The sequence below is a fragment of the Salvia splendens genome, chromosome 15 (genome assembly GCF_004379255.2).
Source record: "Salvia splendens isolate huo1 chromosome 15, SspV2, whole genome shotgun sequence".
Taxonomy (NCBI): Eukaryota; Viridiplantae; Streptophyta; class Magnoliopsida; order Lamiales; family Lamiaceae; genus Salvia; species Salvia splendens.
In genome coordinates this window covers 13376790-13520968 of record NC_056046.1, presented here as the reverse complement: position 1 = coordinate 13520968, position 144179 = coordinate 13376790, and the positions used below count along the sequence as shown (strand labels likewise).

General features: G+C 37.1%; 10 protein-coding genes across 13 annotated transcripts; 2 read left to right on the top strand and 8 right to left on the bottom strand.

The window, feature by feature from the left end:
- The first annotated feature begins 5339 nt into the window (after positions 1 to 5339).
- On the top strand, positions 5340 to 9055 carry LOC121767442 (U4/U6 small nuclear ribonucleoprotein PRP4-like protein). The gene is made up of 6 exons (XM_042163705.1): positions 5340 to 5478; positions 6312 to 7237; positions 7716 to 8169; positions 8263 to 8460; positions 8538 to 8619; positions 8721 to 9055. Exons 2-6 carry the CDS (start codon positions 6348 to 6350, stop codon positions 8816 to 8818), a joined length of 1722 nt encoding a protein of 573 aa, XP_042019639.1. The 5' UTR covers positions 5340 to 5478; positions 6312 to 6347; the 3' UTR covers positions 8819 to 9055.
- On the bottom strand, positions 9056 to 10242 carry LOC121767443 (expansin-like B1). The gene is made up of 3 exons (XM_042163707.1): positions 10015 to 10242; positions 9822 to 9928; positions 9056 to 9726 (listed from the first exon to the last, which is right to left on the bottom strand). Exons 1-3 carry the CDS (start codon positions 10166 to 10168, stop codon positions 9211 to 9213), a joined length of 777 nt encoding a protein of 258 aa, XP_042019641.1. The 5' UTR covers positions 10169 to 10242; the 3' UTR covers positions 9056 to 9210.
- A 2794-nt stretch (positions 10243 to 13036) lies between these two features.
- LOC121768780 (DNA repair endonuclease UVH1-like) lies at positions 13037 to 21143 on the bottom strand. 3 transcript variants are annotated; one of them, XM_042165329.1, is made up of 12 exons: positions 20573 to 21141; positions 19860 to 20164; positions 18657 to 18877; positions 18330 to 18394; positions 17634 to 17798; positions 16744 to 16890; positions 16144 to 16359; positions 14685 to 14795; positions 14355 to 14615; positions 14053 to 14276; positions 13560 to 13788; positions 13037 to 13474 (listed from the first exon to the last, which is right to left on the bottom strand). In XM_042165329.1, the coding sequence occupies exons 1-11, from the start codon at positions 21104 to 21106 to the stop codon at positions 13578 to 13580; spliced, it is 2460 nt and encodes an 819-aa protein (XP_042021263.1). In that variant the 5' UTR covers positions 21107 to 21141; the 3' UTR covers positions 13037 to 13474; positions 13560 to 13577. The 3 variants fall into 3 exon arrangements, with proteins under 3 accessions (XP_042021263.1, XP_042021262.1, XP_042021264.1); XM_042165328.1 differs by having other exon boundaries at positions 16144 to 16890; XM_042165330.1 differs by lacking the exons at positions 13037 to 13474; positions 13560 to 13788 and having other exon boundaries at positions 14134 to 14354; positions 14433 to 14615; positions 16144 to 16890; positions 20573 to 21143.
- Positions 21144 to 26602: 5459 nt separating this feature from the next.
- Positions 26603 to 31593, bottom strand: LOC121767645 (calcineurin B-like protein 1). Its single transcript, XM_042163971.1, has 9 exons — positions 31387 to 31593; positions 30712 to 30814; positions 29995 to 30077; positions 29377 to 29436; positions 28603 to 28711; positions 28437 to 28489; positions 27325 to 27405; positions 27082 to 27194; positions 26603 to 27001 (listed from the first exon to the last, which is right to left on the bottom strand). The coding sequence occupies exons 2-9, from the start codon at positions 30788 to 30790 to the stop codon at positions 26938 to 26940; spliced, it is 642 nt and encodes a 213-aa protein (XP_042019905.1). The 5' UTR covers positions 30791 to 30814; positions 31387 to 31593; the 3' UTR covers positions 26603 to 26937.
- Positions 31594 to 47931: 16338 nt separating this feature from the next.
- Positions 47932 to 57107, top strand: LOC121768468 (NAD-capped RNA hydrolase DXO1-like). Its single transcript, XM_042164992.1, has 13 exons — positions 47932 to 48516; positions 49987 to 50219; positions 51050 to 51115; positions 51206 to 51284; positions 51410 to 51489; positions 51590 to 51613; positions 53681 to 53805; positions 54378 to 54594; positions 54697 to 54750; positions 56129 to 56175; positions 56307 to 56391; positions 56550 to 56613; positions 56783 to 57107. Exons 1-13 carry the CDS (start codon positions 48084 to 48086, stop codon positions 56884 to 56886), a joined length of 1611 nt encoding a protein of 536 aa, XP_042020926.1. The 5' UTR covers positions 47932 to 48083; the 3' UTR covers positions 56887 to 57107.
- A 744-nt stretch (positions 57108 to 57851) lies between these two features.
- LOC121766397 (coiled-coil domain-containing protein 97-like) lies at positions 57852 to 60934 on the bottom strand. The gene is made up of 4 exons (XM_042162689.1): positions 60797 to 60934; positions 60384 to 60602; positions 59579 to 60144; positions 57852 to 58369 (listed from the first exon to the last, which is right to left on the bottom strand). The coding sequence occupies exons 2-4, from the start codon at positions 60568 to 60570 to the stop codon at positions 58145 to 58147; spliced, it is 978 nt and encodes a 325-aa protein (XP_042018623.1). The 5' UTR covers positions 60571 to 60602; positions 60797 to 60934; the 3' UTR covers positions 57852 to 58144.
- A 1517-nt stretch (positions 60935 to 62451) lies between these two features.
- Positions 62452 to 70938, bottom strand: LOC121766396 (beta-amylase 3, chloroplastic-like). Of its 2 annotated transcripts, none has more exons than XM_042162687.1 (5): positions 70372 to 70938; positions 70013 to 70223; positions 69040 to 69150; positions 68248 to 68950; positions 62452 to 62893 (listed from the first exon to the last, which is right to left on the bottom strand). In XM_042162687.1, the coding sequence occupies exons 1-5, from the start codon at positions 70911 to 70913 to the stop codon at positions 62805 to 62807; spliced, it is 1656 nt and encodes a 551-aa protein (XP_042018621.1). In that variant the 5' UTR covers positions 70914 to 70938; the 3' UTR covers positions 62452 to 62804. The 2 variants fall into 2 exon arrangements, with proteins under 2 accessions (XP_042018621.1, XP_042018622.1); XM_042162688.1 differs by lacking the exon at positions 62452 to 62893 and adding an exon at positions 63175 to 63313 and having other exon boundaries at positions 68234 to 68950.
- A 5221-nt stretch (positions 70939 to 76159) lies between these two features.
- On the bottom strand, positions 76160 to 79852 carry LOC121767297 (poly(U)-specific endoribonuclease-B-like). Its single transcript, XM_042163539.1, has 7 exons — positions 79648 to 79852; positions 79520 to 79585; positions 79351 to 79443; positions 78741 to 78809; positions 77805 to 78413; positions 77358 to 77429; positions 76160 to 76561 (listed from the first exon to the last, which is right to left on the bottom strand). The coding sequence occupies exons 1-7, from the start codon at positions 79756 to 79758 to the stop codon at positions 76328 to 76330; spliced, it is 1254 nt and encodes a 417-aa protein (XP_042019473.1). The 5' UTR covers positions 79759 to 79852; the 3' UTR covers positions 76160 to 76327.
- Positions 79853 to 83645: 3793 nt separating this feature from the next.
- On the bottom strand, positions 83646 to 131266 carry LOC121768221. The gene is given in 64 exon segments (XM_042164648.1): positions 83646 to 84205; positions 84715 to 84823; positions 85130 to 85182; positions 85278 to 85493; positions 85571 to 85843; positions 85934 to 86092; positions 86419 to 86778; positions 86848 to 87069; positions 87440 to 87566; positions 88238 to 88374; positions 88455 to 88632; positions 89006 to 89518; positions 92054 to 92235; positions 92579 to 92734; positions 92800 to 92898; positions 92971 to 93316; positions 93398 to 93471; positions 93575 to 94348; positions 94940 to 95398; positions 95564 to 95682; positions 96174 to 96216; positions 97944 to 98141; positions 99551 to 99820; positions 99996 to 100152; positions 100670 to 100833; positions 101276 to 101765; positions 101855 to 102211; positions 102628 to 102960; positions 103051 to 103135; positions 103240 to 103529; positions 105192 to 105292; positions 108470 to 108712; positions 108714 to 109412; positions 110081 to 110371; positions 110510 to 110653; positions 111993 to 112101; positions 112204 to 112388; positions 112486 to 112599; positions 113145 to 113276; positions 113359 to 113706; positions 114462 to 114932; positions 115018 to 115092; positions 115182 to 115337; positions 115919 to 116017; positions 116130 to 116226; positions 117355 to 117464; positions 117841 to 118044; positions 118146 to 118352; positions 118432 to 118552; positions 119935 to 120002; positions 121632 to 121727; positions 121852 to 121956; positions 122046 to 122361; positions 122455 to 122547; positions 123054 to 123224; positions 123976 to 124136; positions 124221 to 124409; positions 124488 to 124589; positions 126221 to 126338; positions 126450 to 126544; positions 127036 to 127086; positions 127168 to 127302; positions 128412 to 128515; positions 130929 to 131266. Coding segments are annotated over 64 exon segments (13098 nt in total). The 5' UTR covers positions 131026 to 131266; the 3' UTR covers positions 83646 to 83857.
- Positions 131267 to 133710: 2444 nt separating this feature from the next.
- On the bottom strand, positions 133711 to 140719 carry LOC121769419. Its single transcript, XM_042166220.1, has 5 exons — positions 140458 to 140719; positions 136750 to 136811; positions 135873 to 135963; positions 134573 to 134666; positions 133711 to 134501 (listed from the first exon to the last, which is right to left on the bottom strand). Exons 1-5 carry the CDS (start codon positions 140583 to 140585, stop codon positions 133845 to 133847), a joined length of 1032 nt encoding a protein of 343 aa, XP_042022154.1. The 5' UTR covers positions 140586 to 140719; the 3' UTR covers positions 133711 to 133844.
- Between the last annotated feature and the right edge of the window lie 3460 nt (positions 140720 to 144179).

Sequence of the window (144179 nt, the reverse complement as noted above, 5' to 3'; positions counted from 1 at the left end):
TTTCTGTTCGGCAATGACAGGGATTGCTTGATCGAACTTGGCCTCTGCAAGAAAATCTGCCAAGGCTTGTCCCTTGATGGCTTTCCGAGGTAGGTACTCGATTGAGTGTTCTCCCAGCTCTATGGCCCATTTGGCGATTCTGCCTGATGCTTCTGGCTTGGTCAAAACTTGCCGAAGAGGCAGATCGGTTAAGACGCATACCTTGTGAGCATAGAAGTATGGCCGCAGTCTCCTTGCTGCATTTACTAACGCCAGAGCAATTTTTTCCAGAGGTTGATACCTTGTTTCTGGACCTCTTAATGCTCGGCTTGTAAAGTAGATGAGAAACTGCTTTAGGCCTTCTTCTCGTACAAGCACCGCGCTAATGGTTTGATCGGATGCCGCTAAGTATAAGAAAATCACTTCGGCATCTGTTGGAGCAGAGAGAATTGGAAGCTCGGCTAAATAACTTTTGAGCTCGTCGAAAGCCTTTTTCTGCTCGGCTCCCCACTCAAACTTTGGTGCCTTTTTTAACACTTTGAAGAACGGTAGTTGCTTTTCGGCTGCTTGGGAAAGGAATCTATTCAATGCGGCTAGACATCCAGTTAGTCTTTGCACATCGTGTATGGACTTCGGCATCGCCATGTTCTGAATAACTTGAACTTTTGAGGGATTTGCCTTGAGTCCGTCCTTTGAAACCCAACAACCCAGAAATTTTCCCGAATCTACCAAAAGGTACATTTTTGGGGGTTGAGTTTGAGGTTGGCTTTTCGGAGCACGTCGAGAGTGGATTTGAGGTTGTCTTCGTACTCCGAAGTGCTTTTGCTTTTGACAACTATGTCGTCGACATACACTTCAACCTGTTTTCCGATTAGGTGCCGAAAAAGCTTGTCTACCATCCTTTGATAAGTGGCTCCGGCATTCTTTAAACCGAATGGCATCTTTTTATAAGCGAAAATGCCGAAATCGGTAATGAAAGCTGTTTTCGGAGCGTCACTCTCATCCATCAACACTTGGTGATATCCTTTGTATAAATCAAGAAAACAGAAAATTTCGAAGCCGATCAAAGCTTCTACTTTTTTATCTATATTTGGAAGGGGATAGCAATCTTTAGGACAGTGCTTGTTTAGATCGGTAAAATCTATGCACATCCGCCATCCTCCTTCTTTTTTCTTGATCATCACAGGATTGGCCACCCAAGAAGGATATTTCACCTCGAATAGTACATCCGCTTTTAGTAATTGGCGGACTTCGTCATGGATGACTTGGCTTCTTTCTGCCGCAAAGAGTCTTTGCTTCTGTTTTACTGGCCGGATTGAAGGATCAATATTTAACCGATGAGTGATTACCTCGGGGGGCACTCCGGTCATGTCCAATGGAGACCATGCAAAGACATCTTTGTACTCCATGAGGAGCTGAATGGTCTTTTCCCGGAGTAGAGGCGTTCCTGCGAAGCCGATCTTGACCGTTCTGGATGGATCATCTTCGTATAACTGAACGGTCATTGAGTTCGGCTCTGAAGTGACTTCGGTCATCTCGCTTGCCTCTGACTCCGGTTGCTGTGATTGCTATGCTTGATGGTGCCGAACTGATTGCTCGGCACTTTTAAGCGCAATATGCAGACATTCTTTTGCTCTCTTTTGATCACCTCGGATGACCGCTATCCCACCTTTAGTGGGGATCTTGATGGTGAGGTGATAAGTAGAGCAAACGGCCCGAACTGTGTTGAGCCAGTCTCTCCCCAGGATGATGTTGTACGGGGACCGAGCTTTCACCACAAAGAACTCGATCATCGTATTGGAGCTTGTAGGCGCTTTTCCCACCGTGATCGGAAGGCTGATAATACCTTCAGGGCGGGTGTCCTCCTGGGCGAAACTTTTCAGAGGAAGTGGAGCCGGACTGAGCCGAGCTGGATCCACTTCCATTTTATCGAAACATTCTTTAAAAAGAATGCTGACTGACGCTCCTGTATCCACAAATACTCTGTGGATCAGTTTGTTTGCCACTCCGGCTTGAATGACAATAGCGTCTTGGTGAGGAGAGATGGCTGGGACGGGATCGGCATCTGAAAATGTAATCACTTCGTCTTTCTTCAGCCTTTTATGTGTTGGCTCCTCTTGATTGGAACCTCTGCGTTCTGCTTTTAGGGACGACTTAGTCTTCCCGGCAGGGAGAGCATCAATAGTCTGGATTACTCCATCATATTGCGGCTCGTCGTCGTCTTCGGGATCCTCATGCCTTTTCGGATCCTGAGGATTGCAGTTCGCACCTCTCTGCCTTTTGTTCTTTTTCGGCTGCTTGCTTTGGTATTTTTTTAACGTTCCTGTTTTCACAAGAACATCAATACCTGCAGCCAAATTTCGGCACTCCTCGGTATCGTGACCGTGGGCTTGATGGAAGGAGCAATATTGATCCTGAGGTCGCCGCGCGGCTGATTTCGTCATCCGCTTTGGTTTTTCGAACATATCGGAATGTAGTTCGAAATTTCCGCTCTTGACTTGTTTAATGGTACGAACTGAGCAGGCGGCTTCTCAGGATTGAGACGTGGCCCCAATCTGCCTTGTACCGGTGCCCTTTGAATTCTTTCAAAAGGAGTTCGGCGAGGAAGCACCTGGCCGCTTTGATCGGGCTTCTTTTTCTCTTCTCGGGATGAGCTGTCTAAAGACCGTTTTCGACGGTCTGCCTCATCCGCACGGGAAAACTGGTCCGCAATGTCCCACATTTCTTGAGCTGTTTGCGGACCGCACTCCACGAGCTTTCTGTAGAGAGCTCCGGGCAGGATTCCATTTTGGAATGCCGAAATGACAAGTAGATCATTGAGATTATCTACTTGTAGGCATTCCTTATGGAATCTCGTCAGGAAGTCGCTGATCTTTTCGTCGCGACCTTGACGTATAGAAAGCAGCTGAGCCGAAGTAATTCGGGTTTCCGCTTTCTGAAAGAACCTCCTGTGGAAAGCATCCATTAGATCTCGGTAGGATCTAATGCTGCCTTGAGGAAGGCTGTCGAACCACCTTCTGGCGTTCCCGATGAGCAGCTCGGGGAACAGCTTGCACATATGGACCTCATTGAGACCCTGGTTCGCCATATTATATTGATAGCATCCCAAGAAGTCATGAGGATCCACTAGCCCGTCATAAGTCATTGACGGTGTCCGGTAGTTCCGCGGCAAAGGAGTTCGGGTGATATCGTCCGAGAACGGAGTCTTTAATGCTCCGTACATGGCGAACCCGACATCTCTTCGGTACGGAGGAGATGGAGTTCTCCTGTGGTTCCGGTACCGAGGAGGAACAGGAACATGTCGGGGTTGAGGATTCTTTCTCCTGGAAGACACGTCACTACTGCGGTAGTGACTTTCATGTCTGGATGAGGAGGGAGAATCCGCCGTTGTCTTCTCCGGCTGTTGGCTCTTCTGCAGGAAGGTTAAGAACTCCTCCTGCTTCTCGGCCAAGAACAGCTTGACAGCTTCATTTAAATCGGGCTGCTGGGAAGACTCGGTGCGATGACTCCTGGAGTGGCTTGTTCCTTCTTCGTGAGAACCGGAGGTAGATGTCTCCCGAGGCCGTTTTTCAGACCTGCGAGCTGGACTAGCTTCCTCACGGTTATCACGAACGGTATTATGGGTGTTATGTGATCTGGTATGCATTTTTTTGGGGTGGAAAAAGGGTCAAAAATTCGCTTTATCACAAATTTGGTTCTCTGTTTCCCACAGACGGCGCCAGTGATGAATCCGCGAATTTCTGATGTTAGTAAATGCTGGTAGAGAATAAAGATCACGACACAATGAATTTACGTGGTTCGATTTACTGAGGTAAATCTACGTCCACGGGAAGAAAAAAGGGCAGAGTTGTATTGCTTGATCTGTTTTCTACAGCTTACAATACAGACTTGCTATTTGATATTTTATCTCTAGAGAGCTTCTTTTGAACTTAACCTTATCTATCTGATCTAGGTTCTATTTATACATTGAACCAAGATCGTGGCATGCAGCACCATTTACTAGGTAGTGGATGTCGTGGAGATCGTGGCGATCTTGCATGGGTCCACTATCCTGCATGAGTTAATGACTGCTTGACACCACTAAATAGATCGTGGGTGTAGTGGAGGTGGAAATCCTGCATGAGTCCACTATCTCCTAGTTCGGTCGAATACTGAGACCGAACTGCTGAATTATTGCCGAGCAGCTTTTGCCGATCTGAGAGTAGAGCTTGATGCCGACCTGAGAGCAGAGTTTGATTGGTTGGCTTTTACCGAGCTGTAGGCTGGGGCCGAACTCTTTGGTTGTGCCGAACTGAACTCTTTAGTCATGCCGGATTGATACTCTTTAGTCATGCCGAACTGATACTCTTTCTTGGGCTTTAGGCTGATGGGCTTTACTGCTGTTGGGCTTGTTTAGTACGTACTCCATCAAGGCTGCATTTATTTGAGAACGTATTTCAGGATTAAGTACTGTAAATCCAATTCAAACTACTCTTTATTTGTAGTTAGGGTTTTGGAATTGTTTAATCGCAGTGGCGCCTCCAATCTTCACTCTCTCAATTTCAATTTCTCCCACCTCCGGCAGCCCCAATCGCCGCGCGCCTCCTCTCCCCGGCTCGCCTCCAGCACCACACATCGCCGCCGCGCATTTGAAGGTTGGTCAGCCTCCTGTGGCGGATCCAGTGCTTCGAAACGGAGGGGGCGGAATTTATTAGTAATATATAAAAATTAAATATAATATTTTAATAATAAAATAATACTTTCCCTTCACATTAAAAATAAAAACCTTTTCTAAAATGCAAACAACCTCTTTCTACATTTTCATCTCTATTACTCTACTCTTTATTCATTAACTCAAAAAAAACACTACATAAAATCCCAAAATTCAAATATTTCATATTTATTGGGTGGAGGGAGTATATTAATATTCAAGTATCACTCCACGAAATTAATTTCAACAAATACCCATATCTTAAAAATATTTTAAAATTCTTTTATTATAAATAATTGAAGAATAAATTTTCTTGAGGTCACAAAATTATACTATGAATATCAAAGGCCAAATTATATATAAAAAATGAATAAAAAAATATAGTAAGGATATTTATAAAAGATATGAGTAAGTAATATGGGTAGTACAATTGGATTGAATGTATAATTTGAGGTATTACTATTCATTTTTAAATAAAATCTATAGTATAATTGAGTATAATTTTCTAAAATATAGTATATGCAATTGTCTAATTAGAAAAAATGTGCATTCCATATTCTATATTAACTTAATATATATAAGAAATATTTGGGCCCTTTTATAGATTTCAATAAAACCCAACAAAAGATCTATTTATTAAACCTTATCTTTCCCCAAATAAGCCCAATAAGCCCAATATGGTCGTCTTCTTCCCAAGCTTCCTTCCCCAATTCACTGAACGAACCCCAATCTCCATTTCCGCCGGCGTCGTCTATTCAAATCACCTTCTCATCTTGGAAGGTTCTCCACCGCCACTCGCTTCATCACAGGTTTTCTTCTTCCTCAATTTTTTTTTGCGGAGGGGGCGGTTTTGCCCTTTAACGGTCTAACCCTTAGGAAAATTCGACGCTGGATCCGCCACTGTCAGCCTCCATTTTATGTGTTTTACTGTTTTTTTTGGTCAGTCATCGCACCGCACATCGCCTCCCCGCTTTCGTTTTTGTTCAATTTTTTTCAGTAAGGCTAAATATATTGTTTAAGTTATTATTTTAGAATTTAGACAGTTAGTTCTATAAGTTATTTATGGAGCTTTTTAAGTGCAATTTCTGTTTAATAACTTGGTATAAAGAGATGGGAGAGAATGGTGCTGCAGCTCAGTTTTTTGGCACTCTTGGCAATTTTTTGTTCATTAATAACTTGTAATTTTAACAAATAGTAGTAATGCATTTCGTCTTTGTCAAACATTGAAGTAGTAATGTGTTGTAGAAGAGGAGCAACAGTAGCTTGAATGCAAGGCTTGGTTAATACAAATGCACTATTATCACATATCAATCTCTCGCCTTCAATCTCACTGATAGTTTACATAATTAAAGGAAATCGAAAAGTTTATTAGTATTAACTTTTGATTACAATACAAGAATTTTGTTAATGACCCATCGAAAAGTTTATTTCAACTTATTTGTAACTTTAGACATATTGGCATTTCATGTCATTAACAGTCACAACATATGTATGATAATACGTATGCTTATTATACACTCCGGTTGAACCGTGAACTGATAGCTGTGCCGGTTTGTTTACCAGTCCGGTTTTTAAAACACTGTTAATTGCTGATTCTGATTTATTGTTATTTTTTTGTTCATGACACCTGTTTACGTTTCAGTGTAGGAATACAAGTAGGTTTTCTCATTAATCAATCATGGACATAGATGAGGAGAATACTGTCCCTACCTCAGCTGCAGATTCCACCTCCCCTGCTGGGGACGAACCCATGGATTCTGCTATTGATGCAATGTCACTTCAAGCGGTTCAGCCTGTAAATGCACCCACTGCTCCAACCACTGTTATACCTCCTATTGCCCCAATACCTACTGTACCTCACTCGGTTCCAAGACCATTGGCTCCAATACCTATCCGCCCTCCAGTTCATAGGCCTCCTGTACCAAAGGGAGAGTCAAGAACTAGTGATTCGGATTCTGATGAGGAAGGGTCAGGTGTGAATCAGACTGCTGCTGGTCAGAAATACGAGATCTCAGAAGAAAGCAAACTGGCCAGGGAGAGACAGGAGAAAGCAGTACAGGAACTTCTGATGAAGCGTCGCACTGCTGCCTTGGCAGTGCCCACTAATGATAATGCTGTCCGAGCTCGGCTTCGTCGACTTGGTGAACCTATAACTCTCTTTGGAGAGAGGGAGATGGAGAGGCGTGATCGTCTACGGGCACTTATGGCAAAACTCGATTCTGAAGGCCAGTTGGAAAAGCTGATGAAAGCTCATGAGGATGAAGAAGCTGGAAGCACTGCGGCACCTTCTGGACCTGAAGAAGATATTCAGTATCCCTTTTTCACTGAAGGTACTCAATCACTATTAGAAGCTCGGCGAGAGATTACAAAGTATTCTATTGTGAAGTCAGCACTGCGCCTCCATCGTGCAAGGATAAAAAGGGATGACCCTGATGAAGATTTGGATGCTGAGGTAGATTGGTCTTTGAAGCAGGCGGCAAATCTAGAACTAAAAAGCAGTGAGATGGGTGATGTTCGACCTCTTTCAGGATGCTCAATTTCACATGACGGGCAGATGCTTGCCACCTGGTAAATTTCTACTTTCACTCAGCCAATTCCTGTTGAGTTGCTTTAACATGTTTTCTTTATTAAATCATGCTTCATGACTTTGCCCACTGCTACGCAAGTTCTCCTGGTTGTTAGCAGTTGCTAAAGTGATCATTTATTGTGTTATGTCTTTTTATTATATTTTATATTATGCACACTTTTTTACTGAATAGTAAAGCTAAACAAAAAAACGGCATATATGGTTTTTGTTTATTCTTCTCCACTTACCATGAAGTTGCTGCAGCCTGCAGTGTATTATCCTTTTCTGACCATCTTGAAAATATCCTTTTTATAGACTTTCAGTTTAGTTTTATGTAGCTGAAAATGCATTGATAGTTTAACTTTGTCGAATTATGTACTCTATTTGCATCTCGTGGTTGCATGCTGTGATTTATCTTCTCCCAACTTGGTCTCTTATGACAAGATCACTGATTTGTTCCTTCCCCGTTATCTTTCATAGTTCTCTAAGTGGAGTTGCAAAGGTCTGGAGCATGCCAGAAGTAAATAAGGTTTCAGCTCTAAAAGGGCATACCGAACGAGCTACTGATGTTGCATTCTCTCCAATCAACTACCAATTGGCTACTGCCTCTGCTGACAGGACTGCTAGACTATGGAATCTGGACGGGACTGCCCTGAGAACATTTGAGGGCCATTTAGATCGCCTTGCTAGGATAGCCTTCCATCCATCAGGAAAGTATTTGGGTACTGCTAGCTTTGACAAGACTTGGAGATTATGGGATGTAGAGACCGGTGAAGAGTTGCTTCTCCAAGAAGGTCATAGTAGGAGTGTTTATGGATTATCTTTCCACCATGATGGCTCCTTAGTAGCTTCTTGTGGACTGGATTCTCTTGCTCGTGTGTGGGACCTGAGATCTGGACGAAGTATTCTTGCTTTGGAAGGCCATGTCAAACCTGTAAGACTTGCTATGTTTTGACATTACTTTCCTTTGCCCTTTACGTGGCTAGCCTAATTGTGTGTAGAACTTTTTAAATGTTTCTCTTTTCAGGTTCTTGGTGCCAGTTTTTCTCCCAATGGGTATCATCTGGCTACTGGCGGTGAAGACAACACTTGCAGAATCTGGGATTTGAGGAAGAGAAAATCTTTGTATATAATACCTGCTCACTCCAACCTGCTTTCTCAAGTCAAATTTGAACCCCAGGAAGGATACTTTTTAGTTACAGCTTCATATGATACGACTGCTAAGGTTCGCTCATAGATGCCTCATATTATTTGATTACTTTTTTTACTTATCCCATCCTTATCTCGGATCTTTCTTGTTAGGTTTGGTCGTCGAGAGATTTCCGGCCTGTTAAGACATTATCAGGCCATGAATCAAAGATTACGTCGCTGGATGTTGTTGCAGGTCAGTTTTATTCCGGAGGACTGTTGTTTGTAATTAGTTTTATCTGGTTCTCAAACAGTTAAATATAAGGCATTTACTGAGTTGTGGTTATGCCTTGGCAGATGGACAATACATTACAACCGTCTCACACGATCGAACAATTAAGCTATGGTCGACTAAAGACTCTGAGAGAGAGAGGAAGGAAATGGAAGTTGACTGACCCCTACTTTCTGGTGTGTGGTCAAGGATGAGAATGCAGTCAGTCAGGATTAAAATGTCACGTGTTAAATTTTGTACACACTTTTTCTTATCTCTGGCAATATGATGTTGCATTTGCTTGTATGCTACTGCCATTTAATCAACTTGAGTTTTGAGCTTCTGTAAACATAAAAAAATTGCACAAAGCTAACTCAACAAAGTGGTATTAAAGGCTGCCTATCTTTTTGAGTGTTTTCTATTTAATTTGCACAGAGAAATAGCCTTCTTATTCAAAGACGACGCACATATAAATATATATTCACACACAGAGATTGCAGAGTAGAGGTAAACACCAAGTAGTAGTTACAATATCAATATATATTGTGTATTATATAGAGAGAGGTTGCAGTAGGATCAGTTGAGTTGAATGGCAGCGTCGTATGTGAGGCCAGCCTTCCAATCGGCAGCGATCACACTCGAAAGCTGCACCCACTTGGCCTCTGCATTCGCAGTGGCCACAATCTGGAGTCGTAAGCTTATCGCGGCTCCCAACGGTGGGCTCTGCGTGTCCCAGACTGCTCCATATACCCTTCGCATTTCCCTCCATTCCTTGCAGTCGTCCTGCCATATTTGGAGCGCAGTGATATCGGTGGTTCCCGATTGGTAGATAGGTACGACGGCCAAGTAGTGAGGGTAGCTGCTGCGCTCGTGAACTTTGATCACCAGGTTGGAGGAGTAACGGCACGGGACCCGCCGGTACTCCACGTCCACCACGCCGTATGCGAATAGCTCTGCGGCCATGTTCGGCTTCGCCAGGTTAGCATAGGCGCTTGTGCTCAATATGAAGTCTGTGTAGTGCCCCTCGCCGTAATCCGTCGCCACCACCTCCGTTCCTTCGTCGGTGCAATGTGCTGCAATTTTGCATCTAACCTGGAAGCAAGCCGTAAGCTAAGCGTCTTATCAACTGAGATACGCTTTGTCATAAACTAAATATTTTTATTTGAGAGAGAGAGAGAGAGAAATACCTGATAGCAGGCACCACAGCCAGTGCCATTCCTGTAAAGCCTTGAGACTCCACTGACCTGCCCATTGTATACTGTTCTCCCATATTCTCCATATCCACATGCTCCACCTTCAAATTTTTTTTTTCATTTCAGCATATAATTTAAATAATATTTAAACTTCTATAATAAAAGTTGACGAACAGTAGATAGATACTCGGATTTCCGTAGCATTCAGGGCTTCCGTAGTAGGTTGCTCTAGTGCAAATAAAAGGATCATCAGCCAAACAGAGACAGAGGGAGGCAGCAGCTACTACCAAAACAGCTGAAAACATAAAGTAGTAATGGTGTGATGAACCCATTGCATGCATCTAATGCCTATCAAATTTAGAAGCAAAATTAACTCTTTTTTGTTTGATAAATTATTAATGTGGGTGGATAAAATCCTTGGAGAGGATCCTATATTTATAGCTCAAATCAAGGTAGGGAGGACTGAGGAGAAGACACTTGGAAATTCAATTTGCAGCAATTGTTTATCCAAGTAGTGGAAGTGAACCAAAGTGTGGCCCCTTGATTGGAGAACAGTTCATAAACATAAACACCTTTTTGTAATGAGGTATTTAGTGCATTCACTAATCATGCTTGTATATGTATTATATATCTAAGGAGAATTGATATTTGATGTAAAAGTAATGCTTCTAGGCCACTTTGTGTCCCTATGTAGGGATAGTTTATTCCCCAATTGTTCTTCTAAATACTCCCCATGTCCATGAAATATTGCCCAAGTTTGACTTGACTCAGGTTTTAAGAAATATGAAGAAAAATGAGTTGAAAAAGTTAGTGAAATGAGAGTCTCATATTTATATATTAGTTTTATAATAGAATGTGAATGTAAAGAGTTGGTGGAAAGTGAGGTCCATTTACCAAAAATAGTAAAAAAGCTAAGTTGACAACTTTTCATGGACGAGCTAAAATAGAAAAACTGGACAACATTTTACGGACGGATAGAGTACTTGTTAAACAAGGATCCAATAAAATAGAGGATAAAAGTACCAGAAACCATTAATATGAACTTAGTGAAATACTAGTTCCATCATTAATTTGTATATCCAGCCTGTGGCAGCAAAGTTTAATTATTTTATGTGATTTTCCTATAAAAGCTATGGGTCAGTCCATAAAAGAGTGCTTATGAATCTAAACAAAGAATGGTAGCTTATGGCTTTTTTATAATGGGATTGGTGAAAATCATTAAAGTGGATGAAGTTTGGAAGTCATAGGGGATTGCCAAATCATAGTTGAATTGCTCAGTCGGCTTTAACTATTGTAGATATATATGGTGGAAATAGTTAAGTGGATGAAGTTGTCAAATCATTCTTTAATTGTACTTGCTAGGAAGAATATAGGAGAAAGTGCAAAACTGTGGGCAGTCCATCTCAATCCTAATCAGATTTCCCAATTGTAAGCATAATGTAAGTAAGATGATTAGTGAATCAGCCTACAAAACTTGGGATCCGTTTACCTAAAGATGCTAATTACTAGTGGAACACAACCCTCTCACTCTCACATATACCTATGCCAACTTGATCCACCAAGAAATAATAGCAATATTGATTTTTGGTTATTTTATGTAGTCGCTATAAATAGAACAACCTTAACATACTAAACTAGTATACTCCCCAACTATACGTACCATGATATAATTAACTTTTCAGCAGTTTTTATATAGTAGTACTTCTATAGAAAAAATAATTATTTTGCGGAGGAAATATAAAGAACAAAATATCTAAAGAAAGATGTCCCCCTTTTGTAAAAAACCCAGGACCTTTGGAAAAGTTGTACCTTTTGTTGCTTGACATATTATGTGATGAAACGATGAGTCAGTTTGTCGGATTCTTAAATACGAAGTACTATATTTTATAGTTTAATTAGTAAGGTGATTTTTTATTTTGGGGGGGGGGGGGGTTAGTATTTTGTATCTCCAGTTTTCACAACTTCTCCTTTCAAAAACCCAATTTTAAGAATATTTTGATACTATGTCTCGTTTGTCGAGAACATTTTTGGAGAATCCAATCAATCTAGAGACTAACTAATATTCCGGCAAACTGACTTATTGTTTTGTTATATAAAGGGAACATAAATCAAACTTTCCATAAAATTGTGGTAAAATTACTAGTTAGAATTTCCCAATCAAATTTAATTTGTCCGAAACTGCAAATTTTGGTAAAAATTAGTCCGAACAATAAGTTGGTAGGAGTACTATTTATTTTGAAACTACTCCCTCCTTCCCATTAAAATAGGGAGTAGAAAATGATCTCTTTCAATTTTTAAGGTTTCACGTTCCAAGCATTTCACTCATATTTTATTAAAAATCGGTCTCACATTTCTTTTCTTTATATTTCTTAAAAGGTCGATCGGAATTTAGAATGCGAGACGGAGTTAGGATATAATTTGCAATCATGAGTATATTTTTAATACTACTAGTTTCTTCTCCTCCACAATAGGAATGTAGATGTGGGTATGTAATAATAAGATTAATAATTGAGCAGTGCACTGCAGTAGTGGGCAAGTGCTGAAAGAGGAAGACACGTTTAGGAAAGCTAGAACACAAAAACAGGGAAAGCGATCTTTCTTTGCGCGTCTACGTGTGTCTCTGCTCTTAAACGTCAGTTCCATTATCCATATAAGGAAGGAGGAGAAGAAGCTGTATTGTGGTTCACGGTTGGTCACTTCCTTTTCTGGCCATCCATTTGTTACCATCTTAAATCTTTCTACTTACCTATACTTTCTTTTCTAATCCACATTCGATTTTTTTAATCCATCCAACTGGAGTTTATAAAATTTGCAAAATTAATCATGTATCACAAATTTTAGCAAGCACACTTATTCTAGTACTAAGGCGCTCGCAAAGCAGCAAGCACTGAAAAACACGTTGCGAAGTGCAACAAGATTCGCGAGGAACTGCTGAGCAGCGATGCTCGTAAATTTTAGTTGAGACATATTTGTAGACACGAAATTCAAGAAATTAACGTTTAAAGGTTAGAGAGTAGAGAGATAATAAAGTATGAGAGAAAAAATAATTTTTTTATCTAATACTATTAATTTCCCTCCAACAGAGGATCCGCACGATACTATTAATTTCCCTCCAACAGACGACACTATTATTTTAATTTTAATTCAACTCATACAACATACACATACACTAAAAGTATAAACAAAATACCATAATAATGAACTGCAACTTAGTCAATAAAACACTTCCCCGTGTGATTGTAAGTCAAGAAACATGCGCTGTACACATTGTAATACAATCAAGTACATAGGTAACTATTTTTCACTAATTAACCAAGGAGACATTATCTAAATGTTAGTTTCTATGTTGATTATCAATAATATCCGATCAAGAACTCTTTAGTAACGAGGAATGTAAACTCTCATTGAAGAAGAATGAATGGAACAGAAAACGTGCTCTATCTAACTAACAACCGAGCTCTTCACTCTTAACTATTGAGCTATGAACTAACTACTTAACTACAATGATTGAGTGCATGAGCTTTGCACTTAATCAGTTACAACAAACTTCTTCTAACGGCTAGTTCACTAACTAACTCCTCGGCTCAAGCCTTGATCTCATATGCCGCAACTCCACCTTGCTCCCATGCACACACGGCTGCTACTGGCTGACCATATTCATAACATTCTAAATAAATTATGAAAGAATGAAATATATATGAAAACTGAGACATGTGAGAAATAGTGCATTACCTAAAAATCAAAAGAGCTCTAAAGCAAGGTGGGAAACTTGGCATCAAGAAAATCTCTCAAGGTTTTGGCAGCTTTGTGACCTCCCGTCAACACCGCTAGCTCCTCCATTGGAAGTAGGGCAACTTCTGCCAAGCTTTTACATTTATCCATTATCAACCGATAATTGGAATCTGTGACCCCAGGAAGCCGTCTAAGGAACTCAACCGCTGATGTATTAAAATTTTCAGCTCTGACAAACAAAATCATACCCCATAATCATAAATACATCCCAAATAATAATATTAGAGTTTTATCAATTACTATATCCCTATTTTCACATTTATTAACTCTATCCAAACCTTTATCAATTGTATTAATTCTATCTCAAATTTTCTAACTTGTACTATCAATTTATCAATAGTTTTTGAGATCATTGTTTCTTCCAAAAAAAATTTAAGCGAGAATGATGCTTAGGGTAGGAAACTCAACAATAAAAAGAATATAAGAACCTTACCTGATATCATCCTCGATAATACCATCTTCTGATGGGACACCAATTCTAATTGCCTTAGCCTCATCAGGTTCATCTTGATTCGCTTTAAGAGTAGAGAAAATTTCAGCAGTGGCATGCAAGCTGCGCGACCAAACAATGCGCAGACGAGGAAAATGGAGAACGAGCAACGACAACTTGGATATAATGCTTGTTGGTGTAACATCATCACTTATCTCATTTGCAGACTGCACATGTAAACCCACTGTACTTGGTAAACAAGTTTAAGCACTCTCGAAATGATAAGAGCAATCTTTACTAAAAACCTGAAAGGAAAAGCTTTTATCCTGTGAGAACTCGATCAGGAGGACAGGTATACGATAGTAGCGCGACATCATTTCCACCTGGTTATACAAACGGCCTGATGAAAAACTCATAAAGAGATCTTGAATACTCTTACGCTCAACACATATCAGTGGGGACAGAATGTAATCTCCAACTTCCAGAGTCACTGGTACAATACGCATGCCTTTCTGGTGGAGTACATTTGGAAGGCTGCTCATAAATTCCCTCATGTCCACTATGATCTAGAAGAAATTGCAGAAAGTTATGGACTTCAACATTGGTTTAGTGAAAAAAAATACAAATGCACCTACCTGCATTTCTTTTTCTACTCCTTTCTTTCCACCAGCTTTTCTGGTAATCATGTTTTGGGCAGTGACTGACTGGGGCTCCAGGGAAGAATTTATCCCCAAAAATTGGTCATCCTGAATTGTTATCAAAGAAATAATCAATTAACGTAAAAACCAACAACTATCTCCATTTGCTAAGAGATCCATTTGTAATTATTAAAATAATTTTTGTAATCATTGAACTATATGACAACTATGTTGTCTATACACATATATAGTATACTTATAATATTATAGGTTTCTTACGGTTCTTTTGCTATAGCAAAGTTGCATTAACCCTACAATCTCTTGTGTCAGTGTAATAGGGAAGTTCAATGATCATATATGTAAACGGAAGGATTACGGGGGTCTCATGGGGAAAGGTGGTGAAACCCTAAGTTCCTATAAAAGGTACAGAGAGGTAAGTCTACTCTAAGCAACAAGTGCGATGCAGGGATTATTGGAAGATAGGCCAAACACCTTAGTGTGCTACAATTGTTGTTTAGCTACTACTTTTTGTTGCATGCACAAACTATCTGCTCCAACCACTCCTGAGTGTAGGAACTAGGAAGGAATGGATTAAGGAGCTACAAATTAAACAAAGAGTTGAGTTCCTGCTACAAAATGGATTAAGGAGCTACAAATTAAGCCAAGAGTTGAGTTCCTGCTACTACCATTCGGAAGTAATAGTGTTAAGATCAACCTTCTAGGCAATACAACACTTTTCAGTATCACTCAAGAATTTTTTTAAATATACTCCCTCTGTCCCATAAAGATTGTCCCATTTTTCCATTTCCGTCCGTCCCACAGAATTTGTCCCATTTCACTTTTTACCATTTTTGGTAGTGGACCCATATTCCACTAACTCATTCCTACTCACATTTTATTATAAAACTAATATATAAAAGTAGGACCCACATTCCACTAACTTTTTCAACTCACGTTTCATTATATTTCTTAAAATCCTACTCACATTTTATTATAAAACTAATATATAAAAGTAGGACCCACATTCCACTAACTTTTTCAACTCACTTTTCATTATATTTCTTAAAACCCGTGCTCGGTCAAAGTGGGACAATCTTTGTGGGACGGAGGGAGTATAATTCTAAGCTATAGTCCATCATTCATAATGGCCCCTAAGGTGAGCTAGCAAAGGTAACTTCTCAATGTTTGATAAATACTCAGACCTAAGATATAAGCACCCGACTTAGCTAAGAAGATAATGCACTCTATATATAGAATTATTATATGACATGCATGCAAATTTTCCTAGCAACAATTAACAAAAGTATCCTCAGTTTGCAAATGTAGGGAATAGAAACTTTGGATCCTGAAAGGCACAGCAGATCAAAGCATTTAACAGAATTAAACAATGAAGCACAAGTAAGACATTTTACTGTTAATGGATCAGGGAGGAAATTAAGGAGTGCATATATCAAACCTGACTAACAGATACCATCATTAGAGACTTCTGTCTGATCAGTGATTCAAATGCTCCATTTTCCCTACGTATACTTGCCTCAAATTTCTGAACTTCAGTAGAATTTTCATAAAATAGAAAATAAACTTTCAACCTCTTCGAGGGATTCTCAGATTTGTAGACTTCAATTTCTCTAACAAAAGCAATGTCAGGGTGGTAAAGAATTATGATAGAGGGCTGCAAAATATCAAGTATATTCTTATCATTCTCCAGGGCATGAAAAAACACTGATGACAGCAGGACATTTTCTGGTTCTTGAGCATGCTTTCGTAGAATTCTTCTGTCCAAACACTCACTCTCAGATGCATTTTTAAGAACATGACCAGCAATAGGATTTTGCACTTTATCATGTTTTAGGGTTGGAATCTTAGGTTGAACACCAGTATCAGATTCAGGGTCAGGTTCGCTAAACACAGGTTTTTTCTTTTTTCCTTCACTTTTCCCATGTTCTTTATTGGTTCCACGTCCACCTTCTCTGTCACTATTCACTTTTGCCAATTTACTTATTTCATGTGCTGCAGCCATCAGTGCATCATTTTCTAGCTTGTTTATGCTACTTACGTCAGCTTTCTGTCCAGAAACAGAGGGAACGACTCCGTCAAGAAGTCCAATACCTTTGGGTGCTTTTGGTTTCTTTTTTTTGAATTTTGGTAAAGCCTGTAGCTCCACTTTACTCAGCAAATATTTTTCCCATTCCTCTCGAATTACCTTCAAAAGAAGCAAACAAAAAAATATGGTTATTGTAATCAAATGCTGCACAGTAAAATAACAACACATGGTAACACACATAATATAGTTCCCCAAAGGCTTGTCAAATGACTCAAATCAGGCTAATCGACTCACTAAAGCAGATGACTTAACACAGAAAACTATGCCTGCCTACTACGTAATTTTCTTCGATAAGCAGAACTTGTTCAGACAATGTTTTTTTTTTGTGTGTGTGTGTGGGGGGGGGGGGGGGGTAGTGGTTCATGAATGAAGAACTAACTCCCATAGTTCTCTATTGCAAAAATTAGAACTGTGAAGAACCTTGTAAAATCCAATGAGGATATTTCTTGGCTTGAAAGTTATATGCACCAATTTACAGTTTTTAGATTGAAGCCTATGGAAGAATACAATTTCAGGCCATGTTTGACAGTCCCAACAAACATGAACATGTTTTTAGAGTCAGTTGAACCAAAAAGCTGCGGACAATCTTTATGATGTTCTTGACCACAGCATGCAGTGAAAAAAGTAAATTTACAAGATGGCATCCGTTAAGCTGGAAAATGAGCTCAAAAGTATTCTGAAGATAAATCAATAACTTTTTTAGGGGAAAATAACACCAGTAACTTTTTTAGACACTTGACAATAGACACAATCACCAATCAAGTCAAGGATTGCCAGCAGGAAAAATGATTAGGGAGAGGCAAAAGATAACTAGACACCGAATACAAATAATGTTTGAAAACCTTATGCCTGCCTTTTGTGATGCAATCTTGAAGCTGAATGCATGAATGCTCATCTTTGCAAGCCACAAGTATATTTCCATTTTCATCATCTTCATTCCCAACTACTGATTCTTGTCCGGAAATTTCTTGCTTCTGTCTCTCTTCTTGTATTTCCAAGAGAATATCCTGAGAAGGAAGCCAATTTTCAAAATTCAATCCGACCACAATACCACAAAAACTAGAAATTAGCCTAATTAATTTATGCCACACTTTGTTGCATTTTCCATACAAACTATTTCCCACAAATTGCTAAATAGAGCATGCAACTTTTGTTATTTTCCATCTGCATATACACATGTGGAATTTCAAGAAATTCCTAGAATATTCCCATGCAAATAATGGAATGTCCCAAGAGTCATGTGGTGAGCTCAGGACGTCAAAAATGGACTCTGATGGAAACTGACAAGGGGGTTATAAATATAACTTAGAGGCTTAGTGAAGAACACATTCTGATGGAAAAACACTATTCAGCTCAAAATATGTAAAGTTTGATTAACATGTCAACCTTTGATCACCAGATCCAATAACTTCAGATAATTTCCCTTGCAAAATAGTGAAATCACAAAGATTGGAAAAACACATTTCTGAGATCATTTATTCATAAACAAAAAAAAACAAATCAAGGATTTCCATGATAAATGGAAGTCTCTCACTCACTTGTAACACCTTCCACTTTGGTGGTTCCTCCAAGATTTCCTCCAGCACTAAACCAGTAGTTGCAGCTGTTGGATAGTAAACTCATTCAGGTGAAGTATATAAACACAAATCAGTTAAAATCCTTACTGTTTATTTATTGACAGCTTAAAATTATCCAATAATGCCCATACTTGATAGTTTTGGAGGACAAGGAAATGGAATATTTCCTTATCTAATCCAAATCCAAATATAAAAAACATCATACACCATGTGATGAAAACGAAATCAAGCAACAATATTAGGAAATTCAACCGATAAATAGCTACTGCGTGAAGCAAAAAAAATCACCATCTTCATCCTTGTTCCTTTCGTCTAGTTTTCTCTTCTTGGTTGATCCAACCTTACCCAATCCAATCGGTTTCCCACTACCTGACCTACCAAAATGATAAACCCGCTTCTTTGCATACTCAAAAATCTTGTAACTAGACTCAGCAAAGATCCAAACAGATCGAAAACTCTCAGAGGCTCTAAGGGAATCCAGATACTTCAGGTAAGTAACTGCATCATACCTATTAAAATGCAATGAGACATAAAACTTAGAAAGCCATGCCTATAAGCATTCAGGAACAAATTTACTAGAACTGGACTTTAGTTTTACTTAATCATAGTTATGAACACAAACTCGTTCAGCAGGAGAGAAACATATAGAGGCATACGGAGTTATTCAACGGTTTTACATGCTCTAAGTAGATCATAAACAAACAAAACAAATATTATATCAATATCCAGGGTTTATTGATGGAAGAAAACCTGCTGTCTTCTACATCAAGCATAAGAGCAGTTAACTAAGTATTAAGAGTACTCCAACTATTCAAACGACTAATATCAATTTTCCAATTCAAGAGGTTGGACAAATGACAAGTTTTACCCATGCATTTGGAGTGTAGGTGACTAAATTTGGTACGATTGAGCTTGAGTCCAGTTGAACTTCTAGTCATTAACAAAGTAGGGATAAACATACTTCATGGATGATAAATATTGTCTCAGATTTCCTTGCATTCGGAAACCCAGCATATGACCTAAAACTTGTTTCCTATTAAACTCTGGCACCCCATATACTTTCCAATATATATCTATTTTTCATCTTTCTCCCGAATCTAAAACTAATTTCAAGATTTAGTGATTTGCTAGGAGTAAGGACCCAAATTCCTCTTCCACAAAATGTGTTTATCACAACTACATTGTTAGTGCAGCTTTTAGGAGTGAGAAAATTGTCAGAGGAATGAGATAAGAAATCATCTAACTCCAATGAGGCATTCATCTCTTAAGATTTATTTTTTACATGCATCATTGTAGATTAACACCCTCTCAGTCATCTTAACAACAATTGAAAGGACACTGCCATGAATAAAAAAAATTCTCAGACTTCCACAGCAGCTCAACTAACAGTCACGGAAATGAATACATCAAACAATATAAATAATTCTAGTATCTTTCTGTAAAAAAGAATGTAATTAAATCCTGTAGAACATGGATATCAGCACAAAGTACCTTGCGAGATAATCCAACAACTTCCGCAATGACTTTAAATCTGAGACTAGCTGTTTTGTTCTCTTTCCTAATGTATGCCATATAGGCTCCAACTGCCTCCTCACAATTTCATCAAAAGACTTGAACAACCCGTTCTCCACAGTCAAATCCTCCACATCAACCTTGTTAGTGTTCCTCATCTCCTTTAAACAAGCATCCATCACTTCTATCACTGCCTTTTGAATCCCAATCATGTAAGTCGACATAGGGACACGAATGTCAATAACCTCTGGAGGGTCCCTTTCCAAATGCTGTGAAACATAAACCTAAATCCACCCCCAATAATTTTTAGAAACGCTGAGCAACAACGAACTGTATATAGAATTTAGAAGGAAGTTTCATTTTGTACATGCTAGATCACGAATTAGTAATTGCACCTAATTTACTAAGTGATTATTATAATGAAAATGATCGAAATAACTCTATGCTGATGTGAAGAAACAACATTTGGATATAGAAACATCATTTGGATATGCTACACGCATAAATGAACAACGACAGACCTATTTAAAGGCATAACCCTTTCATTTATATTACAGAGACTATTATCAATAAGAAAACTTAGCTGACGAAAAAAGTCCAGCAACAATTTAGGTTGATAATAATATGAAAGCAAGTTGCTGTGTAGTCACGTCAATTAACATATTCATTAGCAGAAATAAGAAGCCTATCACCTGAAACCTAGGCCAGAGATGGAGTTTGCGGAGATGAAGGCACTTAAGGATGCGCTCAGCTTTGGCGAAGCCGGAAACCATGGCCTGAGGGCAGTCGGAGAAGGCTCGAACGTAGAGAGAGCGATTCAAGGAGCGCAGAATCCGAACGATGAAAGCCTCCGTTGAAGTATCGGAAAGTGAATGGGCATTGAGGAGGAGAATTCCGGCGAGGGCAGTGGTGGGGAAGCGGCGAGTGAGCAAATCGACGATGAGAATCCGAGCGGTGATGAAGAAGATGCCTCCGGAGGTGTAGATAGAGAGGCGGTGGGGGAGGGAGAGGTCAGCGGTGATGGAGGGTAAGTGAGAATCGGCGTCGATGGAAGCCTTCTGGGAAGGAGAGGCGTTGAGGATGAGGACGGAGCCCTGGGAGGCGTCATGGAGGGTGAGGAGTGTAGAGACGAGTTTGGGGAGGCCGAGGCCGGCGGAGAGGACGACTACGCCGCCGCTGGGCTCTTCCAGGAGATCGCTGATTATATGTTGGTGGAACTGCACCATTGTTGGCGATTACTCGCTCCAATTTTTTAAGTCAGTTTTTGGTTTTTGAAGGTAAATTTAAACAGTAATTTCAGAATATGGGTTTAAATTCGTTGACCTTTCGAGATAAGGGATTCAATTCGCTTACCTTTCGAAATATGGGTCCGAGACATGCGAATTTTTCGGAATAAGGGTTTTACACCTTTTTATATTTATTCTCTTCATTTTTCTTATTATTTCTCTTCCAATAATTATAGATTTACTAAACTATCCTTTAACCCATCTCTCAAAAATTCCATTTTACCTCCATCCAAACGATTTGCACTCCACTCTTTAAAGTCAATCTTCTCTCAAATTCTCACGTTCACTCCGCCTCCGCTGATACAAAAATAAGGAATGAATGATTCTTAAAATGTCCATAACAATATATATAAAAGTTAAGAATTGCAGAAAAAATGAACTAATTTCATCCTATTAATTCTATTAATCATGCGCTTCAAATTTGATATTAAACCTCTGAATTTCTCATACTTCTCATTGGAAAATTGCAGATCATTCTTCCTAATTGGTTTCGCTGCCTCTGTTTTATTAGAATTACACAAACAGATCAATTACAAGAACTAATAAAATTACACGAACATATCAAATACATCAAAATTAGAAAATGAAAAAAAGACTTCAAATACAAAACCGCATAATTTGAGAGGGAAGATTGACTTTAAAGAGTGGAGCGCAAATTGTTTGGAGGGAGGTAAAATGAAATTTTTGAGAGATGAGTTAAATGATAGTTTAGTAAATCTATAATTATTGGAAGGGAAATAATAGGAAAATGAAGAGAATAAATATAAAAAGGTGTAAAACCCTTATTCCGAAAAATTCACATGTCTTAGACCCATATTTCGAAAGGTAAGCGAATTGAATCTCTTATCTCGAAAGGTCAGCGAATTTAAACCCATATTCCGAAATTTCTCAATTTAAACCCCTAAGGGATACTAAAAAAATTTAAAAATAAATAAATAAATACATTGCGAGACGAGACCCCTTGATGTTGCATGCTTTGTTATTCCCCAGCAAAACTGATCCATCACATTCGGCTAGATCATTAAACCAGTCCACATTTGGACATATATGGAATGAGCAGCCTGAGTCCATTATCCATGAGCCATTTTCAATTTTGTCCATCACATTCATCACTTCAACGGCATCTTCACCATCACTGCTGATCACATTCGTGTGAGACTTGCTTTCTGAGGCCAACTTCTTTTTTCCAGACAAAACAATCCTTTTTCAAATGCCCTGGTTTCTTACACCAGTGGCAAGACCTCGTTTCTTTCATCCCATAGCCTTCATGCTTTGTCTCATCAGCTTTCTTCTTGAACTTCTTTTTGTTCCACCTCTTGATGTTGAGTGATTCAGGCTGAGAATCAGGGTTTCTAAAACTGCCTTTCTGTAATTCTTTTGCCATGAGTGCATCATGAACCTCATTGTAGGTGATAGTCTTATCTCTCCCATAAAGAATGGCATCTGTCAACTGATCATAGGAGCTAGGCAAGGCATTGAAAACCAAGATAGCCTTGTCTTCATCATTGATCTTGACATCAACAGCCTCAAGATCATCAACTGATTTGTAAAAGTCCTCCAATTGCTCCACAATCGACTTATCTTCAGCAAAATTATATGAATAAAGCCTTCTTTTCATATATAGGCGGTTAGCCAAAGACTTGGCCAAGTAAACATCATCAAGCCTCTTCAAGATGCCAGATGCAGTTGTCTCTCCTTGAACTTCTCGCAGCACTTTGTCTCCAAGACATAAAATGACAGCACTGTGAGCTTTTAACTGCATCTCATCGAACTTTGCTTGAGCTTTTCTCATCTAGTGCAGGAGCCTTTCCCTTCCCATCTGATTCAGTCGAAGTCAGAACTGCAGCTAGGCCTTGCTGCACCAGAACCGCCATCATCTTCATTTTCCATAAGCCATAATCATTCCTTTCTGAAAACTTCTCTGCCTCGAGCCTTGCTGCCATTGTAACAGTTACTTTGATCGATCAATCGCTTTCCCACACACGGCGCCAATTGTTGGATTATCAATATGAATCGATCAAACGAATAACAAGAACGAGTGTTGAATGAAGTAGTGAAGAATGAAAGAGATATTGAGAGAGTTGAAACCGAAATCTTATTCAATGAAATCAAGAAGTGATTACAATGTGTGTCAGTCTCAACAATGAGTTAACTACTCTATTTATACAAACAAAGAACTAAAATGAGTGAATGAGAGCTTCACTCAATTGTGCGGTTACAACCGCAAGCTCCAACGGCTACTAGCCGTTAGTTCAACCACTATTTGAACTATACTTCTTGTTCTTGTATTATGTTCCTCATGCTAAGCTTCCATGCATCCGCATTGATGTGATCAGCCACCTCTCAACAATGCTGAGCCAAACGCGAACTCGGCGATCGTCGAACCCAGTTCAGCAGTCCCCCAAGATTGCCCCAACAGCTCCTTCCTGAGTCACGCGATATCTCAATGTATCATTACTAGTATAATGTTCTCACGTCCTTACCGACTATTCAAACTTATTCTTAACGTAGTTTTGAATAAGTTTGGGGGATGAAATAGTGGACCCAAAGTCTATCTAGGTTGTAGAAATATTTTTCTTCAGCAAGGGCTGACTGAGTCACAAACTGCGATGACCTGATCAACAACTCAGCCTATACAAGGGCAGGTTGATTCTCATACTGTGAATGACATGGACAACATTATGTTGTTCACACGATCAGCCACTCATACCGGGCTCATTCTTGATTTCACTACAACCATGGAGTGCAGATGAATCGGCATAAAATTGTGACCATGAGAACAAATAGTAATTTTAATTGTATTTCAGTTAATATTCTAAATATTTAGATTGATGAGTAAATATTGCAATGGTTTTGTATTCAAGTAAACTTTGTTTTATTGAATAAAGATGGTGTATTGTATTCTTCATTTCACAAACAAAGTTTACTAATAATTGTGTGCGCCAACAAAGTTTACTAATAATTGAGGTTGGAGAAATGGAGGTATATAACATGAGGAAGTGAAACCTCAAAGCTTCTTTAAAAATGATTTATTTATCTAAAATTAAATTTATAATAGAAAATAATTCAAATCAAATTAAATGTAGAAACAACTTTTTTGTAGATTTAGTTTAGATTGATGAATATGATTTGAGGGCCGGAACCTTTACTACAACTCTGGAACTTATATACAGAAAATGTATCTCGATAAAACATTTCGGAATAAATTCCTATGATCTTATCTGTCCGCAAAAGCCATCTTTGTGTGTAGGAGTAGATAAGGCTACCCGCAACGCATTATGCGGGTGGCCCGTATTTCGTTCCTGCGTGACGGAACCGGGGCGGGACGCGTTGCAGCGTCTCGTCCCGTCACCAGCCCACCCCCAACCCGTCACCAGTCCCGTTCCGCCGTGACGAAACGCGAGACGGCTCGCCACGCGCCGAGTCGATGTGGCGCGCTCCCAGGCCATGTGTGACGCCCACTCGCCGGCCAGCGAGTGGGATTCGTCACGCTGGCGTAATAAATTATTTTTTTTAAAATTTGAATTAAAATAAAAATAAAAAATTGGCAAACGGTAATGTTACCGTTTTTATAGCCGTTTCCATTTTTTTTATTTTTTATTTTTTACTCTATAAATACTCCTAATTCATCCTCATTTCACATACAACTACACATCTATTCTTCCCAAATCATCTTCATTTCCTCTCCAATTTTAATCTCAAATCATCTCTCTTTTATTCTTCCATCAAATTTAATCGATCTCATGGATCCGTATAAGCAAATGCGTCGAATAATGGAAAAATCACTTGAAGAAGATCGACGTCGGGAGGCGGAGGAAGCCGCGCCGCCCCAAAGACGCTCCCGGACTTATATCCATCATAACCGGGAGGAAGCCGCCGCAAGGTTAGTCCCCGACTACTTCTGCGATAACCAGGTGTGGGGAGATACCTACTTCCGTCGTTGTTTCCGCATGCGGCAACCGCTATTTCTCCACATCGCAAATACATTGGCGGCCAGGAAGAGTTCTTCCAAGAAAGGTTCGACGCTGTCGGCCGTCCCAGCCACACGACGCTGCAGAAATGTACTGCAGCAATCCGTCAGCCTGCGACTGGACAAACTGCGGACGAATACCTCCACATTGGAGACAACACTGGGAGAATGTGCTTGCTCCAATTCTGCAAAGGCGTCTGGGCAGCCTTCACCGACGAATTTCTCCGGAAGCCAAGCACGACAGATTGTCAGTTCCTGTTCCGCCTTCACGAAGAAGTGCATGGATTCCCCGGGATGCTTGACAGCGTCGATTGCATGCACTGGCAAGGGAAGAATTGCCCGGTGGCGTGGAGGGGGTCGTACACGAGCGGCAACAAAGGCACCCACCCCACCATTATACTCGAGGCCGTCGCCGACTACCGGTTATGGATCTGGCATGCGTACTTCGGGTCCCCACTCGAACAACGACATAAACGTGCTCCACCAATCCGACCTCTTCGCCGAAGTTTTGGATGGTAAAGCGCTGACCATCAACTTCATCGCTAACAACCGGCGCTATAAAATGGGGTACTATCTTGCTGACGACATCTACCCGAAGTGGCCAACCTTCGTCAAGACATGCGCTAGGCCTATGAACGCAAAGCAGACGCTTTTTTGCGCAGAAGCAGGAGGCTGCTCGGAAGGATTTGGAGCGGGCGTTCGGGGTTCTCCAAGCGCGCTTCAACATTATCAAAGCCCCGGCTCGTACGTGGTTCATGGAGAGCATGGTCGACATCATGTATACGTGGATAATCTTGCACAACATGATTGTCCAAGACGAAGGACCCGAGGCGGGAAATTGGTTTGACCCTGAAGCCCCCGGAAGCTCAACCGCAAGTAGTCCGCCTCGAAGTGGAGTGCATCCGTCTATACAAGAACGGTTGCCTATTTGGGCAAGGACATGTGACTCTTCCGCCCACGCCCAACTCCAAGATGATCTAATGAAGCACATTTGGGCAAACTTTGGCGGAGGAAATTAAATTATGTATTTTTAATTTTTTTTGGATTTTTAATTATGTTTTTTTTTTAAATTTTATGTTGTAATTTTATTTTATTTTTAATGAAGTGTGTTTTTTTAATTGAATTTGGTTGGAAATAAAAATAAAAAATGAAATTGAATGAATAGTAATTTAAGGGACGGAGAGTTGCAGGTTCCATCCCTTAGTTAATGGATGGAGTAAAAAATTATAATGGGGCCCGCAAATAGTAATTTAAGGGACGGTATAATGACAGGATTAAAGATGGCCTATGAGCGTTATCGTACCATATTTGTCAGCCGAATTCCACTTTTACCCTTTATTAAATGTCCGAAATTTCCGAATTTCGTTCATATTCTTGCGCGCAATAACAAACAATAGACTTTCACCAAGCACTTGCAAGTGAATTTGTAAGAGTGAAATAACAATAGAAGAAATTAGGCGAGGACATTATAAGTAAATAAATATAAATATAAAGCCACTCGAGAATAAGAAAATTGTTATTATGGTTAAGACAGGAAACAAGACCACTACATTCTACAGCCTCTCTTGTAATACACTCAGGTCTTCTAGTCTAAGGTCAATCGTTAAGACAAACATTCCAATCTAGCTGAGTTCTATTGTTGCGCGGGGACAGGAGAAAGGTAAATTCCACGCAGCCACAACCCCATCAAAAATCACAAGGCAGCAATATCCGCCTAGGCCATTGATCGATGAGTGCTGTAATTACAACTTAATATATCCTCTAAACTAATGGTTCACAAACGGGTAGGTCGCATCAATAATTATGTGGCAACTTCATCGACCTCTGAGTTGAAAACAAAGCTAGGAAAAGTCGTAGTTATATCCCTGCAGACCATGAATCACATTAATTGTCCGCCTAGATAGTTAGGGAGATTGTGGATAGATGGCAGGTAATAAAATATTACCTCAGATATGGGAGTGTCATGATCTTCAACAACGAAGGGTTTCGAGTCACAAAGTTGTGCCATTCTGACTTGTCTATTTTTCCATCCTGGTCGATGTCAGCTTCCACAAATGTCTGTCAAGGATTGCATTAAAACAAGCATGACAACCTAGAGATCTCGATGTGGAAGAGGGCAGTGCAGTAGTAGGAAGCACAAGAATGTCACAGCAATGAACTTATGTAAATTATGTGATACTCCACTTACTTTATCTAATATCATCTCAATAGTTTCATCAGCAAGCTTCATCTCTGACTCACATAGAAGTGCAATCAACATTTGTTTAACCTAAAAAAAACAGGAAATATGAAGAATCCTGGGATTGATTTCAAGAGAAAATAAATTGACAGAACAAACCTAATTACCTCAGTCTACACTTTATAACAGATAATCACACTACACACAGGAATCAAAACCCCAATAATGATAGTTGTCTAATCCCTTGTAGTGAATGAATTATCAAGAACTTAAACAAGGGAATAAGAAAAAGTTTAGATTTTGCAGAAGAATCAAGATTCAAAATGCACATGCTAAAATATAAAAAGAATAAAGAATGACGCAAAGGAGCAATTATGTTGTATGAGTATATCAAAGTTCCACGCACAACAGCTATCAGTTTACCACTTTAGCAGCAACGTTAGTGTTATTTATAATAGGATAAAGAGATAACACTATGTAGGCCAAGGGCCACCAACTGCAACAGCAGTCCATGCAACAATGCTGTGATCACCTAAAATTGGTTCTCCAGACAGGTGTAAAAATGTATGATTTCATCCAGAATCCAGAACTTAAATATACTCACACATGGTAAGCGAAATCCAGTTACATTACATTATATAATAAAAGGGTCGAGATGGTTCGTACGAAGAAGATTGGTTAGTATGACTAGATAACAAAAGATGGGAAAGCAATGTATTTGCCAAACAAAATTTGTTTTAGACCAGGGTCTCTTACCTAATACACACATGTTCCCTAGTACTATATATAATGCAGTGCTTCAAAAAATGTAGAATTCGAAGATCTCTTATTAGACGGAAAGAAAAGGGAAAAAAACTAAGCACTGAATTGACAATTGAGCCTCTCAAGTTAGGGGGAACCAATTATGTAGATCTGGTATTCATAATACAAAGACTTAGGCCTTTGATGACGGTAAGCCAAAATGGAAAGATAATAGTAGTATACAAAGAAAAACAGATCCAACTTCAGTCCAGAACTATGAATCATCCGTCACTTTTGACTCCATTTTAGCATGAGGAATATCAATAAAGCTGATCATATGTAGGAAAGTACAAAAGATGCAAATAGTTACAAATAATTACCTCTTGGCGTTCGATATATCCAGTCCCATCCATATCATATAGCTTAAATGAAACTGCAATGCCCGACCCAAAAAGGAAGAAAAGAAACCAGTTAGAGCTACTTATTGATTGAAAATGGAAAAAAGAACAAAGAGGGGAAACTATGTCAAAAGAAGTGTCACCATACAATTGATTTTGTCCTCTTGTGGAGCATTTGGATGGAAAACATTGAGTGATCTAACAAAGTCCCCAAAATCAATTACACCTTTTTGCTTCACATCGAATAGATCAAAAATCTGCAAGTAAGAGAAGGAGATTAAGAAAATAAAATAGCATCAAAGAGAAGCATGCAGCAGATGATACCATCTTAAAGGCATATTGAAAGTAGTATCCGCGAGGGTATTACAAAATTTTGTCAAAGATCCGCCAACTTCATAGTTTGTGCTTTCTATATCTAAATATTAGAGGCTCGTTACGTCAATTTTATCTATATTAAAAAAATCAACTTCCTTACAGCTTTTACATTTGAATGTTTAAAAGATCATGCATCATAAATGTAAAAGTATAAATTTCAGGGCATGTCAATAAGTTTTTACGAACCAGAGATTATTTAAAAAAACATTTATTTCTTCGTTGATCCCGTAGTTTATCCTAATTCCTCATTGTCATCCTGATCCTTTGCTGCCAATTTTATAATTTTAACAAAATACTATCACCATGAACTGACTACTCAAAAGAACCTACTTAATCAACATAGCCTCTAAATATTACGATAAGTCCAAGCAATTCAACCTAAGAATCATAAAGCTCAGTTTTTCTCAAAATTCCTCTGTAAAGATCCTTTCCTGGACCTATAGGAGCAAGCATCCAAGTATTGATCTAATCATATGTTACAATCTAAAATATTCAATTAGTGCCCACTGGCCAAAATATTGTGAAATAACCAGCCTCGGTCACCTACCCGATTTGCGAAGAGATTCTCCTTTTTCCTATTCTTGAACAAAGCCAATTGAAGTTCTTCCTGCATATATACACATAAATGAAATGGGGTGTGTTCATATCCGCAGAAGGGAGGACAAAAGGTTCTGATATGCACATTAGTTATGCATTATATCTTGACTGACAAAGACGTGAAATTATAAGTGACAAGGCACTGATATTACAAACAGAAAAGAAAGCAAGAAAAGTAGAAGGAATACTTTTTGTCACATGAGCAATTGAGTTCATTAAATAGGGAAACATATTATAGCACAAATATTACATACATAATGCCAGCATATCACAAAAGGATCACCTTTTTTAGAACTACATAACATGATCGTGACAATTTTACTATTAGCTGATCGACTCACAAATAAGAGATAGAACGGAAATGATAGATACATTAACTCCCAGAGGACTAAAACTTTTTTCCATTTAATAATGATTTTTATATTATTATATTCTGCTAATCTATGACCAGTAGAAATCATATTACTCTCCTATTAGGTAATTACTATGAATGGCGCAGTCTAAAAATTAAGACATAAAACAAATACAGAAAAGAAAGTTGGCAAGGTAAACATCTGTTGGAACTTACCTTATTAATAAGCCCGTCATCAATAACAGAACTGCTGATGCTCTTAAACAGCTCAAATAATGCTTCAACCTCACTCACACTAACTGCAAAGCAAGAACAACACGTAAAATTTTCCTTTCTAACTACAGAGAAACGAAAATACCAACTGAACTGGAGGAACTAGTGAGTTTTTCATGCACAAAAAGATAAAAGCATGTGAACAAAAGAAATGTGAAGCTCAAAATCAAGCAACTAAACAAGCATCAGTAATTTAGAGATGAATCATGAAACAAATCCAAAAGATGACACGTTTCCGTAGTTTCAGACTTTCAGGCTTTCAGGCCATAATGAGGAAAAAGGAACAGAAACACTGAAAGAGAGAGAGAGATTAATGCTTTTAGAAGAAATTGTGTATTCATCACTACTCGAACACCCAGTAATGGAGCAAGCAAGAGAGGAACAATATGAGTATTAGCTGACTCCCTTAATGAGATATTTAATGAGACTCCTATACACATATATGGTACTTTTTTGGTGGAAGATATATAATATATTTTACGCGACCGGTAAGTAATAATTGTGCATAATTTTTTGGCAATGATTATCAAATTAGTATATTTGCCATAATGACAGAAATATCACATGCCTTAGCCACAAAGCCATTCTCATTTATAACGGAATAAATTAAGATTAACAACCTAAAGCAATCTAAAGACATGGGAACGAGAAGTTACTTACAAGCCGTTAGGGAAGCAAGTAGAACAGGGTCTTCATGTCCAGGAAACTGCTTTCTTGTTTTAGAAAGAAAACAGCCCATCTGAGGGAATAAATCCCCACAATGCTACAACACATTATCAAAATTCACTTAACCGTGCAAAATACCGAGCCAATAAAAAAAAATTAAAATGAACTACTCAATGAGTGATCCAATATAAACAAACTCATGGTTACTGTAACAACAGAACAAGAAGATGTTTGGTTAAACAGTTTCAAAACACCTAAAATATGAATTAGTTTGGGAGAAAAAAAATGAATTGTAGATCAACGGGAGAAGAAACCATGCTAGCAGAGAATCTGCAAACTTTAAATTAACAACCAAAGATTTCTCCCAAGAAAGCAAAAACCAACAGGCTAAGTTAAGCTCCCAACACAGATTTCAGAATACCGCACTTCCTTTTAAGAATAAGCTACCAAACTTGGCAACAAAGGGAAAACGATTCGCATTGCAACATAAAACCTAATCTAAGGATTCCAAGCAACAAAACCCTTGATTATATACACCTTCGGCAAATCACACCAAAAAAATATATACATGAATATAAGAAGCGATGCATAATTCCTCGATAAACAGTTAAATCGAAACATTCGATCGACGTTGGACCAGTTAAGCAACAGACAAAACTGATCACTCACCGACTAAATGGAAATGAATCGGCAACGGGATCGAGTCCTAAAAGTGAAAGCTCTCGAGAGGCGATATGCACATCAATTTGTAGGTATTGAGAAGTTCATTGCCTTGAGATGTAAGGCGACACTATTGGATTTGTTGGTGAGGGAACCAAAAACGGAAAAGCAGTAGAAGAAAGTATACATGAACAGAAAAGGTGGGGTGAGTGGAGTGGACGCGCGAGCAGAGGAGCGTGGCGAGGGCATATGCAAATAAAGGATGTCGAATATTCTTATTTGAAAATTGGTCAATTATGACATCGGATCATTATTATACCATAACCATTCACATCTTTTCCAAATAGGAGTATTTAATAAAAAAATTCAATATACAGGTATGCTTATTAAAAAGATTCCCTAGACTAGAGATAAAAATATAGGTAATTCTACCGAAAATACGATTAATCACCACGGTTATATAATTCTATTATTAATTTTTTTTTAAATGAGGTTTTTGGTTCGGTTTCAAAAAAAAACTTGCGACTAATAAAATGGATTTGGTAGTCATCTAGTGGCGGTCCGGGATTCAAAAATTAAATGGCGGACATGGATTTTTTTTTGTCTTCATGGCAACGTCGGAGCAAACAGAATGGACGGATATGAAAATTTTACGCTGGCATAACGAAAAATTAGTCGCATGAAGGGGTGGTCGACACCCCTGTATCCCAAAGGAATTACCGCATACTTCATCCGTCCCGCAATAAGAGTCCTTAATTATAGCACGAGTTTTAAGAAATGTAAATAAAAGTAGGTTGAATAAGTTAGTGAAATATGTGTCTCACTTATATGTATTAGTTTTATAATAAAATGCGAGTAGAATAAGTTGGTGGAATGTGGGGCCTACTTACCATTTATGGTAAAAGTGAAATATGACTCTTATTATGGGATGGACCAAAATAACAAAATATGACTTTTATTGTGGGACGGAGCGAGTATATTACATACTCCTACATTTCCTATTACACAACTAAAAAATTGACAAGTGAATTTCATTTTATGGAAATAAGTTATTTTCAATATAACCTCTTTTCTCATGTAAAGAAATACATAAACTACACCAAATATCAAAATCGTACTCCTTCCGTCCCAGCCTAGGTGAGACTTATTCTTTTTTGGTACATCTCAATCTAAGTCATATGTTGCCTTTTTTGGATATAATTATCCAACTCATTTCTTCTACTTTTATCCTCTTATCTTTCCTATTTTGTTCCTTATCTTACTTTATTTTATCTCTTTCTTACTTTGTTTACTCTCTTAGCTTACTTTACTATTAAAAATTTAATTAAATAAAACTACTTCCTAAATTCTTATGGCAAAATAGAAGTCGGGATAAAGGGAGTACTTTATTCAAATCAATTCAGTAGAATGTGGGTCTCACTTATATTTGAGATATCTATCCTATCATACAAATCACTACTCCTCCTGATTCCTATTAAATATTTCATATTTTCTTATTTGGATGGTTCCCAATAAATATCTCATTTCACTTTTATTACTTTTAGTAAGTGGACCACAATTTCATAAACTCATTATAATTACAATTATTATAAAATAATATATAAAAGTAGGACTCACTTTCCATCTACTTTATTCAACTCACTTTTTTCGCAAAGTCAAATAAGTTCTTAAAACTCGCACCGATCAAATATAGGCACTGGCGAAGCCATGTTGGGGCTGGGGCCTGGTCCCCCCCCCCCCCCCCTAATTTTATTATTGCCTATATATTTTATATTCAAGCAATGTTGAATATGTAATAATCATGGCTCAGTTGGTTGTAAATGGCGTCTACCAACCTGAAGGTCGGATGTTCAAATCTTGTGGCTCATATTTCATTTCTTTGTTTCTTTTCTTTCTATTGTTTATGGTACACGTTTTTTTTTCTCTTTTCTTACCATATATTCCAATTCTATTAGCTTTTCTATTTGTTCCTCTTTTCTTTCTATTTATACAATATAATGTGTATATTTCAATTCTAATAGCTTTTCTATTTCGTTCTTTTTTACACCAATAATTAGCTTAATCTTTGTCACTTCATAATTGAAAATTGTTTCCACCTATATTAAACTTAAATAAAATTTGAAAATATATTACATATAAATTATTTCGAGCCTTCCGACGTCACCATCATCGAATGAACCCTATAATTATTAATAGTAACTTAGGTCCTCCATCAAAATAATCCTGGCTTCGCCACTGAATATAGGACCTTGAATGAAATCGGATGGAGGACTACTCATAGAAGCAAGAATTTTTAATGTAGATAGAAAGTTTAAACACAAAAGCAAGATTTTTTATTATGAGAGTAAATGTTGTCAATTTGACCATGTTAAACCTGGTACAAACAGACACTGTTCACTCGAGCATCCCGACAAAAATAGTATGCATTTAATTGTGTAAGTTTAAGTGTAGACATTTAAGTCACGGTCAAAGATTACAATACATTGAAATTCAATTATCCAATTTTCAGTATCCATTGTGCATATTTCTAACAATTCTCTCATTAGGCACAATCAATTAGACAATCGTTTATAACTCCTATACAAGGTGAGTCACTGGATCAACATTCCGTAACCATTGCATAGAAAGTGGATCAGTCAAAAACAAACTAAATAAAGTAACAGTAGTAGTAGTAAATTTTGAAGATGAAACCACCATTACTAATTATCTAATGGAACCAATGGATAAACTTGATGTTATCTCCATCCATGGAATGACAGGCCTTGGCAAGACAACAACATGCATGGGCGGACACACATGTCATTAAGGAGGGGCTTAAGCCCTTCCCCAACTATTTTTTTTTCATTATTTTAGTTATATAATATTATGATTTTGTTGGTATTTTTTATAAAATGAAGTACAAATTCCTCTACCAAAACAACAAAATATAGACAAATTATTATCTCATACAAAATTTGAATATATAGCCCCTATTGTAACATGTTTCTCTGTCCGTCCCTGTCAACATGGAGGAAGATTTTTCAGGGGTAACAATCTGTAAAAAATTCTCACCATGCATCTAGATTTCCATTACTCATAAGTTTGATAGCATAAGAAAAATTGGAGAGTGGTATAGGTATTGAACTGTGAGTGAATATAGATGTATTGAATTTTGACTGAATATAGATGTATTGAATTTTGACTGAAATGGAGAAGAAGAGAGAATGAAGCGATAAATTAAATATTTTAACGAAGAAGAGAGAATATATTTTTTGAGTTGTCCTTCATGGCCTTGTGATACGCTCGGATTTTGCACTATTTTAATGCCATTATTTGGTCCATTTTGAGTGTCAAAGTTGCATTACATGTCCATTATTTACATGTTTTTATCTATTTTGGTATTTTGACGTGTTTTGTGAGAAATGTGCAAAATAGAGCTGAAAATGACATAAAATGTTAAAATTTGGAAGCTGGAGCAGAAGCGCAATCCAGCGGTCGGTGAAAGCTGTCTAGAGAACTCGGAAACTTTCCCTGCGGCGCGCCAGGCCTGTTCGCGTGCAGCAGTTTCCGTTCAAACCCATTTTCTTGTGATTCTGATGTCCGATCAGAGCGTTCTATATACCATTCTCTTCGTATTCAAAAGAGCTTTGTAATGGTACCTTGAAGATCTTAATATAAGCTATGTGAAAAAAGTTATGGTCTTTCTATGAACGTCGCGCAATGCTGTCAAATGCTGGATTTAGGCAGAAATTCAAGGAAGGGAATAAACTATTATCTTGTGAAGCCAAATCTTTTTCTTAACCTATGGAGCACGAAATTTTCAACTTCGAGGACACTTTTTTTTATCAAGTTTAAACCCTTTTCAAGCCTATATATACCACATAACCTAATTCATAATAGACCCATTGATAGCCCCCGTTGGGAGCCTCCAAGGCTCCTCCATCTCTACCCATAACCTAATTCTTCCATCATTTTTGGAGACTGAAGCAAAGCAAGAGGAGCATGAAGACTTCAAGATTCAACCTTGAGTTTTGTTTGTTTATTTCATGTCTCGTACTTTAATTATTGTTTTAGTTAATTTGTCTATGAATTGCTAAACAATAGAATTTTGATGTTTCATAGTAATTGACTTTTGTGTAGTTCTTTTTATGTTTAATGTTCAGAACTCGTTGCACTTGATTATTCTTGAGCTTTTGTTTGACTAATTGGTTGTTACCTTGATTATTATCAATCTCTGATCGGTGATAACTTTGATTCTATCTTATTTGTTTTTATGCTTTTACTTTATTTTATTTTTGTTTAGTTTCATAGTTAAAAAACCCAAAACTTTGTTTCTCTTGATAGTATATGACGCCTAGTATATGATAGTCAGCTGCAATTCTGTTCCCTAAGTTCGATATCATGGTACTGACCATTAGTTATACTATTTATGCCTTGTATACTTGTAAGTAGTCGCAGTGCTAAAAAATAGTGCATCACCTTGAGAATATTATCGCCCCAAAAAAAATCCAAAATGATAAATACTCAAATGATATTAAACAGAAGGTTATGGATCTCAGATAATTACGGACCAAAAATGATATATTAACAAAGTTTACGGACTAAAAAGAATACGCCCTCTGTATTTTATTGTAGATATGTGGAATCAACATCTTTTGTATTCTCCTTTTCTTCTCTTCTTACTGGTGGCTTTTTTTGCACGCATCAGATTCTATAATTAATAACATGAATAAGTAAGCTACTAATTCTCTCCGTCCCACAATAAGAGTCTTATTTTGCTATTTCCGTCCATTCCACGATAAGAGTACTATTTCACTCTTAACATAAATGGTAGGTAGACCCTATATTTCACCAACTTATTACACTCACATTTTATTATAAAACTAATATATATAGGTGAGACTTACATTCAACTAACTTATTCAACTCATTTTTATTTACAATTCTTAAAACTCGTGCCCAAATGAAATAGGACTCCTATTGTGGGGCGGAGGGGGTAGTTCACAAAAGTGCCCATTCAATCAAACAATGAAAACTTATACTCCCTTAGTCTCACCACAAGTGATCAACTCCATTTTGGGTTGTCCCACTACAAGTGATCAATTTCATTTTTTAAGAAAAATAAAACTTTAACTCTATTATTTTATTTCTCTCTCTTACTTTATTATCTCCTTCTTACTTTTTTCTCTTTCATACTTTATTCTCTCCACTTTAACCCAATACATACCATTTGCTCATTCAATCAAACAATGAAAAATTACAATCTTTTGGCTCAAGCTCTGAATCCGTTGAGTGTTTCCCAATAAGTTATCGGCGCGCAAGATCTATATGATGCATATATATAATGATACGCGTTGGAAGGTCTATAAGCGGGGAGTTCGAGAAGTCGTTTGGCCCAACAACTCGGCTGAATAGAAGGAGTCCACGTATGAAAAGTTGGTAGTAGTTAGTTGTTATTTCCAGATTCGTTTGTTGCCCTTATTTCTCATTACTTGTTATTGTAAGCCTATATATTGTGCATTCCACAGACGACAAAATCATATGGGAATTTCAGCAGGGACGGAACCAGAAATATAAATTAGCTGGTGCTAAAATTTAATAAAAAATAATATTATTTAAAATAATAATAATAGTAAAAAATTAATTTATTGATATACTATACAATTTGAGTTATTGTTTCATTTAATTTCTTTTTTAAAATAAAAAATATGCAATCAAATTTAGAAAACCTAATATTTTATTTGAAATCTGAAAACAAGTGATCATGTAGTAAAAAGAAAGTTAAGTTAAAATATGTATTACAATCAAAATATATCTATAAAGGAATATTAGAATAAAAACTAATGTATCTGTACAAAAGAAATATTAAAATAAAAAGTTAAGTTAAATATGTTTTAATTGGATTTTATGTTTTTTCAAATAACTAAAATAATTCAAATTACAAAGTCTATGAAATTGATGATTAGATCATGTTTGTACTCAAAATATTTTATCTATGAAATTTTAAATTAAAGGTAAGGATATATTATATTAAGAATTAAAATTTGGACAATTCGGTGACAAGTGTCCCGCTCATGATTAAAAAGAAAAATAAAATGGGAAGAAAAAAAAGTAAATTAAAAGAAGAAATCAAAATTGTGAAAAAGAATTTATGCTCTGCTGCATAGCATGTGGGATTTAATTGTTGGGTTTTTTTGTTTATGTGTTTAATTGTTTAAACTTGGACTTGTTTTATTATCATAATATTCAATAAAAACAACCCAATAAATATTACATAAAATTTAAGGCCCAATAGAAAATTAATACTCCAACACGAGTTCAAGCCAATTTTCCTTCATCTTCTTCCCCAAATCTGGCGACGCAGCTTCTCAACTTTGAACACATTTTGCATTCGGTGTAATGGCGCTGGGGTGCCGGGGCGGAGGGCGACCATGGGTAAGGAGGTTCCGGGATCGGCCAAGCCCCCGCTGGAGCGGTGGCTTGGCCGCTGGTAGTTCCGTCCCTAAATTTCAGTATATTTGGGAGTTTAGCGCAGGCCTCCTTGTGAGGATTTATCTTTTGTGGTTCTCTTCCAGATTGTTTATTTCAATCAATAAAGTTGAGTCCTTTCCATTCATATATCAGTTGTGGTGTCTTGTTTATCAAATACTCCATCCGTTTCTAAAGAATATACACGTTGGGTTCGACACGAGTTTTAATGTAAAATTTGTAAAGTAAGAGAGAGGTAGAGAGAAAAAGTAATTAAAGTATTGTTAGTGGGGAATGAGTCCCACCTCATTAGATAGAAAAAAGTTTCCAAAGTTGGAAAATACATATTCTTGTGAGATGGTTAAAAAGGAAAGAATGCATATTCTTATGAGACGGAAGGAATAGTTTGCATATGATTAATTTCTTGGGGTATTCTACTGAGCACTCCTTGTGCTCAAGACGTCCGTCGGCCTTTAAACATATAAGCTATAAAATTTTTCATTATGTTTCTCGCCAAAAATGTGTCAGAATGGCATTTTTGTGATTTTCTTCGTACATGTCAAGTGATTTGTTCAGAGCACCCACAACCATGCTCTTGCTAACGAGCACGGTTGTGGACCCAACCCCACCTTTTCTGTCTGCTCTTAGGCAAGAGCACAACACCCACAACTGTGCTATTCCACAAGGACGAGCACAAGGGTCCCACCATTCTATTATTCAATTTAAATAAAAATATTTTCATAATATTAAAATTCATTAAAAAAACTGAAATAATATTACAAATTACAAATAATACAAAAAAGACATAATTAAAATCCTAAAAATTAAAAATTACATAATTAAAATCCTAAAAATTAAAAATTACATAATTAAAGCTAAAAATATCCTCGTGGAAAACTATTCATCATGCGGCACTACCCCCAATTGTTTTTGGAGGCCCAATATCATGGCCTCGTGCGATCGAAGTTGCGCGGGGGTCATAGTTGACCTATCGACCATATTGTGTTGGGCAAAAATCCCCCACAACAAGTTGGTGGGGGTGGAGGTGGCGCATAGGGCACGGGAATGGGAGCGGGTTCTGGAGCATAACCGGATGGAGTCGCGGCGCGACGACGGTTGGCCGCCGCCTTCTTCCTTCCTTGCGGTTGGCGTTGGGAACCGCTCGGGCCGGTGTCGGGGCTACCCAAGTTAGCTCTAGAGAGTTGGCTAACCACGTCTTCGGAGCCGACGTCGGATATGGATACCGACCTTGACCGTTTGGAGGAGCCGCTAGAGGAGGATGTTACGCCTCCCCTGTACTTCGGATGCGACCGCGTCTCCTGCCAAATGTTGAGGTACTTGAACGGCTTGTAGTTCATGGATTGGTAGGTGTTCATCGCGGCAGTGATGACGTCGACCTCGCTCCGGCTGCTCCCCGCCGATCGCTCTTCCTGGAGGTAATACCCCTGGAACTTTTGGATTTCTTCATTGGCTCGGTAGATGGCGTTGTGCACTATACTCTCGTTGCGCTCGATTGTTCCCGCCGACCAGTTTTCATTGTACCGGCGATAGATGCACCACCAATAGTTATCGCCGAATTGGTTCGTGCCAACCTCCGGATCTTCGGAGATTGACAAAAACGCCTTGAACAATTGCTCCATCTCCGCCGGAGTGTACGGTGTGCGGACACCGCGAGTAGGAGGAGTCAGAGTTTGGGAGAGGGCGGTCGACCTCGCTCTAGGCTCAGATGTCCACTCGTATAGCCCTTCGGGGGCATCTTGGTCGTCGATCGGGTAAGGCCGGTAGCCACCCGGAACTCCCGAACTTTTGGTTTGAGGAGGGGCCGAAAATTTCATTTCCGGACTAGGAAACGGTTGTGAACCGAACCACTCGGGGTTCCAACCGTGGGAGCCCGGGGGTGATCGTCGTCGCCGGACATTGTTATGTTGTAGGAGTGGAAGAAATATTGCGAATGGAGATGAGAGAATGTAGATGAGAATGGAAATGAGAGAATGTAGATGAGAATTGTATAGTGTGGTGTGAATTTTTTGGTGTGAAAGTGAGGATATTTATAGATGAAAATGTGTATTTTTTTTGGGGGAGGGGGAATTTAAAAAAAATTAAAAGTGGGTAAAAAATGGTAGAAAACGAATATATTTTTTTGGAAAGTGGGAAAATATTTTGTCACGACCGCCCTTACTAAGGATAGTGAAGACGGGGAAAACGCGACGAGGGGAGGGACTAAGGAGCGGGGAAGAAAAGGGGGACGCAATGAAAGACAACAATAAAGGACGAGATTGAATATGAAAACCCAATTAACTTCAAAAAGAAATATTTTGGTCTATCGAATAGTTAAACAACGAATTAATGTCTCAAGGTAAATAATGTCATAACGTAGTGTGGGAAAAAATGAAAGACTTTATCAAGAACGATTCGAAACAAGGCAGCGGATAAACAAGTATCAAAGGAGAGTCATAGGATGACGCCCATGTATGAAGACACGACGTATCCTGGAATTCCTAAAGCTCACTCAACATCCATCGCAACATCCCGCTCAACCTGCAAAATTTTAAAAAGAAATGCAGGGCTGAGTACTTGTTGTACTCAATTGGCTCATGCCGAAAACATTTTATAACAGTTATGTCATCCATACCAGTGAACTCGAGTTTTACATGTAGTTAAGAAATATCATCGAGAACATAAAAATATTTTCATAGTCTGGCCAGACAAAACAATCTCCCCACTTTCTCATCAATCAATTAATCAATCACATCATCTTACCATAGTGCGACGAAAGTGTGGCCACACTATTCGTCCACGAGACCGGCCGACTAGCAAGGACGGCTCACGATCCCCTCTGTGTACACAGCCTGATAGGGTTTGCGGCCCTACTCAGACCCGAATTCGTTTATCATAGCCCTATAGCCTAATGGAGCGAACTCACAAACTAGGCATCAAGCACAATCTCAACATAGCCCTATAGCCTAACTGAGCAAGCTCAAACGAACTAGGCATCAGGCAACAATCTCAACATCAAAACAATCATGGCATGACATAGCACTTTAAACCACCCTTATAGCTCCACAATCATATTTCGAAACATAAAAGAATTGTAAAAGAAAGCCCACATCAATTGCTTACAAACACGGTTCACAACTATATTGAAATCCATGCTCTTCGTACCCACGTATGCACAACAACCCTTATCAACATCATAACCACATAATACAACACAATCAGCCTTCCATTAATACAATTTATCATGCATGTCCTATCGTTCCTTTCATCATTTTCTTAAATTACACATCCCAAACGTTCACCAACATAAGGAAACACCCCATAGTATACCTCAACGTATAACACATAACCACACCATAAGATACGTTCCTTAATCACACATGTATCATTTATTCACTCAAAACTTGACAACAAGTATTATTTTAACATGACAGAAATCTGGCAGAATTGCGCGGTCATTTTGTAAAAATCATTAAAAATCCATCCGACCTCCGTTGGGGCTGAAATTTTACCACAATACAGTAGACACATCAAAATCCAATTAAAATTTCACATCAAAATCACATCTTTAGGTCGGTCAAATCAAAAAACGAAACTCACTGGATGAGAATACAATTTCTGACAGAACTGCGCAGTTAACTTTAAAAATTCATTTAAAATTCATCTTTCGTCAAAGAGACTGAAATTTATACACAATACAGAAGACATCTCAAAATTTTCTCAGTTAAAAATTCGTGCCAAAATAAGATCGTTTGGTTGGTCAAACACACGTCGGGATCTACTGTCCGAACACCACAGTTTTCATGCTTCACAAATTCGAATTAGGGTTTGTCTATCATTCATCCAAACACATATATTCATGCTTCCAACACATAATCATGCTTTAAAAAGATCTCACCACCATGTTCTCATATATTCACATATCATTCACCAACGAATCATCCACAAGTTCATTCATCCACATCAATAAACGCATACACATATATTATCTATGTAACCCTCAATTCCAACCGATTAACTTTGAGATCTATGATCTCTACACTCACTATATGCATGAGAGGTTCAAAATTTATGGATTCAATGATAAGAATGAGAAGGATGATTCAAAGTATACATTTCTCTTAAAAAACAATCGGTAGAAACGACGAGTGGTTCGATTCCTCAACGAATCTTGAGTTTCAAACTCCAAATCGAAGCAAGAATGAAGAATTGATTTGGAGCACTTGAGAGAGATGGGAGGGGAGGAGAAAAACGTGTGGGGGAGGAGAGGAAGAGTGGGAGGCGTGTGAATGAGGGATTAGGGTTAGGGTTTTCTATTTATATTCAAGGATTTATTCCCCCACTTAAATAAAACAATAAAAAATTGTGGAAGAAAAATAGGGAAGGTAGGCGTGTATTTTAGAGAGAAAAAAAGGGGTTGTGGGATTTTTGACTAATTAAATGGAGATATGGTTCAAATCAAATTTATTTGAAGAGAAAGAATCCCACAAAATAGGAACAAAATATTAATCCCTTTAGAAAATATGGATGGGTCGAAATTTTGAGGATTATTTCCACAAGGAAATAATTTAAATCCTAATTTAAATAGGATAAGAAAAGATTTGGCAAGGTATGGTAGGATTTAATTTGGATAAATATCCAAAAACAATTAATTAAATCCAAGAAAGAGAATATTTCTTCCAATAAATAGAAATGGCCGAAAATTTCAAATAAAATGGCTATAATGATTATGCATTATCCCATTTAATTTAATTCACACACTGGAAGGTTAATAACATTAACTCACATAACTCACAACAACTAATTTCACATAATTAACTCAAACACATAGAGACTCAATTTCCACAAAAGAAATTCTCATTCAACATCCACACTAATTAAAATAAAATAAGCCATCAAATAACAAAAATAATAATAAAAAAAGTCATAATTTTCCGGGGTGCTACATATATTTTTTATTTTTAATCGGTTTTTTAATTAAAAACGGATTTTTTAAAAAAAATTTCAAATGCAACGGCTATGTGATGCGAATCAAATTGTACGCTTTTATTCCCATAACTTTACATGATTTATATAGTTTGATGCTTGCAAAAGTATGTTTTATGGTGTAGGAATGAAGCTCGGATGGTGAAAAAGTTGTGCAAAAATTCGCCAAACTGCCCAGAAAGCTCTCAAAGGGAGGCACCCTGTCGGGTGTATTTTTATGCCTGTTAATTCCACCCGACCGGGTGCAATTTTTATTATACGCGGAGTCCAGAGCACGCCACCCGACCGGGTGAGTTGTGCGCCAAAAATTCACCCGGTCGGGTGAGATTCGCGAAGCATAGAGAGTCCAGAGGCATGCCACCCGACCGGGTGATGTTTTCAGTTGCAAAAATCCACCCGGCCGGGTGGATCAATTTCAACTGCATTTCAGCAGTTTTCTCGGCAGTTTTGTGGGAAGAAAGAGGAAAAAGGGAGAATTAGACAGAGAAGGAGGGGCTTTTTGGGATATACGAAATTGGAGAGAAGGATGGGTTTTTTGGGATATATGAAATTGGAGAGAAATCAGAGGAGAAGAAGGAAGAAGAAGAAGGGAGGAGGACCCCGGAATCCAATCTTCATCATCTCGGAGACGGACTACCATCGACTACCGGAGAACACCATTAATCTTTCAGTTTTTCTTCTTTAGCATGTGTGGCTAGTTTGTCTTCATTGCTCCTAACACTAGTAGGATGAATTGATTGTAGAGATTCTATATTTAATCATTCGCTTTGGTTTTCGTCTATGGTTCGGATTTTATTTATGCTATGTTTTGATGCATCAAATGTAGTATATTAATTGCCTCTTTCCAACATCTCTTTAACTTGGAAATTGGATGAAAACTTAGATGAAAAACTTGTTAATTTTATCTTGTTCAGAGATAAATGTACAAGTGAATTTTGATGTAAAAAAGCCTTCAAAGTTGAATTAATACTTACTATGCATCCGTAGGAGTTTAGTTTGATGAGAAGATGTTTATGTGTTAAGTGTTTAGCTAACCATAATATTTGTTAGTCTTGAGAAGTTAGTCTAGTATTACCGCGCTTCCGCAGGAATATTAGTCTAATGAGTATGTACTTTTGGCTATGTGTTAAGCTAGCATTAGTACTATAATTCTTTAAGTATGTTCAATACTTTTAGAGTGTAAAATTGATCATCGTTCTCAATGGCTTATGAACTTGAATATAGAATCAATACAATAGTGATTCATCCGAATGTTGTTAGGAGCAATCGTTCTTTATCACTTGAGTAACTCCATTTTCATACTTTAGTTCTTAAATTTAGTTTATTAATCTTGTCAATTCTTGTTAAATAATCAAACGCCTCCCTGTGGTTCGACACTCGAAGTACTACATTCGACGCTGTATTCTTGCAGTATCGTTGTAATATTAGAGTTATTTTTATTAAACTTGTGTGATCCTACACTTGATTCTTGAACTCGAAAATTACACATCACTATGTCGTTGCCCAATCAGCGCCGGCCACGTCACCTGCTCGCTGGCACGGACGTGCTCGATGCATCGAGCAGCGCCGTGCCAGCGGCGGACGACGTCTCCGTTCCGCTGGCACGGACGGACGGACGTCGTCCTGCTCACCGTTGCAGATGCTCTCATATTGTCAAAAAATTAAATTTATGAATTAAATACTGAAATAAATTATTCACGGTCAGTATATTTATTTTGCCAAATATATATTCAACACATGATTTTATATATATATATATATATATATATATATATATATATATATATATAGAGGTGTGATCAAATACAAACTCTCTAAAATACAAACTATACAAACTATGTCACCGGAGTGTACAAATTCTGTCATCGGAGTGTATAAATTATGTCAACGGACTGTACAAATTCTGTCACCGGGGGTCGATGTCAACGGAATGTACAAATTATGTCACCGGGGGATGTACGGAGTGTACAAATTCTGTCGACGGGGGTGTCCAAATTCTGATTTTTCGATGTCAAAATGTTGACATTAGAAAAATCTCTTATATTAAACGTTGATTAATTGTATTAAGTGAGTATGATTAAAGTTTGTATAGTTTGTATTTTAGAGAGTTTGTATTTTATCACACCCCTATATATATATATATATATATATATATAGTCCCTTTATATGCACAACACCTCCTTAGTGTAGAACTAGAGACCAAATATTAGCCATTGGATCTAATTTTTGATGGATGAGATGAGGTATTGTACAAATAATTTCCGTCATTCATCCTAAGAGCAATTTACTTCATACCAGGGGCTATTCAGTCATAATACATTATTATAAGTTATTTTCATTTCTCGGGTGAAGTTATTTGATTATAAGATGAAGCAATGTAATTATAAGATGGAGAAATTATATCATAAGATGAAGTTATTTATTTTGGATTGTTCAAATTTTGGCTCATTTTAACCAAAATGTTTCCATTTCTCTTGTGAAGTTATTTCGTTATAAGATGAAGTGATTGAACGACGGTAGTGTAGCAGCGGCGGTGGTGGCACATTACATCGGGTCCGAGTTGCAGGTGAAATTCAACCCAAGACTGACCTCGAGTCGGTGCCTGAACAACAACGTTGTACCGCGAGTAGAGAGAGCCGAGGCGCGGCATTAGGAGCAGAGTTATGGCGGTTACCGACACCGGATGTCACAAATCAAGGGTGACCTCGTGTTGATGAAGAGGATTTTTTGGATGGCTAGGGTTCGAAATTGGAGATGGGGATGAGAGTGAGCGAGTTTGAGCAAGAGCAGATAGTGAGAGAGAGGCCAGACGTGAGTGAGAGGGGGAATGACGGGTGGCGTGCCGCCACTCGTCGGCGAATGCAGAGGCACTGGACAGAGATGCCGTGAGCGAGATGTAGAAGATGGATGAGGGAGGTTTTAACCGAAATGTTTCCATTTCTCTTGTGAAGTTATTTCATTATAAGATGAAGTACAGTTATTATAAGATGAAGTGATTGAACGACGACAGTGTAGCAGCGGCAGCGGTGGCACACTACATTGGTTCATTTTGAGCGATAGCAAATAGTGAGAGAGAGAGCGAGAGAGAGAGAGAGAGAGAGGTGAGTGAGAGAGGGAATGACCGGTGGCCTGCCGCCACTCGCCGGCGAAGGCAGAGGCACGAGAGAGAGGCAGTGAGCGAGAGGTAGGAGATGGAGGATGGAGGTAGAACAATTTTTGGGGTGAATCAGGTATAGAAATAACCAATCTTGTATGTTGATTTCCATTAATATCTTTAAGCAATTATTTTGTGAATAAAATAATGAAATTATGGTAAATTATATTTGACCACAAGATTATATCAGTCAAGATCAGATTATAAAAATGGGTGTACATGATTTGTTCTCTAGTTCGACATTTAAAATTAGTTCGACATTGAATACAATCCTATTTCAATATTTTGAGAAGCACAAAAAAAAGAAATACTATCAGTCTTGAACAACAAGTGAACAAAATATTATTGCCTCCGTCCCGGAACAAGAGTCCTATTTAGTTATGGCACAAGTTTTAAGAAATGTAAGAAAAGTAAGTTGAATAAGTTAGTGGAATATGAATCCGACTTATATATATTAGTTTTATAACAAAATATGAGTGGAATAAGTTGGTGGAATGTGAGCCTACTTACCATTTATTTAAAAGTGAAATATTACTCTTATTTTTAAAAGTGAAATATTACTCTTATTTTTAAAAGTGAAATATTACTCTTATTGTAGGACAAACCGAAATGGTAAAATAGAACTCTTATTGTGGGACGGATCGAGTAGATCTCATACAAGCAATTAAAATCAACTCAATTCTAACTATGCATACTACATATACTAATTTAAATATAAACATGTTAATAAATTATAACTAGAATATTAACTATAAATAATTTAATTTATTTAAAAAATATAATCCTTAAATAATTTAATATATCAAAAATAGTAAAAAGTACTACTCCCTCTGTCCCTAAAGAATATGCACTTTAGATGCAACACGAGTTTTAATGTAAAATTGGTAAAGTAAGAGAGAGGTAGAGAAAAAAATAATTAAAGTATTGTTAGTGGAAAATGAGTCTCACCTCATTAGAGAGAAAATACTTTTTAAAATTTGAAAGTGCATATTCATGTGAGACGAACTAAAAAGGAAAGAGTGCATATTGTTGTGGGATGGAGGTGAGGTGCGTTATATTGCTAACACACCTCTAAATTGCTAACTACAACTAAATGATAGATGATATGCATTGGATCATGAAATTAAGGCATAAGATCATTCATCAATGAGTATAAATACAATTGCTAACCCCTAAGTCAATTAGGAATATTAATCTTAATTGACCAAAAGTTAGTTATAACTAACTTTAAAAAAATATATCAAAACTTTAAATGATTATAACTGTCTCAATTTAAATTAATTTTTTACACAAAATATATCAAATTAAAGATAATTTTATAAGGATTCTAACGAGATCTTACTTGCATATATTCCGATGTCAAATTTTTAAAAAAAATCTTGAATTTTCATATTTTTCAAGAAACAGCTTAATATCAATGTAGTATCAACATAGCTATTATAATATGTCAATATAATATATATATATACAATATCAATACTAAATTGTGTTGACATATTCTACGAATTGTATTGATATGTTTAATACACTATGTTAATATTTTTATCCAAAATCCTAAATTTAGTAGTTTTCTTATCTTTTTAAATTTAAATAATAATAAAATGATATTATACATGACAATTTATAGACCACTATATCTCTAGAATTCTTATGGTTTTAAATGAGTTATAATTAGCAATTAAAGATTGAGTTAGCAATTGATCCTACCCCTAATAAACTTAGTACTAAATGATTTACTTAGATAAAAAATAATTTAATTTTAAAAATATGTATACTAATATTATAGAAAATCCAACATATTAAAATTCAAAATTAGAACCTAGCGAAGACATATATAAGCCCAACACATAAGTCTAAATTTTGATGTAGTATACACTATACATATAGTCATATACCATACCAATACGCACAAAAGCCCAAAAGTGAAAGTGGCGCACCATATATCCTTCTCTTTCTCATAACGGTGAAACCCGATCCGGCTACCCCACCCCCGCCCCGCCCCGCCCCTGCCTCGCTGCTCCTGAGAAGGTCAGTGAGATGCACACATCTTTTAAGTAATGGTATTGCACAGTGCAGTATTCATAAATTGAGACGCCAACGCAGCCCTTTTCCCCAACCCAAAATGGACTTCGCTGAGCAAGCCATGAATTTATTCGGCGATTCCGAGGAAGACGAAGACGAAGACGAAGACAACACCACCACTACCAACGCCAACAGCAATTACTCCAACGACGACCAAGACAAAGACCAGCAGCGGAGCTCCTCCTCTTCCTCCGGCGCCTCCTCCTCATCATCCGGCGCCTCCTCTGCTGCATCTTCGTCTTCCTCTTCCTCCTCGTCCAATCGAAGCAGCAGCGCCGACGAAGAAGAGGAAAACGACCCCAATCGCAGCGAAGTCAGGTCTTCCTCCTACAATAGCCACGATTACGTCAGCAACAACGATACTAACAGTCACTATTACGAGCATGATGAAGAGGTCGAGGACAAGGATCTCTTTGGCTCTGATAATGAGGATTATGTCAAAACTCCCGCCAACAGTGTTCACCCGGTGCCAGGTATTTATCTCTCTTCGTCGTCTCTCCTTCTTTTGATGTTTCGATTGTTATTTTGATCTTGAAGATATTTCCAGTACTGAGGTTTATTAGCAGTCTAGTTGGAATTTTGAAACTCAGGAGGGCCTTTTTCTCTATTCTGTATACATTTGTCTGATTTTCTAGTGGTTTACTTGCTTAGTGTTTGTTCTCAAGATCCGGTTTTTGGTATTATCTATTTATCTTTCTCACTAGCTACTAAGCAGGTTCGTAGCTCTCCACATTGGTTTGGATATGTTTTGGTGTATTTTTACCATTGAAGAACTTAATTTTTCTAGTTCATTCTTAGATTTTTGTTTGTGGGGGTTTCCGGTGGCTGTAACATTTTTGTTTTTAGAGTAAATGCCAAAACTGGTCCTGAACATATGCCAATTTCATGATTTTGGTCTTATACTTTATCTTTTGAATTTTTGCCTCTTGAACATTTCAACTCGAATCACAATTGGTCCTACACTAACAATTCCGCCAATTTTTAAACGGGTTTAACCCGATTTGACCGATTTTGATGGTTTTAACAGTTCCATTCGGGTTAAAACCGTTTAAAAATTGTTCAAAATCGGGTTAAAACCGTTTAAAAATTGACGGAATTGTTAGTGTAGGACCAGTTGTGATCCGAGTTGAAATGTTCAGGATGCAAAAATTTAAAAGATAAAGCATAGGACCAAAATCGTAAAATGGGCATATGTTCAGGACCAGTTTTGGCCTTTACTCTTGTTTTTATGCATATATTATACCCCATCTACTACTATCAACTCGTAGTCTCGTATGAAGCTTAATATATGTCTATTGTCGACTAAGAAGTATGGAAAAACTTTTATTTTTCTATAATCTCTGCGTGGAACAGCTGGGCCACGAGATCAATTTTGTAAAGAAAAAGTTGCTATTTGAACATATAGCTGGATCAGACTACAGTTCAATAACTTTCTTGAGATATTTCATATTAACTTCAACTAAAACTTGGAGCTCAGGAATATGTATGCTGAATCTAATTACCAATATGCATGCTGATTCAAAATGGTAGTGTAAGTCCTTCCATCACATTTCAATAGGCCATCTCACCTTATTTGGATGTGCCATTTCAATACGCCACTACCTAAAATGAAAGTTCAAATTTTAATGCATAACAAAGACTTCAACGTAACTCATTATTTACACTACCATCGTGAGGCCCACTTGTTCTGGCTCTCCAACTTTATTAAATAAAGTTAATTTTCCTATCTCCTACTTTTTGGATGGATAAACTCCCGACCAAAGTTACATTTTATTCCATATTTAATTATGAACTACTCAATTTCTTAACATCTGCGCCGGACCTTGAGGCATGTTCTAATGGGACAGAGGGAGTATGCATTAATATTATGTTATATCTCAAGTTATGTTAGAATAATTTCCTACTTGTTACTCTTCCATAACTAATTTATGCGACTCGCCTAGTTTTACCGCCCATACGCGTCATGAATAACCAGCCAAGAGGAGGTTTTGGACGTGGCCGATGGCAGAATGATAGAGGACCTGGTCTCCTCCCCCGTCCCGGGCCTTATCCACAAAGGCAAAACTTTGGTTATGGTCCAAAGTTTTTCAACGGTCCTCGTGATGAACGATTTGTTTCTGAGTTGAAATTCAAAAGTGAAGAAACATTATCCAGAAAGGCCACCGTTTTTCAGGAGGTAATACTTACACTATTCTTTTCCAGTGACATCTAATCTTCACACACTCAAATGTTTAAGACATGGATTGTGCCTATTTAATACTTTTTATGGTATTCAAAAGGTTATTCACAATCTTATTGTTCAGTATCTTTGTGATCATGTATGTAGACTGCGAGCCCACTTGGGGATTGGGTTTCATGATTTGTTGGTGAATGTACAACATTTTTTGGCCTGCTACTGTCAGATGCTTCAATATTGTATACATCACTGCATGATGTGGCAGTAATTTTGTTTGCTAGCTAAGATTATATAGGCCAAAAATGTGTGAGAAGTGGAGTTAGTGAATTGCAGATAGCCATGTGAAAAGGGCATTAGTTGATGAGGGTTGTATTTGGCTTTTTCATATTGCTACCAATAATATGAAGCCACCCAAAAATGTAAAAAGTTAAGCTACTGGAAGAGGCCAACTCTATGGATTTCAGAATTTAATGGAGTATGTAATTATAACTCATAACATTTGAACTGGTGCCCTGTTGGGTGTTACAACGTCGTGCTTATTCTAGTTTATCTGTGAAGCACGTTGGTGTAGATCTCTTGTTCTAGTGAGTAGTAAATTTGAAATGCACATTTCCATGCCTTCATAATGGATTGTCTCTAGTTGTTCAATGCTGGCCTCTTTGATATCCTACTCACACCCAACTGAATCTAGGAAAGACATATGATTTGTAACTGACCGGGAAAAAACTTTGTTGTACAGTAGTTACTATACGTTCACATGCATGTATATTGTGAAAAGTGTATTTACTTATATTTTCTTATCCAAGTTAGCTTGTTTATTTTGAAACTAGCCATGTGAACTTGCTTGCTACAGTCGTGTAGAAGGTGGGGATGTCTACTTTGATGATCGCAGTTTGGTGAGCCTTCCCTTTTCCTTTCCTCAGATTTATACTACATGTTGTTTGTTGGTTATCTGCTTATCTGGGATCGATTTTTCATATTTCTAGAGGCTTTTTAAGAGGCTTATTACCGAAGATATTGGAACCGATCTTAATGAAGGTTTTGATACTTTTATCCCAAAGAAAGGTATGCTATATTAGAAGAGACATTTGAAATCACATCCTTCTTAAGTGAAGCTTTTATTGCTTCTGACCCCGGTTGCATATATTATTATTAACTTTTAAAAGTGGTCAATTGCTTGTTTGTCACAGACCTGGGCTCTCAAGGCTTTGGTGACTTTCTTTCTACAATAAGAAACAAAAATATACCTCTTCAGAACATGCACTTTGTGGTAATAGTTTTCAACATACCCAGCTTTCGTGTATCAGTTAGCTTAACAATGTGCCCAGGTAATTAACATTTTATCTTTCTTTGGCTTCTTCCCTTTGCAGACGTATCGTAACAATCTGAACAAGGTAATTTATGGTTCTTTTGGCTGCTTATGTGCTTGTCTTGTTTGGATTTATGGTAGGCTCCAAGTGACTATCCTAAATGTTTTGAATAGTTGAATTTATGTGTTAATGAAACTATTGAAGAAATCTTGTAGTGTATTTTTCTTCTTCTCAAAGGGAATTAAGAATAGTTATAATGGCCATCTTTTTCTATCCTGTGTAGAGATTGAAGCCTCTTTTTTATAAAGTTATAAAGCAATGGTTAAAGTGTAGGGCCTCAATAAAAATTTATGTGCAGAAAACAAACAACAATACACTGAAGAAGACATTTTTTTCAGATGCCATGGATGTTGTTGAATGCATAATATTCATACATAAATTTCTCTTGCAAATCTTTGGAGCATCTGAAAATCAAATAGTTACATGTCTATCTCAGTGAACTTATTGTTCCCCAATGTTATGTCACACTGAAGCTTGTTCAGTCAAATAGAAAGAAATAGAAAAAGGGATGTGCAATGTCACCAGACTAAGAGTAAGGCACTCTTAGTTTTTTGCTAACTCACGGTCGTTTAAGTGACATGTAATTCCATACTGCAAGAAATTTGCGTCTTCCCAAGATTTTTTAGGCAGAGGACTGCGTATAAATAGTGTTTTGCAGGAAATTACTTCTTTGGAGCATTTGATTACAAAACAAATAACTTTTTTTTGCAGCTCTTTCTTTTATGGACAGATGCTTAGTACTCCCTCCATCTTATTTTTCATGGCCCAAAATCCATTTTGGATTGTCCCATTTATCATGGCCCAAACCCCAAAAAGTGTCATGCCAAGTGGGGTCCCTATAATTTATAGCCAGAAAACTGCATTCCTTAAATATGCATGCCTAGAAGTTTCTGGCCATGTTATGTGGGATGAAGAAAGTACTTAACTTTTCACTCTACTCATGCCCCCTTTCTTGTGAAAAGAATTGGAGAGAAGGAAATAAAATAGTGAATGCTATCTAGGAATTTTATCATGGAAAAGGATTCCTTCTTACTAAGCTTGGTTGTGACGAGGACTCAAGCATCTAATCGTTCGAGTTATGTATATTTTGCTTGATAATAACATCACAGTTTATCCACTACCCATTGTTAGAAAAACTTACTTTTTGTTAAATTTAAGACAATTCTAGTATTCTTTGCGCATGTTTAGTTAGCCATTCCCTCCATAGTTCTGGTTCAGCCGATTCTTAAAAGTTTCACTAATCGATATTATAGTCAAACAAATTGTATTCATGCAGTTTCTATAAACAAGATGTCAACAAAATTCACATACAAGATGATCCAATTGTAGGAACATGCAACTCTTAATGGACTAGGTAGCTGGTGCTTTTCCCAATTTCCAATTTTGACCTTTCCTTTTTTCTATCATATTTCTTTGTCCCTCCCCCATTTTTTTGGTACGCTGAGATTGTCATAGTGAAGATTGTGTTGGATTGTTGGTTTATAATACTCCCACTGTCCCATTTTTTAATGAAACGTTTCCCTTTTTTGGTTGTCCCATTAAAAATGAAACGTTTCCTAAAATGGAAACAACTCTATATCTACTTTTTCATCTCTCTTACTTTACCCTCTCTTCATTAACTCACAAACCAAAACTACATAAAATCCCGTGCCGATTCCCAAATGTTTCATTTTAAGTGGAACGGAGGGAGTACTAATTTGGTGAGTCACCAAAGTGAACGGGGAGAATAGAGAGTCTGAGAAGGTTGTGGTCAATTTAGAATTTGATACAAGTTTGTAGAAATTATAAGGAAAAAGGCATTTTCATCTGTAAATTATACAGTAGAATTTAAAAAAGGCGTTTTTAAAAACAGTAAATCTATATAATTCTAATTATCAATTAATTTTGATTTATGTTCAAATATTTTCTTTGAGTTCCACTGCAATTAAAATAGAAAATCTTCCTCTAGTATGTTACTTCTGCCAGTTTCTGTGTGGCAAAAGAAAGCTGTTTAGTTGTTGTATATTACTTTCCTTTGCATAGCTTGACATCTTATTTAAGCTGATTATCAAGCTCTTTAAGCTACATATACTAACAGTGATCTATTTCCAGATTTTGGGGACTGCTTATATGAGGCACGAGCCCTGGGAAATGGGGGTACATAAAAGGAATGGAGTAGTCTATCTTGATGTGCACAAATTGCCAGAAAGACCACAAAGCGAACTGGATCGCCGAAGGTAAACTATTAGGTTCCATTTATATCTATGTAAAATTTTTTCCTACTCGGAAAAGTATTAGCTATCTGTCTTTGCTCTGAAAATGTTTATGCAAAGCATATCAATATATCATAGTAATAGGAAAATTGCTGAGAATCAGGTTTGATGTTGTTTCTACATATGTTCTTAGCTTCTTTCTATATCATTATATATAGATATTTGTGAAGAGATGGTCTTGTAGCTACCATTAAGTTACATTTGCTTTAAGGAAAAGTGATCTAGGGAAGCATAAAGTATTTACATTTGGTTTGAAGCTAGTGTCTAAGGTCGAAGGCTGTCAATGGTTCAGGGCTTCAGGCTTTTGAGAATTTTCAGGATTGGGTTCAATCTCAATTTTAAAAGTTTAAGCTTATGCCTTAAGTTCATTATCCTTCTTGTTTACCTCCTGCTCAATTTGGTTATAGCTTGACTGTACTTTAGGCTTTCTTGTTTTGGAAACATTTTCAGAAGTTTTCCTGTCCGGTTCCTTTGCCTAATTTCACCAGTGAATGTTATTTAATATCTTATATATTATCCGGACCCTTTTGAGATAGATGTTACTGGGGCTATTGTTTTGAGACTCTTGCCACTGAAGATCCAAGAAGAGCTGATGGAGAAGCAATACATCATGTTGATGCCAATGTTGAATACTGCTCTGTAATTAAAACAAAATTAGGAGCTCATCGAATACTTATGGGTGCTGAAATGGACTGTTGTGATTCAACTGATGAGGGTAGAAGATTCTATGTAGAACTAAAAACAAGTCGCGAGGTTGGTATTTCTTGATCCGTATTTTTTATGTTTTTATGACCTTGCTCTAGTTTGCCTACCCTGGCTTTATGACTTAAGAGTCTTTCACTTGTGCTTCTACAGTTAGATTATCACACTGAGGAAAGATTTGAGAGGGAGAAATTGCTCAAATTCTGGGTAAATGCCTTGCCAATTCTGCTCATTTTTTCTGTTTCTGTATTGACCGGAGTGCTTTTGAGCTATTTGGATGGTATCTGAATAATATGGAATGCTTGTGCCGTAAGCACATATTTTTACTATTTATTTGTTTTTGGCACGTTATATTCTTGATTTATAGGCTTGAATTTGTAATCTGCTTCAAATTTCTAGACCCATCCCATGAAATAGATGACCATTTATGAGATAAAAGTTGATTCTTGATTCTAGACCACATCCCCATTCCCCAGAAGTGATTTGTATCAGAGAATTGTCCCATGGGCAATAACTTTCTGGTGGATGAAATTGGTTCTTGCATTTAATAAGCCCTGAAAACTAAACTACTATCATGTTATCCTAGGACTTCAAAATTATATCGTGAAGTGTGATCACTGATCAAACTTACTAAACCAAATTTTTGTACATTCTCTGTATAAACAATTGCATTTCATGTTAGATGCACGTTTTTTTCTTATGCGTCCGATCAAATGGCTACATTCACATTTAAATAGTTAATGTATATCTGTATAAGTGATTAATGTAACAATAAAGTAAACATTAAATTATATACAAGACAATGACTCACATTATGTTTTGCTGATTGACTTTATTGCGCTGAAAGTACCTATTATTTGGCTTAGGATTATATGTTAATTGAATTGAAGATGCACTTGGATGAATTCATGTGTAACTGCTTCTACATTTCTATTAATAATTGCTGCAGATCTTTGGCTTATGATCATCTCCAAAGTATTAATTACATTCTCCTTTCTAAATCAGTATGAGATGCTTCTACAGCTATTAATTGATGAAGATTTACTCTAACTGCTCAGAAGAGTACTATAAGCTAGAAGTGCTTATTGCTTAATGTAATATGCAAGCATGATATCATGGCGCTATTCTCTGTCCCACTATCAAAATGGAGCACACTCATTTTGTTGTCGGGACAGTTGGAACTTGAAGCAGAACTTTCTCCCGTGTACTGAATGATATTCTCTAGGTGTTTTGTTATTGCAACTTAGTATGGTCAATGTTCCTTTGTGTGAATCTGTCAGGCTGTCTTTCTATAAAATACATTATGGGTTCGTTGCCATGTTTAGTTGTGGCTAAAGACCATGTCTAATTTTATCTCTTATTTGGTTGCCTTTTACTCAAAAGCTCAGCCCGTGAAAATGTATCTTGGCCTGTCTCGACAATATCAAGATTACATTGTATCTCATGATTAACTATCTCACCCCCACCCCTATAACTTATTTAATCCTAGACAAAACCCATTTTAGCTTATATGTTGATCTATGAGTTCTTTGCGTGTATGTTGATCTTGATATTCTTTATTTTTCCATTATGCTGTTACTTGCAGATTCAGTCATTCCTCGCTGGTGTACCATATATTGTGGTTGGGTTCAGGTATTGCCTTAATCTTTTTGGATGTTTCTTGTTTCCACTTTTTCTTTCATACATGGAGAGTGATAAATGAAATGGGACTTTTCTGTATTTTAAAGTTTTTGTGCGATTCTTATCGGTCTTTTGTGTTGCAGGGATGATGGCGGTCGGCTTGTTCGTACAGAACGACTTAGGACCAAAGATGTAACACACAGAGTAAAGATGAAAAATTACTGGCAGGTATGTTAGTAACTGCCATTGTCTTATATAGGCTTGCAAATAGGCGTATTTCCCTTTCTTCGGCAAGTGATGGGCATGTATTTGCCTATGCATATATGCAGTATATAACAATTTTACTTATTCGTGCACCAATACTACTGTCTGGGGATCTGTGGCAGGGAGGAGTGTGCTTAGCATTTGCTGATGAGGTGTTATGCTGGCTTTATGGGACAGTGAAAGAAAGTAAGAATCCCAATGATACACTGTTTGACAACAGGAATTTGATAAATTGTTGGAAAGTAGTACATGGATCGTCTTAGTGTGTCTATGATTTCAACCTTCTCTCTTCATGGTCACACTGATCATATCCTTTGATAGTCTACTTGCATGTAATTTCATTGCCCCCGTGCAGATGAGGACTATATATTGCAGTTTGCCCATCCGTTCACGCGATTGGAGCTTCTTCAAGCTCAAACATGCCCCAATTCCATCACAGAGCATGTTCAACAATTGTAGCTTCGCAAAGCTCAGTCACTCTGCCTAACCGGAATCATCTACTATTATACAATTTCGAACATTGTATCATATGTGAACCTTTTGGGAATCAAGACTTTCCAACTGGGAGGGTCCCCTTTAAATTAAATTATCATCCTCATAATCTCTTATGCTGTCCCAGCTTCCAGAGAGATCGAATCATCTCTGAGTTTACTACATATAATAATTATTTTATCGAGGAATATCTGGCTCTATTTAGTTCTTGATTCTCCAAATTTTCTACCACTGTCGTTTCTCTGGAATCTTAGCTAGCTTATAAATTGGCTACTTTTTTCCCGCTCCAAATTCAAATGCAAAATATACTTGGAATAGACCTAGCTTTGCTCAAAATCCATATATTCACGAGTAATAGATGGCATAATGAAAGATAGTTATCTAACAGAGGCAAACCGTCAAGTTCCGTTCCAATTTCCATGGCCAATTGTGTGAAGAAAGCAAACATTTAGGGGTGTTTATTTCGAAGGTAAATGGTCGATTTTGTTCCATTGTTTGGAGCGTTTATTTAAAAGTATCTTACCATTTAGGAATTTTTTTTATTTGATATACGTTGTTTCATTTTTTGAATAAAATGTCTGCAAAAAATTTCCAATGATTAGGACCATGATAGCGAAAAATACACATTTTATTGATTTATTTGATTTTTTAAATATAATTTAAAATCATATTAGTACATCATACACTTAACTAGAATACCTTTGACCTAAGCATTGAAATGTCTCCTCTATTGGCTGCTTTCCGACCAAAGTATTTCTCAAGCTCAACTCTATAATATTTTATTTGGTAACATAAGAAAATAAAATTGGTGACAAAAAAAATAGTTTTTTTGTCAAAGGAGTATTATAGAGTTGAGTATGGAACAGTGTGATACTAATGTTCATGATAAATTGGAAGGAAGATGGAAATTGATTTTCAATGAAAGAGTTGGAGATTGAAACCTGTTTCAAAGTAGAGCTGGAAATTGTCATTGATTAACAAGATTTGCAATTGCAAAGTCCGTTTCTAATGGAGAAGTGATGCTAACTAGTTAAGGCCGGAATCTGATGATGATAAGTCTTGCTCCAAAAATCTGGTCGTAGAGTAGACAGAATTATCTTTAAAGTGACTAGATAACTGCATATCCCATGACAAAAAAAAATGAAGGCAAAAAGGGAAACTATATACTGATATAGCTGAAACCGGTGATTCACTGTCCAGATATAAAACTATCATCTTCACGCTCTCAAACATCATCAAAATATTTTTCTTCAGCTTCTTGATTGGCTTCTTTCATCCAATGATCGTCTAATGTCACATCCTCATCGATATTTGAGTAGTCAAGATGCTGATGGTCTTCCCCTGACAAGAACTTCTGCTGCATTACATACATGAATTGCTCCATCCGATCTTGCATTTCCTCAACTGACAAACTGTCCATCACCGCAGCTCTCATCTCAGCGTTGTGATTCTGTTCCGCCAAGAAGCGATGGAACAAACGCATTTAGATAACATATACAAGATCAATGATATATCTATCTAGACTGGTGACTGAGTTGGAATAGGATGAAAAAATGAACCAGTTTCAACTATCTTCGGGAAAGCTAAAGAATAAACTATATGGTTTGCACTTTGCATCAAAGGAGAAGTAAGAAATCTAACAATTTCAAGAAGATTTTATTAGGGAGAACATGTAAAAGCACATCAATTATAACACCACAACAAAACTAGCCAGCTAGAAGTAGAATTTTGTTGGTAACATATTTACTCAGAAAAGTTCACTCCATTGCCCGCCAACCAAATCTAATGCAGCCATAACCCCAACCTAATGAGATACTGGATGACATGGGAAAAGGCCAGGCCAAAACCTACTAACTGAGGCAGGTACAAAGCCTAATCAGACAGGTCCTAGGTTTGGTTATTGTAATCCGTGTAGTAATTACATTGTCCGCATGCACTGAACATGGAACATTTTTCAAGGTGTTTTGGAATATTTACAGTCTTTTTCACAATGTTTTCACTCTTAACACTATCTTTCTCCAGAAAAATCTGGATTGTACTTTTTAGTGTGCATTAGAAAATCCACAGAACATCTTATTCATGTATCACTACAGTTTTCTGGTCCCAGTAAAACCCAGGCTATAATATGCATGCTGGGAAAACTTTGACGGTTCTGAGTGCAACACACTTTAAGAATCAATTAAGATGGTAGTATTTGGCTACGCTCCTAAGCTCTTGAAAAGTGTTTGGAAAAATAGCCTAACGACTTATAAACTCCAAAAAATATATGTTCCTCAACTCCATCTTATTCTTTTCACAATCTATTAAGCAACAAAATAACCCTACCATGTTTTTTGTTATTTCCAACATGAAACCTTCCACTTTCATATCTCGTCATCTTCTCTCTCAAATTCACAATTCACCCTCTAACTTATAAGTTCCATTATCCAAACATTTTGACAACTTATAAGCTCTTGAAATGTCATCTTATAGGCTGGTGGAGCTTATAAGCTGTCTCAATTAAGCTTAGTGAAACAGCGAAATACCCTCTAAATCTCGGCTCTCAACAAGAAGGAAGAAAAGCATAGCAATAATTATCAATAACAGCAATAGAGTAGAAAAATATAGTGCTGCAACATAAACAGTTAAGTATGAAGCGCTGAAAAATAAAATATTTTACCTCAGTTGTCTGCGAGCTTCTAGAAGGGTGGTCTAATGCCATGCATTCCACTTCCTTCTCTACTATAACTTCTCTTTCACTTCCATCATCTTCTTCTTCTTCTTCCTCCTCCTCCTCCTCCTGCTCTTCATCTTCCTCTTCTTCTTGCTTTTCTCTTTCATTTCCAACCCAATCACTCTGAGCCACACCCAACCTCTGTTGCTCTCCTCTAATCTTCTCCACCAATATTGCCTCTTCTGATCGCCTCATAAGTGTCTCCGACCACCGCTCACCAGGCCTCGCCATGCTCCTACCACTTGGATCCTGAAACTTCCCCACATACTCATGATGCAGATAAGGTTCTCTTTCCCTCATAGCATCTTCTGAAAAATAATGTCCATCCACCATCAACCTATCCATATATGCCAGCCTCCGATTCTTGATCTTAGCTGACCTCGACTTCTTCTCCTTATCTGTCGGGCTCAAAATGCTCCGAAGATTTTTAAGGTGCCAATTGATTTCATAATCATCCCTCAACACGTCAAAGTGATTAAGCTCCTCCATCGATAATTTCGACCCATACCGCTCTGAATTCATCAGTTTTTGGCAAGCTCAAATTAGTTTTTGTTTTTTTTTGCAAAGAAGAACATACAATTAAGGGAAACATAAATGACCTAATCCCTTCCCCTACATAAAAACAGTCACAGCAACACATAATTAAATCAGATATAATATCCAAAACCGTAATTCGAGGGAGAATCAGAGTTAAAAAGTGATGAAATGAAGGAGTAGAAGCATGCAAGATGCAGTGGGGAAAAGAACACACCGAGGAAGACGGGGGCGTCGGTGGAGAGAAGGTCGAGGAGGAGGGACTTGCGCCGAGATAGGTCAGCTGCATCATCAGGTTGTACCTTGCGGGGAAAGTACAAGTCCTCGATGAGAGACAATCTGCCTGATAGACTCTCCTTGGCTTCACTGCCGATTGCAGTTGCATCACTACTGGATTTCGCCATCTCCAAACTTACTTTCTCCTTCAAATTCACTTCTATTCAAGATTAAAATGGAATAAGTACTAAATATTTAAATTGATGAATTAATCCTATATAATCAATTGATTAATTTTAAATCTATAAAATTAATTATATATTGTATTAATATTCACTAGGTACATAGAGTGATATTTTTTCCTCAACAAGCAAAGCTGAAAATGCAGAAGCGCAGCTTCAGTCTCGTACAGACCGTTGCTACAGCCGGTATCTTCTCCGCCGTCTCCTTTTGGTAATTCTTTAATCGCTTATCAACTCTTATATCTCTCTCTCTCTTCATTTTAAAACAACTATAAATGGGGGAAAAAGAGAAGAAGTTTGTGTTTTTTTTGTAATGTGCTTCGTGTTTAATGGCAGGTATGGGTTCATGTTTGGCAGAGAATCAGCGCGCAAGGAGCTCGGTGATCTGATTGAAAGCCTCCGCGGCACTGGCTCCGGTCCTTCTCCGCCGTCGCCGGAAAACTCCTAGAATGGTTACCAATTGCAACTCAACTTCCAGAATACTAATTTTCTACCAATAACAATGTTTGTATTTAGTATCATTTTCGTATGTATCTCATGAATTAAATGGTTTCGCCTCTCTGAGAGTTAGAATTCGATCCTGGAAGTAGCTTTTAGATTGATTTAACCAACATTTTACACAAGGGTTTGGTTTCTCAATCTGGAGTGTCTTTGCAATTTTCCGTTGTATCTGCTGCTAAACGTAGTCTTTATACTCTATGCGTTCCTTGTTAGTTGAGTCACTTCTTTTCGGCATGAATATTAAGTAAAAGATGTTTAGTGTGTTAAGTAGACGTAGAATAAAGTAGGAGAGAATGAAGTAAGGGAGATGAAAATAGAATAAAGTAGGAGAGAGTATTACTCTTTCCCAAAAATAGAAATGATTCAGTTATCTTGGAACTTCCCTAAATGGAAAATTGACTCAATTAACAAGGCACGGTGAGTATTTTATTAGAATTCGACGAGGTGACACTGAAAATTTTGGCTTAGCTCAAAGCATCAGAATCAATTTTCCAAAACACAATTGTAGAAAGCTTCATTTAAAGTGTTCTATTTTCACTGTTTTGTGATGGAGGCTAATGCAGACACGCCCTCACGATGGAGCTGTGTTCAACATCATGTTAAAGTAAAATGATTTGAAAGTGATGTAAGTTTCAGATCTCCTTGTTTGGAGTAAATATTTCTTTTTAATTCATGGAGGAATATTTTATTTAAAAGATGGGACTGATTGTGGCCTGATATATTTGAACTAAGTTTTCTGAAAGGTGTTTTAACTTCTGTTCCGATCGTCCAACACATTCTATACATGCCATGTTATAAAATAATATCATTGGTATACATTTGGTTGCATTTGTACAACTGGAATATGAGGTACCGTAAAACACTGTTCACAACTTCCCTATTTCATGGTAAACGACCTTGCTGTAACAGTGAAATTTACAAGTAGTGCCTGTTTTGGATATTTTTATGGTAGACCATATATGATTTTTGGAAACATTGGTCTTAGTATGCCCCTGCACTGTAAATGTACCATGTTTTTGACTGACTTAAAGGAGTAGACTCTACCCTTTGCTTTACTTATAGTAATAAATACCATCCTTAGGTACAAGTTCAATGCAGTTAGGTTGCATTTGGTTTCAGATCACTTGAGGACTTGAACCATCTTCAACGCCATATCTTGTACTAGTGCAATCATGAGAATAATGTCCAAGTCCATGCATGTTACTCTTTTGGCTCAATTAATCCTATAATTCATCTCTTTTGTGTTTGATTATTTTTATCAAATAACTTTCCAGGTATTTGGTTGTTTGCATTGCAGAATAATACTGAACACTATGATCACTGTTATGCGGATAATACCAAAATAGTACACATTTAACAAAATTCTACGAGCATCAAGAAAGAACAATTAGAAAAGCTTTATGCAGGAAATAAATAGCCATGCCCTCCTGGAACAAGATATAAATTGGTTAGCCGTTGAACACTTCTGGTAGTTACCTTTAGCTCTAACCTTTGTACGAGAGTTATGTATTGCTTTGAGCACTAACAACTCTTTCCCAAATTTTAACCGAGATAGGCATGTAACCATTTTCAGTGTGACTTATGCTTGATCTACATAGATCTGTATATTCTTGTAATATTTGTTTCTGTATGGCTTCTATTTGCCGTACTCATGCACCTATACATATAATCATGTGCAATTATACAAGGGCTGCTTCACTTTCCTTCCTCACATTGTTTTGCTTGATAAATCCCACATACAGGTCAGTCCCGACCCTATCACTGTCTGGAAGTGATACGCGCTGGAGAGTCTACAAGCGGGGAAGCAGGGAGGTAGTTTGGCCCAACCAAACGGCTGAGTAAAAGAAGGAGTCAAAGCTGGAAAATCTCGGCAGTAGTTAGATGATATTTCCTGATTTATTTCCTGATTTATTGTTGCATCTTTTTAGCATTATCAGTTATTTGTAAGCCTTTAAATATTGAGGAACCGAGAGAGGAAAAAGGCATCTTGGGAAATCAGTATTTTGGGCGTTTAGACGCAGGCCTCCTTGGTGAGGATTGTTCTCTCAATTCATTTCAATTCCAGTTAGTTTATCAATAAAGCCGGGTTCTTATTTCCTTTACACGCTGATTCTATCTGTGTCAACAATTAGTGTGTCCCGTAAAGTGACAGACTTGAGTACTCCCTGTGCTCGCATACTCCGGTGGCCTTAACTCTAACAAATTGGTGCGGTGACGATGGTGGTTGGTACTCGAAACACGGACTCCAGGTTGGACGGATTAGAGAGGGCGACCGGTGAATTGGAGAAAGGTGTGGATTCACTGCGGGAGTCAGTGGGCGTGCTGGACGCCCGGTCCCAAAAAACGGACGACCGGATCGCGGAGGTGGCTTCTCAACTCGAGATGCTCGTCGCTGAGTTGCGGAAATCCAGTGGCAAAACGGGATCAAATGCTGAGGAATCTTCGGACAACGTGGATTCTAATTCCACGGACAAGACCGCTGCGACACTTACTATGCCTCCCTTTGACGGTTCCGAGGCCGTCGGATGGCTGGCCAGGGCCGAGCAATACTTCTTGGTTTCGAATACCCCAGCTGCCAATCGAGTAAAGGTGGCGATGGTCGCGTTGGCAGGCCGAGCCCTACCTTGGTATCAGCTCTTGATCAAACGAACCCCTACTCTCTCTTGGGATCATTTTGTGCAAGAACTAATGAAACGCTTCGGAAACAACGGTGCTCTGGATGAATATGAAGCGTTCGCGGCTGTCCGCCATACCGGAACCCTTGCGGACTATGTAGCGGTTTTTGAATCGCGCCTCGCCTTGGTACCAGATTTGGCCTACCACCAATATCTGGGTTTCTTCTTGGCTGGCCTTCGTCCTGAAGTTCGGTTGCAAATGAGGGCAGCCAAAATCACGAACTATTCAGATGCGGTCCAGTTTGCTCTAGACAGTGATCAGACCCCCGGGTCTCAACCGCCGGCCTCCAGTCCCTCACTAAGCTCCAACCAGGCTGGCAGTTCGGTCTCTGCCCCTGGCCGGCCGGTCTCCAAAGGGTACTCCCATCTTTTTTCTTCTCAATCGGTCGGGGTACCTAACCGGAACCCATCGCGCCGGTTTCGGAACATGACGACGGAGGAATACCAGAAGCATCTCGCAGCAGGCACGTGCTTTCGTTGTGGCCTGAAGTTCGGCCCTACGCATCGTTGCCCCCCTAAGACACTCAACGTGTTGGTGTTTGACGAGGAGGAGGCCGACCCATCCGAAGGTTTGGAAGAGGAAGATGTTCCAGGAGAGTTGCAGCTATCAGAAATGTCCTCACACGGTTTGGATTCATCTCAAACCATGAAGCTTTGTGGATGTATTGGGCATCATAAGGTGCTGATTATGGTGGATAGTGGTGCTAGCCACTGCTTCATTTCGGACCACCTCGCAACCTCGCTGGCTTTGCGGGTGACTCCGACAATTCCTTACTCTGTCACACTAGGAGATGGGTCTAAGGTTCGGGCGACCGGAATATGCTGCGATGTCGCTCTAACCTTGGAATCTGAGGTGTTTACAGTTTCTTGCTACGTGTTTCCCCTGCGAAACATCGATGTCATCCTCGGTGTATCATGGTTGGCTTCTCTGGGGGATGTCACAGCAAACTGGAGTGATCTATCTATGAAGTTCTCGGTGCAAGGTCGATTGGTGTTGCTTCGGGGCGACCCCTCCCTGACTCGGCGGGCGTGCTCGGCCCGCGACATCCAGGCCCTCGACGTGGGCGATTCGTGCTGGGTTCTGCGCTCGATGATCAGTACCGTTTCATCCGACCAGTTTGGGCTCAGTGGAGCCTTATCAGCGAAAGAACAAGAGCAGCTGAGTAGGTTGACGGAACGGTTTCCGGCAGTCGTCAACACTCCCGTGTCACTCCCTCCGGCTCGGAAATCTGATCATCGCATCACCCTACAACCGGGGTCGTCGCCCGTGTCAGTCAGACCCTACAGATACAACCACCTGCAAAAAGATGAAATGGAGAAATTGGTGGCTGAAATGCTAGCATCCGGCGTTATCCAGCCTAGCACAAGCCCGTACTCAAGCCCGGTTCTCCTCGTGCGGAAGAAAGATGGATCGTGGAGGTTCTGTGTGGATTATCGCGAATTAAATAAGCGGACCGTGCCAGATAAGTACCCGATTCCGATTATCCAGGAATTACTCGATGAGTTACACGGCGCGCGGTGGTTTAGTAAGATCGATCTTCGGGCCGGTTATCATCAGATCCGCGTCGCAGCCTCGGATGTCCCAAAAACTGCATTTCGCACGCACTCGGGACACTATGAGTTTTTGGTAATGCCATTCGGCCTCACCAATGCTCCCGCCACGTTCCAAGGCCTCATGAATGACATCTTCCGCCCTTTTTTGCGGCGACACGTCCTGGTCTTCTTCGACGATATATTAATATACAGTAGCTCATGGGAAGCACATCTTCGACATCTGGAACAGGTTTTCCAGCTTCTCCAAACCCATTCGTTGGTGGTTAACCCGAAGAAGTGCGTGTTAGGCCGAACGGAGGTGGAGTACCTCGGCCATATTGTATCCTTCGCAGGGGTTAGAATGGATCCCTCCAAAGTCTCCGCTGTTATGCGCTGGCCGACCCCCTCCACCCTCAAGGGGATTCGCGGATTCCTGGGCCTCACCGGGTATTACCGCCGATTTATAAAAGATTATGGGAAAATTGCAGCCCCTCTCACTGCCTTGTTGAAGAAGGCAGAACCGACCCCACTTCGACGCACTTGGAGTTGGCCAGCCGAGGCGGACAAAGCCTTTCACGACTTGAAACACGCTCTCACGACAGCCCCCCTTCTCCGCACCCCAGATTTCTCTAAGGAATTTGTCGTCGAGTGCGATGCTTCCGGTCGTGGCCTCGGCGCGGTCCTAATGCAAGACCGCCAACCCGTCGCATACTTCAGCAAGATGTTGTCATCTCGTTGGCTCGCTAAATCAGCCTACGAAAAGGAACTTATGGCATTGGTACTCGCCATCCAGCATTGGCGCCCCTATCTCTTGGGCCGACGTTTTGTCGTCTACACAGATCAACGAAGCCTGCGGCAATTATTGGCGCACCCCTTGTCTACTCCGGCACAACAAAACTGGGCAGCCAAATTATTGGGGTATGACTTCTCAATTGTGTATAAGGAAGGACGGCTCAACCGGGCTGCTGATGCTCTCTCACGCCGGGACTCCGAGCAGCTGGAGTTGGCGGTTCTCTCTCGACCGGTTTGGGCAGACTGGTCTGCTGCGCAGTCTTCATTGGCAGCAGACGAACCGCTCCAGAGGATCAAATCGGAGCTGGAGGCCGGGCGACCGGCTGCACCACATTATGAGCTGGTTCACGGCATCCTTTTCTACAAGGGCCGTTTCGTTGTTCCTTCCAACTCTTCTTGGATCCCTAAACTGCTGGCAGAATTTCACATCACCCCAAGTGGGGGTCACGCAGGAGCCTACCGGACATATAGGCGCATTGCTTCAAACGTCTACTGGCCCGGCATGGTCAAGCATGTGACAAATTTCGTTGCGGCTTGCGCAACCTGTCAACGAAGCAAAACCGAGACCAAGGCCCCAGCGGGTCTCTTGACGCCATTACCCATTCCAGAGCGCATATGGGAGGATGTGAGTATGGATTTCTTATCAGGCCTGCCGAAGGCTGGGGGCGTGGACTGTGTGTTCGTGGTGGTCGACCGTTTATCTAAGTATGGCCACTTCATGGCCCTTCGCCACCCATTCTCCGCCAAGCAGGTAGCCGAGGTGTTTACTAAGGAGGTGGTCCGTCTACATGGGATTCCCCGGTCCATCGTCTCTGACCGTGATCCCATTTTTCTCAGCTCGTTTTGGCGCGAACTGTTTCGGGCAACAGGCACTCAACTCAAAATGAGCTCGGCTTACCACCCGGAGACGGATGGCCAAACGGAGGTGCTGAATCGCTCCCTTCAAACTTACTTGCGGTGCTTCTCTTCTGACCAGCCCAAACAATGGAATAAGTGGTTGGCATGGGCTGAATATTGTTACAACACCAGCACCCATTCCGCCTCCGGCATGTCCCCTTTCGAGGTAGTGTATGGTCGCCCTCCTCCCACAATCCATGACTTCCTACCTGGAGAAGTCCGCTCCCAAGCGGTCCTGGACAGCCTTCGCTCCAGGGACGAAATGTTGGTCCTACTAAAGGCTCATTTGGAACGGGCCCAGCAGCGGATGGTCGCCTCCGCCAACAAGCACCGAAGGGAGGTAGAGTTCGCCGTGGGCGACATGGTGTTTCTTAAGTTCCGCCCTCACAGGCAGACCACTCTTTTTTCGGCGCAGAATAGGAAGCTGGCCCCTCGATTTTTCGGGCCTTTTCGGGTGGGAGCGCGGATTGGCAGTACGGCCTATCGCTTGGAGCTACCAGCAGACTCTCGAATCCACCCGGTTTTCCACGTCTCCTTACTTAAACGAGCGATAGGTTCAGAGGTGCCCGTCCACAATTTACCTGCTTCACTGTGGGCCACAGATCCCCCGGTGCTTCCCGAGCAGGTACTGGATCGGCGTTCGGTGACTCGGGATGGGGAGTCGCATGACCAGGTCCTGATTCAGTGGCTCGGTCAGGAGGTTGACGATGCCACTTGGGTCGATGTGGCGGATATGCAAGGTCAATTTCCTCATTTCCGCCTTGAGGACAAGGCTTCTTCGACGGCGGGGGCAATTGATACGCGCTGGAGAGTCTACAAGCGGGGAAGCAGGGAGGTAGTTTGGCCCAACCAAACGGCTGAGTAAAAGAAGGAGTCAAAGCTGGAAAATCTCGGCAGTAGTTAGATGATATTTCCTGATTTATTTCCTGATTTATTGTTGCATCTTTTTAGCATTATCAGTTATTTGTAAGCCTTTAAATATTGAGGAACCGAGAGAGGAAAAAGGCATCTTGGGAAATCAGTATTTTGGGCGTTTAGACGCAGGCCTCCTTGGTGAGGATTGTTCTCTCAATTCATTTCAATTCCAGTTAGTTTATCAATAAAGCCGGGTTCTTATTTCCTTTACACGCTGATTCTATCTGTGTCAACAATTAGTGTGTCCCGTAAAGTGACAGACTTGAGTACTCCCTGTGCTCGCATACTCCGGTGGCCTTAACTCTAACAGGAAGTCTCGTGCTTCTACCACCTTCAGACATGCTTTTGACAAATTCAACCAAATTTCTCCAGTTCTCAGCTTCAAATAATCTCTTATTCATCCTTAAATAAGTAAATGCACTCAATGCGTTTCCTGAATCTGATCTACTTGTCGCCAACACTTGCGAAAATGCTCCTCCATCATACCTCTCCAGTGCATTCTCTCCTGCAAGTTCTGTTCCTGCAAGTTTAGTTGCCATCTTGACTTGCCTGACTAGACCTTCTGGCGAGCAGTTAGCTTCGTTCGGCTGCTCTCCATCCCTCATCTCCATACAAGTGAAGTTCAAGACAACACCATGTTTTGCCATCATTCTTGCTATCGGTAGGTAGCCATCTCTATGCCTTGTATTGTAGTATCCCGCTGTTAGCTCTGCTGCATGAGATCTTGTTTTGTAATGCCAATGAATTCCCGCCACTTTTCCAGATAGTTTGGCTCCAGTCCCTTGAAATATTTTATTTGCTGCGTTGAGCATCTTTTCTCCATGGTCAAGTAGCTTACCGGAGTACCACTCCATGAAAAACTGTCCATACTCACTATTCCACGTACCATCCCTCCGAAAAAAGCCAGTATCTTCAGGAAACTGGTTGTATTGTCCAGCATCATGAGGCCCTTGCTGTCCCCAGTCATCTTTCCCGATTGCCTCTGCTGCCGCTGCCAGCGAAGCTCTCATATACTGTTTTGGATAAACATGTCAGTAAACTAATGATACATGAACAAATTGAATTAATTTTATGTGGTAACTGGTAACCATTAAGGAATTACCTTGTCATAGCACTGGAATTCTCCTATTCCTGGAAATCTCCAGGTGCCATTGCTTTCTGGATAGGATGGATATCTTAGCTCTCCGCAGGGTCCCATCCCCACTTGGACCTCCTGATTATAAAAAAGAAATTTGGAGTTGTTTCAGTAGGTGAAAGCTATTGTCTGTTCTCTGTATTATGTAACATTAATATGTTATGAGACCTTAATACTCCCTCCGTCCACCAAAATTAGTCCCATGGGTGGACGACATGAGTTTCAATGAGAAATTGATAAAGTAAGAGAGAGAATGAGAAAAAAGTGGGTAAAGTATGAGAGAGGAGAAAAGGTGAGTAGAATAGTGTTAATAATTTGAAAGAAACTTTCCATTTTCGGATGAGACTATTTTTGTGGACACCCCAAAATGGAAATATGAGACTATTTAATTGACTTTAAGGATTTTCATAAGCCTAGAATGATCTACTAGTCAATTACATAGACATTATCTTAAGCATAGCACATGAACTATTCGAGCTCATAAGCAAGACAGTTCTTCTTTAAAGATCTTTCTTGTTGGGCTTGGCTTAGTTCTTTTCAAGCAGAATTGTAGCTTCATAACATATAGAGGCATAGAGCTTTAATAAAACATACAGAACTATTAAATCACTGAAAAGTAAAAAAAGCAGTTGAATATCTTGATCTTGATATTATTAGAAAATGTCTCATATAAAGACCTGTGAATTCAATCTAGTCCCAACATTTTTCATTCTGTATAGTGTAGTGGAACTCAGGTACCTTTAAAATCCTATTCATGCTACTCCTACTCTTACAGGAGTATATGTCAAATACACTCTTGTCTCTTATTTCATTTTGCACTACCATTGGAAATCTTAATCTTTTCAATTAGCTTTACTAATGCAATAAGCTAAGTAATACGGAATACTAACTAATACTCCTAAGTGATAAGGAACAGCTAGAATAGATTTAGAAGCCTTACCACAACAACGTCTCCAATGTAGTCCTTGAATCTCTTTCTGAAACTCCTCATGAAGTCAGAATAGACTTGGATTGGTGTTCTTCCTCTAAGGACAGCTAGTGAATCACAACCCAAGGATATATACTCTGGGTTGCGGCGACCTGATTTATCCGTGTAGACAAGGTCTGGATTTTTGCTAATCTCTTCAAGTACCCATGGTGGTAGAGGAATACTGCAATGACAATGCCACAAGATAAGTTATGCTATTAGTGAAGATTCTAGAGCAGGCTTCTTGTTTCATTTGAAATTTATGCCTTAATAAGAAGACCAGAAGAGGCATATTAACTGTTAGAGAGGGAAAGAGGTCATATGATACTTACGTGCAAGAATCTCCAACATTTCCTCCACACTGATGAAAAGACATGACGACTTGAAGCTTCAAGCCGATCTTCTTGACCATCTTTATGAGTTCAGTATAGCCTTCCCAATTGTATTTCAGAGGTCCATCCTTTTCTACCAGACCCCACCACACATCAACCATAACTCCTTCAACTCCTGCGCTTTTCAAGGCCATCAAACTAGCTAACATTGCTCTAGGTTTGTTAAGAGCCCCCCCTAGAGATATTGTGTCAAGTGGTAGCATGACGAAAACAGGCACCCTCAAATTGTCATGGCTATGACTGTGAGGAACTGTCATTCCATGAAGTTTCTCCCCCAGCTCATTCATTCCTTCTGAATATGAAGAGATTCCTTCTGCCGGAGAAAGTTGGGCTTCATGCGTTGAATTCTTTGCTCGCTGCTGGCTTGATGGTTGTTTCATCTGAGAAAAACTAATTGCACTAGTGAAATCATCAGAAGTTCTACAACTCCTGTTATCTTTAGATTTGATAAAAGAGGTGGAAGAATGAAGTGTTAAAGCCATTGTTCTCTTTTGCTGAGTAAAGAGATATGGAAAGAATGGAGGCTGCTGGTGTTTATATATAAAGATAACCAATTGCTGACACTAACAAGACAATTTTGGTGGGCTCTAGTTTGAAAAGGTAAAAGTGCAAAAGATCAAACCAGTCGCTTTACCTTTTCAGAGGACGCGCTTACACTTTTCACATCTCAAAACCCTTATTGGGTGAAAGAATATGCTGTGATTTCAAGATTTTCCTAAATAAGATGCAGGATTCCTAAGATGCATCATTTTAAAATGTGATGATCCTACTTTATTATTGATAATCTAACTAGAACTCGCATGGAAGATTTGGTAATCTCATCTTTGCAGGTCCACTCAGATTAAAGTCACATTGTTATATTACGATACATTCTACCCTAGAAACTATCATACATACACCGTTGATGCATACTTGTTGCTGCTCACAGATTTGCATGAACAGGAAGAAAGGTTAACTCTCTTAAGTGTCTCGAATTAGTCGAATATAGATGTTGTTAATCAGTATGCTTTCACTATTGTTATATCACCAGTAGCTAGCAATGGCGTTTAATGTGCAGTCATGTGTGTTTACTTCTTCAAATGATATGAAGAAAGATATTTATGAGTACCCCCAGATATTTGTTAGCATAGCATTATTTATGGTTTTGGTTGAGGGATGGTGGTCGCATATTCTAATTTTTGATATTTTTTAATGGAATCTACTTGGAAAGAGGTTAAATCAAAGTGTTGGGGTTAAATTAGCAAATGTAGCTGTTTTGAGTGTCAGCCACATCTGTTTAATATGTGGCTTTCTTTGTTTGTGCCCCACCGACTTTTCTAATTTGGCCTTTGTTAAAGAAGACACAATGCATATGAGTGGATGTGGATAATCTGCAATTTTGTAATTTCTTTTGTTAGTATGTTAAATTGTGTGTTATTTGTTAAGATAAGCATGAAAAAATGATCTTCTTTTGAGCTGGAATTTGTGGTTGTATGCAAAGTCTATGGTTGGATAATTATCAGAATTCCTTTCTTTGTTATTAGAGATAACTACTCCACTTGAGCATCGATCTATATGTCTACGTGGTTTGATTGATGGTTCTAATTGAGTTAGGACACCACTTATTCCGCATTTAACAGAGCTCATAGGTGTAATAGGACTGAGTTGAGCTGAGCTGAATATTGTCATGCTCAACCCTGGTTCGTTTAGTTAGCGAGATTTATGGAACGCGCTTAGAGCTTGTATCGAACCAAACTTCAAATAACTCTTGTGACGGCTTGGTTCATTTACTACTCAAACATCTTATCCTTCAAATATTCGATACTCCCCCGCTCCACAAAGGACAATAGTTCTATGAGTGAGTGATATGAGTTTTTAAAAAGTGAGTTGGACTGTTTCTTGTAGACTGATGTAGTATTGAATATTTGAGGATAAGATGATCAAACAAGTTTATTACTGCATATGGTTTGAATAAGGGTGTGATTAAATACAAAACATGACAACTGATTCTCTTTCATTTACAAATTTATAGTTGAATTTATTAATTAATTGACCCAAAAATTAGATCTTCGCACACATTTGGCATGGTGCTAGAACCTAGGACATATACCACTTAGTTTAACAATTTTTTTAGTTTACTTACCATTACTGTGGCAGCAGGTTTCTCCACATAAATACACATTGTGTTCCATTATTTTCATGTCTTACAAGGTTGACATTTCTTTTCTTTTTCTGAGGAATTTGATTCATTGATAGGTTTTGATTGAAATAGATTCATATAGACCAACGTCAAAACATACTAATTAACCAGTCCTCTATTTGTAGTGGCTTATGCTGTAAATGATTTCCAAATGTGAAAGAAAAGGAAACAATGTCAATTATGTGCAGACATTGTTGGTCATAGTTAAGGCAATTTGATTGTACAAAATAAACGATGGCCAGCTGCCTAAACATCGACAGTTTTGGATGTTAGCACTTAGCAATGGTGTGAGAATGTTTTGTGGTTGGAGTGAATCTTATCTTAAATTTTGAATTTCACCCAACTTGCTTTTATAGAAAATTTGCCCCACCTCATAATTGTTAATTTTAAATGAATCATTTTCTCGTTAATAGAAAGTGACTAATAATCTTTTCTAGTATTGCGACTGTGATGATAAAGCGCAAAAATTTGCTATATTTTGTGGATAAGAAATTGTCAAAATTTGACATTTGGGAGTATGGTTGATTAGTATAAATTTTTTATTTCTTTAAAATATTCTCACACTTTCCAGAAGAAAATGAAATAAACATTTTTCCTCCTCGGTCATTGTTGTTTTAGAAGGCGCGTTCTCTCTCGTTGAATTACAATTTTGCAACATGAATTTATCAACTAATAATAAGAGAATTATAATTTTATTCATAAAATTTGTAATTAGTTGCAAATTAGACTCAAGTTCTTTAGAGCATATCATTATTTTTTGTTAGGATCGTCAACTGCAACATTAGTTAGATATTGTCCGCTTTGGGTCATGCCCGCACGGATTTGTTTTTGGGTCACTCCCAAAAGACCTCAAACTAATTGGGGTTGGACAGGAATTATATACACCTACCAACTTCCCATACTCATCCGATGTGGAATGAGAGTGTACCCCAACATTTTTTAACCTCCTGATTAGTTTAAAACCATCCATTCTAAATTTCTAATATATAATCTGAGTTCGAAGTTGAGATTTATACATTTTACTTCAACATCAGAATTCACAAATAATTGATGGCTTTTGAAGTAATTTGTTCTCCCTTGTTGACAGTTTTATTATCGGATATACAAGTTTGAGGTAGAGTTCGAGCTTTTGGTTCGTTGAAATTGCAATTTCAAATCAGAATAATTTGGGATTTAAAGTATAAATAATGCTTATTCCTGTAGGATAGTTAAGTTCTTTTGAACAAAAATTTTAGCTCAAGCATTTAAGCAATAGTGGCTAGAGATGATTAATTTTAATTGTATAGCCATGTGGTCATTTATCAAAAGTTACATTTACGCAATTAGGTCAAATTCCAACGCCTATTTAAAAAAAGGCCCACGTTAAGAGTAAATTAAAATTCTAAAATTTATTAAGGGCCAAAATCACATTATTTTAGTTCTTTTAAACATTTTGTTTTGTTTGTAGCCACTAAATTATGGAGTGGGTCCTTTTTTTAATTTTCCCGCCCATTCATCACATTTTGTACAAAAGTAAAATCAGAAGAGTAACAAAAAATGAGTACTCACCGCAAAAAATTGATTTACTATTAAAGTTAAAGAGAAATACGATGAAAATATGGGTGATGCATTTGAAATGCAGACTTTTGTCTGTTTCTTTTATTTTGCCCTTTCTTTCTTTCTTTCTTTCTTCCAAATATGTGTCGGCTCTAATGAAGATGTTATTTATCTTGAACTTAATTTGGCTATTAAATGGATAAAATAGTAATCTATATTATTTTATCGTATGGTGAGTACAAAATGAGTGAATCATGGTGAAATGTAAAGCAAGAAATACAAATAATGCCTTCTTTGTGAAACATGTTTTTCTTTGCGAAAATACTGCATTCAGAAAAATGAAATTTTCGGTTATGGGATCCGAACCCCAAAACCAGAAATTGATGAATACAGAAATTGAAATTGAAATTGAAATTGAATTTGCGACTAATAAATAACGATGAAAACGTGTGTAGGAGGAGTTAATTGCACCGTCGAAATTGAGTATTCGTGCCTAACTTTTGACTTTGAGATTTCAAACGTTCTCAATTAGTACTAATATTCTAATAATAAGTCGTCAAATAATAAAATACCCATAATTAAAAATACTCCTGATAAAAGTTATTAGCACAATGATAGTCCTTCTCCCGTCCCATAACAATATGTACTTTCTAACTCTTTGATGAGGTGAGACACATTCTTCATTAACAATACTTTAATTACTTTTTCTCTTTACTTTTCTCTTACTTTATCATATTCTTTTGAGACGAATGGAATATTATTTTGACTAAACTCTAAAATTGGTCATATATATTTGTGCAAAATTTTTTGATCCTACACATTTGTTAGCTTATGATCCTAAAGAATATAATTTGGTGTATATTTAATGACTCCGTAAAAAAAATTAACGATCAACTATATTTTGACTTGATTGATGGCTTAAATATGGATCAAAACTTATTCTTTAGGACCCAAAGCTAACACACTTAAAATGTATAGGACTACAAAGATTTTGTGCAAATGTAAGGGACCAACTTTAAACTTTAAACGTTGTTGATTTTTACGAAATTATTAAATATGAACCAAAATATATTATTTAGGACCAAAAGCTAACACACTTAATAGGATATAAGACAACCTAATTTTTTTGTTGAATAAATGTTAGGATTCAATTTTGGACTTTATTTTTAAAATTTATACACTTATATCTTTTTGGATATAAAAAGTACTGATTATTTTTTAATGTGTATAGTTTTCAGTACAAAAACTACAACAATTTTATTTTAAGTAATCTACGAATTTGTCTATAGATCTGTATTTTGGGTTTGAATTAGATACAGACATTGTTAAAGATTACAAAATCTTTAAGTATAGAATACGTTTCAAATTTTCAATATGGATTATAAGTAGAGATGGATTCAAGAGATTTAAACATGCAAAATCAAGTTGTAAAGAAAAATTTAACATATGCCCCAGAAATAAGAAGAAAATAAGGTGGTACAATGGGTTCAACGAAAATAGGCGGTACAACCATATTTTTTGTAGATGGAATGAGTATTGCTAAGATCAAATATGTTAGGTTCGAGTCTCACAAATATTCTATTGGTCTGGCTCCATCACACTGAATTTTCTAAATATGGTTTGTAGACTATTGCACGAGGACATGCAACCAATATATAATGACATTGACTGCCAATTTCCATAAACACAATAAAATGGCAAACTGAAAGCAGTCGTTCTGTTCAAACTCAGCTGTAAGATAGTTAGGTTTGATGTATTGCAATGACAGCAACTCAAATATCTTGGTACATTCATAAGATATTTTCAGGTAGCACTACGTGTTGTTGTTGTCATTCATAAGATATTTTCACAAGACATGTGATCCAACTACGCTCTGATATTTTATGCAACAATTATAGCTTTTGCAGTTGATATTTTTATTTATGAAACAATGATATAGCATTAGCATCTGTGGTTGTCATTTCCTTGAACTTGAGGGAGAGAGAGAGAGAGATCACATACATGCACTGCAAGTTTGTTGGCTGAATACATATTCCAATAGCATACTGTTTGGTTTGAAGAAAATAGTCTAATAATACATCATTAGATCCTCACTTATTCCGACACACTAATATAAGATACATTACATAACATTAAATGGTAACGATAAGCAGCCCCAAGTAGAAGCACTTTGATGTGAATTTAAGAATCTGCGACAGGAAAAGCAGAGCCAATTCTGTTGCCGAGACGATAGCACTTGATATTCACAGGGTATGGACCAAGTTCAACATGGTTTTCTTCCTGTCCCAGATAGAAGCATAGAGTGTAGATTGCAAACTCAAATTCAGGGCTCACTCCCACCAATGTGCTCGACACTGACTTCAGAACACCATTCCATTCGAACTGAATGGTAAGCAGATGCGATTCAGAGTCCGGCTGCAACAAATGGGAAAGAAATTACAATTTTTGAAATAGACAAAAAGGGCAACAGTTCGTCTCAGTTATACAGTTGAAGATTTCTTACACAGAAACATGTGAATGTTAAACACCTGTCTGTATAATCAACCAATGCGGCACTCTCAGAATCTAGAAATGTTAGTCGATTCTACCCTCAATGCATATATAACCATATAACTTCTACAGATAAAAATAATTTCCATCTACTATGCCCTATATATACTTAGTATTAATGATCAAGCTAGCAGTTTGTTGTTGATAAAGACATCCAACTTTAATATAGTTGGAGAAGCTTCTGGTTAATGTTTAGAAAAGCAGCATCCAACACTTCATCCACAACTTGAGAGATAAATAACACAATCGTAAAAATGAAGGATAGAAAAGGATCAAAATGGCGAGAGAGCAGAAACATCCAACACTTCAGCCACAGCTTATGCATGATTGTCTTAGTCATCTAGATTGGAAAACATTATTCGTGATGAGCTGAGAGCTTTAGGGAAATGGATATGGGGAATTAGACAGCTGATGGATATTCACATCCAAACATATATTTCATGGTAGACGGGGATTTGGGCTATGCAGTTTTTCATAGAAGGGAACTTACAGCAATATTTATCCACATTCCATAAACACAATTCAAGATAGTATTACAAGATTTTATCAGTAGAGGAGGTTAGTGAAGTAAAAATCAACAGGACATTCCATAAGGAATGGTTTCATATTGCACGACCTGCTCAAGACACAAAAGTTGGCTGATTGAAAGTAAATTACTTACTGTGTTCCCACGCCTTCGAGGAAAAATATAGCCCTGATAGTTAACTCTCCCCTTAGCCTCTTCTAAGTAGAACTGAAGGGAAAAATGCAGTAGAGTTAGAAGAAGATACTAAGTTAAGAGTATGAGCATAAGGACATGACTGGAATTCGAAGAACTGGAGCTAATGCAAGCAATGTGGTTACAATATTCATGTGCATGGATTTAATGGTAGCAGTACAAGAGAGAGGTCATGTTTTATTTTTTTGAAATTCTCAATCAATGGTGGAAAATCAAAGAGTTAGTACTCTTTCCATTCTTTTGATTCACTAACTAAAACTAGAGTATCCGCCTCAAATTACTCGGTAGTCACAGAAAATAATCTTCTACAAAGAAATTGTCATAGTACACAAATGCGTTCGCATCATCCAAGTAAAAGATTTAGTAGACCAGATAACTGTAGATTGTTACCTGAATCCAGTTATGAAATCCTGAGACTTCTTGCTCTCCCCGTTGTTTGATTTCTCCAACAAAAACATGCTCAAAAGCCGATGAACTACCAGATGTACCTCCTCGGCCATAAAGATCAAACCAAAAACTTGCAAGCATTCTCTTAAAATCCTCATAGTTCTCTGATATAACCCCCTTTGCTGACAGATACTTGTGAAGGTATTTAATTACAGCAGTTCGGCTTATCTCTTCTATGAATGCCTTTTGCTCTTGCTTCTCTTCAGAAGTCACAACTTCTTTGCACCCCTGCTCTGGATTATAATTATCAAGAAGAGCACAGAAACGTGAATATGTAGGAATCCTGAAGATATCTTCACTCAGCCAGGTAAATAAGCTAGCATCTGCCATGTCTTCCTTTTGATAAACCTTCTTTCCTTCGCCACAATCAATCTCATAATCCTTCCCAGGAACTAAGCGATTTGAATCAAGATCCCACAGCTTGTTAAGAGCCTTTCCTATATCAGCAAGTTCTTCTTCTGAGGGTTCTATGCCAGTGCCATAATCAACGTCACCTGAATATTCTTGCTCATCGATGGGGCGCTTGTAATTATTCCACTGGTTTTTAGGAACCTAAACAACAGAGATAAATAGTTCATGAAATATGGTATAACAAAATGTTTTCATAAAATGGCTACCATGTGGCTATTTGTGCTTCTGTGGACTTTAGACAAAAATAGTAAGAGAATTGGGTAATCAATGAAGTCATTCTATTATCTTACACTTACTATTATTCAATTTTGTGCACAAGAAAGTCACCTTCTGTGCAAATGGTTACTAAAATATAAGCATCAAACAACAAAGAAGTGGCAATACAATGCCACAACAAACAGAGTCCAGTCTTTTACTAATATCAATGGAAACAACAACAGTCTATGTTTGTTAAAGTTCTAAAGATACCTTGTGATTCTTCTTTGAAGGTGGCTTCCGGCCCACAGTCTCCCACCCATCATCATTTGTCTCTCCATACTGCAACATAAAACCAAAAGTAAACGTAAAATATCTGAAGTGAAACCTACCTTGTGAAGATATTTTGATTCCCGAGGTACTAAAAGAAAGAGTGTGATTTTGACTAAGACAATAAAGATGTGGCAAAGAACACAAAGAATGGGAGATATATGCACAAATTCGTGAATTGGCATATGAGAAAATAAAGAGACTAATTGTAAGTTAGGTGATCATTAAAGCTAGAGTAAGAAGGGACGAACAGTCCCTTTTGGGGATGGCCTAGGGATGCAATGAGTGGTTGAATCCAACCAATGTCTCTATAGGTATAAGCATGTCATACCATTTGCAGACAGGAGCCGATCTAAACCCTGACCCTAGGATCATCCAGGAAATTCACTTTTTTATTATTCTAGTTTAGCTCATTCATTTTTCAAAATCCTAGCTCCTTCTCTGTTTCAAGTATTACACATGTGGCTTACCAGTGCACACATTGAATATAGCAGTTGCGATTACTCGTAAACACAATAAAACTAAAAATTAAAATAAAAGAAGAAAATGAGACCTCCTGGGTTGTAGCTGCAGGGCGCGATCCTCCTGATCCCCACTCATTTCTTCGTGACTGCCGCTGCTCCCTTTGCTCATTAATCTCCTTCCGCTGCATACAGTTATAGTACTACATTTACAACAATCTGAGTTCTACACAATTTAAGGAAACAGGGGAGAATAATTACTGGTGCGTTGTGCGAAGCAGGTCTACGATTAGTCTGATCTTCTTCCTCCTGCTCCCCGCCAACCACCTGCGCATTTTAGTCCGGATCAGATCAATAAAATCTCAACAGATTGATAGATGAGTAGAAACCTCAGCCCAAGTGGATCTGGATCGTTCATCGCGACTATCATCATCATCATCATCACGACCGTGATTAGGATTCAGAACTGCATCAGTGAGTCCGCGTATTAAACCCTCCATTTCCGATGTGAGATTTTGTTGAGGAAATGATTGAAGAAGATCAAAAGATATAAATTGAGTGAGTTGGTGGTTATAGCCACAAGATTTTTATATTGATTCATCCAATCATATGAGCTAAATTAATTTTAGTTGCTGCCGACGCTACCTACATAACTGTCTATTTGACTTCACCAACTAAACTAAAGAAAAATATGAGGCATATTGATTTTGTGATCCATTATTTTGCATAGTTATTATTATTATTATAATTTTTTTAATTATTATTATTATTATTATTATTATTATTTGTGAACTCAATTGTCACGTGTCAGCAAAATTATTTGATAAAAGTACTCCTAGATACTAAACTAATAAATAGTCGATTAGAAGTAAATGTCATATTTCTATAGAGTTTTTCGGCAATAGTCTGGTGGAATTTATTTTAAGTTTTTCGGCAAATAGTCTAGTTGAATTTATTTTGAGTATTCGATGAATAGATATTATTGATTGATTAAAAATAATAGTAGTATTCGATGACTAGATATATAGATTGATAAAAAATAATATTGAGTATTTGATGAATAGTTATATATTATTAATTGATAAAATATAATACTCTCTTCGTCCCTTTATAGTAGAAGCGTTTCATTTTGAGCACTCGTTTTGAAAAAATTATAATAAATAGTTAAATGGTAAAAAAAGTAAAGTAAAAAAAAGAATAATATAGTTAAGAGTCTTCTCTATATTATTTTTTTTATCTTATTTTACATCTTTCCGATTTTAATTATTTATTATCATTTTTTCAAAACGAGTGCTCAAAATGAAACGCCTCTAGTACAGAGGGACGGAGGGAGTACTCTTTATTTAGTATTTGATGAATAAGATGACAAATAGACTCAAAATTAGGGATGCTAATCCAACCGAAATCCGTGGATCGGTCCGTATAGCCCAATAAAATTATAGGGTTAGGGATGTAATTTCACAATCCGAATACAAAATACAGGTTAGTCCGAATGGGTTGCGGGTTGGTCCGACGTGTTACAACTTTTAAGTAAAAAATAGAGCTAAGTTAGTTTTAGGATTGTCTTGTACTTTTGGATTTCATTCACAACAATTTACTACTCTCTCCGTTCCTTATTAATAGAGGCGCTCACAGAGTTTAAGAATAGTCTGTTAAGTGTTAAGTGGATAGCGGATAAAGTAAGAGAGATGAATAGAGAATAAAGTTAGAGAGATGGTTACTTTTGCCAAAAATATAAATGACTCAATTAATTTGGAACTTCTCAAAATAGTAAAATAACTCTATTAACATGGAACGGATAGAGTAGTATTCTTCAATTTTCATTCCACAACTTTCCACTTGATTTGCACCTCGACACATTCTCTTGTCGTCCCGTCATCCACCGGCTCACCACCTCCAAAACCAATCAAGACAATATTAAGAATTAGCTCATCTAAATCCCAATTTATTTTATTTTTATCATTTTAATAGTGATTTGTGTAAGATATGCTTTCTAATTTAAATAAAAACAGATTATGAATAATGAACAAATAATGACTCTGACACAAGTTTTAAGTCAAATTGATTACTTTATTTTTTTATTTATCTTGTTTGTGTTTTACTTGATCAAGATGAAAGACTCATCTATAACTATTATTGAGAAAAGTCAGTAGAACTTAAAGATATTATGTGATTATAATACTAAAAGATAAAATATCTCAAATTTATGAATCATTTTAACCCGAAAATTTTTAGTTATGAGTGTTTGTTTTCTAAAGCTTTTTGGCCTGAATAGCCTAATGAGTTTGACCGGAACTTGGTGAATTAGAGTAAGAGTTAGGGTTGAAATTTCTCATTATATTCCTCTTAATTTTTCTTTCTTTTATTTTTTCTCTCTTATTTTATAAACTATGTAATGCATGACTAAATTAAATTTTAAAAAACTAATTTAACATTACTATTAGATTGGGACTTTCTTTTTTTTGTCAAATTTCTCCCTCTCGTATCTTTTTTCCAAAATAAACTATGTAATGCATGACTAAATTAAATTTTAAAAAACTAATTTAACATTACTATTAGATTGGGACTTTCTTTTTTTTGTCAAATTTCTCCCTCTCGTATCTTTTTTCCTTTTTATACTTTATTTTCCTCCATTTAACATTTAAATATTAATTTTAAATTTCATTCATAAAAAACGTCTCAAATATCTTGAAACGGAAGGTGTTATTAATCTCTCCATCACTTGATAATAACGAGTTCATTTAACAAATAAATTTAAGTTTAGTTTGTATTATGCATTCTCCTGTCATTAGTATAGCTACATGTAAATATCAAATATGCACCGTGTATTTCCCAATATTAAAAATAAATTTAGCTTCTGACCTCTGAAGTTTCAAATTAGAGGCAGCGAAAAAAATATCAATTAGAGCCTAAATGTTGATTGTGATTAGGGCTGGGGAAAAATACCGAAATACCGGCTTTATCGTACCGAAAAAATATCGAAAATACCGAACTTTTGGTATACCGTGATTTTTCGGTACGGTAGAATACCTTACCGAAATCTTTCGGTAAGGTAACGGTATGAATTTTCATATACCGCGGTATACCGCTTCATACTGAAGTTCGGTATGTACCGTAAATTAAGGTATATACCGTAAAATATAAATTTAATAGTATAAAATATATTTTATATATTTTTAAAAATATAAAATTTATTGTGAAATATAAATATAATTATGAATAAAATATATGTAATATATATATATATTTTAAAATAAAATATAAATAATATTCTAAAAACTCAAATTATCTATTTTCATTGATGTTGAAAGTAAGGTATACCGCAAAAGTACGGTATACCGAACTTTGGTACGGTATACCAAAAATGAGGTACTGCATCGGTATGGAAATTGGTCATACCGAAAATAAGGTATACCGAAGTTCGGTATACTGAAAATTTTGATAAGGTAAAGGTATGATTTGTTCGCATACCGAATTTACGGTAAGGTATACGGTATGGTGGTTTCGATAAGGTATACCGTACCTACCCACCCCTAATTGTGATACTCTACCGTTAAAGTTCTTTATAAAGATTTTTTAAATATTTATAATGTAATGATCAAATATTACTAAGTTTGTAGTACTTTTTTTGTTCTATATTTGATTTTTACAAATAAATTCAGTCACACTTGCATTACCTAGTCATGTTGATATTAATTTTGGTGTATATATTTTTTTTTCAAAACTTTTGATCTACTTTCCATTTTATGTTTTATGTTCTGTATATGGATTTGATGATGATTTTTTAAATATTCTAATATCACAAAGTATAATTATTCTCTAAATATCAAATCGTGTTATAATTAATTTAGGTGTTTGTATTTTTTTATTTGTTAAATCATATTTTTCTATTACACAAACTTTTACTACTATCTATATTTATTAGTAATATATTTCAAATTCATGCAATAATAAAGTAGTGTTAAATTAGTTTTTGAAATTTTAATTTAGTCATGCATTGCACATAGTTGAAAAATAAGAGAGAAAAAAATAATAGGAATGTAATGAGAATTTTTTAGAAAAAAAAAATTAATAGCCAGAAAAAAGTGAAAAAGTATACAGTATTTAACTTTAGTAATTGATTAGTGTGACTCGTAAATTATGTGCAATGCACAATCTCTGCTAGTAATTACAAAGTACTACTAAGATTACAAAAGTTTGCCCCAACAACTAATTTAAAAACATACAGAAACACTACTGTATAAAAACAAAATTTAAGCTGTACTTTAGAAAATTAATTATTGAAATCAATATCTTTACATATGATTATTTTTGGTAGCTCGAGTAAAAAATCGCTAGGAATACTTATACTACCACCTTAACTCAACCATCAAAATTAACCGGGATGTTTTTCAGAGAGAAATGTAATTCGTATAAAATAAACCAACTGGAAATTCACAACTTTTGGATCTCCTCAAGCATCATTCTCGCATTCAAAATGCAGCAAAAAATTTCCGAAAACCACAGCTATACACATCCGAAATCTATGATTAGACGAAAAATATATAATCTGAGAAAATAAAAACTCCACTTGATTTTACGTAAGAGGAAAACCTTATTTCAGTTTGAGACATCAGCACATGAATGTAGTTGGGGGTTATCAAGAACCCTCTTGGGCTTCCATTCCGTTTCTTCCCGAGGCTGCCTTAATGCAATAAAATGAAGAGCATCGCTGTTTGATTGGTAAATATGACAGCCCCATGGATAAGAGTCGGGAGCTGACCATATCTTCTGCTCTTCCAATGACGTCTCTTCACAAAGAGATTCAGCTACACAGTAGACATAGTCGAGTTCTGGCTCTGCAAAATATGGCACAGCAACACATCCTAGAGAGACATACCCCTCAGGAGCTCGTGGATGCCAAATCGATACAGGATTTTTGTAGTCGTCAATACAGTTTCTCCATACCTGCCAGGGGTTTTAATGTGAAGATCAACATTTCATTTTCAATTTTAATTCCACTTAGCATACAACTAACGTAAAAACTATCATATAATTAAATATTACTAGTAAACTTGGTTCAAACTTATTATTATCACGATTATAATTACAATTATTATGTTATTATCTCATATTATTATTATTATTATTAGGCTATATAGCCAGCCTATATGGTAACAAGAAATAGTTTACTAATGGAAGAAGCAGATTCTACTCAACTAAATCATAAATTTGACGTAATTTCACCATACAGAAAAAGATTGTGACCTTCAAAAAGACTTCAAAAAATCGCATGATAAAAAAAATAAACTAAACCACAAGTTCTCAAAAACAAAGTCTGGGTTATAATTACAAAGAGGGTTTAGGATTGGGAAGAATTCAAATCCTTGGCCATCTCTAGTGAAGGTGGAAATTTGTTGAAATTCATAAAGGCTGACAGAAATCAAACATAACTTCAGCACCAAAGGATGTCTTACCAGATCATAACCAACTGGAGAGGCAAACAATTTATCACAATTGTTATATATTGCTGCAACATTAGGTGGATGGCAGCCAGGACGAGCTATATCACCAACCGATACATACCTGAAGGATAAACTGTGTTAAGCAAGGGGGATGGTAATAAATTAATAATGATTCGACTACCTTCACAAGAAAAGCTTTTCTAAACATTCCTTACAAGTATAACTATTATTACATCCAAAAAGTTTTGGTTCCAGTAAACCAATGCAGAAATCATTAAGAGCATGCCATGGATATTTTACAAGAGATCTTGTAAAAGAAGAAATGTATAAAATATTTTGCAACTCTATGAAAGATATTTTCATATAACAACCTTCTATTATATCCTTGCTGTCACAGAAATCTGAGTACTGAGATATCAAAACTTACCCATCAGGACAAACTGGCCGCCAGATACTACAAATTTTGTCACTGCCCAAGCTCTAAAAAATTGTGTAAAATTATTAGACAATAGAACTTGATTTACAAGTTATTCTACAAAATAGATAAGGATGATCTGATATTTAATAGCACTGACCTGCTTTCGGCAGAAAGTACACCGACCTTTCGGTTCTCGCTCGCTGCTCCAAATCCTTGAAAAGTTAACACTGTGTTCCACAAATTTCTGTTCACTGGAAGTGGAACCTAAAGAAGAAAGTCGTACTGATTTGATGATGGCTATATTCTGTTTATGATGTTCTCTTGCACCCACTTCTCTCCTACCAGAATATCCTTGTCTTTGGCTTGAGGGAACCTGCAGAAACAAGAAAACATTACACAACAATACGAGGGGCATCATGGTATATATTAGCTTGATAATCCAATAAAGACCTGTTTTTCATTGTTCTTATGTGCCATCCACATCTTACACGCCACTGAGCAGATTCTAACGGCTTGTGGCTCTCTGTCTTCTGAGAGCTGTTCAGTGCTACACTTTATCACTCGAACAAAGCTCTCACCTCTCCTGAAGGTTTTGAGATGGATAATCAAATGAGAAGGGCTAGGGTAGCCAGCTTTGGCCAATTCCAGTGCCATAACTTCTTCCCAAGGTGCATCCCAGATTATTTTGCAGGGCTTTTTATCCATCTCATCAGGGGCCACACACTTCACACACAAGATATTATGGAATTTCTAAAGGTAAGTACTTTTATAATGAGGGTCAAAATTTGAAGGACATAGGATCAAGCAATTTACCTGGAGAAGCATCACTCGCCTGTTTGTCACTAAAACAATCCGTTGATAGGGCACCACAAAGTAATCTTCATAACAATCTGACCATGCAAATTTAGATGGCTCTTTGAATATTTCGGTACATCCCAAATTCCGACTTGCTTCAGCAAGGTAAAGTATCATCTGAAACAGAGCGTGCCAGGTTAGTGTGTTCAAACAATATGCAATACTGTTCGCACTAGGTTCATAATTCATCATAAAGAACTCAACTTTTCTAGTTAAATCGTAATTCTATATACGTATTCTAGACCCGCTAGAATCTAGAAAAGTAGAGGGAACTACAATTATTGTTCATTGAATGCATCCATTATATCAGTATATAAAGAATCCAAAAGGTCAAGTTTAACACTGGAAAAAAATTGTGATATTATGAGCTAGAGTGGTTCTCCAGCTGAAGGCAATTGGCATTAATCGAATCAGATACCAAATCTAAGAGAGGTGTATAATACCTGACCAAGTGCCTCCCTCTCAGAGTATTCTCTTAGTATATTGTCAGAGTGAAATGCCCGTGGGTTTCGTATTCTCTGGAAGTTTGTCTTGCTGTTTATAATTTCGAAACACCTGGAGCAACTTGCACCAATTCCATCGACAGTTAAAGAGAAAAAATCAAGTGCCCCACTCATTGGCTGTACAATAAATCCCAGGAAAGCTTGTCCAAGTCCATGGGCAAGGCCAAGAACACCATTTTGTCTGGCACTTTCTACAGGTTTCCTCACAACCCCTGACACCCCAAAAACTACACCTTGTGCAAGAGCTTCAGTTCCTTGAACAAATCCATCACCAACACCAGTAATCCTTCTTGACCACACCTTTGTCCAATATGCAAAGTCAAAGAAACATCCACATACTATTATTGAGATATACAGAATGTTTAATACCTGCTTCGAGCGAAGTTGGAGAAATTGCCCATCAGTTGACAGCTCTGCGAAACCTTTGCTTAGAGAAGCCAAAGTGGAACTTGTCATGCCAAGTACATCTACCGAGAAGATTAAATGCAATGGATTATGGATCAGATCTCTCCATAAGCGGTTCCCAATTGCAGAAACCACAGAACTCTTCCTAAGAAATCTGTCCTTGTGTGTTACTTTCCGCAGATGAACCTGACGTAGTTAATTACAGTTGATATGTAAAATACATGGATATATTATGTTATATGGATTCATATTATTTTAGCTTGAACTGAGAAATTAATTATTTTGAAACAAACTGATGTTGTATCCACATTCGCCTTAAAGGGAAACAATTTTTTTAAAAACGATCACAAATAAACAGGATTCAAGGAAGACAGAGGACAGCTGCATGAGTTTTGTTCTTCAATTGTGTCAGGATCTATAAGTTAATGCAACTGGAACTAGTTCATCACAAAACAAGCTCAAAGAGCTAAATCTAAGGGAAACCTAGTACTCTGGTATGGTTAGAGGACACATATTTAAATCGAAAAGACACACAACACAAACAACAACCTCAGACCTGAATTTTAAATGCATTCCCAACAGCTGAAAGAACAGGACCCCACACACCGAGAAGTCCATGAGGTCTTTGGGCTGGTGCAGTCTCCAAAGCAATCTTCAATCTTACCTCAGAAATGTCAATCAAGCTGAAACAAGGATAAGTACCCAATCACACATTTAGTAAAAGAATCCATTCTTACATTACTCAGAAGTAATAAACTTATATACTTTAAAGCATTATGCTTGCACTGTTGATATTGGAGATCTTTTGGACATCCATATGGTTTACATAAAACAGCTAGGCTTAAAAGATAGTTGAACAACCTCTTTGTTCTCTCTCATTAAAAGATTCAACAGAATACCCTCAACAACTAAAACTCCATGCCATTCAAGAAAGTGGTCATCTTGAATAAGACGGAGGGAGTAAGAATAATATTGCCTAGAGGATCCTATTTTTCTCTTGTTTATAAATACGAACACCTTGGAGACCACCAATTGGTTAGATCAGTTCGATCATTTTCTAGTGTTTCTGTACCCTATTTTTTCTTGTTAGTTAAGTAGAGGGCAGGTAGTAATATAAATTGATCAGGGTGAGGGTCGTATTATGTGACATTTTATGCTTGGGCAGGAAGCTGATGGAGCCTTCAATTCAAGTATTTTCATGCATCTCTCTCCTTTTATAAATATAAGCACCCTTGACTCTATCAAGCATACCTGAAGCAACTGAAGGTACCAACAAGTGGCAGAAAGTAGATGCAAAGGGCCAGATAGCAGCCTATAGAAATTTAATTTAATTAAATGTATAAATGATACTTACTCAACGCGTATTTCAGGATCAACTTGAGTGACACCCGAAGTTTGTGGAATACGATCTAGTTGGATATTGTTGAAGAAATCTACAAAAGCCCAAATAATTGGCTCATGGATATTAAGCCTCCAGATTTTATCAATTACCTGTCAACAAATAAAAAAAAATGAGCAATAGTCTGCAGGAAAATTCATCTCTATACTGAAATTATCTTCAAAGGCAATACCCGTATGTAAACATAAGGGTAGATCTGGAGACCATCAAGGCTTTCATTGCGTATAGTAATGGTCATTTTGAACACTGGATGCTGCACGTCAGGAGTCTGGTCAGGCGCAAGAAGTACTGGCATCACTGTCAGAGGAAGCTGGTTGTCTAACTGCATGTAACCAAGTATAAGCTTGAACCTGACAAGAGAGCAAGTAAATAATTTAAAACCAGTGAAGATCACATCGCTATTCAAATATACAATTGGATCAGTGCGTCTGTTGAGTGTTTAGAAAGAATTTTGTCAAAAGAATGAGGAAATACTGCATAAGCAGATTTTCCAACATCGAATATAAGTTATGAAGCTCAAACATCAAACATATATATAAGACTATAAGAGGAATGCTCATCTAAGTAGATGCGTACAAGAAGAATGCTCATCCAAGACATAAAGACCAATGAGGCAAAAGGTAACAGCCAAGCAAAGTGATTATTTTATATCATGCCAGGTCAAGTTCTTCTGAAACAAAACTAATTTTAAAGTTAACAAAACCAAACAAGGTAATGTTAAACCTGCTTGTTGTTCCACCATCATAGCCAGTCGAATAGGATATGAAAAATTTCTCCATGTACAAGTAGGCAAGCTCTCTTGGTCTATGGTCCATGACGGAGACGCCGACAACACCCAACTCTAGTATAATCTCAAGTGGAGATCCTTGTTCTGTTGTCTTGGCATGGATATCAGTATTTCCCCAATTCCCCCCCAGCATTGGAGCTCCACTTCTTTCATGTGAATTTGTATAATGTCTGTTCATAAACCTAGCAACTTTAATATCTCCAATATTTGCAACATGGATAAAGAAACCACAGTTGTCATCAATAGAGGACGATCCAGCTTTATCCAGATCAACTTTGTAAACCCCAGTATGAATGCCGGTATAGAACTCAGCGTCAATATTTTTTTGGCCATAGGGATCCTCCCAAGAAAAGTTTACTGTTGACAGTGGCTGTAACTTAATCCAAGCATCATCACCAAAACCAGTTTGTCGAAATCTTATTATACTACCTTTCGTTCTGTTCTCAATCCTGTTCAGAAAAAATAATGAGAACAGCAGAAAAAATAAAGAATTTAAGCATCCCGTAAACTAGTGTAAATTCAGAAATGGCCACATTGGTCAATGCCTTGGTTTCCGGGAGCTAATGGAGAGAGACTTGTCTAATCACTTAAGTTAAAACAGAGTTCTCAGGATTTAAATCTATATAAGCAACTATAATCAGCCTCTTAATCACATTCCACTCCACTCTGCCAATGCAGAAAAAAAATACAGAAAGGTCACCGCAGGTTCCTAAAGGTGTTCATAGCACATGAGGAATTAGGACTGAGCAAAAATAACGAAAACCGAATATCCAAACCGAATCAAACCGAAATTTTGAAATTCGGTTCGGTTTTTTCCGTTTTTCAGTTCGGTTTTAAAAATATAAAAATTTTGATTTTTCAGTTCGGTTTGGTTCGGGCGAAAAAAACCGAAAAACCGAATTATATATATATTCTATTAATTTAATATATAATATGTATTCTATATATATTCTATTAATTTTATATATATATAATACTCCTATATTATATACATATATTAATATATGTATGGTTTTTTCGGTTTTTGTTTTTTTCGAAATTAATTTTGGTTTTTTCGGTTTAGATCGGTTTTCGGTTTCGGTCCGGTTCGGTTTGGGTTTTGAACTAAATTCGGTTTTTCGATTTTATTTCGGTTTAGGCTAAAAACCAAACCGAAACCCGAATGCTCACCCCTATGAGGAATCATTAAAGCTGAACGGGATGCTCCAACTACTAATAAGGCATGGAGAACAACATAATGTAATCATGACAGAAGAACCTGCATAACTTTCTTGAAACATTTTGTGTGTATAGGTTCATGGATACATCCAACACATTTCATTCCCCAAAAACAGCATTCTTGCAAGACAAGGGGTGTATAATATATGCTCATATTTGCTTCGCCCACCGCATGGAATAGGATCGGGAAAATTGTAAGGAATAGGGACTGGGCAGGTGGTTTCTGGATCAACCATACAAGGGTGCCAGCTATGAGGACTTGGAAGTCTCCTTTAATATCAGCATTTTCCTAAGGCTTCTTTTCCTTTTTTTAATAGTATATTCAATGTTTTCTTGTCCAAATAACTAGAAGTATAACTTGATAACGTTCATCTTGTTGGAATTATATAGGGTAATTTAGTATTAGGTAGTACAATGTCTATTTTTGGTGGACGGAGGTAGTAAAAAGGTGTATTATGAGTTTATGAACATACAGAATAATTAGTCCCACTGTATGTTTCTCACATATGCTTAACTTGGTATCAGGAACAATAAGATCTAGGAATTCAAAATTAGGGTTCTAACAGTTAAAAGTTTTTTTGGGTAATTTTTGGGTAAAAAGGGAGGGGAGCCACCCATTCAGATTTAAGCACAACCAGTGGAAGCCACCCGGCCAGGGAGGTGCGCTCCACTGGAGTGACCTTTGCCTGAAGTCCAGCGGCCAAAAGCAGTGAGTGTGACTCTCCTGCATAACGGGGGGGGGGGGGGGGGGGGTTCTGTCCAGAACCTGCTTTTTGTGTGCGTAAGGGCGCGTGAGTTGCCGGGATTTGCTCCGTACGGTCTCGTTTGAATCATCTCGACGTCCGCTGTCAATCTCTGTATATGTTTGGGTCAATACCTGGTTGGCATTGTATACCAGCTTCCATTTGAGGTTTATATCGTTTGATTGGTTGGTTGCATCTTGTCTTGGGCGAGTTGCTTTGTTTACCTGTTTAGTTGGGTCAGTATCAAATTGGTGTGATACTGTTTTGGTAAAGGTTCAGATTCTGTTTTTGGTAAAAGTTGGTTCTGTAAAGCTTTTTCTGGGGGGAAATTATGTGTGAGGAGGAGAAATATATTATGGTCCTTATGTGGTGCCCGTGATGCTAAGAATAGCGGAAACCAAACTTATGCTTTGAATTATTCGGACTCACATACTATACAAGTCAATCGACCATCATCATCACCTTCTGATGTGTCCAAACTTTCTTGTCACAAGAGGATGCTCCTTTGTTAACTCAAGTCACCATTTCAGCTGATGAGTATACAAAGTTCAAGAAATTTCAAGGTCTCAACTGACTTTTGTCGCTGTTGTTGAGTTGAAATCTAAAGAGGAAGAAGATATTGGAGAAGGGAATCGATCTTCCCATTTTGAAGGCAATAATTTGTCAATGCTGACGAATCCTAGTTTTGAGTTAATAATTATTTTGATGCTTCTTCTGTGACAAGCTAGACATAATTATCTATGTTCTAGGTTGTTGGGGAGTGCTGGAGTTATATATGGTCATTGAGTATTAGATTTTAATAAACTTTCCTAGTTATCTTAGGATTCCTAGTTCTATTAGTATTAGGACTCTGGTATTATATATAGGTGCATTAAGTTGATGAATGAATATACAGAAAATTGGTCCCACAATGTATTTCTCACATATGATTAACACATCTCTTTTAGTACTGAGGAATGCACATTAAACTTTTAGAAGTCTATATGAAGATGTTAGCCATTGAAAAAGTAGAGGCCAGGATACCTAATAGGACCATTAGCTGATCCAAGGCGGAATACGATTATAAATCGAGAGCCCTCCTCATAGCCTCGAATTTCTGCTCGTACGAATATCCGTGTACCATTATGTTTCGTTAAGACCAGTGTGATAGTATCCTCCTTCACTATTTGAATAGGAAATGTCCAATCTGTATCGTGTAACCGTACCTATACAGTATGACCAAAATTAGTTAAAACAAAGCCAGTAAACATGAATTAAACATTTACTATATGAATATCCCCACACCAACCGGATATTAAAAAAACTGAGAAATGCATTTGAGGCTGATGTTGACATGGAGGAGGTTTACAAACATGCACAGGATTCATAATCTGATTAAGTACTGCCTGGTCTTTTAAGTTGTGAACTCAAGCTACTGCTTGCGAGATGTGATTAACTGCTTAAATGCAGCCATTAACATTTAATATTAGGACTACATAATTATGCATCATTCAGTACTATTGTCAAAAGAGCTAATCATACTTAAAAGCTGAGAACTGATGCACTGACCTGAATTAGATGAGGTCCTTGTGTTTTATTATGTACAAAGGAGACTCTGGCATCTGACACCCGCAAAGTCTTAGGTTCATCTTCACTGCTGAACTTCAAGAACATATTTTGACCAACTCTGTTCGTAAACGTCATAAACGGTCGAATGGAGATTACCTAAAAAAAGGCAGGCATAAGTTACACATAAAAGCAGGAATCATGTTAATGAAGAGATAAACCACCTTTGTTGGGACAGACTGGTACGGGGAAGGCTTTGTAGATACAAAGAGTTGCATACACTTCCCGTCGGCATTATAAGCAAAAATGTCCAGAGATCCATCCTAACAATAAACAAAATCATGATCAGATAAAACCTAATATAAATCAAGGTGCAGAACTTTCACGCTGTTTACCATGTCCCCAAGTGGAGAAAGATCCTTAACAGGTCCAAAATTCTCTTCTCCAGAGTGACCAATAGATGCAGACAGGCCAAGAGATTTGAAGTTCAATGCAGATGCAAGTGTATAACCTTCATGTATATCCTCCTCAGTAATCTCCTCGAGAATGACCTCTTCGCTCTTTTTGGTGTGAAAAGACAGTGGATTCTTCTTCATTTTTCTAGCATTGACATCAACAAGCCTGAAACTAAGTGCCGGGCATCTTGCAACTCCGAGCCAATATGGAGAATACACTTTAATAATCTTTGGTTGCAAAGGAACTTCATTGGAATTATTCTGCTCAATAATAATTTGAACAATCCTGCACATGAAAAGTATATTGCACAAATTAGTTCTGGTCCATAGTAAATGAAAAGCATAAGATATAATAATAATTTCAAACCTTCCAGACACAGAGCTTCTCAAATTTATTGTCTTTGATGGTGAACTGTTAGGATGTGATACCAAAACGGCCTCCTAATACAAAACAATGCAAGTTAACTACCCTTGAAATAGTCATATTTAGGAATATACGTTCTCCCAGGAAAGAGAAAGAAAAATGGAAAATTGATAGACTGACATGTAGTGGCAGCCATCCTTTCTGGGGAAGCAAAGAGAAGTACAAGGGATTTCTTATGTCAGCATCATACACCCTGACACTTTCCCCTGGACCAGACACCCCTCTGTAGCAGGAAAGAAAATGACCACTTGCTTGCATCTCAAGAAGTGAAATTTCAGCTGCAAGTGGGAGATAGTTAGCAATCGATACAGGAGGTTTAACAACAACAGTCCAATCCAGTATTGAATTAAACTGGGTATCCTTTGCAATTTCAGTGGCTTGGATGCTCAAGCAAAACCACAAACCATGCGAACTATTTGATGAACTTTCACTTATTTCGGTGCAACACAAGAGTTTTTCAGACTCCGTCAGATTGGAGACACAAACTTCTCGGATTTCACCTGATCTCTCCAAATCCTGTGACTGAGAAGATATATCCATGACAGAACTCCATGAATATTGGTTAGTAGCTTCTATTATTACAGGTTTCAGATACAACAGATACGAGGCTGACTGATCAAGGCAAGGTAAGGGAATAGGAATAGTTTCTCCAGGTTTTAGAGACCCAATCATTATTTGCGACTTCAGACCCTCAGCTACGTGTCTCTTGTTCCTTGTCCACCTCCTTTGCCTAGCGCGATTCACATATTCTGGTGAACTGTATGAAACTGGCCACTTCAAACTTTCATAATCTGGAGCATATACCCATCCATCAACTGTGTTGGCAGATGTATTATCAACATGCCATTCATCAATCCATTCCAATCCTGAAGGCAAGTCGACTCTGGACAGTTCCTGCAACACGTATATAGTGACTAGTTAATCATTCACCATCCAGTCAATATAACCACTTTCTTAGACAAGAAACTCACTACCATAACAGGAATTTCTCCTCTTCCTACTAGATCACTCTCTCTCTCCTCTCTCTCTCAATACATGCCAATATCTACATCCGTACATTCAGAAACCCATGTTTATATACAAGTATAGTTAACTAATGTGTAAATTCACATATAGTGGCTTCAAGATAGGCAGTGAATTCGGAATCTGGAGTTAAATTCCAGATAACTTTAGGGAAAGATTGTGGCATGGACTATTCAGACCACGTCATAAAACACAACCATTAGCTTCCACAAAGTTGAGCGTATATTGAGTGTAGAAATGGGTGGGTCATTCACCCCCTAAAAAAGGCCTTATAAGAGGGGAGGGTTGTCCAAACTTATAGAAGTCAATGTGGGACAAGAAACAAGGGCCTTAACACCGAGCATGATACATAGTATTACCATGTGCTCTGTCATTTAAACAAATTGACTTGAAGATGAGATATAATTCTACAATCTCATCTATATTTAATAGTACAAAAAACATTTTCTGCTTATTATTTACCTCCTCAAAGTTGGAACATGCAAACCAACCATTAGTAGTGCTGTAATTCTGAGATTCAAACAGTTCCTCAGTTGCCAATTTACTCCCGTCATACTGAGCCATCTTCCTCTCACCACTTTCTGACTTTGTATCTGCGTTTGTAGCCCTGAGCTTGAGGCATAAATCCAGAGTAAATTCGGTATTATTACGAACTGATACCAGAGATCTAATGCTGACATATCTGTTTCCATCACATACACAGACTTCACTTGCAACCAGATTATTTCCTAGTTTCCAACATGCAACAGGCGAACCATAATTTAACCTCATTGTCGTCCATGGTCCCTCTGGGGATGTGCTAATCTGAATTGAACCAGATTTCCTGAATCCATTTATTGGTTTAGGACTTTCAGTTCCGAGTCTAGGTCGCAAGAACACAGCACATTTGATTCTACCAACTTTTCTGCTTCTGCCTTCCAGCTGCATAACAAAGGGATATCAGGTTAAAAATGTAGCTGACAGAGGAGCTCCCACTCAGTTCTATTTCTTGAACTCCACAGACACTCTTGAACGGAAAAACAAGGAGTGTCATCCATTTATGTCTACAAAAGAAAAGGAAGGGGATAAGGGAAGGGGAAGGGTCACCGAAGATTCTCTAGATGACAGCTCTAGCCAGAACTCATTCAGATCATTAATGGAATTCGAGTTGGCATGAGCCCTAGTCAACTCTTTCAAAGAACAGGAACATGATCCAACTGCTTCCTCTGCAACGCCAAATCAAAGTGAATAATCAGTTTAGAACAAGGTCTGTGAGAAACTCTACTTTGGAAATCTGAGCAAGGTTTCTCAACAAAAGAAAGGGGAAATCTGAAGGAAAATGTACATTTAATTGGTTTTTTTGGTTTAGCTCCACATATTCCAGGACAAGTAAACAAAAGTCAGAAAGAGTCAGAAATTCTTGATTTGACAAATCTATCCAGGAAATGATTGGATGCAGATAAAGCATCTATTGTTGTGGGAACTGTGCTTTATAAAAATATATTTCAACTGGTATAAGTTTGTGTATAATTAATATTTTCACTAGGAAAGATAACTAAAGATAAGCTTAATTTATCTCATGTGCATACAATGGTGTGTATAATGTTATAGATGAAGTGCCACTAAAACAATGTTCTCAACTTTGCAAATACACTTTTATTCTTTAATTGGTCATTGTTATGTCAACACATTGAGTCCATAGGAAACAAAAAATTACCTTTTCCAGTCTCAGTTACAGTAAATTCCAGCATGCAGCAGTCCTGTAAAACACATAAAGTAAGATGTGGCCACTAAGCTGATACTCATACTGCGAATAAGAACTGATAATCTCAAATAGCTATGTCCATGGCTAGCAAGATGCAATGCCAGAAGGAGTTGATATGTGAAATATAAACATAACGGTGGAGCCAGAAGAGATATACTAAAACATCAAAAAGGTTACTAGCGAATCACAAATGACACCAACAGTTTCAATAATCATTCAATCAAAACGGTCAAAAAGCTTTGCACAAGAGATTGCCTGGCCCACGTTCACGATTAGATTATAGTACCAACTGGCACATGGTACGGGCTCAACTCAATGATTAAAGCAGGTCAGTCAATTCACTGACTCATCAACAGAGATAAAAATAAATAGCTTTTTTAAGTATATCTGATAGTTACACTTATACAAAACCTGTGATAATTACACTTAGTGGCTTAGTCCATCTGAACTTGCAGGCTTTTTTGTTCGCACTTAATCATATGCACTCTCTTTCTTGAAACTAAACCCCAAAAACTAGTTAATTTTGGCAGTTTGTAACATATTCCTATTGGTGGCTGACTAATCCAGCAAGATTTGCATTTTCAAGCATATTTATTTGCATGTAACATTTCAAGCATAATATTTTGCACTTTTTTTGCTTAATAATATGAACTCTTTTTTATTGGAACTAAACCACTTAAACTAAAATTCTGAACTTCATGTTTGCAATTTTTTATATAAAAATAGGACCTCTTTTATCTTGGAACTAAACCACCTGACCCAGTGGATTTGGCACTTGACAACATATTTCCATTGGCAGCTGAATCATCCAGCAAGATTTACATTTTTAGAATATTTCTTTTGCACTTAACACTCCTAACTTGTTATTTTGATGCACATTATGCTCCAAAGTTTGGACGGGATACATTAAGTACCCAAATGTGTTATTTCAAAGAAGAACTTGAGGAAACAAACTGACACAGATTAGACTTTCCTTTTTCAGAAGTTTTTTACTCAAACGCGATCCATATTATAATTTGAGTGAAAAACTGGCAGTAATTAAGAGAGGGAAACTATGCCTATCAAGTCCATAAGCCTTGCCCTCCTTTCCAGCACTTCTCTCAGCCCTCACCAAAGTTACCCGGTGAAATTGGGGATGGATGGGCTGGAAGTAAAATATGGGAGGTATAGGGTTTCAGGTATGGCTATTATCCCTTTCAGTCTTTTTAAACAGAATTAGCTCTATTGGTACAGATCCGGGGATTATTCAAGATATGTTTGAGCAGCCAAATGCAGGAGATGAGAAAATGCAATATGAGCTGCTAAGGGGGTGTTTACTTCTCATAGTTAAGATAGATGATTGAGTATTTTATCCATGTTACATGAATTTCTCTAATCCCACCTTTTGAATGGGATATGAATCAAATAAAATTATCAAAATGATAGGAGTTACCGAGGGCTTTGGGATATCCCAAAATTCCAATCCATCTAAGTAAACAAGGGATTAGCCTATACCATTTTTTATCCAACTAGGCTGATCCGCTAAGTAAACACCCCCTAATACAATAAAGGCAATCCACTTCAAGAACTTATATGTATATGTGCATGTACTCAAAGATCCAAGTACATACGAGAAATATATTTAACAAATCCAAAAAATCAACTAAATGAAGTCGATATAGCATATGCGGGAGATATACCAGCTTAAGCATAATTTATCATTCAAGCAGTTTAGAAACGAACCACTGAATCAGTTTTGAAGAAGAATACTTCATTCCACTTCACGAATATAATGTCTGAAGATTCAGAACCTCTTGGCTCAATTCCACAAGTTCGCGCACTTTGTTGGTTTAGGTGTGATTGACTAAGTTGACTCTGATTTTTAAAAACATGGACAGCAACACTGAATTGATGTGAGGATAGACCCTCAAGCTTCAAGAGCTGCGCAATCAAATAAATAGACAGAAGCATCATGAGAAAGATCAATAACATATATGATCGTCTGATGTTGCATGGACATTGTAATTCATAAGAACTGAGACCCAAAGTTTTAAAAGCCTTTAAATCTCAACGCATGAATCATAAAAACATATAAATTATATTTAATGTATAATAAAACACATAAAAACATGCTCCTTTCATCCCATAAAAACATGCACAAACCTTTTGGGCACAAGTGTTAAGAAATTTAGTGTTGTCTGTACTGTTAGTGGAGAAAGGGTCATACTTTAGTGTTATTTGTATTGTGAGTGGAAGAAGGGGCCCACTTTAAAGGTATTGTTATGTAATGTGATAGCTTTGAAGGGGTATTAATGCAAAAAAGGGAAAAAGGGAAGAAATGGATGTTTTTATGGCACGACAAATAATGAATATAAGCATGTTTTTATGGGACAAAGGGAGTAGCAAATATATGAAAACACATAATTAGACAGAGAGAGATGTGAGAGGAGCGAGAGTACTGAATCAGAACGTGGGGTTTGCGTTCCAATTTATAGTCATTTTTCCTTTAATCCTTTTAATTAGAGCTATTTTTACACATGCCACTTGAAATTGATGCTTGGAGCCTAAAACGTGAAACCATTCGTTTTCAATCCACACAAAACCCAAAACGAATGCAAAAAGAAATTCATGTGGTTTTTTTCGAGCCTTGTGCTCCTTACAAATGCTTTTTTAAACCATGTTAATAACTACACTTGAGGAAAATCCTCACATCAAATCACTGCCCCGAAAATTGTTAACCAGGATGACAACCAACTAGTACATAGAACTTGTATACGGTATCACTGCATGCTCAAGTCAATAACTAAATCTCATTAAGGCAGTGAAGACGTTGAACTCAAACAAACAGCATTTCCAAAAACATGCATCAGTTATCACCAAAATGTTGGTAGGGACCATCGTTTAGAACCACATTTCAAGAATGTATGTTTTTCAACCAGAGAAGGAAAATCCATGATCAGATGATAATCACAATTAAATGCACATGCTGATAGCATGTATATTAATTCATCGAGTGATCTGAGGGCCAATTAAGCAGTAAACTAGACTCGATCTTCCGTCATTAGAAAATTTGGAGTATCGTGTTAATTTTACATATCCAATCTACTTATCTTTAAGTACCCTCACCCCCCTACACACACATTGAAATTTAAGCAAAAATACGAAACTTTATACTGCAACATACGTCATCAGTAAATAAGAGTTCAGTGTTGCTCAGTCACACAAGTTAAAACTCGGCCATAAATTTTCCACACATAATCCACATAAAAATATTCATCTTCGCATGTCCATTTCAAGTCATCAGTAACACCACATGTATAAATCAGAAGAAAATCCAGACAGGAACGCACCTCAGCTTCAGCCACAATTATGGTTACCATGAGTCGGAGCTTCTTAAGAAGATCTCCTTTCAGATGAGAGTCCAGCATGTTCTTTGGAACAGGCAGTTTAAGGGCCTTCCTGTCTCCGGCTGGCATTTCAATTATATCAGGGAGTCCCCGGACTCCAGAGGCCCTGATAAAAATGTCCTTTCCAAGCTTATTCTGGGGTACAATGTAGTGATGTTTTCTTTGATGGACAGCAGTCATTGATCTGGTTTCACAAGAGGGAGAACTTGCTTCCTGTTAACAAATTTAAGACTTTCACCGGTAATGGTAATATTATTTGATAAGTCTCCCTCTCTGATGGACAGATTGCTCAGTACTCTACCAAGTTACAGAAATCCTATATCTAGCACTAATGGACATGGCAACAAAAAGAAACTAAATATCTAAAACAGGAGACGAAGAAATATACCTCCCATGACTCTTGGCCATGACTAAGATTGTTCCAGCTTGCATAGGCTTGTAAAATCATATTTGCATTTGAAACAGACACATTCAGGTTGAGATCTCTTGTCGAAGTGATTCGTAACTCCGAAGCCACACCAGGAGCATTAGGGTTATATTGGTACCTATGAAAAGTGAAAACAACTGTTAATGATAACCCTGCCGCCCCCCAAAGAATAGATAAAGGTTAAAAAAGAAATAGAACAATATTAGATAGACGAAGGATGTGCATGAGAGAATAAAGAGACTAGAGAGGCCATCACTATAGTTACCGCCATTACATCCAACAGCTTTATACGGCCACACTACAGTTGAATAATAGATAATAAAAAAAAGTAAGGGCAAATCGTTATCCACATCACTATGAAAGTCAAATGCATGACAAAATGTACATAATAACAATTTCTTACTTGCAAGAAATTACGAGAGTGAGTGATACTAAGTTCCTCTTTTAACATTTCCTTACCATATGAGGCAATATATTTATCTAGAGGACAAAGAAAAGGAAAACATGTATCTGGACATTGTAATGCCAAAGACAACTATGCACAGTTATTCCATCTGTATTAATTACTCTATGCTACATAATTCTACCACCAATTAGGGAAGGATGATGAAAGATTTAAACTAGTAAAAGCTTACCTCAATGATCCATCAACTGGTTCGACAAGAGGCTCCCATGAATCATATTTATCATTGAATGACCTTGCAGCTAAAGAGAATGTAACACTAGAATTCTGGCTATCGGGTCTCCCATGCAAGGTGAATCCTATGCCACTCAGAGAAATATTACAAAGTGGGACTATCTGCAGAGTGAAAACAATAGTTAGGATGGCAAGCAAAAACAAATATATAAATAAATAATCCGGCCCCATAGAAGGAATTTATCTCTCACACATATAGAGATCTAACATATGAAATTTTAGGAGCACAAATGAACAAGCACAGTTAAGTACAAATAGACAAGAATGAACACGTAAAGGCACAAGTCAAAGTGCATGTGAGAATGTCAGTAGACAAAAGAGTAGATGAAGACTAAACATGATTAGGATTTCAACTCATATTCACAAACACAGATTTCAGTGAAGTATACAATTCAATAAGTATATATAAAAAATATGTGAAAGCAAATCAACTTCAGCATTTAAGGAAGGCTTCAATGCCCACAGCATGATATTTTTTACTATTTAAGGGATTAAAGCTGCAAACGTACTCAGAACTCAAGCATAGTATAAGTCACGAACTTACCACACCACCATAGTCATCAAATAGTGCTGCAGAGAAAGTTCTTATTTCTGCATCGATCAAAGTATCATCTGAACCACTTGGTATGTCCGGACCACTGAGTTTTAAAGCTAACCTCTTAGGAGGTTTTTTTAATCCATTCCTCACAATGAAGGTTCCCAATTCATTTCCAACTGTCCATACACTAAATTGTGCTTCCATATACCTGGAGTCAGATGTGTCCCATATACTTGCATCCAAAAACTGATCTGTTGAGACCATATCAGCACGAATGCATCTTAATGATGTGAAATCTGATTGCTTGGGTTTGCCTTTACTAGCAACACATCCTAATGTAACAAAACCAGGTGGAGCCTGAGGCATCCAGAAAGATATATTATCCATTTTCCTTTGCTTTTTTATTTGTCCAACAAGCTGAAAATCAGAAGGTGATTTATACAGGTCATAATCTTCTGAATCTTGGAGAACAATGCAAGTATTTGGTGGTTCATACCTGAAAAGAATTGAAAGAATAAGTATCACTTTGCACTATAATACAAAGTAGATAGACTTAGTAAGGTTTAGGAAAAGGTGAGTTAGTACCCTTGAACTGCAATATCACCAAAATATACCATTCCTTCTGAGACTACAGGACGCCAGATAGATAACTTTTTTCTTGATCCAGAACCTTGGTTCCACCATATTAACTGGAAGGAAGCAACTGCTTCAATCCTCCTCCTAGAATTTACAGTTGATGACCTTTCTGATTCAATAGTATTGTTACCCAAAGAGCTAGAAGCTTGATCAGAGCCTTTCACCTCTTGAGAAGAATTTCCCCGATAACCCAAGTAAAAATGACGTAATTCATACGCTCTATTCGTCAAACTCAAAGTGGCAGGATCAGCAGATAGAAATGCTCCAATAGAATTATCAACCCGCCAGAATGCCAAGTTTGGGCACCTATAGTCAAACCTCAAAAATCAAAAAGTGGTTACACGAACTGAGAAAAGAGCATAATTAAAGTGGTCGGTCATCATAAAATTAGGATCCATTCCTTGTCACACATATTCACTTGTAGCATACCATATTTCAATGGACTGGCATTGTTTTCTACTGTGTGTCCATTCTTACAATCATGGCTTTTTCCAAAATAAAATTTTGTTGTTCAGCATCTTGAACTAGTCACCTCTTCGAGGGTATTGTTAAAAGATCATCAATGAGTGAGTGCAAAAGGCGGCACTATTTGTTACTTTTGAAATATTAAAGTACAGACTATGATCTAAGCTCAAAAGTGAGAGGTGTAAATCAGGCATTACTCATCAGCAAATTCAAGTACCCAAGAAAGCAAACAAAGAACACAAAAAGATATACCATACCCAGAGAATGACCCAACAACAATGCAATCTCTCAATCCACAAGGAGAAACTAAATACTCCGAAATACAGAAGACTGAAGAAACAGGAGGCTGTGCCCTTCCTGGAGAAGCCACACAACCCATTGCAACATAGCCTCTTGGGGCTTCAGGAAACCAAATTGAGCACACTGCTTCTCCCTTAGAGCAGCCTTCATCAACAGTCAATTCAGTAATACCTGAGCCTTCAGCCGGAAGGACGGGTGAAGGAGGCCAAATCAGCTTAAAAGATTTTGGCCTCTTAACATGTATTAAGCTAGTATTAACAGCAACGACACCTTTAGTTGGTGGCTTGTCACTGTCAAAGGAGGAATCAAGACTTAATGTTTTTGTATGGATTATAAAGGGTGAAAGTGAGGGGAATATAGAAGATTAGAAGTTGACTAACACCGGAGTCAAATAGTCGCCAAGCACAGCAAAACCAGATGGAGCCTGAGGTCTCCACAATGTATAAACTTGTTCACTGGCAGGACCTGCATGATGCAAATTGGTAATTTGAAAGCTTAAGGAGAAACAAAATGAAATGTATACAAATAACACAGTTGATTTCTTTGTCAAATTCATACAATAAACTTACTTTTTATGGTTCCAATTTTGTCAAATTCTGAACATAAAACAGTTGATTTCTTTGACGTGGTTCTTAAAAATGACAAGATATCCTCTTCAACAGCCAAAAACAATCTCAAGATGCTGAATGAGAAATTCATGAATATGTCTGAAACCACCAACTTTACGTTTGTTTTTCCAGAAGCATTAGTGAATTTTACAGATGCATCAAAAGGCTCCAAAATCTTCACTCCATTGCTCTCCAAGGTTAAACCAAGAATTTCTGCATTCATTTCTGTTGTATTTCCATTTGAAATAAGCCTGCACAAGCATTGTGATAGAGTAAAGGCCGGAAATCACATTGAGCACAAGATGAGTCGTTAAACTGGCTCATAAAAACAGTCGCACGCACGCACAACCTGTTTGATAAAAGACCACAACTAAACAATATCAGAACTGGAAGAAACTCTCGACTTTATTGAATTGAAACGAAACGGAACAGGAATGAAGATAATAAAAAGAAATCCTCACAAGGAGGCCTGCGTCTAAATGCCCTAGGAACTGACTTTCCAAGATGCCTCGTCTATCCCAGAGTCTCTCAATATATAGGTGAGTGAAGTGCTAAAATTCAGGAAACAAAATAACAATAATACTGAGTAACAGCAGCCGAGATCTTTATGCTATCCGCAACAACTTCAATCCACCGAATTCTCTGAGTTTGTTGGCCAAACAACCTGCCTATCCCCGCGCTTGTAGACGCGCCACTCCGTATCACATTGAGTAACACATTTTCCATTATTACATTTGACGACGATAATGGTTAAGGACATTAAAGACATACAGAGTCATACCACTCTAGCATTCACATTATCAAAATAAACAACTTCAACGGTGTATATGTTATCCGCTAATCCTGGTGAATTTTCTTGTGTCAATTTCATAGATAGTTAATGCACAATTGATGTGAATGAAGCCATCTTGTATAGGATGCCCATAAAAAATCCTCCAATAGACCTATCTTGTCAAATTTAGCCAAAATTCAAATATCCTTTAACAAGAAGTTGAATAAAGACCTACTCCTATTTAGTTACCTCTTACAGAGATTTAATAGCAATTATTCTGATCAACAGATTCAACACGTTAAATCCCTTGTCCAATTTTATCAGTTGACTTTCATTATCCTATAGGCATAAAGTTGCTACAAAAAGTCAAGGGGTGGAACCAATTGATGAAGTCAAGAGAGATGTATTGATTAAATGACTGTCCAACCAATTTAAATTAATACTCCATCCGTCTGTGAAAAGTTATCCACTTTGCTTTTTTTCTATTTTTGGTAAATGGGCTCCACTTTCCGCTAACTCTTTACACTCACATTCTATTATAAAATTAATACTATAAATGTGGGACCCTCATTCCACTAACCTTTTCAACTCACTTTTCTTCAAATTTCTTAAAACCCGCGCCAAGTCAAACTTGGACAATATTTCATGGACGGAGGGAGTAAAACTTAAAAATCGAAAGAACAAGAAATCAGGTAAAACTCCATCCTAGCATTAAGCGGCAGTTGTTTCTTAGTAATCCCACTATGCCCTACCCATGATTGTACTAGGCTATTAATAGTCAGATGTCAGAACCAGCCCACGGGCCCTAATCTCACACAAGCATCAAATACTCACAATTGTTCACCCCTGAGATGCCACAGCACACCACTGGTACACTCAAAGGGATGGTTTGCAAAAAATCGTTGTAGCAAATACTCAGGCTCAAAGGAATATGCTAGAGTGGAATTTACTCGAGCAAAAATGGATACTTATAACTAAATAATCTTATAGAAAATGGATTCAAGGAAGTGCTTTTGTCAATTCTGTACTAGATATTGTTAAATATCAGATGCTGTACTGGATCATTTTGAGAAGATGTTGCATACAAGTGTAATGAAGGCATAGCTGTAGAATAAGAAGTCAACAGACTATGGAACGTCACCTGCAGGATGCGTCCATCTGTGCATGCAAAAGCTTGTTAGAGAGGATCTGTTCCTCTGCATTTCTTGATTTACTGTAGAAGGTGAGCTCAGGACCAATAGCCTGAAATAAACATTGTATCATCAAATCTTAAAAAGCATCATACATGTGTCCATCCATTCTTAATGACCTCCCAAACGTGTGAATTCAAGATATAGATAGTGCATAGATGCACAGAAAATAACAATTCTATGCACTAACATTATTATTAAATTCATATACCAACATACAACATTGCAACTGAGAGAAAAATTCGAAATATCTTCTTAGTTGCCTTTGGCAACATCTAAGAAAATGTTTTACTAAATAGCTTATTTTGAAAAATACCACTTTTTGTTACTCCCATCATTTTCAGAAGCATGCAAGAAATGTTTTTCAAAGCAAATTTTTCTACACCTTCAATCTAATCTAATAATGTGATGTGGCCAAACCTTCTATTTTGAGGTGAAACGCCTTGGATAAAGGTCTTCATATCCACAATGGGAACTCATTAGTATTACATTAATTTATTTATTTCAACGGAAATTATTAGTAGTTACTCCCTTTGTCCCTGAAAAGTATGAACTATTTCCTTATTAGTTTATCCCTGAAAAGTATGAACTTTCTAATTTTGGAATAGTTAAACAACACATTACCCCTACAAATCATATTATTTACAACTTATATTATTACACTACACCACTAATGATGAGGAGCCCACTCTCCACTAACACTACTTACACTATCATTTATCTATCCCTTTTACTTTACCAATTATATATTAAAATCCGTGTCGAACCAAATGTTCATACTTTTGAATGCATCTTGAAGCCTCATCCCAAAGATGAAAGTGACACCAATGATACAATCCTCGTTTCATTCTGAATAAACAAATAATAACATATTTTATTTTGGGACTTCCAAAAGAAAATCATAATTACAAATTCAGCACGCTAGATTGCTGTAAATGTCAGTTGTAAATCTACATATTAAAAAATTCAGATCGGTATGTAGTATGTACTCCAGTAAATATCATAAATAAATAAATATGTTAAGAATCTATACAAATAACTAGTCAAAATATAATGAAAGTTACAAAAGACCATGTTATTATGATTGATCTATTCTCTTGCGTATCATGTGTAGGGTTTAGAGTGTCGAAGGAGCTAGGGATTTTCCGTCTGATTTTGACACTCAAGCGACCCGCCCTACTATACATCGATGGAAAGGTTAGATTTTTCTAAGCAGTGTCAGAAAAATGGGGATGGATTGTTTGGAGAATAATGTCCATTATCATTGTCGGCAAGTGTTCTTTTCTTAAGAGGATTAATAATGGTTCCCCATTAACCGCGCGGACAAGGTAACTCGAACCCTTGACTTATTGGTTGGAGGGAAAACGCCTTACCAACTAAGACACACTTCATCACCATTGTTGTTGGTAAGTTTGGATGCAAAGGAAATACGAGATTTTTAGATGTGTAAAATCATATGGTCATGTTGGGGCAGATTCAGGCTTAAAGTAGACAAGTCGACTTCAAATGCCGGAGCTTCAAGGAATTTTCGATTAATGATGTTATTAGAATTTAGAGCCCAGTGTTTTAGACTTGATTTCTTCTGTTGTGACTTTTGGGGGGATGTTTACTGTTAAGAATATTAGTATCCCACATCGGTAGTGTGACATAGTCCAGCTTAGTCTCTTGTACTATATATATGTGGCCTATGTTGAGTAATGAACTACACCAACACCTACTACTCTTCTCTACTATGTCTATATACTTCTCCACATATATCTAAAATTTATTGTTCTGCATGGTATCAGAGCGGATTCGAATCCGTCTCTAGAAAATTAGGATTTCCAATAAAAAAATAAAAGAAATTAGGGTTTCTTCCGCTGCCCGCTCTACTATCCCCACTCTGCTCTTCCGTCGCTGCTCTACTCTACCCGAAATTATGTTTTGTTCTGCTCTACTGCGCTACTCTGCCCAAACTAGGGTTTACGGTGTTGTTGCTCTACTATGCTCATCTACTACTCTGCCCATTAGGGAAGAGCAACTGTGAAATAAGGCAGAGTATCCCGTTGTCACTTCTACCCTGCATCTGCTACTACTGCTGCAATTAGGCAGAGTATACAGTTTTCACTTCTACCCTGCATCTGCTAGACTGCTACTACTGCTACAGTTGCCACTACTACTACCCTGCATCTGCTACTCCTGCTACAGTTGTTACTACTACCCTATAGCTGCTACTCTGCTACAACTACTACTACTACTGCCCCACAGTTGCGACTTCTGCTATAGTTTCAGCTACTACTACTATTGCAGCCGATGTCTTCATTACACTGTTGGGGGAAAGATTTATGAGAACTTTGGACCAAGCTGGACATGATTGATATAGATGTTCCAGCTTGAGGGGGAGTGTTAAGAATATTAGTAGTGTTAAGAATATAAGTATCCCACATCAGTGGTGTGACATAGTCTAGCTTAGTCTTTTGTACTATATATATGTAGCCTATGTTGAGTAATGAACTACACCAACACCTACTACTCTTCTCACTATGTCAATATACTTCTCCACATATATCTATAATTTATTGTTCTACATTTGCATTGAGTGATAGGAAACTAATAAAAATAATCCAACCTAATCCACCGTTTACTTAGATGGACTTTGATGGATTGATTCATTTTGGGCTTGTTCGACCATCTTGTCCTTCAAATACTCATATCTTATGTTTTACCATCTATCAATACTCAAAGTAAACGTCCCCTTAGACAAAATCTTGTGACAATTTTTACCGAATGAACTCTACAATTTTTTAAACAATTTGAATCTGGTGATAGGAACACAAAAACTATGAGTGCAGTATACTTAGACGTATGAGCAAATGATGAAAGTTTAAAAGAGGAGGATACGATGATGATAATGATGATGATGATGATGATGACGACGTTGCGATCTCACATTTAAAATGCTAACTTTTGAAACACAATTACCCAATAGAATATTAAATATTTATTATTATATTGACAATTGCATCTGGTGCCAAGACCTTTTTATTCTCTCTTCTTGGGATAGAGGCCTAACGGAAGTAGCAAATATTTTGCTTAATATCCACTCCATATCCCCTGTGGAGACTATTTCTAAAGCACCAAATTCAAGATATGCCACTGCATCTTGGCTAAACATAAAAGTGCTCTTATTTAATAAAAAATCAGGCTCAATAAAATGTGAAACCAAATGTGTGTTTATCTAGAATTGTACCTGCAATTCAAAAACCAATTCTGAGGGTCGGGCAGAAACAGTATTTTGTGATACTGGAGTAACATGGCTTCCACCTGAAGAGTGATGAGTTGGGCTTGCATTTTCCCCCTCCAAAAATACATTATCCACCTCACTAGCTGAATAGCTGCTGTTTGCTCCAAGAAAAACACATGAATCTAAGTACGATCCAATCTGGAGAAGTGGGAAAAGAGAAATATCAGATGCAACTGATCCATAGAATTTAGATAGAACAAAAGAAGGGGGATCTCATTAAGATGTAGCGATGAAGTACCTTGATTGTAACATTCCGAAATTGTAGTCTCTTTCCATTCCCCACATAAACTAAAGGTTCTATACTCGGATCTGAAATATCTAATCCATGTCTATCCTTCAAATACAAAACCCCACCTCCTCCATCATATATGAAAAGGTCCAATCTATCATCATCAGCAACCAAAGGCTTCTTCGGAGAAATAGAGAATTCGTCGAAGGGTTGATGAAAAACTGGCTGGTCAATTATGAGTGCATGCACAGAAGGTGAAAAGTTTGCATTATCATCATATAACACTTCCCCACGAACAGTCGGGACAAAAAACTCAGCAATGTCTAGCAAAAAGTCAAGTGCAACAAGCAACTGAGGCCTCTGGATGCATAAAGAAACAAATGTGGACTTCTCATAGAATTTGGCATCGAGAATTAGAATTGCTGGAGTGTACTTTCTTGCACCTTCCACCAAAGAATTGCTGTCCACAACATTATGATCTGTGTTATTGAGCATAGTTGCTGTAGGATTGTATTCACCAACATTAGGCTTCCCAACAGCCAACCTGAGCTCCTTTTCTGTTCCTTCGCGGTCATCAACAACAATCAAATCCTTAAGCGTGGTTGACAGAAAGCCTTCCCCAACTGTATTAGATTTATACAGAAGCCATACTCCACGTATCTGAGATACAAAATCTTGTTATACTGTAGAAATTAGAAACCCATAAAATGGAAAGTAACAATACAAGGGAGGTGACCAGACAAACACTAGGAAATAATTCAATGAAAAGAGTACTTGAATAATGATTAGACTACATAACAAAAAAGTAATACTATTATACTAGTAATTAAATAGCATTCAATATAATGCAAGGCTTGCTGAGGCTCGTGATCACTACATTCAGTAACTTCTGGAGAGAACTTGGGTTAGTCAGAATATCAACGTGGACAAAATGTGTATTCCAACAAAAGTCAATATATAGGAATTATTCAGTAATGAATGAAAAAATCGAATGCTTCAAATTTATGCACTTAAACAACAAAGAATCTTGCCATACTGGCATGACACTAATATTTACAGAGACAAATCTGCTGTGTAAGATCTAATAACTGTAACTGTAATCCAAGAAGTGATTCTAGAGACATTCTAAGGGTTGGTAGCACATATTTTCACACATGGCATAACGTTGTTACACTATCCAGAATCCCAGAATGAGGTGTAATAGCCATTGTTGGCAACTGAAACTAAAAATAAAATACTAACTATCCAACATCGGTTAAAGAGATAACTGAAACCACTGTATAGGAACAACTGCCATCATATGGGAAGTTTAAAAGGCATCAATTTACCTGGAGTGTAGCAAGTGATGTATCCCTTGTAATGCCATAATGAAGACTAAGTTCAACCATGTCTATATGCAAAGAAACCTTTGTAGCAATCCATGATTCCTTGGGCTCTGATTTAGATTTTGCAGGATCTAAACTTCGAGTTGCGCTGGATTCCCCCACTTCAATCAAAGAGGATGCAGTTTCGTTTTTAAGTGAAGGCACAAGATTTGGTGTCTCTGAAATATTAGATTGTGCACATTCGATGATAATTTCATATTCTTTGCTGGACAAAGCTGCTTTCAATTCTTCAATCTGAAAAATATTTTAAGGCAGAAGCACAATGTCATTATACTAAATACAATGCAGCATCTTTGAAACTGAGGTTTTTATACCCAAAAGATCGGTACAGACAACAATCAACTAGTCAGGATTTGCAGTAATGAATGATACCGTAATAGTGACTTCTGTACTTGGAACTCTATGCAACAAATCACGGAGAGTTCTCTGAATGACAAGAGAAACACCCTTAACATTTTGAATTATGCTTTCACCTAATACAGACCCGGAACCAACATTTAAGTTGATATCTTCAACCTGAAAAGGAGCACATTTCAGTCAGAAAATTAATCAAACAATGAAAGCAATGCAGCAAGCAATAGAGTTGTTGACATGGAATTCCTCCTAACCAGGTTCAGCTATTGTTTTGGTAGTTAGACCAGCTGACATAGTTTGGATATAAATAACTTTTTCAATAGACCAGCAGAAGAAAGTGGTAAATGATGCCAAGCAGCACTTGCAGCAAAAGCATACAAATTATTGCACCTTCATTGGTGGAGACCTGGCCCCTTAGAGAAGCTACACAAGAATATGCTATGGCAAGAACCAGTGCTAACATAATTTCAATTCATTGCATATGGGTCTTGTAAATCTCATGGATCCAAAGAATCCCAATAGATGTTCCTAACAAACGTTTAATACAATTATGTTCCAAAACTAGATTGATCAATAAGGTGACCAAAATTTGAAATATCAACAACTTGCTATTGTTATTGGGAGCTTGTTGACCTGTATAGTGATTTCAAGACAGTTCAAATGTATGATATATTAGAGATATCTGTTTCTTTTATCATACCTGAGATATCTAAATAACTATTGAGAGAAAACAATGACACAACAAATATTTCAATAATAACAGAACAATTTATTAATAATGACAACAAGAGGATGATGGGAGCAACAGAACTATCTACAACATGCTCCAGTGTCTACCAACTCTACCCAAACCTGAGAGAGAGAGAATGTAAAATCTTTATCAATACTGATCAATGACACAACCTTAAACTTGATTATCCTGTATATCCCCTAGCAACTCTTCATAGTCCTCAAATTTCTAATCAATACTGATCAATGACACAACCTTAAACTTTATTATCCTGTATATCCCCTAGCAACTCTTCATAGTCCTCAAATTTCTAATCAAATTATTCAAATCAACCATCATAATAGTAGAACTGTAGAACAATTACTTTCCATAACCCACAACCTCAACTGTAATTTAAAACCCAAGGTTAGAAGAAACAGAGCAATAACTGACAAAGGAAGCATCCACCATGTGCCTAATTCCTTCAGCTCTCTTACAATAAATTATGACAGAAAGGGCAGCAAAACAAAAAAAAAAAAACAAAGCAAAAAGGAAGGATCCATAACTTTGGAATGACATACACAACACAAATTTCAGAGCAGAAAGTTATTCAGTAACCATTCTGTAACATATATTACCAGTAGGCAACTTGCTCAAAGATATAGCTAAACAAAATCCTTTCTTGTTTTCCATCAGACAAATAAGAAAGCGAATCATTTTGGCAATCAAAAGTTTTCTACAAATATTACTTTCTGTAGTACATAACAAGTACGAATCACAAAAGTATCTTACAAGAATTTGAAGAATGTCCACATGCAATGCTTTCATGTCGCTTCTATTCCCACCAAACCATCTAAACTTGTTCTGAACAGTGATTTGAACTACATCAAGTTTCAAATAGCTGCAAGCAAGGACATAAGATCATGCATGTCAATTATACAAAAAATTAAAAAAAAAATTGTTAATGCAGATAATCAGTATTCATTGCAAATTTTACACTCACTCAGTGCTGTTTGTTCTCTTAGGCATTAAAATAATGGGCTTGTTAAGCGAAAGATCCAATTTAACTGCAGGTGATCCTTCAATTTCACTGCCAGTAAGCCAGTTCTCTGAATTCGCCACTTGATCTTTTATCCAGACAACATCCTTTGAATCAGCAGGAACAAGACCCATAAAGTAACTGACAACCTGTAAATCATTTTGCCCTCCGACACTGAATACATCTTTACAATGGGCTGGATTGCTAACCCAACTAAATGAAACAATAACTGAAAGACTAACAGACCTCTTGGATAAACCGATTCAAATAGATAATTCGGACTTCAGAGAGCTGCCCACGGAGGCTATAGTTATAGCCCTCGTAATCTTCATCATCAGTATGAAATGAACAAAATTCCAGCTGCAGATTGATGAAAAAAAGCTTTTGAATGTTTATGTATAACCATTGTGATAGATATAAGATTATATTATAGGCCAATTGTTGTAGAGAAGTAAAACTATCAAGGAGAAATAACAAAACAGAGAAGTCGGCTGTATCTATGTAATGTGTAAGGTTAAGAACCACAACAAATAACATTTTAAAAGCCTCAACGAATCACAAATTACTGTTTTTCATGCACCAGTACATTACGAAGCACAAAATCTCTCTTTTTTTAAGTTGAAACTGGTGAGTTGTTCAAGAGATATTTTCAGACGGGATACAAATGGAGTAGCTCAAAATCAAAAGTAAAATAAAACATGCGGATCAACAATAGCTTATATAACTGACAGAGAATACTGTCAAGCCAGACTAACACAAAAATTTATTAGCTGAGCCCAAGTATAGTCACATTGACTTCAATAGAAGAAACCACGCGGTGGATATGCCTAAACTTCGAAAAGTCAAACTGAAAAAGCATGCAAAGGTATTAAAATGATAGAATACGGTTAAAAATTCTGGGCTACCTGCACAAAAGAGCTACCACCAGGATTCCTCATGTCACAGGCCCAGAAATACATATGATTGCTCTGAAGACTATCATCACTTATCCTCAGATTCCCAAGGGATGCTTTTATACTAAAAGACGAAGGAAACACCTACCACATGGAAGAAAGTAATTTTAGATTCATCAAGCATAGACGTTAAATTAGTATTCAGATAAGAAGATGGCACACAGACCTTGATATCAGTAAGAAAGCTATCTTGAGCCAAGGAAGCAAGTTTAGAGTCATTTTCCTTCATTAGAAAAATCTCAGCACGTGCCATATTCAGTAGTAAATAGAAAATCACTCTGGATTTCCCCTTCCCCAACAAAGATTCTAGAGGCTCTTCTGCTGGAGCAGACAGTGGCAGCTCATCATTAGAAATTACGTTCTGCGTAGAATGTGGAACAGCAGACGTTGAAGACACATCCTTATGGTCATTGGAGCTCTCCGCTGAAGTGTTTATGGCATCAACGAAATCCATAATAGCTAATATAGTGGGTCTACGACAGTAAAACGTCAGTGTGGAGAGAGTGACTGCAACCTGTACCCAGGGTATTCCAACTATCAAACAACAAAATACAATGAACACAAGCATCGAATGAAAATAAATGATGTATTCCAACTTTCCATGGTATAAACTATAATCTTTAAACCATAAAGCATGGCTCATGCCACTAGTTACAATGAGAATTCAAAATAAAGGTACGGACTGGCTAGACTTTATCAGTCTTGCATGTTGCAACTTATATGAGGGCGCATCGCAGACATTCAAAGAATTAAATAGCAGCATCTCATCATGGAGTGTGTTACTGCCATTTTCACCTGTTCCCTAAGATCAACGTCTAACATCCATTCAGCCCCTCTACCCCCATCTTGGCCTAAAATGGATTGTAGTCATAAAAGCTTGACAAATGCTGATTATGTGAAGATGAAAAGGAAGATCAATTTTGAAGGTACGACCCAACTTTTTCTTAACTGTAAATTAGACCACATTTTAGAGAGACCTGCTGCTCCACATTAAATCTGTGGCTTTCAAACTAGTTGGAAACTCAAAATTGACTTCCCATACCTTTCTAAGTCCGAAGCAGTCATGCATAAGTAATTTTGCTGATGAAGATAAGAAAGATCTTCAACTTTCAAGAAAAGCTTTCTCACGTTTCCATAACCGTTTACAGAGACTAGATAGGAAGAATGGCTTTGAAACCCAGTCATAACATGGAGCTCAAAATGTAATATGAATAAGAAGACATATAATGTGCAAGAATTGGAAAAACCGAGCAATAATTACCAACTTACTTGTTTATCAACATTGGAATAAAGGGGTGAGTTCTGATCAAAAATAACAATCTGAGCTTTGACAAAACTGTCCAGTGAATCACTTGCTCCCACGTCACCAGCTTCCATATGTGTTACACCAAGAGGCAGTAACCCTGCAACACGGCTGAAACATGGGGCCTCCAAGTCGAAGTTATCTGTGATTATTCCTGAACTATCATTTCCCGATGACAGTGGGCTACCAACTGAACTGTTAAGATCCTCAGATGCCTCATAAAACTCATCATCTCCCTCAAGTTGGCCAGGATCATTCCTTGATTGAGTTAGAATATTAACATTATCTAATATGGAAGGTGCATCTGAGCTCCTGATGAATGATCTTGCTATGTAGCAAATCTGAGATGTCCCTTTGCAACAAAATGAGTCCTCTATTTCCAAAGCTTTAAGCACTGTGCCAATGAAAATATCGCTTGCTCTCACAGATAGTTCAACCTGCATCGCATTGATTCATGAAGATCAATGACAGCCCAGTAATGCAGGATAGAGAAAACAGAATAGATTTGAGTATAAGTCTTACTTGTCCACCAATTGCTCGTATCTCAAACAAACGCTTCTCTTCAGCAAGAAGCATCTTCAACAGACTTTGATCGCGCTAATAAAGATTAAGCAGGAGCTCAAATTCAGAGACATAGTAGATGAGTCGTAAGACATATCATTATTTCTCAGAAAAATACTACATACCTGGTCACTGTAACTAAAACTTATCTTCAACTCATCAAGTAAGCCGGTTAAAAAGAAATTCTCTATTGCTGATGCATCTGTTAAATCTTGGTTGCTGGTCTCAGAGCCTTCTGAGTCGGACAAGGTTTCAAGTAGACCACTTATAGGAGCACTAACCTGAACATACAATTGAGAAGTTCATGAGAAAACTTCAGCAGATAATCACATAATGAACATCACCAAAATATTAGTTCAGCTCTGAGAAATCTAAGATAATCAGAAAACATGACATTATCCATATGGTAAAAAACATACTGTGACATGTATCTTCTTGCTCTTAAGAAGAGTACGCAATGGTTTGGAAACACAAATTAAACAGAAGCAATATTCAACTATTCCAATAACAGAACCATGGAGAAGTCTAAAGCTCTTTACTCGCTCAATGGAGTTAGGGTTGTTTATCTTGGTAAACAGTTAGGCATCATGATTAATTTCTATGATCCAGCTCAGCGGGGTGTGTTAGAATACATTTGTCCATATAGTATAAATTGTAAAGCAAGCTAGTGCTTTCCTAGTTCAGTTAGGACTCTTGTCTTGCGTGTACGTATGTACTTTGATCAGTAGATATATATAGAGAATTTTCCCCAACGTTTTGTTTCTACCTTTTATTTAACACTAGGGTGTACAACCCTGGCGAGAGACAGATGGATAAGGCACCCTTAACATTTTAACAAAATAGAAGTGAGATAGAAGAGTACCGAGGCACGATAAATTGCTCCTTGAAGATAGCTTTGCCAATTTTTCCTTGAGCCTTCAGAGTCGAAACGAAAAATCAGAGCACTTGTATCTTCTAAAACCTAGAGAAGTAAGACACGAATATGAAAACCAAAAGAAAAGCATAAATCACAAAGTCCCATCAAAGCATTTCTAACTTTAATAGGATGTTGACATATTACCCCTTGGGACTACCTTGGAATAGGGGCGGTCAGCATCACAAACAGCCAATACATGTTCCACATTACCAAGAAGCTCAGCAGGAACTTGATATAAATGTTTTCCCCGTAAGCTAGATTGAGAAAATCACAGAATCAATCACCAATATAAATGTCAAATCACTATGTATACTGTATACAGCCACAACATCAGCAGGCATTACATGTTAACTGACATGCTAAAGATACAAATAGCTGATCACATTGATATGTATAACTTCAGATATTAGTCTGGAGCAGATGTACCACATTAAGTGCCATCCAGGAATTTAGTATGTATCATTGGTATAGTCCTCTTCTCATTTCCACAACATTCCTTCAACATTTTTTTCATAAAGATGTACCTTTCCATATGTAAACCTCTTATCCGCCCACCATAAAAAAAATTGTGTTAAATTACTTCGCCAAATAAACAAGAAAGTCCCAGGTGGAGACATGAATTTAAAAACAAATTTCCTTTGAGGTTAACCAAAAAACACATTCTCAGAAAGCTATTTTTAGTTTTTGCTTCCATATAATGGGGCACTTCCTCTGCTGTGACTTTGCTTCAACGTATTACTAAAGTTGGCCAGCCTAATAGAGGGTCGCGAATGCACACTCCATAGATAGATTATTAAAGAATGAACAATCAAGGGAACTAATTTAAAAGGGAAATATTAAGGCAGAATCCAGAGACCAATTCAGCAGGGAAAACATCAAGAGATTGCATAATTTTTCTTGATAATAGGCTAGCTTTTCTCTTTACTAATTTTATGCATATATATAACTAAGACACCTTTATGCATAACAAGAGGACTATAAACTGAATCATCTCGGCTAAAGAACATGATTATTAATCTTGAGTCTTGACAGCTTGGAAAGGAGCAAGAATATGACTTATTTCTTGAGCTATAAACTCTATGATGTTACTCCCTCCGTCCACGAATAGGAGTCCAGTTTACTTTTTTGCACTTGTTTTATAAAAATGATAATAAATAGTTGAAGTGTAGAAATGATAAAGTAAGAGAGAGAGTAATGTAGACAAGACTCTTGCCTACATTATTCTCTCTCTTACTTTATCATTTCTCCACTTTAACTATTTATAGTCATTTTTACAAAACAAGTGCAAAAAAGTAAACAAGACTCCTATTCGTGGACGGAGGGAGTATATTTTATCAGCAAACAAAATCAGAAATATTATTGTAATCTGATCATCTCCAAACCTGAAGTATTGTTCATAATTTCTTGACTCGGGAGTTTCTAACATATAAAGAGATGGCCCAACTATACAAAAATATCTGCGCTGCCAAACAGCTTCTCTACCTCCAACACCCTGAAAAAAAGAGCTTGAATGAGGAAAAAGTGAATGATAACAATAGTACTCCCTCCGTCCCGTAGCAAGTGATTGATTTTCCTTTTTAGTTGTCCCACTACAAGTGATTGATTTCCATTTTTAGTTAAAATCAAAACATCTAATTACACTTACTTTACTCTTTCTCATACTTTCTTCTCTCTTTATCCCTCCTACTTTATCCTCTCTCGTACTTTATTCTTTCCACTTAACTCAATAAATATCATTTTTTCTTGAATCCCATGCCGAAAAGAAATCAATCACATGCGGTGAGAAGGAGGGAGTACAAATTTCAATGATATATTCATTTAGAAGCTAAAAAAAGAGAGGCATTTGGACAAAAAGGAAACAGAATAACCTTTCTCGCAAGATGATAATGCCAGCCCACATAATCAGCTTCGTCCCATGGACGCACTAGAGCTGAATGATCTGCATCCTCCCCTTGAAAGATCTTGGCCACTTGCATTAGACGATGATAGCGTGATGGAGAAAAGTGAAACCCAATGGAGGGAAGTCTCATAGCAAGTCGCGTTGATGGAAGGGATGCAACTTGTGATCTAATCTGGAAAGTCAAAATGAAGATGCAATGACATGAACATTTGCCAATTCACTCAATTGCATGAACACTTCAAATTGATTGACACATAGGTATAACTTTTTCACCTGCTGAAGCTTTAAAAATACTCCACACTTATCGATAACTGGTAGGAAACTGATAGAGCTACCCTTAGATAAAACATCAGTTCTATTTGGCATAGATAGGCTCCAGCTATAGTCACCATCAACAAGAAAAGCTGATACATCTCTCAAGACCAAATTGAATTGTGTATACATGTTCATCTCTTCAGGTGAAGCATATTCAGCATCATCCTGAACGTAGAGCTCTCAAGGTAAACAAATTGTACTTCAAGAGTTTAGTCAAACCAAACTCAAGGCTTGAGAAACTAACCTGAGAACGAATAACTAACTTTCCCAGATCAATCAGGAGCTTTGTAGGGTGGACACTATCAGGATAGAAGTCAGTAGGAATAGTAATCTTGGGTGCTGCAATATCTAAATCCAAGTGAAACCTGAAAAAACGAAGATTATAAATTAGCCAAAATAAAAGGTAAAACAACTTAAGAATATACTACAATCATTCAAAAATTTCATCAGCTTGAAATATTTATGAGGTTACCCACTAAATACGCCAAGATTTAGTATCTAGATTTCACAGAAAACCATTAAAATGTTACTCATATTGGCCAATATTGTGTACTCCCTCCATCCCAAGGAAGATGACCCCTTCCATGGGCGGCATGGGATTTTATGCAGTTTTATTTTATATGTAAAGTGGAGAAAGTAAAGTAAAAGAGATGGAATAAAGTACAAATAAAAGTGTTTCCATTTTTAGTAATGGGTCATCTTGATTGGGACAAACCAAAAAGGAAAGTGGGTCATCTTCAGTGGAAGAATGGAATATATCTTTGTTGGCATTCTATTTTTAATTAGCTTACTAACCCAAATTGCTGACGTGACTTCCTCTACAAATGGACGAGGGCAAGAAAAAAAGGCTTGCAGGTAGAATTTATCTTTCTAACTTTTAACATCAAATCTTATTATTCACAAACGATAGCTCAAGTTCAATTTAAGATTCATAAAGCCAAATAAGACGAAATGTATAATGAATTTCATCACATAGCAGAAAATTCAAGCCATAGTTATCTATCACATTCCTCAATGTTTCAGAATATCATATGATTTAGAAAAGTATTGTTTCTAGAAAGCACCCCTCTTATTTTCACAATGTAGACCGAATAACAACAGGTATCAGCATTTCCAATACACGTATATTGGTGTGCAAGCCGCAAAGGCTATTATCTCATAACTAAGAAGCAAGAATAGCTAGGGACTACATCAAAGCTTAAACCTCAGAACTCAAATGTCCCTCAAATATAGTTCTTCCAATTCCTCACCAAAATAATTCTCCCTCCGTCCCATAAAAATAGCACAATTTGGTATAGGCCAGATTTTAGTGGACAATTGATAAAGTAGGAGAGAGAGATAAGAAGAAAAAGTGATTGGAGTACTGTTAGTGGAGAATGGGGCCACCTCAATAGAGAGAAAAAGTTCCCAAAAATAGAAGTGTCTATTTCTATGGGATGGATCAAAATGACAAAAATAGTCTATTTTTTATGGGACGAAGGGTGTAGTACTCAAAATTATCAGATAATACTTCTCCGATGAAATATTTGCACCAACTAGACCCAACAGCTGATGTCAAGCACATAAGTATTGTCTGTCTCTGCAACAGCCAACTTAGAGTTGCATCCTTGGATTGAGCCAAGTGATGTCCTCAAACATAAGGGCTAAACAAGGCCAGCGGCTTTCTAACATTCAAAGCTTTCACCATCATCAATCCCTACTTAATTGGCAATAGCTAGTTCTGTAGTTTCAAATTATTGCAAATAACCTGATGCGCTCTTTCAATGCCCTGTTCATTTGCTTAGTCGCTGTGCGCTTCACTTCATCAATGGTCATCTGCAAGGATAATATGATAACATAAGAGAGCAGAAAAGAAATACTATACATCTTTCAGATAAACTGCTCCAGATAGCAAGGGAAACATGCCAGTAAGAATAATTGATAAAAGGTCATGCTAAGAACATTACTACTGCAAAGAAATAATAATAGGAAAACTTATCAAGGAATAATCCTACTGAAACAATGAAGTCCCTTTCAATTTGACATATATAATTGGTCAGTTTTGCTGATAAATTATTGATCAGTTCATAACAGAGAAGGTATTAGGTGTTGGGTTTGACATGAAAGCTAGATGACAAGAGAAGTAACTAAACTTGCACAATTTTTCAGCCACCAATACCCAATAAATAGTTAGATGTAGAAGATTTGAACTTACAAATCAAAGCTGCATATACAACTTAAGAGAGAAGCAACACCTGTCTACTGAACTATCAGAAACAAAAATAATTCTCTGTTGGATACAGAGAAGGGTTCTCCATTAAAGGAGTTAAAAATGTAAGCATTTCAGTAGCAGCCAATACTTTGAAATATCAACTTCAGTAAGCATAAATACTGCCCATAGACATAAATATGATTTAAGTAGGTTGTTGGTTCAATATCTGATAATAATCATCAAGAACAAATTGCCATGATCTTAAATCACAAGCTAAATTAATCACTCAAATTTAATACATCAAGAACAGCGCTTCTGGAAGATCCAAACTACAGCGATGTCCTTGATAGCTATTAACATTGAATGACCTTGATAACAATCTTATGTGTGTGTTTGCCATGTGTAAACATATATTATAAGTAGTCAAAGTTAAAATAATCCAATGTCAACAACCGTAGATAGGCTGTCATTCACAATAGAGAAAAAAAATATTGAACCAATTTTTTGTTGAGGTGTGGCAAACCAGAAAATTTAATTACCTAATGCAGACACTGTAAGTAAAATAGGATGGGGAATCTGATTAATAAAAAAATTACTCCCTCCGTCCCTAGAAAGATGACCCCTTCCTTGGACGGCACGGGATTTAATGCAACTTTATTTAATGTGTTGAGTGGAGAGAGTAAAGTAAGAGAGATGAAATAAAGTAGAGATAAGGAATTTTCATTTTAAGTAATGGGTCATTTTGGTTGGGACAAACCAAAAAGGAAAGTGTGTCATCTTCAGTGGTATGGAGGGAGTAACATAATATACATACTCAATATATAAAGTGGAAGGCAAGTAAACATCAGGAACTCAACAGTCTTTCAACGGTTCACAAACCTTTAGGTGAGGAGGAGCAAGATTTAAAAAGATAAAGCTAACAAAATACAATATTAATGCAAAAAAACAAAGTAACCAACGGATGGATAAAATATCCATCATCCTACCTAACTTATTATTAGTGCACTAGAGTGAGAATATACTGGTATCAGCATGACCCCAAAATTGTTAATCAACTCTTCCACCCCTTTCCCATGGAGCATTGTGAATTTAAGAATTGCATGTGCAGTATAAGCACTTTACCAAGCACTCTAAAATACGGACATCCAAACTAGCACCAATCACAAGTTACTCAAACCCAAATATCATGACTAAAGCAACCTCTAGCAGTGAAGAAAACCATGAGTACATAGCACGAAGGTCATAGTACAAACCTGCACAGCAGAAGCAGTTTCCTGGACCAGAGTCTGACTCACAGTAGCACTACTTTGAAAAAAGTCAATGATTTGATTGATGGAGTCCTTCAAATACTAAACCAAACAAAAAGTGAATCTCAAGTTACATATTGAGATGATGATGATGATGATGATGATGATGATGATGATGATGATGATGATGATGATGATAGTAGATTAAAACGAACTGCCATCTTACAGTCACATAACACGGTGACGCTTTAGCAACCAGACTCCAGTCGAGATCTCCATCAAGAGGTTTATAGCTAAAGAGAGCAACCAGTGAATCTGACTCACTTTCACTCTGTAAAGTTGAATAAAATGGTTTGGACTTACTAAACCAAGTGATACGTAAATATGTAGCACATAAATACATCAAAAAAACCATCCTACCTCAGCAAGAAGACCATTTGGGGAGAGTAATCTGTATGATCCCAATTTTACATCAACAACTTGTGTCTCCGGATACAGCTTTATGCAAGACTCAAGATTATCACAGGATAAGTCAGCAAGGCACTCCTCAGAGTCCATCAGCTTTGATGCATTATGTTTCATAAAAAGCTTCAAGAACATATTTGGTCTCCGCTTGTCATGGATCAATAGTTGTTCCTCATCAGCTTCCTTGTATCCAATAATATCATTCAATCTCTTCCAATCTTCTCCAGTGAGAGCCCCTGGTTCATTTTCATCTTTAACAGGTTGATTGGTCCTGAAACAGTGGTAATTACTTATGCATACGTAAATATGCTAAGCTTATGAAATACATAAAATAAAAATAACAGTAGATGGCAGACTTCTTTACCATCCAAATGACCACCATGATTTTTTTTCTCTTTGCTTTCTTAGAAAGAGTTCTGCTTCAGTTGATTGCTCCACAAACTTATGGGCTAACATCCTGTTCAAAATCAAAGCAGTGATTACAAATAATGTATGTTGGAGTCAGAAAGTGAATCCATTAAAGAGGAAAATCCTTCTAGCAAAAAGTAAGTATATTCTCTACTGGAAAATATGATGCTGCGTACAGAAGCTATTTCAGATTTCAAAATAATTTTGCAAAGATTTTCAAATCCAGATGAAGACTAAGCAGTTCCATATTCTGCAGAGTAATTCTCTAGTCAAAGATGCCCAATCATTTGTACATGTTGAAGTTCTACCACCAAAAATGAAAAAATAATATTTCTGATTCCAAACACTGGTACATAACTAAATAAGCAGTCACAGTGAAGTAACCATTAACCAAGGTGTTTTAAAAGCTCCTAGGAACCCACAACCCCCCCCCCCCCCACCACCACCACCACCAACTATGATTTGTCTAATTCTGGAAAGGAAACAAACATCATTGCTTCTATTACAGTAAAACTTCAGCTTTCCAACAAAATAAATAGTAGCACAAATATATACCTCCACTGAAGAATGACTTCTATATCAAGTTCCCTATCAAGTTCCTCTATCTCTTTGTTGTCATCAATCACAGTGCGTTCAAGATCTGATTTGAGTAATGCAGCATAGAGCGATATGTATTTCTTACGCAATCTAGCATATCGCAGGACTTGCTCCCATGGCAATTTTCCACTGCCAACAAAAAATGGGACAGATAAGTTTTAACCAGTTCAAAACACAAGAAGGGAGAATAAAACTCACAGCGCCACCAAGCATGAGATATCATCAAAGAAAGTGGAGTATATAACAGATTACAAGGTCTATCCCTTGAAATATAGGACATCAGCTCTAAACCTCTTGAAATATAGGACTCATGCTGGTAGGAGAAGTTTAAGTGTTAATTCCACTAATCCTTTGTTCATTAACTAGGATAATAGGAGTAAAAAATCTCCAGAATCTACACCATAATGGACAACTAGCACCAGGAAAAAAATATTTTTCAAAAGATACATCACAACTTAAAATATGTAGCACCTCTCAGTTTTCTCAAGTTGTGACTATATGCTTGGAATAAATTCAGGGTGTACCGAAAATTCCCAAGAAGATGTTTTGTTCAACATAAGTATGCAGATACCAAAATGATGATCAATATTCAATTCTAGCAACTCCAATCTATCACCCAATTCCAACCTCGCCATATTTAACAACTAAACATAGTAACTTGACACTTCCTGTCCAACTTCTTTCTTGCCAGGTAATGCTCGAAATATCATTTATTTGTTATACTGGGCTAATAAAAATCACAGTTCTGGAGTTTGGCTTAATTATTGGCCAGTTTTTTTCCTTCGGCAACGGAAAACACTACACAGTCACAACTAGACATCTCTATTTGTACATTTAGAAAAAAATCACAGCATCTGAATCATTTTAAAAGAGCCTGAACCTGGCTTTCTTCATTTGGTCTGAAGTTGCTTTGCAGGCGAACTTCCACCATGATCTTGGATCAATTTTTATAGATACGCGTGGACGATAATGAGCATATTTCAGTCTCTGATTGAAGGCTGTGAAATTATCAGCCAATTTCAACAAATCACGGTACCCATTCTGCCATTGAGTATAAAATAATTAGTTATAGGTGAAAGTGTGTTTATGTAGCAGACTAGAGAGGCGAAAACTCCAATTACAAACCTTTGACAAGCAAAGGGTCACATCGTCAAGTTTCACATCAGCATTCTGCAGTGCTTGATCTTTCTTAGTGGAAGCATCAGAGCGGTCTTTTGAATACTTGGCACTTCCACTTACTGGTTGCAAAACATAAGAGTGCTTTTCCAGAACACTCGCTGCAGGTTTTCCATCCTTAGTCCCAAATTTGAAGATCTAGAACACGCACAGATTAGATAGGAGTCGTAAATAAATTAAATATAGTCAACAAGCAGACAGCAAATCATAAAATACCTGTTCCCACTCGGATGGTAGCAAATCCTCCCATGATTTTGCAATATACCATGGCCTGATATCAGCATCCAAATAAACAGCCATTCTTTCCAGTTTTACGGTCTAAAGTTACAAACAATGATGTATTAGTTGAAAAGGTGTAAATAGGGCAAACAAGCATAGCAGTTAGTATATTATCTTCTGAAAGACCTTTAATTCAGGTACCCTCTAATAGTATGGCTTTGATGGCCGTCTGACTGCTTTAAAAAGCGGATATAACAAGCAGAAGCCTTGCATATGGATAGAGACTTTAATTACAAAACAGTTCCGTCAATATAGATATTTGAAGCACTGCATTTTGACCAGATTACTGAGTTATTTATCATTCTAATCAACTATTTTAACCTAATTAACTGTTCTTTAAAAAAAATAAGTACTCCCTCCGTCCCAACTAAGTCCAGGCATTTTTTTTGGGCACGAAAATTAAGAAATTGTGTTAAATGGGTTATATGAAGATAAAATAAAATAGAAGAGATAATAAAGTAGGAGAGATAAGAGAGAGTAAAGTTGGAGAGGGAATAAAGTAAGAGTATTAAGATGTTTAGATTTTTGTCAAAAAAGGAAATGACTCAACTTAGTTGGGACATCCCGAAAAGGAATACAACTCAACTTAGTCGGGACATCCCGAAAAGAAATACAACTCAACTTAGTTGGGACCGAGGGAGTATTTTTTATCTGGACAATAATAATTAACTCATTAATCTGATTAATTAGAATGAAAATTAACTCAATAATTTGGTCAAAATGTAGTTGACCATTAATTTTTTATGGAACTGTTAATTATGGACCAAAAACATAATATTTGGGACTAGAAGCTAACACGTTAAATTTGTAGGACCAAAAAAGTTTTTTTGGGCAAATGTAGAGGACCAATTTTGGACTTCGGTCTTTTATTAATGATATGAAATCTACTTCAAAATTCACTCTCTCTCATACATCCTCCGGAGATTCTTCAAATATTCTCCTAAGGCCTAAACAGAATGCATGGAGTGTGATCCTCTAAATAAGCTGCTATTTTTCTTATACCATGATTCAAATCCAACAAATATAGACTTCTACATGAACTAGGCCTTATGAGTTTGAATCTTATTAAATTTGTCGAAAGAGTTCCTACTTTACATAGGAGTAGACAATCATCTGACTATTACACTAAATGTTATATTCTATCATGATATAACGAATGTTCATAATTACGATTATGACCAAGTATCCTCGCCATCACTATAATTTATTGCAGCTGTTACTGTTAGTTTGTTGGAGGCATTCCATTACTGCTTCTGAATTGCTGGATTATTAAGTTAACTAAACCTTTTAGCACTCATGCCCAACAAAATATGTATATCAGACCTATGTATTTCTGCAATTATATTTAAAACGCTAATTATAATTCATCAATCAAATCGACTACTTCTGCTATGAAATGATAGCTTTGTTCCCTCAATTTTCATCTATTCTTACTATTACCTTTTGTAGCAAGCCATAATATATCAAACAGAAATATGAGAACTTTATATTTACAAAAGCAGTCAGATCTCAATGCACGTACTAAGATCACCAGCTCATCAGCAAAATTTCATTTAAGATGAGACTACTGCCAGATAATATCATCAAACCAAAACATAAGATCAAAGCCAAATAATTCAATGGAAAAAGTAAGCACGCTATGCTTCATTTGGACATTGGAAAAATTAAACCTTCTGGATTCTCTCCAATGCACCTCCGGTTATAAAAGTCTCCTCCCCTTTATCATTCACTGTGAACGCTGAGAGTTTATCTAAGGTCACACCAGCAGCAAATGGATGCCCTGGGTTACTGGAAAAATTGTTGCATGAGTGCCCAGTCAGAGATGATCAGATGATAGGAGAAGGGGAAGGAGGGTGAGAAACACTAAGGGGGGGCTGAAGTATCCAACACTTAATTTACCTCTCAAGATCTTCATATCTGATGTGAATATTTGATATGGAAAGCTTTAGATTCCCGATAACCGTATTGATTAAAGATCCAAGCCAAGATTTATTCTTGGGAAAAGAACAAACAAAGAAAGAAAAGGTGGTCAAATTATGGTCTAAATACTTCAAGAAACGGACTCAGATAATTATACAGGTATTTTGAAACATGGTCATCAGTGGTTGTGTCACATGTCACAACGAAACATATGCAATTCCCGTAAATGAATATCTATCGTACAGTTTGAAAGGAAAATATGCAAGGACCAAATCGACTACAGAGCCTAAAATACATACTACAGACATGATTCAAAAGCACTACTCTTCCCTTTTGTAGTTTAAGTGGTTGTTATTATCCAGTCTACAGATTACTATCATTAATAACTAATTTTACACAATTTATAAGCATATTTGTAGCTCATAAAAAGCGTAGATTGATATCCCTAATATTAATTTACAATTAATCAAATGGATCGTCTTGCTAGACCTAGAAACCTCAAATACACAATATTATTATTTGTGCATGTGAGTAGTTGAGTACTACTCTTTTTGAAAGCCCATACCACTTCCATATTCAGCTGTTGTTGACTCTCCAGCAGCTTCTTTTCCAATTCCTGCTCAAAGATATTTATGATTCATGATTAATAAATACTACCAATAAATATGGAAACGAAGAATCAGAATGCAATTCTTACTCGGATACGACTCTTCTTAACTTCTTGGACAGCATCCTCACTAGATCCCTCAACCATGGTTGAAGGCTCGGCTAATAAAAAAATGCGATCTAGATAAACTAAAACTGGGTCTTGCCCAAGCCTGCTCCACGGAACCTATTCTTATAAGAGTAGAAGCATTAAAAATGAACAGGAAGGAACCTAGACCACAGAAAAAGACATGTTGTATGAAGACATATACAAACTAGCTTATAAATTCACAAGTGTATTTAATCCAATACATGTTTCCTATGTGGTTTAACAGGACACAGTCCTTATATCAAATACCTTGCACCAATCTCAAATTCTCCAACGAGCCAAGAATAGAGCAAATGTCAGACATTTCAGTGACCCCGGGATACAATCAATATACAAATTCCAAGAAAAGCATACAATTCATTTAATGAGACCTATGAGGGGAGACAAAGTGATATGGTTGATCATGAGCTATGGAAATCTGATATAACGTTAGAAAAGCTCATAAGGGAACACCCTTCCCCTCCCGATCTGATTGCTAACCCCAACAATTGAAGGAAAGCTTGATAGACTCTAGCAATTATTATCATAGACACCTAAGTGGATGTAGTAGTCAACCCATGACACAATCGATTTTCTTGCATACCTCACCATACATATTAACCATATTTGGTCAACCTCCAACACCCAATCCCCTATGTTTATAGTATAGAAATAACCTACATAGAATAGTGAATCCATTTGAAGCAGAATATTCATATTCCATTTGGTTATTTGAGATTTTAAGGATGGAATTGATTCAGCTTCGGAATTTCAATGATTTCATGTCAGTTAGAAGAGAAGAGAGTAACAAGGTGAGAACGAAACTACCGTTGCGTAGACATTAACATTATTATAACATAAAAGGTACCTTGTTATCATCTGAATAAAATCTGCAACTATTTTGGGGATCCTTAAGAAAAAATGTGCAGGTATAGTAATCATGACTACAAAAGTGGAGTCAACTTGCCACTAAAATAAAACTTCAAGTTTTGGCTACAACTGGTTCCATAAAGGAGAATTTTGATGGCTTGTCCCAAATTATAATTCAAAACATATAAATGGCTGTGTAATTCCTAATGACAAACCAAGTGCAGTTTAAAAATGAAGTAGACCAAATAATCAACAATACATATAACATATCTAAATCAAACTAATGGGAGTAGAAGAATAACTTCTTCAGATAAGGAAAACCACCAACTGTGACACACCTTAAGCTTCACTGATCCAAGAAACCCAGCCTTAACCTTCACTGGTAATTTTAACGCATTGAGTGCCTCTGGCTTCAGTTCCATATTGGTCAGTTCTACATCACCTGTTGAATATTCAAACTATTAAATACAGTACTACTCAATATTCTTATATTCTAACACACCAAATGCAGGTTCTTTTATTCAAATAGAAATAAAAAAATTTAATTTCACAAATATGCACCATGAACAGGTAAGCATGAAATTTTATTACACATTCATGGTAAATACTTAATACATCCAAATATACATTACACTCCATATCTAACGGGATCGTTCTCAAAGACACCCTCATGACTCTTTGTGCTTAAAATTCACATTGCAAACTTCAACGTCAACCTCTCGTCCTCTCCATAAATCCTCTTATTACTCCATAATATACTTAAAGACCCCCTTATTTATTTCTAGCCAAATGAATCAACATAGTATCACTGTGTCAAACTATCCTTCATGGTTGCCCTCTTTTGAAAATCGTAGCCCAGATTCAAAATAACATTCTCCAACATGAAATTTTGGACCAATCACAAATGATCAAATTCCTTTGAAACCCTTACCGTCAATTAGTAGGTGAATGAGCAACATATAAAATGTGATCCCGATCCCCTCCCCCTGCCCTGATCAACCTCCCCCTAACCAACTGTCCAATCAGATTACAAACTGCATCAAGTTCTATGTCTCTAAGATAACATAAGATATTAAAGTTCCAAGGTAATGGAATGTGAAAGATGTTATGTTACAAGCAGCTAGGTGCATGATGAAATGGATAAAAATGTTAGAATGGATAAGAATGTTACTATAATGGATTTCTGTAGGGAATGCCAATAAAATGCACTAAGTGTGCCTACAAACACCCTATTCATCCTGTACAAGGTTTAATCCTTCCCAAATCCTTGAAAGATAATAACAATATTGTATTTAGAGTCTTCTAGATTCAGAAGAACATGGATATCTCAAGAAATGGAGGAATAAGATGAGTAAGGAATTGAGGAAGTAAGAAGTAATGGGCTATATGCTTTAAAGTGACATTTAGAGAAGAGGATAAAGTTGCCTGAGCATCATCAACTACCTAGACATTCTTCCTAAATCTAACTTTAATACAACCTCTGGCTTGGACCCTAAACAATTGGCAAACATACAGACTAACTCTAGATATATGTTTCTGTGGACTTTTAAAAGAGTACTATAACAGAGAGACCTGCATTCCATTTATCATTTGTTGCTTTTAACAATCCAACAAGACAAGGTGTTTGTCCCTTTTGAAACAGCAACAATGCTTACCCAATAATCTTTGTTTTGGAGATAGTTAAATCCCAATACCAAAACCTGTTAGCATCTCCAGAAAGAATTATTGATGAAGACTTTCCACAAGTAAAAATTGCATTTTATAAGTTGCTACGCTATTTTATTAGTTGTTTGTTATTATTTAGAAGTAAAACAGCTATGCTGTGGCAGGATTGTTCCTGTGAACCTTGAGAGACATTCTTTGTGATCCAATTACATTCTTGTCGAAGACATTTATGTAAATATCTTTAATATGTCCCCAACCCTGGAATCCTATATTAGAATTTGGTGCAAGTGGTACATTCAGAACCAAAATAAAATTGTAAACGACTAAAAGTTCCTTGGAATGTTTCTTCATCAGTGAATCCCGATGATTATTTTGAAAAGAAATTGACATTTGCAAAAACATTAAAACCCAAGCTCGAAAAATACCTGGTTGGAAATAACACAATAGTGCATCTTCAATAGGGGAAGAAATATTACAAACAGGGTATCTAGATTATTTACAAGATGTGAAAAGACCATATCAGGGGAGCCAAATTCGTCTATGATTCTACAATCGAACAATTCAAATTACTGATTCTTAGGATGTTTAAGTTGTTTATAACTTGATAACTACACCATATATCCTTCTGTTGCCTTATAAGGCTCTGGTATTCGTATAGCCCTTGGAAAAGAGACAAGGACAGGTACATATCATCAGATTCCAATTACCAGTCTTGCTATCCAAGCAATACCAGATATAAGCAAGTCACCAACCAGCTAATTGTATTCCTTCATTGAAGATCTAACGCCGTAATATAAGAGAAAGGATAGCTAGAAAGACATGGTGTACGGCCTCCAAAAAGAACATGTGAGAAGCATCTTTGAAAAATCTTGCACATGAGCAACTTACTCGGCAAGAAATTACATTGAATTTGGCTACATGGAATTAGCAGACACAAGGCTTACTTCCTGTTTAAGTATAAGGCTTATAGATATGATCGCCATACCAACATGTATGGAAGCATCTCAACCAAAACATTTCAACAAACGAAACACACGATCACGGATTCGCACAGGAGCCAAATTCAACATCCAAATCAGAAAACAACGAAAGCACACAAATAGTTGACCTTCCTAAATGGCGTGGGAGAAGGCAGGGTAACACTAATCAAAAACAGCAGTTACTGGAATTAGAGTGAGAATAATTATGACCTTGCCAGACACTGATCTTGAGTGCCTCTTTGTTGAGACCTCGGACATAGTTGCCCAAATACCTCTGCAACAGATACGCCACCTGATCCTCCAACATTTTTCAAATTTCCCAAATTCCCTCCGCTTCAATGACGCAGCAGTCAGGTGTGATCACATCAAATATATGAAGTCTAAACCCTGCAACACTAATCGGCTTGGAAATCTAGTAAGCGCGGTGCGCTGATTCGAGCAGTTGTAAACAACGAAAGCGGTGTGTGTGTGTGTGTGTGTGTGGAGAGAGGGGGGGAGAAAGGTTCTTTGCTTTTGAGCAGGGGAAGCCACGCACGTTACTGCAATTAGAAAAGATCGGACTCGTCTTTCGATACTTCTCTCCATTTCGGATATTTTTATTTGCATAACCGACCTTCTTTTCGTTTTACGGATTACTGATGTAAAATATGGCGGTGATATTCGGTTTCCAAGATAAAATAGTACCAATATATAATTTATGATTGAGTTGTGAGATTATTTTAGTAATAACAGGTTAACTATGACTCTCATGATTATTCATCTAGAATTGAGTTGTGGCATTGAATCTCTTGAACCAAACACACTACAAATTTAATCTCGGATATAATCTTGCAAACCGAACACCTCATATATAAATAGAATATGTTAACTCATCCAATTACCAGTGTGAATGAGTTTAGTCATCCGATTACTAATGTAGATTAAATATGTTAAGTGGGTCATGTTAAAATGCATATACTATCTAATCAACAACTAAAATCAATCTTACACCATTAGATCTTAAGATGAATGGATGAGATTAAAGCTCATAGATTTCAATAAATAGTAGATAAAATATCAACAAAATGGGAAAATAGTAAATCTGCTATAACATAAAAAAATTTAATGGTATCTTTATATCAACATAGTATATTACAAATGTCAACACATTGACATGAGAATCTCAATATAAGTACCCGAAAATATCCATACTCTTTTATTGATATTGTACATGCATTATGTTGAAATTGTTTGATGTATTTATTGATATAAATTGTTTATCAACATGTACGAAAATTAAAATAAAAATTATAAAATTTCATTATCCGATCATCGTCGAAACATATGCAATTGAGATCTCGTTAAAATCTTTATAAAATTATCTTTAATTTGATATATTTTTTACCGAAAAATAATTTAAATCGAGATAACTATGTAAATTTAAAGTTGTAAGATGATTTTGAGGAGGGAGAAAGATTAGTTTTAACTACCATATATAAGTATTGACATTAATACCCCTTAAGTTTATTTAATTATTTTTTAATTTAAAATATAATTACTTGGCATAAGTTCAACCATTTGGCCATCCGCAATGGGGCGGACGATGGCGCGCATCGTCCGCCCCATTGCGGGTGCGTGACATAGGTCGCGGACGATCGTTGCGCCCTATACTAAGGGCGCGGAGTATAGCGCGGACGATGCCCATCGTCCGCGCCATCGTCCGCCCCATTGCGGCCTACGCGGACGATAGGCCATCGTCCGCGCCATCGTCCAGCCCACTGTGGGCTACGCGGACGATCGACGCGGACGATGGCACGCGGCGGAGTTCGAGAAGTTCACTCGGGCACAGGGAAGCGGTGAGAGCTTGAGCGACGTGCGCGCTAAAGCGCTGTTGTCGTACCGATCGATGTACGGCGACTTCAAGCATGAGGCCATCTGGGCGCTCTTGAGGGACAAGCAGAAGTTCCAAGGTCAAATATATACACAATTGTGTAGCATGCGAGATGTCGAATGGCCATTAGCAATTCGCAAACACAATGATCGACGCATGCAGGAGCGATGCTTAAACACTTTGTGGACCCCTTCGGGCTCATTGGCAAAATAATTTCACATTAGTCATGCAACAAACGCTTCCAAGTTCTCAGGGGATGTATGACCTTGGTCGTGGAATATTTGTAGCGGCCCTATGCTCTACCCGCCTTCACACTTTTGGTTTGACTGTCATAATAACTATATTAATAAGAGCATCATCGATCATTTTATCGTGATGATCCATTTATTTTTTTATAAATAGAGATTTTCTTTTATAATTCTATATATTTATTGATATAATTAGTTATATGAATTAATTTTTTATATGGTTTTTGTTGTTTTAATTTTTGCTAGCGTTGGTACTTTTATTTTTCATTATACTTTTGTTAATTTTTTTATATTTCAAAACGTCACTGGTATATTTGTTGTTAAACAATAATACTAGTAATGATATAAGTTTCGTTACATGCATATGTAGAACATCATATATTTTGTGGGAGGAGTAGGATATCAATCAAATGATTTTCCTTGAGTTGATCCGAAAGAAGAAGTATGCATAGAACCTAAATCCTGTTGTTCTCCCAAGTTGTTTAGAAATGAAAAACATGTTTTAAATATTAATTATGATATGTTCAAAGGATTTATCAGAGTTTAATACTATTGCAGGAGAAGTAAGAATTACAAGTGCATGACATATGAATCTGATCCCATGATATTGTTTTGATTGAAAACATTGAAGAAATTATTCAAATTATCCACATTCAATCAATTATCATGATGACATGATATAATGATATTGCTGTCCATCTCCATCTAAAGATATGAATATAGCCCAATTTTTTGGATTTTAATAATGGTTCTGTCCAAGAGGATTTTAATAAGACCCGTCTCATTTGAACATTCCACTAAATTCAAGAAACTAAAACAGTACCACTTTGGCACTTAGCTGTAGGATTTTGACTTAGCTTCCATCTCACAGAAATAAAATCTTAATTCTAGTTTATTGGCTAAATTCAAGAAATTAAAACATCCCACTCAGGCATTTTACACTAAATTCATTGCAATTAGCCATCTATCAGCTAGTGTACAATCTGCATGAAAACAAACAAACTCAGCCTACAAATCTTGTACCTCCTCAAGGGAAGAAAATTGTGCATCGATTCTGCAAAGAGCTTGTTGATCAACTGTGACTGGATTCACCCACTTTGTTGGGGAAAAATGGATATAGGAATCATCATTTTCCCTGCTAGGCCTAGGAGAGTCACCTGCAGCTTCCGCTTCGCTCTTTTTCGCATTCCACTGAAACACCTGAGACGCCATCTCCCAACACGCTTTCAGTTCGTCCTCATTTCGTGCTCTATTTAATTTGTCAATGAGATCAGTTAAGGCTGTTGCTTTCTCTCCCTGCAAAGACTTTATCTTTTTGGTCGTTCTCCCCACTCCTTCTATATCACTGACGTCATCTGGCTTTCCTACTTTCTTCAATGCTTGATTTACAATGTGTTGAATCCTTTTTCTCAAGTTGTCAGTTGTTGCTGGATTTGATCTTAGCTTCGACTTCAAGTCATGAACCATTCTCTCATTGTTATCACCATTGGAATCAAACTTCTCACCAGAAGACTGCTTATTAAACTCAGAGTTCACCTGGAAAACCTCTTCCAGTAAACCAACATTTTGCATGTATCGGTCAAAAGCTTCACTCTCTGCTTCAATATTTCCATCCCTAAATTCTTTCAACTTCGAGAACCTCCATTCGTTGATGACTTGTGCATCCTGAGCATGTAAACAAATAAGGAAGGATTTTAAACCATGAACAGATTATATCAATAGAGAAGGTTTCTCACCTTTTTGGTCAATGGCTTCCTCGACCGAAATGAGGTCTGTAAGTTACTGAACTGCGCAAAGTTGTTAGAAAGTTGACGAAGTCTGTGAAAACTCCTGTAAGTGATCGATATGGAAATTACTACTTTAAGGATGTCAGCAACTAAAAAAAGTAACAATATGAAGTGGAAGAGGCACAATTAATCACCAGTCCTATGGTGGTAATAATATCAAGCAATATAACACCAAGCATCTATATGTACAGTGACGGAGCCAGACTTTTAACGATGAGGGCCCAAACAACTACTCCCTCCGTCCACAAAAAATAGTCTCATTTACGGACGGACGAGTTTTAATGAGAAAGTGGTAAAGTAAGAGAGAGAATGTATAAAAATGTGGGTAGTAAGAGAGATGACAAAAAAAGAGGTAAAGTATGAGAGGAAAATTTCCCATTTTTATAAATGGAACTAAGTTTTGTGGACATTCCAAAATGGCAAAATGAGACTTTTCTCGTGAATGGAGGGAGTATTAAAATTTATTGAATATGTTTAGTGTTCGGAAACAACTCGAACATAAGCTATAGAAAAAGTCGTGCGTGAGAAATAGATAATAAGAAAAATAGAGCATAGCACTGATATTAATTTTACTAATAATATAGAGTATTATATATTTACATGTCTATAGAATTATTTTTATTCTTAAATTATAAATATCATTCTTTATGAATACAAATTTAAATCGTTTATGCAAAATTACTAGAGAGAAAATCAATAAAAATAGTAATGTGAGAAAATCAATAATACTCTAAATGAACATGATAAAAATCAACCAGAATCAGTACTAATTTAAGAAATTTAAAAATAAAGCCACAAATGAACTAAACATACCTTTAAAATTAATTTTACTAATTTTACTATATATTTATACAGTTGTAGAGTTAAATAATTATATGCTAATATTAGAAAATCTGAAAAAACATATACGAATCCGAAAGATAAGCAGCAGTTAGGAGAATAAATGCACCAACAGGAGTCGAACTTGGTATCTCGCGAATGAGTGGCTCGTATTCACGCCAACTGCGCTAGCTAATGATATAATTAATGTCGCATATATATATTATATATAGTAAATATTCAAACGGCTGGGGAGCCCAAGGGCCCCCTGGCCCCACTGTGGATCCGCCACTGTATATGTATGTAAATATACATCCAATATAAGGGTTGGCGAAGACAGCCAACTTGCAATAACAGTGATGCATCTTGAATAAACATGAAAGATAAAACACATACAAGATTATGCTGAACAACTAGCTCTGCAACTTACCCTGAATGAGATGCTTCAGACGATTGCTGGTCAAAGAGAGGAGAGCTGGTAGAGGACGGTTTGTCCGGTAAGGATGAGTTTCCTTTCAAAACTGCAAATACAATCATTAGTATACGACTTGATATGTGCAGTTGAGCTTGTAATTTCTGGTGATAAGAAACAATGTTTTCAGCTAACTCTGTGGCCAATGAGAAAAATCCAAGAGAATTCCATCATAAAAATTAGTGTCCCAGTAGGGTTCACGGTGGACCTATGTTAGGTACTGTACTTTTGAGGATCTTTAAGGGGGTTGCTAAGAATGGTCACCCTAGAACAAGCTTCCTTGAGGAGGCATTTAGGTATTAGATTCCCCAACAAACCTACGGCTGTCCATCTACCTCCATTAGTTTAGCCACTATTTGCACATCCTCTTCTCTCTGTGAGAGAGAGGCATATCCATACTGAATAAAACCTGCTAAATAAATACTAGATCATTCAGCACAATTTACTGTCACCTATCACATTTTATTATTTCTTTATCTTGTTCACCAGTTTAAATATCACTTAATTTAGTATCAGGCACAGCTCAGTGCAGACGATACAGTAATTAGATATAGTAAAATAAAATACCACACTCAGACAACATCAGACACCTCAAGCTTTAAATTATAGTGCCTAAATGTTGGGATAAATCTTAACAAATGGTATAGTGCAGAAGAGAATCATGAACATAAATGTTTCAGACGAGTATCCGTTTAAAAGTTTAGGATTATAGAAAATCAATATTCTAATGATCTTTTTTTCCTTGATATGATCTTCTATTGCCTATAATGTTATGAAAAACTAGCAAAAATTAATCACAATCAAAGGACTGTAACATGAGACTGGATTAGCATACCATGTATATGACAAGGATTTTGTGCCTTCGCACAGCAGTTCTTGCATGACTGGTACGGACATCTGCGGATTTAATATAAGAATAGGTAAAAAAAATATATAAGTATCCGTTGTTGACTTTGCATTAGACAATCATCAAGAATATTAGATAAGACATGATGAATTAGTTATGAACAAAAATTTATAAATATTCGTTTCTTTTACACAATCGGACACATACTACAGTTATAACCAGGAAGATGCATCTATTACCAGATATTGTATAGCTTAGTTGGTCAAGTATGGTATATTGTGCTTGTAATCTTGTACAGCTGGGGAAGGGGAAAAATCTCAGCTTCTTAGTCATGCATCAAGGTGTTGAATAATTATTGAGATGAGTTACATGAGTTTATATTTCTATAAATATCTGAATCTTATTCTGCAGCTTTACACTTATACTAGTAAGTAAGTACACTTATGCAATTGATATAAATCCAAGTTTCTTTGTGGTTTCAACTTCACTAGGATCCATAGCAATTAAAAGGAGCTCTCCGAGACGCACACAGCAGGTGCAGCATCTTACACCTCTAAGGGCCAAAAATCAATTTCTATCTATGAATCGATGATACTTCATCACAGTCAATCAGTCTATTTATCCCAGCCAGGGGTTGCTGCTACAATATCAACAGGAAAGCGCAGGTGCCCTTCTAAAGGTGGATTACTAGGCGCCCGTAAGGCCTCCAGGCACATCTCTTGGTCATTTCCAATTTATTTTATTCTTTTTGGAATGTGGATCAATATCCAACCTGATATGTCTGACATCAGGACGGTTTCTAAATTTTTGTTTCCTACCGGTGATATGCATCAGGTAATTAAATAAAGATTCTTTGTTTTGTGGGATCTAATTGATTAGCTGATGTGAATCAAATTGTACATTGTTATTCCCCTAACTTTACATGATTATATAGTTTGATGCTTGCAAAAGTATGTTTTGTGGTGTTGGAAGATGAATGAATGGTGAAACAAGGAATGAAGCTCGGATAGTTCAAAAGCTGTGCAGAGAGCTCTAAAAATTGGCCACCCGGCCGGGTTAATTTCATGCCCAATAATTCACCCGGCCGGGTGATTTTCGCGAGGCACGAAAATTCCAGCAAGGTCTCAAAAATGGCCACCCGGCCGGGTTAATTTCATGCCCAATAATTCACCCAGCCGGGCAGATGAGCGAACTGCAAATTGGCAGTTTATACTGCAGTTTCTTTTCCCAAGGTTCTGACGGTTTTTGAATAAAAGGCGAGGAATTGGAGGAGTGGAAAAAGGAGAGGAAAGGGAGAAAGAGAGGAGGAAGAAGTTACGGTCAACATTCTGACGATCCGTCTCCAAATCTCGATTCCACTCAACGAGAGCTTGAATCCTACGGTTTTTATTGCATATTTCACAATGTTTTTAGGCTAAGCTCTCTATGTTGCTCCAAGTTGTAATCTAGGATTTGTAAAGATGTTCTTACACCATTGAAATCATTTGTTTGATACCAACAAGATGCTTAATGTTTTTCACTATGTTTTTGGCTAATAATGTAGTGATGTTAATTCCTTTGCTATTGTCTCTTTAACATAGTTTAGGAGTGATTGATTGTTGGTATGCTATAAAATTAGAATTGTTCAGAGGATACTTTAATAGTGGATTAGGTAAGTTCGCATAGTAGATGATCTTTAATTCCCGCGCTTCCGCAGGAATTTAATATCTTCGAAAATTAATTCATGGAACAAGTGTTCAGCTGACTGTGAATTATACGTCGCAAACATGTTCAGTGCACGCGATTAGGTTGATTAATTAATCCCAAATATGTGCTTTTAATATAGGTGTAGAACAATACAAGCCTAGTGAGCAACTTGGAGTGACATATTTCCCCATTCAAAGAGTACGTCTTTCGTTAACTTGTAGCTTTAGATCATCATTAATTTGTAGAAATCAAAACCTTCAAATCAAGATCATTTTTAGTATGCTTTTCCTTTGTTTTGGAGTTAAATAAACTTTCCATTCCCTGTGGATCGACACTTGAAGTATTGCAAACGACACTGTATTCTTGCAGATTCGTTGTAATATTAGAGTTAATTAATTAAACTTGTGTGAGCTTTACACTTGATCTTTAAACTCGAAAATTACACACCATTAGCGTACCAAATCCTCTTTGCCTGACAGCATTTTCCTAAGTCACATTGCCATTTTCTTGTAAATTTCTAAAATAGACTTGTTATTCGAGGCTATACATATTCTTTCATTCAGAATCACAGAACATTTTTCTCAAAAACTACAAATATCAGTAAACCAAAAGGGGAAAGTGAGGAGAGCAAAACAAAGACTAAGGCATATGAGTACTTCTTTTACATTTTTAACTGTTTTTTGGAATGCAGCTGCTTGAACAAGGAAAAATGGAGCCAGATTCTTGAGAAACAGATAGAACCATAGAGGCAAATATACTTGGAAGATAGAATTTTCTTATGAAATTATTATGCTGATTGTCTTCTATTTCCTGTCATGCGTCAGATGATTTTCTAGAATACTAGCAGACTAAATTCACTTTTCATTATTTTATTCTTATTTTAACACCTTCCGTACTAAGGCAACCAGCATGCATTGTGTCCTCAATAACCATGAATGATGAATAATACAATTAGAACTTCAAGCATGATTCCTAAAGATATAAATATGGTAGAACAAATTACCCTTATGACTCAACATACTAAGAAATAAGCTATTAAACAGATGAAAGACACTGTAGTTAGTGGTTGATCAACAGCTTTAGGAGTTTCAGTTAGGACATGTATTACACACGTGAACCATTCAAAGTTCAAACAGAGCAGATCCAGTCTGTCGCTGTTCTCCTTATGCAACATAATGTTCAAATCATATTCCAACTAAGAATTGTCTAGATGTTAGCAGCTATAATTTAATAAATCAACATCACAGGTTTCTGCACTGGTTAGAGTGAAACTACAGCTATTCTACAACATAAATATGTTAATAATTAACATTGAACTTCACATATATAATAGCATACTTCCGGAACACTTAGCTTCCTTACAGGAGTGACTGAATGCAAGTAGAGACATAAAAGTTCATAAATAAAATCCCAAGTGTTTTCGACCATCACCCTAGGTATGGCGAGCAATAGACTGCGGTGGAGATAGTGTCTTATGTACAAGCTACGATGTAGTATTTTATGCCCCAGTGAAAGTTCACAGACTTTTAAGAGGTATAGGATGATATACGATTCTAACCACCGACCTCCATTTTTAACAGAGAAACCCATAGCAAGAGTTGGTATTGATTTGCCATTTCTATTTAAAACCTAACCAGCTTAGAACATACAAAAATTGAATGGAAATTCATGAACCACGAGTAGTTAAATTGCCTGCTCAATTAGCAATTTTCTTCCAGACTACAACACTAATCCGCTAAAATTCCCTTGATTGTTATTCACGTATGACTAAGGGCCATTCCTTCACGAATCATTCGCATTGAAAAGGGATAAACATTGATTGACGTTACGATGCTTGCATCGTGTCAGGGTTATGTATCAACCACCACAGAAACAGAACGAAGTACAACTTCTAGGAGCGCGGGGTACAACACAGTGATGCATTAGGAAGTGGAATCTGGAAAGCGAGCTCAGAAAACCATACATTGACTGAAGTAAGGTGGCGATGAAGGAAAAGGAGAAAGGGTTTACCTAGAACGCGCCACGTTGCCGCACTTGATACACTTGGGTTTGTTAAGGCCGCGGAGGCTCTTAGAGGAGGGCGGCGCGGAGACGTCGGTGCCGCCGCTGTTGCTCTTGGCTGGTGATGAGGCCGCCATGAAATCAGGCGGGCGACTCTCTCCGAATTCGAAATTCCAACTAAATTTGATTTTGGAAATAATCCATTAACCTATAATAATAACATAAGGCTGAAAGTCTCCGGCTTTATATTTCGGGCTCCGACACACCCTTTGGCATTCGGGCTTTCGATGTGGAGGGTGGACCCATACTATTTTATGGTTAATTTTATTTTTTTAATTTGCAGATTGGTTTTACGTGTAAAATTAATCTATATTAACAAATATTTTTACAAAAGAATTGTAAATATGGTTTCAAGAATATGATATGTATGAGTTATATTCCATCGAATTTCCAAGAATAATTCAAATTTCATAGAAGAGTGCATTTTTTGTGTTGTTCTTCGAATAAATTGTTATATTCCATCGAATTTCCAAGAATAATTCAAATTTCATAGAAGAGTGCATTTTTTGTGTTGTTCTTCGAATAAATTGTTCTACACTACAATTATTTTGGTCCTCCTCAAAAGTGGATGGCTGGATGCAAAATTCAACCAGCATCATGTTTAACACGTGGTACTCAATTAGACATTTTGTATTGAGTAGTACTATTTTTCATTGAATCAAGTTGAATTAAAAATAATATATTAATCCATATAAATGCAAAAAAAATTGTTGAATAATTAAACTTAAGTTTCTTTGTTAATTTTAATAAAAAAAATAAGAGAACCTGCATCGGTGCTCTTATGCAAGAGCCATGCTCACCGTTCTCTTAGCTAAGAGCATCGTCGTGCCGACAGCAAGAGCACGAGCAACCGACGTGGCATGCTTCGATTGGCCGTTGGTTTATCATTTTTTTGTTTTTTAATTTGAAAAAATCTGAAAAATTTAGATTTAATAAAAAAAATTATTTTCCCAATTTCCAAAAAAATATACCATTTTTTCCACACTTTTAACTTATTTTTTTCATTATTTTATAACAAATTTCACACTTTCATCTATAAATACCTCATTTCAACACAAAAAATCACACTATACCAAACAACTTTCTCAACCTCAATTTTTAGGATTTTAATTATGGAGTAATTTTTAGTATTTTAATTATGTATTTTTTAATTTTAGGATTTTAATTATGTAATTTTTAATTTTTTAGTAATTTGTAATAGTATTTTGGGTATTTATAATGCATTTTAATATTGTGGAAATGTTTTTAGTGATTAAAGTATTTAAATTGAATAATAGAATGGTGAGACCTTTGAACATGCTCTTGCGGAAGAGCAGAGAGTAAAAAATGAATAAAAGTGGGTCTGGGCCCACATCCATGCTCCTTGGCAAGAACATGGACGTGGATGCTAACTAATTCATTGGTCGAGTTATACTTAAGTTACCGTGACAATTATTATGTTTGGTTTTATTATTAGTATTAAAATATTAAATATATATGTCTTTTATATGACATTCAAATACATTTAATAAATAAAAAATGTATAAAATATTAAATATACGACTTTTATGATTTCTCATTCAATGAAAATTGATAAATCAAAAAATATGATTGGTAGAGGTGAGCATTCGGGTTTCGGTTTGGTTTTTTGCCAAAACCGAACCAAAACCGAAAAACCGAATTTAGTTCAAAACCCAAACTGAACAGAAGCCGAAAAATCGAAAATCGAACTTCAAAACCCGAACAAAACCGAAATTATATGAAAAACCAAAAAACCCAAAAATCGAATAAAAAACATATATATATATATAATATTAATATATGTAATATATTTTATTTTATATAATATAATATATATCTATAAAATATAAAATATGAAATTAATAAAATATATATAATACATATTATATAGAATATTTTAAAATAATATATATTATATAATATAATATATTAAATCAATTGAATATATATACATATAATATTATATTTAAAATATAATTCGGTTATTTGGTTTTTCGGTTTTTTTTCGCCCAAACCGAACCGAACTGAATTAAGCCAAAAAAATTAATTTTTGTATTTTCAAAACCGAACCGAACCGAAAAAACCGAATAAACTGAATCGAATTTCAAAATTTCGGTTTGGTTCGATTCGGATATTTGGCTTTTGGTTTTTTTGCTCACCCCTAAAGATTTGAGATGTAAGTGTAGAAACGGGTATGAATATAATTCTTATTCGATGATTTGAATGTACAGAGATCCTACTCTTGTTAGGGTTTTGTATCCTAGAAATCACCTTTCGAGTGATTGGATACTGTAAAACTCTAATGGTTATTTTCCAATAAATGCAACAGATTATTTTTGTCATAATGTTGTTATGTTTTACATTTAATGGTTGTTTATTGCATATTTAAATGTATGAGCAAACGTAACAAAGTCTAAGTCTTTGTTTTAGTAGACCGGTTGTGGGCGTCATCCAATTTAAGGTAACACGGTCAGTTCTAAACAAAGAAAAATAAGAATTTCACAACCTAGATATGCCTAGACTACCTATCGCGAAAGGTTGCAATGTCAGTCCGATTATTTCTAAACCTTATTGAAATAAGATGACGTTGGTGTGGTATAGCACTGAATGGATCTAACAGCAAGACGAGTCTTTATGCTATCTATTGAAAGACGAGGTCTTGAGAATTAATTTCTTAATCAATGTACGTTATCATTGAGCATACGATATTGAGTATCCACTACTTTGACTTACCAAAGGTGCGGGTTTTCGTAACCCAACGATCTAGGTATATTGGGTAGTGGTGATCATTATCTAGAGGTGCTAGGATTGCTATTATGTTGAAATGTGCGCGAGGAGAGTCTCGTTTGATAACATCCACAAGAGGAGTTCGAAACGAGGTTTTATTATTCGGAACCTAGCTAGTTGGAGTTTGATTACTCTATGAATAATAAATAAGAGTTTCTTGCTAAGTCCACTATTGGAATTCGAAATATGTTAATTAATTAAGTCTATAGCAGACATTAATTAATTAATGGATGTTTCCATCTTAAGCGCGGGAAATAAATCAAATACAATTAAAGGAAACCCGGAATACTTGTAATTTCGGATTTGGAAGGCAGTGCAATATTACTTCTGTAGTGGCTGCTCGTAATATTCCAATATAAGCTTATATTAAATTGTGGGTTCAATTTGATTAGTAAAAAGCTAATTGGGTGAGGCCTGTTCCAGATTCTTCCTTAGATCCCTGACTGGGCCCAATATGTGACTTATATAAATAGGAGAATAAAGGAGACAGAAAACACAACAATTATTTTACAAAATTTTCGTCCCCCCCCTCTTGAGAGAGTTTTCGAAAATTGTGCTCCCTCCGTGAGCTGAGTTCTGTCTTCCATTATTCGAGTCCTAGTACGTTGGTGAGATTTGCCCACACAAATATCAGCGTATAGTCCGGGACACCAGTCAGAAGATCCGAGGTCTTGTATTGAAGATCTTCACGTGGAGACGGAGCAAGCCATCATCGATTCTTGATTGAATCAACGAGGTAAATTGGCTAATTCCGTAGTAAGCATGTTTTAAGAATTTTATGTGCTAAAGCATGTTTTAATTCAAGTTATGAGCATGATACATGTGATAATTACGCGAATAGATTTTGTCTAAATAATCTGCTAAATAGATCAAATTCATGTGAT

Excerpts from the sequence above, each read along its gene's own strand:
- LOC121767442 (XM_042163705.1), top strand. The coding sequence starts at position 6,348 with ATGGACATAGATGAGGAGAATACTGTCCCTACCTCAGCTGCAGATTCC. Across the intron at positions 7,238-7,715 it reads GGGCAGATGCTTGCCACCTG|TTCTCTAAGTGGAGTTGCAA; the intron begins GTAAATTTCTAC and ends TATCTTTCATAG. Across the intron at positions 8,461-8,537 it reads CATATGATACGACTGCTAAG|GTTTGGTCGTCGAGAGATTT; the intron begins GTTCGCTCATAG and ends CTTTCTTGTTAG.
- LOC121767443 (XM_042163707.1), bottom strand. The coding sequence starts at position 10,168 with ATGCATGCAATGGGTTCATCACACCATTACTACTTTATGTTTTCAGCT. Across the intron at positions 9,929-10,014 it reads TGAATGCTACGGAAATCCGA|GTGGAGCATGTGGATATGGA; the intron begins GTATCTATCTAC and ends AAAAATTTGAAG. Across the intron at positions 9,727-9,821 it reads GCTGTGGTGCCTGCTATCAG|GTTAGATGCAAAATTGCAGC; the intron begins GTATTTCTCTCT and ends GCTTGCTTCCAG.
- LOC121768780 (XM_042165328.1), bottom strand. The coding sequence starts at position 21,106 with ATGGTGCAGTTCCACCAACATATAATCAGCGATCTCCTGGAAGAGCCC. Across the intron at positions 17,799-18,329 it reads CAAAGTGGAAGGTGTTACAA|GATATTCTCTTGGAAATACA; the intron begins GTGAGTGAGAGA and ends CTTCCTTCTCAG. Across the intron at positions 14,277-14,354 it reads ATAAAAGCTTTTCCTTTCAG|TCTGCAAATGAGATAAGTGA; the intron begins GTTTTTAGTAAA and ends TTACATGTGCAG.
- LOC121767645 (XM_042163971.1), bottom strand. The coding sequence starts at position 30,790 with ATGGGCTGTTTTCTTTCTAAAACAAGAAAGCAGTTTCCTGGACATGAA. Across the intron at positions 27,406-28,436 it reads GATATATCGAACGCCAAGAG|GTTAAACAAATGTTGATTGC; the intron begins GTAATTATTTGT and ends TGTTTTTTTTAG. Across the intron at positions 27,195-27,324 it reads TTGAGATGATATTAGATAAA|ACATTTGTGGAAGCTGACAT; the intron begins GTAAGTGGAGTA and ends AATCCTTGACAG.
- LOC121768468 (XM_042164992.1), top strand. The coding sequence starts at position 48,084 with ATGGACTTCGCTGAGCAAGCCATGAATTTATTCGGCGATTCCGAGGAA. Across the intron at positions 51,490-51,589 it reads TTCAGAACATGCACTTTGTG|ACGTATCGTAACAATCTGAA; the intron begins GTAATAGTTTTC and ends TTCCCTTTGCAG. Across the intron at positions 53,806-54,377 it reads AGCGAACTGGATCGCCGAAG|ATGTTACTGGGGCTATTGTT; the intron begins GTAAACTATTAG and ends CTTTTGAGATAG.
- LOC121766397 (XM_042162689.1), bottom strand. The coding sequence starts at position 60,570 with ATGGCGAAATCCAGTAGTGATGCAACTGCAATCGGCAGTGAAGCCAAG. Across the intron at positions 60,145-60,383 it reads CGACGCCCCCGTCTTCCTCG|AGCGGTATGGGTCGAAATTA; the intron begins GTGTGTTCTTTT and ends TGATGAATTCAG. Across the intron at positions 58,370-59,578 it reads GAAGCTCGCAGACAACTGAG|AATCACAACGCTGAGATGAG; the intron begins GTAAAATATTTT and ends TTGGCGGAACAG.
- LOC121766396 (XM_042162687.1), bottom strand. The coding sequence starts at position 70,913 with ATGGCTTTAACACTTCATTCTTCCACCTCTTTTATCAAATCTAAAGAT. Across the intron at positions 70,224-70,371 it reads AATGTTGGAGATTCTTGCAC|TATTCCTCTACCACCATGGG; the intron begins GTAAGTATCATA and ends TTGTCATTGCAG. Across the intron at positions 68,951-69,039 it reads AATTCCAGTGCTATGACAAG|TATATGAGAGCTTCGCTGGC; the intron begins GTAATTCCTTAA and ends TATCCAAAACAG.
- LOC121767297 (XM_042163539.1), bottom strand. The coding sequence starts at position 79,758 with ATGGAGGGTTTAATACGCGGACTCACTGATGCAGTTCTGAATCCTAAT. Across the intron at positions 79,444-79,519 it reads CTGCTTCGCACAACGCACCA|CGGAAGGAGATTAATGAGCA; the intron begins GTAATTATTCTC and ends AACTGTATGCAG. Across the intron at positions 76,562-77,357 it reads CTCGAAGGCGTGGGAACACA|CCGGACTCTGAATCGCATCT; the intron begins GTAAGTAATTTA and ends CATTTGTTGCAG.
- LOC121769419 (XM_042166220.1), bottom strand. The coding sequence starts at position 140,585 with ATGGCGGCCTCATCACCAGCCAAGAGCAACAGCGGCGGCACCGACGTC. Across the intron at positions 134,667-135,872 it reads TCTGAAGCATCTCATTCAGG|GAGTTTTCACAGACTTCGTC; the intron begins GTAAGTTGCAGA and ends GATCACTTACAG. Across the intron at positions 134,502-134,572 it reads GGAAGCCATTGACCAAAAAG|GATGCACAAGTCATCAACGA; the intron begins GTGAGAAACCTT and ends TTACATGCTCAG.